This window comes from Hyperoodon ampullatus (assembly GCF_949752795.1).
Source record: "Hyperoodon ampullatus genome assembly, chromosome: X".
Taxonomy (NCBI): domain Eukaryota; kingdom Metazoa; phylum Chordata; class Mammalia; order Artiodactyla; family Ziphiidae; genus Hyperoodon; species Hyperoodon ampullatus.
In genome coordinates this window covers 96,309,622-96,453,800 of record NC_136913.1, presented here as the reverse complement: position 1 = coordinate 96,453,800, position 144,179 = coordinate 96,309,622, and the positions used below count along the sequence as shown (strand labels likewise).

Below are 144,179 nucleotides of genomic sequence, written 5' to 3'. Positions count from 1 at the left end.
TTCACTTTCTTGACTTGTCTCTCCAGGTCTGGAACAGACGAAAGTTCTGTGATCAGTTCTTGGGGCAGGTTACTCTGGATGCTGACCCCAGTGACTGCCGTGATCTGAAGTCCCTGTACCTGCGTAAGAAGGGTGGCCCAACTGCCAAAGTTAAACAAGGCCACATCAGCTTCCGGGTTATTTCCAGTGATGATCTCACTGAGCTCTAAATCTCCAGCTCCAGGGAATCCTGACAGAGCTTTCCCATCCTTTTATTTTCTGTCAGATGCTAGATCTTATCTAGGATTCATAATCTTTTGAAAGAAAGAAATTCACAGTAGTTTACTTTTCCTTTCTTCTGATAAGTTCCCCATGCCTCCTCATCTGAGTAGCGTAAGTAGCTACATAACCTATATACCTCCAGCAGCTGGACAGGGGGAGGTGACAGTCCTATCTGGAGATCAGACAGATGTTGGCCAAGGAAAGATCTCTGGGGCTTCCGGGGGTGAAATTCATGCAGGACAACGACAACAGCCTGGATACCCTACTGATGTCTTAGCTGTTTTCAGGTGCCCAAAATGTCTCCCCTGTAGAGCATGTTGAGGAAGGCGGAGGGGTGATCAAGGCCAAGCAGGTCTAGCCTGACATCCCAGCTCCTGACTGAACACTACAGGTGTCCCGGCAGCCTTTTACCCAGCAGCCAGAGCCTGTTTATACATCCCCAGCCCTTACGCCGGCACCACCATCACCACCACCAACCACCACCACCTCTGGAAAGTGTAGTCCTGCCCTGACCCAAGTCACCCCCCAACGGTAGGTTTTACCTTCATATTGAGGAAGCTTCCTAGGTGCTTAATCAAGAGCTGGAGTTCTGTGAGGCTCAGACAGTGGGAAGGGCCCGAGCTCCAGCTCCCTGGAAGCCAGCTGTGTGCCACAAGAGGGAAAAGTGGAAGAAGCTGCAGTGGGAGACAAAACCTCGGTCCCCCATGCATCCACACACACCTACACTCACACACGTGCACGTGGGCGCGCACGAACTACCGTTCAGGCAGTCAGCGGGCAAGAGGAAGGATGAATAAGGACCACGCAGGATAAAAGGACGAGAGACTCCATCGAGGCCTAGTCCAGCCAGTTTGGGGCCCCTGACTGCAAATGTGAAACCTCCTGCTGCTGCTAGGTTTACAGACAAGCCCTTGTCCTGTGCCTCCTGATATCATTGGTACTGAAGACCCCATCTGGGGGGCTTGGGACCCCTCAGGCTTTTCTCCCAGTTGGGAATGTTCACTCCCTGGGGGTGTTTGTTTGCCCTCTTTTTTTTCAGTCCTTCTATAGAATTTTCTCTAGAGTCAGTCATTTTGAAATGTTCTTCCCTCCATCTCCTCTATCAACATTCTACCCCTCCTTCAAGGCCCAGCATAAATGCCACCTCCTCCATGAAGCCTTTCCCCATCCCCCAAGCTCCACCTCCTAGAATATTTCAACGCTTCTGCAATGACGAATAAAGTGAAATAGTTGTAGTATACTTAGTCTAGTCCAGCACGCGATCATTTAAAAAATTTTGTAATTTTCTTAGCTCGCTCCTTTTCCTACCATGTTTTTCAGTCTAACTTCTGCAGTGCCTTCACCACACTGCCTTACATAATCTAAATCACAATAAAGTTCACGTTTAATAAATTGACCAGTCTTGACTTGATTTGGTGGCACAGGAGAGATGGTAAGAGTGGCTGAGGTGGGGGTGGGAGGAGGGGTACTTCCTGCAACTGGAGCCCAGGCTTAAGTCTGATGGATGCAGAGGCCTTGGCTGTATTCATCCAGGTGGGGGAGGGGCTGGTAGAATGAAGAGGGGGCCCTTTTCTAGTCCATATTTAGGGGTATTTGTGTGATATCAGGGGTTACATGATTTTGAAACCCCTCTGAGATTGGACTCAAGGCCAAAGCTACAGTGGCCAGATGGTTCAAGGGCAGGCCTTCCAACAGGAGACAATACCATCCTCCCTCCCACCATATCCCTGAGAGCAGAATGGATGTGAAGACTTTATTCACTTGCTTCCACACTTAGTTTGTCATCTGCCCATTTTAGGGTTATGCTAGGAGGGAAACACCTCTCCTTTTTCCTTGAGTTCTTCCTCCTGACAGGACAGGATGCCCAGACAGGGGAGGCATCTCCAAGCTCAGGAGAACTGACCTCAAGCACAGTCCTCATTCCCTGTCCCTGCAATACTAAGCCAGAGAACACTAGAGATGACCTCTTAAAGACAGGCATTTAGATGTGGTAGAACTTTTTCAGAAATGAAGTCTCTGATACAGATAATGTAATAGTTCTATATGGTCACCAGATGGCACTATGATATTATAATTAAGCTCAAACGCTCTACCACTTTTTAAGGATGAGAAATTTTTTCCCCAAATAAGAATGAAGACGCAGACGTACAGAATGGACTTGAGGACACGGGGAAGGGTTAAGGGTAAGCTGGGACGAAGTGAGAGGGGCATGGACATATATACACTACCAAACGTAAAATAGATAGCTAGTGGGAAGCAGCCACATAGCACAGGGAGATCAGCTTGGTGCTTTGTGTCCACCTAGAGGGGTGGGATAGGGAGGGTGGGAGGGAGGCTCAAGAGGGAGGGGCTATGGGGATATATGTATACTTATAGCTGATTCACTTTGTTATACAGCAGAAACTAACACAACATTGTGAAGCAATTATACTCCAATAAAGATGTAAAAAAAAAAAGGTAGAAAAGAAAAAGAACTAACACGTTTTTGATTGTCTGCTATGTGTCAGACTCCATGCTCAATGCTTTATATATGTAATCTCATTTTAATTCACATAACAACCATATGAAGTGTTATTATCTCTGTTTTACAAAAATAAGGAAATGAAGGAACAGAGAGGATAAATAACATTTATCACACATCAGAGAGGATAAATAACACATAAATATGTAACAACTCAGGGTTGTTAGTCAGTAATCATATAATGATTATTAATCAGATAATAATGTCTATTCGACTCCTAAACCTTGAACTTTTCCGTAAAAATATGCTGTCCCCCAGAAAGTGGTAACATCTTCCTTACATCTGTACCAGCTGTGTATCCATAATATTGTACCAAGAACTGTACAAATACCAAATGTTTCTCTCAGAATCTTTACCTCTGTAACTTACATACGCATGTGTATATGTACGTATGAACACATATAATGTGTCAGTAGACTTGGTCTTCCCAAAAGGAATCCAGTGCACTAATACGTATCAATATGTATTATTTGATAACAACATAAATGACTCTCAAAATAATTATGCTGGCTGAAAGAAGGCAGGAAAAAAAGGGTGCATCCTGCCTGGTTCCGTTCACATAAAACTTCAAAAATGTGAACTACTCTGTAGTGATATAAAACTTCTCATTTGTTGCCTGGGGAGGTGGGGAGGGGAGGGAAGAAAGAAATACAAAGTGACTAGAGGAACATTTGGGGAGTAATGATTAGGTTCATAATTTTGGAACTATTGTGTATCTTAGTTGTCTCGTTGGTTACACGACTATGCATTTCTCAAAACTCAACTGAATTTTACTATAAATAAATTTTTAAGAAGTGGAGCCTTATAACCACTTTACCATCCCCTTCTAATCTTTTAAAGTTTCATAGGTATTACATCTGAATAGATTAAAAGTTCCTCCAGACAATGTTATAATTTTTTCTTTCAACAGTCCTACATATTTTAAAGAACTTAAGGGGAGGAAAATAGTATTTTATATTTACTATTTCTGTTTTGCGTCTTTATTCCTGAAGTTCCAAGATTCTCTTTGGTATCATTTATATTCACCCTGAAGAACTCCCTTTAGCATTTCTTTTAGATCTGTTGATGAATTCTCTTAGTTTTTCATCATCTGAGAATATCTTTATTTTGCTTTCATTCCTGAAGAATATTTTTGCTGGATATAGAATTCAGGTTTGACAGTTCTTCCCTTTAAGCGATTTAAAGACATTATTCCTTTCTCTTCTGCCTTCTGTGGTTTCTGATGAGAAATCCACAGTATTCAAATTCTTGTTTTATATATATTATGTTTCATTTTGCTCTATCTTCTTGCAAAGTTTTTTTTTTTTTTATCTTTAGTGTTCACCAGTACTATTATCTGTCTAGGAGTGATTTTCTTTATGTTTATACAGTTTGGAGTTCACTGAGTTCTTGAATGTGTAAATATATGTCTTTGATCAAAGTTTGGGAAGTTTTCAGTAATTATTTATTCAAAAATTACTTACTGCACCAATTCCTTTTTCTGTTCCCTCTGGACCTTTAGTGACATGACTATTAGACATTTTTATATTGCCCCAGAGATCTTGGAAGCTTTGTTCATAATTTGATTTTAATTAAAAAAAATCTATGTGGAGTGAATGATTTGATAGAAATAAGCACAGAGAACTGTTAGACACCAAGGAGGTACACCCAATCCCTGGGGTCAGGGAAAGCTTTCTGGAAGAGGTGATGTCTAAGCCGAAACCTGATGGATGAATACAATTGGCCAAATGAAGGAGGGAGGGACCAACAGTGACAGGCAACGAGAATGACGTGTGCAAGTGCAGGGACTTGCAAGGGAGCATGGAATGTTTGGAGAAAAACAATTCGTTACGCTTGAAACATATGGTGCCAATGTGGGAATGATGAAAGATGACGTTCAAGCAGTAAACGGAATGAATCATTAGAGGTCTTATATTTCAGGATAGGCTTTTTTTTTTTTTTTTTTTTTTTTTTTTGCGGTGCACGGGCCTCTCACTGTTGTGGCCTCTCCCGTTGCGGAGCACAGGCTCCGGACGCGCAGGCTCAGCGGCCATGGCTCACGGGCCCAGCCGCTCCGTGGCATGTGGGATCTTCCCAGACCGGGGCACGAACCCGTGTCCCCTGCATCGGCAGGCGGACTCTCAACCACTGCGCCACCAGGGAAGCCCCCAGGTTAGGCATTTTTGACTTAACCAATCCTGAGGACAACTGGGAATCAGAAAAAAAATTTTTTTTTTTTAAAAATTTTTATTTTTATTTATTAGTTTCTGCTTTATAACAAAGTGAATCAGTCATACATACACATCTGTTCCCACATCCCTTCCCTATTGCGTCTCCCTCCCTCCCACCCTCCCCATCCCACCCCTCCAGGTGGTCACAAAGCACCGAGCTGATCTCCCTGTGCTCTGCGGCTGCTTCCCACTATCTATCTACCTTACGTTTGGTAGTGTATATATGTCCATGCCTCTCTTTCGCTTTGTCACAGCTTACCCTTCACCCTCCCCATATCCTCAAGTCCATTCTCAAGTAGGTCTGTGTCTTTATTCCCGTTTTACCCCTAGGTTCTTCATGACATTTTTTTTTTTTAAATTCCATATATATGTGTTAGCATACGGTATTTGTCTTTCTCTTTCTGACTTACTTCACTCTGTATGACAGACTCTAGGTCTATCCACCTCATTACAAATAGCTCAGTTTCGTTCCTTTTTATAGCTGAGTAATATTCCATTGTATATATGTGCCACATCTTCTTTATCCATTCATCCGATGATGGACACTTAGGTTGTTTCCAGCTCCGGGCTATTGTGAATAGAGCTGCAATGAACATTTTGGTACATGTCTCTTTTTGAATTATGGTTTTCTCAGGGTATATGCCTAGTAGTGGGATTGCTGGGTCATATGGTAGTTCTATTTTTAGTTTTTTAAGGAACCTCCATACTGTTCTCCATAGTGGCTGTACCAATTCACATTCCCACCAGCAGTGCAAGAGTGTTCCCTTTTCTCCACACCCTCTCCAGCATTTATTGTTTCTAGATTTCTTGATGATGGCCATTCTGACTGGTGTGAGATGATATCTCATTGTAGTTTTGATTTGCATTTCTCTAATGATTAATGATGTTGAGCATTCTTTCATGTGTTTGTTGGCAGTCTGTATATCTTCTTTGGAGAAATGCCTATTTAAGTCTTCTGCCCATTTTTGGATTGGGTTGTTTGTTTTTTTGCTATTGAGCTGCATGAGCTGTTTATAAATTTTGGAGATTAATCCTTTGTCAGTTGCTTCATTTGCAAATATTTTCTCCCATTCTGAGGGTTGTCTTTTGGTCTTGTTTATGGTTTCCTTTGCTGTGCAAAAGCTTTGAAGTTTCATTAGGTCCCATTTGTTTATCTTTGTTTTTAATTCCATTTCTCTAGGAGGTGGGTCCAAAAGGATCTTGCTGTGATTTATGTCATAGAGTGTTTTACCTATGTTTTCCTCTAAGAGTTTGATAGTTTCTGGCCTTACATTTAGGTCTTTAATCCATTTTGAGCTTATTTTTGTGTATGGTGTTAGGGAATGATCTAATCTCATACTTTTACATGTCCCTGTCCAGTTTTCCCAGCACCACTTATTGAAGAGGCTGTCCTTTCTCCACTGTACATTCCTGCCTCCTTTATCAAAGATAAGTTGGCCATATGTGCGTGGGTTTATCTCTGGGCTTTCTATCCTGATCCACTGATCTATCTTTCTGCTTTTATGCCAGTACCACACTGTCTTAATTACTGTAGCTTTGTAGTATAGTCTGAAGTCAGGCAGCCTGATTCCTCCAGCTCCGTTTTTCGTTCTCAAGATTGCTTTGGCTATTCGGGGTCTTTTGTTTTTCCAAACAAATTTTGAAATTTTTTGTTCTAGTTCTGTGAAAAATGCCAGTGGTAGTTTGATAGGGATTGCATTGAATCTGTAGATTGCTTTGGGTAGTAGAGTCATTTTCACAATATTGATTCTTCCAATCCAGGAGCATGGTATATCTCTCCATCTATTTGTATCCTCTTTAATTTCTTTCATCAGTGTCTTATAATTTTCTGCATAAAGGTCTTTTGTCTCCTTAGGTAGGTTTATTCCTAGATATTTTATTCTTTTTGTTGCAATGGTAAATGGGAGTGTTTTCTTGATTTCATTTTCAGATTTTTCATCATTAGTGTACAGGAATGCCAGAGATTTCTGTGCATTAATTTTGTATCCTGCTACTTTACCAAATTCATTGATTAGCTCTAGTAGTTTTTCGGTAGCATCTTTAGGATTCTCTATGTATAGTATCATGTCATCTGCAAACAGTGACAGCTTTACTTCTTCTTTTCCAATTTGGATTCCTTTTATTTCCTTTTCTTCTCTGATTGCTGTGGCTAAAACTTCCAAAACTAGGTTGAATAAGAGTGGTGAGAGTGGGCAGCCTTGTCTTGTTCCTGATCTTAGTGGAAATGGTTTCAGTTTTTCACCATTGAGGACAATGTTGGCTGTGGGTTTGTCATATATGGCCTTTATTATGTTGAGGAAAGTTCCCTCTATGCCTACTTTCTGCAGGGTTTTTATCATAAATGGGTGTTGAATTTTGTCAAAAGCTTTCTCTGCATCTATTGAGATGATCATATGGTTTTTCTCCTTCAACTTGTTAATATGGTGTATCACATTGATTGATTTGCGTATATTGAAGAATCCTTGCATTCCTGGAATAAACCCCACTTGATCATGGTGTATGATCCTTTTAATGTGCTGTTGGATTCTGTTTGCTAGTATTTTGTTGAGGATTTTTGCATCTATGTTCATCAGTGATATTGGCCTGTAGTTTTCTTTCTTTGTGACATCCTTGCCTGGTTTTGGTATCAAGGTGATGGTGGCCTCGTAGAATGAGTTTGGGAGTGTTCCTTCCTCTGGTATTGTTTGGAAGAGTTTGAGAAGGATGGGTGTTAGCTCTTCTCTAAATGTTTGATAGAATTCGCCTGTGAAGCCATCTGGTCCTGGGCTTTTGTTTGATGGAAGATTTTTAATCACAGTTTCAATTTCAGTGCTTGTGATTGGTCTATTCATATTTTCTATTTCTTCCTGAGTCAGTCTTGGTAGGTTGTGCATTTCTAAGAATTTGTCCATTTCTTCCAGGTTGTCCATTTTATTGGCATAGAGTTGCTTATAGTAATCTCTCATGATCTTTTGTATTTCTGCAGTGTCAGTTGTTACTTCTCCTTTTTCATTTCTAATTCTATTGATTTGAGTCTTCTCCCTTCTTTTCTTGATGAGTCTGGCTAATGGTTTGTCAATTTTGTTTATCTTCTCAAAGAACCAGCTTTTAGTTTGGTTGATCTTTGCTATTGTTTCCTTCATTTCTTTTTCATTTATTTCTGATCTGATCTTTATGATTTCTTTCCTTCTGCTAACTTTGGGGGTTTTTTGTTCTTCTTTCTCTAATTGCTTTAGGTGCAGGGTCAGGTTGTTTACTCGAAATGTTTCCTGTTTCTTAAGGTGGGATTGTATTGCTATAAACTTCCCCCTTAGAACTGCTTTTGCTGCGTCCCATAGGTTTTGGGTCGTTGTGTCTCCATTGTCATTTGTTTCTAGGTATTTTTAAATTTCCTCTTTGATTTCTTCAGTGATCACTTCGTTATTGAGTAGTGTATTGTTTAGCCTCCATGTGTTTGTATTTTTTACAGATCTTTTCCTGTAATTGATGTCTAGTCTCATAGCATTGTGGTCGGAAAAGATACTTGATACAATTTCAATTTTCTTAAATTTACCAAGGCTTGACTTGTGACCCAAGATATGATCTATCCTGGAGAATGTTCCATGAGCACTTGAGAAAAATGTGTATTCGGTTGTTTTTGGATGGAATGTCCTATAAATATCAACTAAGTCCATCTTGTTTAATGTATCATTTAAAGCTTGTGTTTCCTTATTTATTTTCATTTTGGATGATCTGTCCATTGGTGAAAGTGGGGTGTTAAAGTCCCCTACTATGATTGTGTTACTGTCGATTTCCCCTTTTATGGCTGTTAGTATTTGCCTTATGTATTGAGGTGCTCCTATGTTGGGTGCATAAATATTTACAATTGTTATATCTTCTTCTCGGATCGATCCCTTTATCGTTATGTAGTGTCCTTCTTTGTCTCTTCTAATAGTCTTTATTTTAAAGTCTATTTTGTCTGATATAAGAATTGCTACTCCAGCTTTCTTTTGATTTCCATTTGCATGGAATATCTTTTTCCATCCCCTTACTTTCAATCTGTATGTGTCTCTAGGTCTGAAGTGGGTCTCTTGTAGACAGCATATATATGGGTCTTGTTTTTGTATCCATTCAGCCACTCTGTGTCTTTTGGTGGGAGCATTTAGTCCATTTACATTTAAGGTAATTATTGATATGTATGTTTCTATTCCCATTTCCTTAATTGTTTTGGGTTCGTTATTGTAGGTCTTTTCCTTCTGTTGTGTTTCTTGCCTAGAGAAGTTCCTTTAGCATTTGTTGTAAAGCTGGTTTGGTGGTGCTGAACTCTCTCAGCTTTTGCTTGTCTGTAAACGTTTTAATTTCTCCATCAAATCTGAATGAGATCCTTGCTGGGTAGAGTAATCTTGGTTGCAGGTTTCTCTCCTTCATCACTTTAATTATGTCCTGCCACTCCCTTCTGGCTTGTAGAGTTTCTGCTGAGAGATCAGCTGTTAACCTGATGGGGATTCCCTTGTGTGTTATTTGTTGTTTTTCCCTTGCTGCTTTTAATATGATTTCTTTGTGTTTAATTTTTGACAGTTTGATTAATATGTGTCTTGGCGTATTTCTCCTTGGATTTATTCTGTATGGGACTCTCTGTGCCTCCTGGACTTGATTAACTATTTCCTTTCCCATATTAGGGAAGTTTTCAACTATAATCTCTTCAAATATTTTCTCAGTCCCTTTCTTTTTCTCTTCTTCTTCTGGAACCCCTATAATTCGAATGTTGGTGCGTTTAATGTTGTCCCAGAGGTCTCTGAGACTGTCCTCTATTCTTTTCATTCTTTTTTCTTTATTTTGCTCTGCATCAGTTATTTCCACTATTTTATCTTCCACCTCACTTATCCGTTCTTCTGCCTCAGTTATTCTGCTATTGATCCCATCTAGAGTATTTTTCATTTCATTTATTGTGTTTTTAATCGATGCTTGATTCATCTTTAGTTCTTCTAGGTCCTTGTTAACTGTTTCTTGCATTTTGTCTATCTTATTTCCAAGATTTTGGATCATCTTTACTATCATTATTCTGAATTCTTTTTCAGGTAGACTGCCTATTACCTCTTCATTTGTTAGGTCTGGTAGGTTTTTATCTTGCTCCTTCACCTGCTGTGTGTTTTTCTGCTTTCTCATTTTGCTTATGTTACTGTGTTTGGGGTCTCCTTTTTGCAGGCTGCAGATTCGTAGTTCCCGTTGTTTTTGGTATCTGTCCCCCGTGGCTAAGGTTGTTTCAGTAGGTTGTGTAGGCTTCCTGGTGGGGGGGACTAATGCCTGTGTTCTGGTGGTTGATGCTCGATCTTGTCTTTCTGGTGGACAGGTCCACGTCTGGTGGTGTGTTTTGGGGTGCCTGTGGCCTTATTATGTTTTTAGGTAGTCTCTCTGCTAATGGGTGGGGTTGTGTTCCTGCCTTGCTAGTTGCTCGGCATAGGGTGACCAGCACTGTAGTTTGCTGGTCGTTGACTGAAGCTGGGTGCTGGTGTTGAGATGGAGATCCCTGGGAGATTTTCGCTGCTTGATATTATGTGGAGCTGGGAGGTCTCTTGTGGACCCGTGTCCTGAGGTTGGCTCCCCCACTTCAGAGGCACAGCACTGACTCCTGGCTGCAGCACCACGAGCCTTTCATCCACCCGGCTCAGAATAACAGTGAGAAAAAGTAGAAAGAAAGAATTAGTAGAAGAAAGAAAGAGAGAGGGAAAGAAAGGAAGAAGGGGGGAAAGGAAGGAAGAAAGAAAGAAAGGAGGGAGGGAGGGAGGATGGAAAGAAGGAAAGAAAGGAGGGAGGGAGGGAGGAATGAAAGCAAAAGGAAGAGTGAATGGAAGAAGGGAGGGAGGGAGGGAGGAAGGGAAGAAAGAAAGAAAGACAGGAGGGAGGGAGGGAGGAAGGAAAGAAAAAGAAAGTGGAAAGAAGAAGGGTGGGAGGGAGGGAGGGAGGAAAGAAAAAGAAAGAAGGAAAGGAGGAGCGGAGGGAGGGAGGGAGGAAGGGAAGGTAGGAAAAAAAGAAAGAGCAGGTAAAGTAAAATAGAATAAAGTATGAAATATAGTAGCGTTATTAAAATTAAAAAGTAATTATTGAAAAAAAAAACACGGACCGATAGAACCCTGGGACATATGGTGGAAGCAAAGCTATACAGAGAGAATCTTACACAGAAGATTACACATACACATTCACAAAAAGAGAGCAGGGGGAAAAATCAAAAATCTTGCTCTCCAAGTCCACCTCCTCGATTTGGGATAATTCGTTGTAAAAAGAGGAAAAGGGCGAGAAGTCTGAAATCTTGCTAAGTCCACCTCCTTAATTTGGGATAATTCGCTGTAAAAAGGGGGGAAAGTCTTAAATCTTGTCCTCAAAGTCCACTTCCTCAATTTGGGATGATTCGCTGTCCATTCATACACTCCACAGACGCAGGGCACATCAAATGGACCGTGGAGCTTTAATCCACTGCCTCCGAGGCTACACAGAGAGATTTCCCTGTCTCTGCTCTCACAACTCCCGGGTCTCAGCCTTGGACCTGGCCCCGCCTCTGCGCGTAGGTCGCCGGAGGGCGTCCGTTCTTCGCTCAGACAGGACGGGTTTAAAGGAGCCGCTGATTCGGGGGCTCTGGCTCACTCAGGCAGAGGGGAGGGAGGGGAATGCCCTCTCCTCGCGCACCAGGCAACAAAAGGGAAAAAAGTCTCTTGCCTCTCCGGTAGCTCCAGACCCTTTCCCCGGACTCCCTCCGGGCTAGCACTAACCCCTTCAGGCTCTCTTCCTGCCGCCAGCCCCAGTCCTCTCCCTGCGCTCCAACTGAAAGCCGATACCCAAGCCTCAGCTCCCAGCCCCGCCCGCCCCGTGGGCCGAGCAGACAAGCCTCTCGGGCTGGTGTGTGCCTAAGGGCACCGATCCTCTGTGCCAAAATCTCTCCGCTTTGCCCTCCGCACCCCTGTTGCTGTGCTCTCCTCCGCTACTCCGAAGCTTTCCCCCTCCGCCACCTGCAGTCTCCGCCCGCGAAGGGGCTTGTAGTGTGTAGAAACCTTCCCTCCTTCACGGCTCCCTCCCACTCGTGCAGGTCCCGTCCATATCCTATTGTCTCTGTTTATTCTTTTTTTCTTTTGACCTACCCAGGTATGTGGGGAGTTTCTTGCCTTTTGGGGGGTCTGAGGTCTTCTGTCAGCGTTCAGTAGGTGTTCTGTTGGAGTTGTTCCACGTGTAGATGAATTTCTGATGTATCTGTGGGGAGGAAGGTGATCTCCGCGTCTTACTCTTCCGCCATCTTCCTCTTCCGCCCATTTAGGGCAGTTCCTGGGGCCACATGCTGTGGAGTTACTATATGTCAACAATTCCCCCAAATGTTATTCGTCTCAAGTTCAATTGCATATCACCTCAGCACCTGAGCGCGGAGCCCGCTATCGCTTCGGGTGCGGCGCCGGCACAGTCCGACGGTCCCAGTGTAGCGGCGAAAGCGTCCTACTTGCGACCAATCCTGGTGTTAGAAAAAAAAATTTTTAATGTGAATGGAGTTTCTTTTTCTTCTTTTTTGTTTTTCTGAATTTTCTCATGTTTCTATAATGGACATGTATCATTTTTTATTATAACAGCTTTAGTAAAAATATAATTCACATATCATACAACTCACCAATTTAAAGTGTACAACTCAATGGTTTTTGGTTTATTTACAGAGTTGAGCAGCCGTTACCACAATCAATTTTAGAACAATTACATCACTTCCAAAAAGAAACCCTGTACTCCCCACTTCCTCCTAATCCCCTTCTCCTCCACTTTAGGAAACCACTAATCTACCTTCTGTGTCTATGGATTTGCCTATTCTGGACATTTCATGTAAATAGGGTTATACAAAGTGTGGCTTTTTGTGTTTGGCTTCTTTTATTTAGCACAATATTTTCAAGGTTCAGCTATACTGTAGCATGGATCAGTACTTCATTTCTTTTTATCTCCAGATAATATTCCATCGTATGGACATACCACATTTTATTTATTCATTCACCAATTGATGGAAATTTGGGTTGCTTCCCCTTTTTGGCTATTGTGAATAATGCTGCTGTGAACATTTGTGTACACGTCTTTGTGGGGACATATATTTTCAATTCTCTTGGGTATGTGGCTACAAGTGGAATTGCTGGATCACACAGTAACTGTATGCTTAACTGTTTGAGTAACTGACAGATTGTGTTCTAAAGTAGCTACACCATTTTGCATTCCCACCAGCAGTGTATAAAGTTTCCAATTTCTCCACATTCTTGCCAATACTTGCTATTATCTGTCTTCTTAATTATTTCCATCTTAGTGGGTGTGAAGTTGATATCTCATTGTGGTTTTGATTTGCATTTCTCTAATGGCTAAGAATGTTGAGCATCTTTTTTTGTGCTTATTGGCCATTTGTACATCTTTTTTTGAAAAATGTCTATTCAAATCCTTTGTCCATTTTTAATTGGGTTGTCTTTTTATTATTGAGTTATAGTTTCTCTTTATATATTCTGGATCTAATTCATTTAATAGATATGTGATTTGCAAATAGTTCCTCCCATTCTGTGGGTTGTCTTTTCTATTTCTTTTTCTTTTTTTTTTTTTTTTTTTTTTTGCTGTACGCGGGCGTCTCACTGTTGTGGCCTGTCCCATTGCGGAGCACAGGCTCCGGACGTGCAGGCCCAGTGGCCATGGCCCACGGGCCCAGCCGCTCTATGGCATGTGGGATCCTCCTGGACCGGGGCACGAACCTGTGTCCCCTGCATCGGCAGGCGGACTCTCAACCACTGCGCCACCAGGGAAGCCCTGTCTTTTCTATTTCTTGATGGTGTTCTTTGAAGCAAAAAAGTTTTTAATTTTGGTGATGTCCAATGTATCTATTTTTGTATCTTTTGTTGTTTATGGTTTTGGTGTGATATCTAAGGAACCATTGTCTAATCAAATGTCACAAGATTTATGCCTATGTCCTCGTCTAAGAGTTTTGTAGTGTCAGCTCTTTCATGTAGATTTTTGACCCATTTTGAGTTAATTTTTGTATGTTGATGTATGGCAAGGGTCCAAATTCATTCTTTTGCTTGTGGATATCCAGTTGTCTTAGCACCATTTCTTGAAAAGACTATTCTTTCCACCATTGTATAGTTTTGGCACTCTTACTGAAAGCCAGTTGACCACAAATGTATGGGTTTATTTCTGAGCTCTCAATTCTATTCCATTGATCTATAAGTCTGTCTTTATGCCAATACTAGACTGTCTTGACTACTGTAGTTCTGTAGTAAGTTTTGAAATCAAGAATGGGACACCTCCAATTTTGTACTTCCATTTCAAAATTGTCTTGGCTATTCTGGCTCTCTTGCACTTCCATATAAATTTTAGGGTAAGCTTGTAATTTCTGCAAAGAGCCAGCTGGTATTTTGTCAAGGATTGCTTTGAATGTGTAGATCAAATTGGGTAATATTGCCATCTAACAATGTTAAATAGCATTTAATTTAACAACATCAAAATGAACATGGGACATACATTACTTTTTAGATAAAAGTAAAACTAATATTATTTGTTTATAAAATGGTGCACTAACCCCATTTAAGGCCCCCTCTCAGCAAGTGCCCCATCTCCCTCTTGTGTTGTTTCTAACTGGTCCTTTAGAAACAGAAACAAAGACCTTGGCATTGGAACTGGGGCATATCAAAAAGAGGCAGTTCTGACCCTGAGAATTCTTGGTTTTGTAGACTCTCTGTTGTATAGTCCCATGCTGTGCAAGGGTAGAGGAAAACTATCATTTATCAAGAGCATATTGTTTGCCAAGTCCAGTGCCCTGCATTTTCCCACAACATGGTCTCATTCGATCTTTACAATGACATTTTACATGGGTATAACAATTCCAGTTTTACAGATGATGAAGTGAAAGCCTTGGGAGGTTAAGAAATTGGATCAAACTCATAGGGCTATTAGGTGGCAGAGGTGGGATTTGAAACAAAGTTGTTCTAACTCCAGAGCCTCTGATAGTCCCACTGCTCCCACGCCCTGAGACCACTGAGAGTATGAAAACATCTGTCCAAACCTCTTTTAACCCTGCTTCCCAGACCTAGCAGAGGGGTCTCACCTCCTTTCTCTGGACCTTCTTAGGCTGTTGAGTTGCTCCCACATTCTCCTTACAGATGTCGAGGGTCACAAGGGAAGTCTGTAGTCTGTGCCAGGGTTCTTATCCCAGCTAACCTGGACTCTGGCACAGTACATCTCTCCAGAGGAGCTCTGCCTAGAGATGGGCCTTGCCTTTTGTCCCAGGGCTGGACTTACAGACAAACCAACAACACTCATACTTTTGGATTTTAGTGTAGACCTCTCACCTGGTAAAACCTTTGGGATAAAGGTCTCAGTGACAATTGTGTAAAGAACCCATTTTACTCCATAATGGGAAATTTCTGTGTGTCTATCTCTAGACCACTATAAGGCCATTTCCAAGGATTCTGAATATATTGAACCCATCCAGGTTATTGGCCAAGGACCATACCTTCTTTCTTAAAAATTTTTTTTATTTGTTTATTTTTAAATTGAAGTATAGCTGATTTACAATGTTGCGTTAATTTCTGCTGTATAGCAAAGTGACTCAGTTATACATATACACATTCTATTTTTAATATTTTTTTCCATTATGTTTTATTACAGGATATTGACTATAGTTCCCTGTGCTATGCAGTAGGACCTTGTTGTTTATCCATTCTATATATAATAGCTTACATCTGATAACCCTAACCTCCTACTCTATCCCTCCCCCCACCCCCATCCCCTTGGCAACCACAAGTCTGTTCTCCCTGAAGGACTATACCTTCTTGAGCATCAAGGAGAGAGGAGAATTAGCTTACTTTCCTGGATGGAGGCTGGCTTGAAGCAATTGGAAGGGCAAATCCAAACACTATGAAAGAGAGAACACGGTGTGATTTCTTCTGAATGTTGCCCAGTACAAAGATGCCCTCCCCTCTTTATCAGTCTGTGCATTCTCATCCTCAGAACTAATTATATCATTGGCCTTATATGCTTTTCCTATGGGATCATCATACAGGGAGAGTTTGCAATCACGAACTACAGTCAATGTTCTTCAGCATCTTTTTTCCACTCCCTACTGGCACAGGGATCATTAATTTTGATTTACTGATGTGACTCTGTTATGTGGTTCCCATATCTCTCCATGGATCTATAAGCAGGGGTCATGGCTTCTGTTTAGAAAGGATTAGACAAGCTTTTGAACTTGATATAAGGATCCACATGAAGGGCATATAATGGAGAGCAAGGGGTCCATGCTGATGGTGCCAGAGAGTCCATGGAAAGGATTTAAGAAGGGTCATGACATGGTCAGGTTTTCTTTTCTGAACAAACACTAGCAGCAGTGTGAATCAGAAGAGTGCCAAGAATGGAAACTAGGAGACTGGTTCCTTCAGGTCTTCCTTACTTATTTTGCTGCAATATTCCCCAAATATTGGGGATAAAGAGTAAGTGATAGTTTAAAAGATATTTAATAGGAGGAATCATAAGAACTTGGTAACTGAGGAGACAGTAGGGATAAATAAAAATGAAGAGAAGCTCAAGGATTATGCCTAGATTTCTGACTTGGGTATTTATGGGAGACAGAACACAGGGAGAGGCTCTGATATGGTGAATATGAGCTAATGCATTCAGTTTGTGACAGTTTGAGTATCGAGTGACTTTGGGACACATTAGTGGAGATTTCAAGTAGGTAGATGTATTTACAATTAGGATCTGAAGCGTAGAGGAGACATATGGGCTGGAGATATTAGTTTGGGAGTTATGATATAGGTGGGGATAGGAGACTTGGGTGTGAATAAAATAAACCACGAAAGAATCCTGGGAAAACACCTACATGTGAAGGATGGTTGGAAGTAGGACTCTGAAAAGGGAACTGGAGAAGTGGAAAACAGAGAAGTAAGAGAATGATCGGGAAAGAGTGGTCACAGAACCAAGACAAGACAGGGTTTCAAGAAGAAAGGAACAGCCAACGTTCACTGAGTTATCTAACGTTTATAGAATGACTTCTGTGTGCCTGGGGATGCCTCAGGGAATTTTTTAAAAAGATATTTGCCCTGATGGAGCCTACATTCAACTGGGAAGAGTCAGACAACAGATAGAAGAAATAGATGAAATGGTAGAGCATGAAAGAAGTTGATAGATATTATGAGGATAAGGACCAGGGAAAGCATATCAGGAATCCTGGTGGGGGAAAAGCAGTTGAAATGGGGTAATCAGGTAGACCTCGTTGAAAAAGGAATATTTGAGCAAAGACCTAAAGGAAGTGAGACATGAGATGTGTGGCTATCTGAGGGAAGTGTTTTCCAATAAGAAGGAACACTCATCACAGAGGCTCTGAGGCAAACACATGGCTGAAAAGTTTGGGAACTAACAAGGAACCAGTGTTCCTGGAGCAGAACGTGTGAAGGGGAGAATAGAAGGGGATGAAAAGGAGGGGGGTACACACAGTGGAGGGCCTTGTAAGTCATTATAAGGACTTTGTCTTTACTTTGAGAGGAATATGGAACCATTGGAGAGTTCTGATTTATGTTGAATGTCCCGTTGAGACTATAGTTAGGCAAGCATAGAAGCAAGGAGACCAGTTAAGAGGCTACTGTAACAATCCAAGCAAGAGATGAAGATGCCTTGGATCAGATTGGTTGTGGTAAAGGTGGTCAGATTTTATATACATATATTCACAAATACACACACACACACACTCTCACACTCAAAATCATATACAGATGGTACCTGACTTAGGATGTTTCCACTTACAATTTTTCGACTTCACGATGGTGCAAAAGCAATATGCATTCAGTAGAAATCATACTTTGAATTTTGAATTTTGATCTCTTCCCAGGCTAGTGATGTGTGGTGCCATAGTCTCTTGTGATGCTGGGTAGTGGCAGTGAGCCGCAGCTCCCAGTCAGCCATGCGATCGTGAAGGTAAGCAATTGATACACTGACAACAATTCTTTACCTGGGCAACCATTCTGTTTTTCACTTTTTTTTTTTTTTTTTAGGTACGCAGGCCTCTCACTGCTGTGGCCTCTCCCGTTGCGGAGCACAGGCTCCGGACACGCAGGCTCAGCAGCCATGGCTCACGGGCCTAGCTGCTCCGTGGCATGTGGGATCTTCCCGGACCGGGGCACGAACCCACATCCCCTGCATCAGCAGACGGACTCTCAACCACTGTGCCACCAGGGAAGGCCCTCCTGTTTTTCACTTTTAGTGCAGTATTCAATCAATTACATGAGACCTGCAACACTTTATTATCAAATAGGCTTTGTGTTACGTGGTTTTGCCCAACTGTAGGCTCATGTAAATGTTCTCAGCACATTTAAGGTAGGCTAGGCTAAGCTATGATATTTGGTAGGTTAGGTGTATTAAGTGCTCTTTCAGGGGCTTCCCTAGTGGCGCAGTGGTTGAGAGTCCGCCTGCCGATGCAGGGGACACGGGTTCGTGCCCCGGTCCGGGAAGATCCCACATGCCGCGGAGCAGCTGGGCCCGTGAGCCATGGCCGCTGAGCCTGCGTGTCCGGAGCCTGTGCTCCGCAACGGGAGAGGCCACAACAGTGGGAGGCCCGCGTAGCGGAAAAGAAAAGAATGCTCTTTCAGCTTAAAATGCTTTCAACTTACAATGGTTTATTGGGATGTAACCCCATCATAAGTCGAGGAAGATCTGTTGTTTATTTTTAGTCAGTTTCATTGAAGTATAACTTAAATACAATAAGATTGCCCAATTTTAATTGCATGGTTCAGTTATGGGTCAGCTATGTATTATATGGATGCTGTAATGCCTCCTGCTAAAAATAAATTGAAATAGCTGGATTTTCCCCAAGAGTATTGTCTTAAGGCTTTAAGAGTATTACGGAGTGGATTTGGCAATATAGGAAGGGAAAAGATTTGGTAACTATTAAAGAACTGGTTATTTCAGCTAAAGATGGATAAGGACTTGAAATATAAATGTGAGGCACATAACTGGATGCTATCCCCAGACGCAAGCCACCGGTGTTAGCAAAGATTTCTTGCTTTTGGATGGAGACGGGGGAAAAATGGGGTGCATACTACACTGTCTACACACTTCACCAACCAGGGCCCTCCCAGTCTGGTCCTACATAGGACTAGAAGGTCTGTAACAATGGCTACTGCACTATGGAAGAAATACTTCTCCGCATTTGGACTGCCAGCTGAAATTCACCCAGGGCAGTGGCTACTCTTTTTTTTTTTAAATAATAGGGGAAAGTTTGATGGGGAAACAGGTATTTATATAATCTCAAATTGTGTCCCCACAAAATATTTATTAATTACTTTTTTAAAACATCTTTATTGGAGTATAATTGCTTCACAATGGTGTGTTAGCTTCTACTGTATAACAAAGTGAATCACCTATACATATACATACATCCCCATATCTCTTCCCTCTTGCGTCTCCCTCCCACCATCCCTATCCCACCCCTCTAGGTGGTCACAAAGCAGTGAGCTGATCTCCCTGTGCTATGAGGCTGCTTCCCACTAGCTATCTATTTTACGTTTGGTAGTGTATATATGTCCACGCCACTCGCTCACTTCGTCCCAGTTTACCCTTCCTGCTCCCCGTGTCCTCAGGTCCATTCTTTACATCTGCACCTTTATTCCTGTCCTGCCCCTAGGTTCAGATAAAGAAGATAGGGCAGTGGTTACTCTTGAAGTTGTTCCAATTGGCCAGAATATTTTAAAAGGATAATAATAATAATAACTACCATTTATTGAGTACCTACTTTGTGACCAAATGAGCATTGTGATATGTCAACTTCTTCATTCTTCACAGCCCCATCATGTATATTTATCCTATTTTTATAATTGATACTAACACTTAGATAAGAAAAGTGAAATGCAATTGTAGCCCTGAAATCTAAACTCATAATCCCATGTCAGCCTAAGGGAGATCCATAATTTACAAGATTCGAGTGAATTGACAGCACATGGTCCAGTCTAGTTGAGGCAAGAGCAAAAGACATGGTGGGGGCCAGGATGGAGCATTCTTGGTACTGGGGTGCTACCCTACTAGGAATGATGATTTTATTCTCATTATTTTATTTTTGGTGGGAAAACCCACTATCCAGAGACTTCTATGGGGGAGGAAGTGGAAGGTATGGAAATTTAAGAAGCTGATATAATATATATCTAGACTAAAGTAGAAACTACTAGAAACATGCAGATTACCACCCCCCAAGGCATTTTGCAGCAACCTTGAATGGAAGAAGCACCAGAGCAATGTTGAAGTATGATGACAGGAGCTGCAGGAAGGGATGCTGAGTGATGTTGAAGAATCGGGGGCCTCCCTGGTGAGCCCCAAATGGTTGCCCTATCCATAGACAGGGAGAAAAATGGGGTGAACCTATCACAGTGGGTCACAGTGTGTACTCCAGCCAATAGGTAATTAAGGGAAAGCCACTGGGCCACCGCCCACATGCCAGCCAGCAAAGTGCCCCTCCAGGCAGGGTTCATTCCTTTACTTCTTAAACACTTTGAGTCTGAGGAGCAAAACTTGTACTTGGTCTGGAGGGGCTACGTCAGGTGTAGCCAGGCACCCATGACAATGACGAAGAACAACATGCTTGGGAATTATTCATTATAGTGTGTGTGTGTGTGTGTGTGTGTGTGTGAGTGAGATTGGGAATTATTCATTATAGTGTGTGTGTGTGTATGTGTGTGATTGGGAATTATTCATTATAGTGTGTGTGTGTGTGTGATTGAGAATTATTCATTAAAGTGTGTGTGTGTGTGTGTTTGAGATTGGGAATTATTCATTAAAGTGTGTGTGTGTGTGTGTGTGTGTGTGTGTGTGTGTGATTGGGAATTATTCATTAAAGTGTGTGTGTGTGTGTGTGATTGGGAATTATTCATTATAGTGTGTGTGTGTGTGATTGGGAATTATTCATTATAGTGAGTGTGTGTGTGTGTGTGTGTGTGTGTGTGTGTGTGGTGGGGAGCCTCTGATTGTGAGGCCAAGATGGTGAAAGAAAAGATGGTGGAAAACCTGAAGACCTGAGAAAGTGAGGCAAACTAAAGTGGGCACGTGGCATCTTATGGATCATTAAGCCTGTGGCCATGTGCTGAGCCTCAGCTTTCCCATCAGAGGAACAGTGATTCCTGGAAGGTCATAGAGAGTGCAAAGGCCCAGCACAGCCAACAATGCATCCTTTATAGTACAGATGTTAGTGCAGATGACATCAAGGTTTTGACTTATTTAATAACCTATAGAATGCTATGATCCATACACAGTTTGAAGGAGGGCTTAAGGTAGGTGTTAATAACCCTCAAAATGATACAGATAATGAGTTAGAAAAGATCGTAGGAGTGTACCGTGGAGCTAAACAAAAAGAGTTTCACTGATTCTGGAATTAATGTTTTTGATCCTCTTATGAGCATCCTCTTATGAAAGGGAAATGTTTTAGATTCCAGATATTTATCCTGGTACCATAGGCTACTCTGATATTAATACACATGCCTGTGTCATCGATAAACACATCACTCTAAGTAACATCCATGTAACTCTGTCACGGGAGAGGTATCTTCAATGGAATTTTAAAAATTCATGAATGTAGCTTCTTTCATGAACCTCTTGAGATAGATTGTCTCCCAGTGTGGCAGATAAAACCTTTATTGTTCGGGATTTGGTAACGTGGGTCTGCACACTGTGTGGTAGCCGCATCGTTTTGATGCTAGATGTGTTGGTGAGATTGATGATCACGTATGGAATCTAGACAGTATTTATCCAAAGGATTTAGAAGGTTACATTGCAAACTGGGACAATATTGCCTTTTCCACAGTCAAGTCTTATGCTAGGAATACCCCAAGAGCAGATTAGGACATACGCACTTGCGCTTCAGGTGAAAAACACCTTCCCAAGCACAATACACCCAAAATTAGAAGAACAATCATTGCTGAAGGTAGCAATGGACCAATATGACCAGAGATTAAGATCGTCTTGAAGGGGACTACTTTGGTAATCCCTTCTCTCTACTTGAATAGCTAGAGGAATAACTGTATCTCATTCAAGTGAGATTCAAATTTTTTAGGAATTATGTCACACAGCCATTTAATATGAAGGAGATTTTAACCACCTAATGTCTGTTCAAAAGGGCTTAGAAAGAAAATGTGGAAAACATAGCAGGGCTTCTCATTTGTGCCTACAGCAGGGTTTCAGGACACATCAAGAGGTTTATTCTGTCATATAACACTGTTGGAACATAACATTCCCATCCTGTATTTTAAGGCACAGCAATTCAGCTTTACTTGTTGTAGAATTAAAAGTTTCTCATTATGAATTTTGTTCTCGTGGGACACCGTAGGCTGAGAAGCCGGTCAATCCATGCTCACAGGGAAGAACTCATAGGCAATTAGATTTGAGTTCCCTGCTTCCCCAGGGAGGCCTCGGAAGTGCCTGAAGAGAAAGTGGGAATTCTCACTACCTCAGATGGGCAGGACTAGGGACAGGTAGAATTAAGTTAGGGAGGAACTTCTTGATACCAAGGTAATTAGCAGCTGGTGGCGGAAATGGATCGGGATATGATATCCAGCTTGCACCCTATCTCCTTGCCACGACCTCTGAAATGTCACGGGGGAGGTATCATGCAGTTTGTTGCTTTTCTTGTTGGAAACTTTATTGAGATAATTGCAGATCCACGTGGAGTTGTAAGAACTAAAACAGAGAGATTCCTATGCATGCTTTACCCATTTCCCCCCAATGGTAACAGAGCCTGTTGCTTCATACTTTGTGGGAATGTATATCCCTAGGAAACAGGATGAGGGTACTCTAGTGAAAACATTAAAGTACACGTAGAATGGAACCAAACTGCCAATTTCCATTTTATTCCAAGGAGGGCTGCTTGGAAGAAAATGGATAATTTAGGGCTTCCCTGGTGGCGCAGTGGTTGAGAGTCTGCCTGCCAATGCAGGGGACACGGGTCAGTGCCCCAGTCCGGGAAGATCCCACATGCCGTTTAGCGGTTGGGCCCATGAGCCGTGGCTGCTGAGCCTGTGCGTCCGGAGCCTGTGCTCCGCAATGGGAGAGGCCGCAACAGTGAGAGGCCCGCGTAATGCAAAAAAAAAAAAAAAAAAGAAAAAAGAAAATGGAGAATTTATAAAGGAATGTCTCTAGCAGACGCTGTGGATTAACTTCCGTGGAAAGTGGTGGGCCTGAAAGGGGCCAGGCTATGCACAGGTTGACCTGACGAGCCCCAAGAAGGGAGGGGGGAAATGAAGGCCAGACTTGTTCCCTGGTTCAGTGAGGTGCCAGAAATGGAAAAAGATGTATGACTGATTCACTTTGTTATAAAGCAGAAACTAATAATAAAAAAAAGAAAGAAAAAGAAAAACACAAATCAATCAATCAATAAATCAATTAAAAAAAAGAAATGGAAAAAGAGCCATCCAAAGATGTAGCAGAATCAGTTGATTTCATGAGAAGGGCTTCTGCCGTCAGGTATAGAAAAGAAAGCAAGTTATAAAATAGATAACCTATAAGGACCTACTGTATAGCACAGGGAACTATACTCAGCATCTTGTAATGACCTATATTGAAAGAGAATGTAAAAAAAAAGAATATATGTATACATTATATTTATATATATCTGAATCACTTTGCTGTACACCTGAAACTAACACAACATTGTAAATCAACTATATTTCAATAAAAATTAAAAAAAGAAACCCAGTAAAAAGCAACCTGGTATGAGACTGCAAGTAAGTGGATGAGTCACCCCACTGCCCTCCCCAGAGGCTCCTAGCACCAGGGACTGGTGTGGCTATTGAAGATATAGATCAGCAGAGTGGCAAACACAGTAGCAATGGGAAAGTGGCATTGGTACAGGATTAGCAGAAGGCAGTGACAGCAGTGGTGCTTGACGCAGGTATGTGGAAAGCCACCAGATACCACCCAGGTGTCTGGAGGCCAGGGCTGCGTGGGATGTAGAGAACACCCACAATGTGGGAGGCACTTCAGGTATTACCCCTCCCCCTTCACTAGGAGGTCAGGGACTTAGATGAGGCTAGAGTTCCAGCAACTGAGCTAGTAGGGCTGAGCTGCAGAGTAAGACATTTATCATTGTTTGGGACCCTGTTCCTCTAAGTTGTTGTGACAATGGGAAATGCCTTTGAAATTTTCTTTTCTGTTGGAAGATACTGCTAACCTGCTAACACGTAAAAAGTATTTCTACTTTAATAGGGATAGAAAAATGGAGGAAATCTGTCAATCCAAGTTGGAAGGCCATGAGGCTAATAGTGGGAGAGGCAACATAGGAATCCATGCGCATGGGCAGTAGAGAGTTTGGCTAAAGGCTAACGACTGGGATTCTCGTTTAATTGCCCATTCACATGTACAGAAATGTCTCTTGCTTTCAACATGGAGAGAGTCAGTGAGAGAAATAAAGGTTGCGTGTAAATCCAGTGAACTGAAAACAACCAAATAGCATTTGGTAAGATATATAAAACGTTCGAAGGAAATATAGTACCACTGGGTATCCACTTACACAAAGGTATCAAATTATATACAGAAGCTCCAGAAGGAACACTATCCCCACTGTACAAGTACTACCAGGGTAACAAACCTCCAGGTTGCTAAATCCCTGGCGTTTTTAGCTTGTCATGAGGACTCAGTTTCTGACAAACCTGACTCCAATATGTTCATTTAGCTGCTTTCAATGAACTTTATTGTTGTTTAGTCACACTTGGAGATTGTTTTTAAAAGAAAAGTTATCTTTCTCAGAAAAGTCCACAGTGCCTGACATACAGCAGGAGCTCAATAAATCCTTTTTGCATGAAAGAGTGAATGAATGAATGAATGTTCTCAGTAACATGGTTTTAGAACTTCTCCTGTGAACTGTGGCCCTTGATTCTAGATATAAGATAAAAACTAAGCAAGAGTGAAGGGATGTGGGAACAGATGTATATGTATGACTGATTCACTTTGTTATAAAGCAGAAACTAATTAAAAAAAAAGATAGACAAACTATTAGCGCCTTAATACAAAATAAATTTTTTCAAATATTTGAAAAAAAAAGATAAAAACTAAACATTATGGAGATGGCTTTACTTGTTCAGAATTTTCCAAGCAGAAAGATGAGCAAAAACAAATTATTTATTACATATGGTTTCTTTTGGCAGTTTCCCTTCATGTACCTTTTACCCTGCATTGAGTTTACACATTTGTCTCTCTCAGCTAGTCTATGTAAAAACCAGATGGAGACTCTGGGCCTGAGTTATTTAGTGGTAGGATCTGCAGGACATTTCCCATATTGCTTACAAGGCTGGACGTTTCCCTGCCTTGATACCTGCGGGAGGATGCTACCCTCCAACCCATGAATCGGGTAAATGCCAATGCCAAGGGGGTGGGTGGAAAGGTGACAGAAGAGAGAAGCACCAGCTCAGTGATGTTTGTCATTTTTATTTGCAATACTTTAGGTCCAAGTTTCAAACTGCAATATTTTTACACTCAAGACACAGTCATGCACAATCCATATTTCAATTTTCTATTGCTTCAACCACAATTTAAAATAACAATATTGGAAACAAAAGTCCTTAAAAAGATCAGATGCTGAGGTCAGAAGGATGGAACCATACCATCAGCAGGTTTACAAAAGAAATAACTTACTTAAAAATCAAACAAACAGAAAGACCATAAATACCTTTAATCCAAAGTTACATAAGAAGTTCACTACACATGGGTTTACAGATAACACATTTTAACAAAAGCAAAGCACAGCCAAATGAGAAACAATTCTGATAAGCAATGAAAATGTAGATCCTCCTTAACTTGTTTTGTCTGGATATTATGAGTATAATCCCAGTAGCCATCACTACCCTGTGATCTGTCTCTTCCTTGCTGATGTACTGAGATTTAAAACTCAACCCACTAATGGTTACAGAATTCTGTGAAAGGTCTTATCATCACTAATGAATATAGTATATGCGGGTCCATAAAACACACCACAGACAAGCACACACACCGAACTTGAATTTCACACTCAGGGCTGGTTGGCACTGCTGTGGGCAGGGCATTGGGACTGTCCACTACCAGTTTATCCTCTTTCCAGTAGCATACTCATTCAACTGGCCAATCCCTGTGGGAGTTATCACCAGAAATGCTATCTTTGGTTCCCAACAAGTGGATTTGTCAACACTCCTTAATGCTAATAGCATATAATCGCTTTTGCCTTTTTCTCTCTGCAACCTGCAAATGCTTAGGCCCCACTCAGTAGTCCCAGCCGTTAAAATGCATGGGTTCTGACATCTTGTGCCATTGATGAAGTAAACTCTATAAAGCCCAACACCACTTCGTAGGAAAGAAGAGGCCCAAGTATAGTTCTATTCTAGCAAGTGTGACAGTGTATTTCTGTTCTAGTAGCAAATACTGGCCACAGCTTAATGAAAACCAGACTTTACATACAGAGTGTATGGAAAATGAAAACTGGGACCACGCAACAGAAAAGGAACATTAGGACAAAAACAAAACAACTGTGAAGGAATTGGAAGGCTGCCACAAGTTTTATCAACATTCTCTAGTATTATTCGCTTCATTTGTTCGAGGGTTTTTTTTTTTTTTTGGCATCATCTTACATAGTCCTATTGTTTAACTGCAACATAAGAGACCCAGGCTGAAGCATGTGGTATTTGCCATCACTTTAGCAGGATGAATTAGCAAGGCAATCTACAGTACCACAGAATGTTGTAGCTTTTGGAAAGCCTTGGCGATCTAGTCCAATACCCTTATTTTATAGATAAGGAAACAGCCATAACATGGTTAAGTGACTTGCCCAAGGTCACATAGTAAGTTAGGAATAGAGTCTTTATTAGAATCCAGGTATCCTTACTTCTAGGCTAGTATTTCTTCCACTACATCTGACTGATTCTCTCTAATTGCTGTTGATTTCCTCGTAGGTCCTAAATCAGGTGAACACGGTACCTGCCTTCTACTGGTATTATGGGATAGCATTCGCCTGATGGCAGCTTCCAAAGGAGACTCTGAGGGCACTAATTGGCTTCTGTAAGTTTATATTGCAAGTGTGAATGTATTATGTGGCAGTAAATGTTCCTCGTTATTGTCTACTTGAACACAGAAGTGTGCACATGGAAGTGATTATCTCAGTTCCCGCATTTGCAGAGTCAGTTAGATATTGTTTAATATTAAACAGACATCCCCGATGAATGAGGAGTCGGGTTATATTCATTTGGTTACTAAAGGAGTGTGGGATCAGAAAAGGAGTGGAAAAATATTAAAGCTGACCAACAGAAAGATTCTATCAGAAACACATTTTTGATGAAAAATTCTTTCTTAGGAAGAATAGTCCCATTATTTCCAAGGTCCCATTTATTTCCTTCCCAATCCACATGCAAATACATGTTCAGAATTGTGTGTTAAATTCACTCAAAATCCTGGGTCTGTTAGACTGTCAATTTACAAATGCTGAATTTCAGTCCTCTTGCTCAGAGACTGGGAGTAGCTTGCATCACTGGCCATGCCTTTGTTTAACCAAATATTAACTGCAAGTAGCTAAGAAAAGGACCATGAGGTTCAATGGGGCAGGGCAGGGCAGGGTTAAGACTCTCATAAGTAGATTATATGTTGAGAATGGCCAAAGGAAAGCCTGTGGGTTCTCTAGGTATAAGGTCTGCACTTGGTGAAACTAACACCTGAGGCCACTACCGCATTATAAAAGTCCTCACCTACAATTTCTTTGGTGAGTTAGAAGGAAATTAATCTCTTTGGGTAGATAGTCTCCCCTTTTCTGTTTAAAAATGACAGTAGTTACTGCATACAACCTATAATCAGGCCAGACAGAAAGTACATAGAGGCCGCCATCTCAGGCCAAAGCTAAAAGGAGTATGACTGAATGCCAACAGGCCAGGGCAGTTCTAAATATTTGTCTTAATGTTTTCAGTCAGCTTTTAAGTGCAAGTCATAACTTCTACTGAAATCAATGGGACTTGCCTACTGTTCATTAAAAGAAAATCCTACCTGAATGACAGCGTACCCTGTTGGAAAAGGAAATGGTGGGAGCTGGGGATCTTATCCTTCTGTTCTTCCAAGATTCAACCTGAAAATCTGCTAAAGTGATCCAGAAAGGCGATACTTGAAACAGATGTTATCAAGGGGGCTGATCAAAGGTCACCCCTCCAATCTAAAGTAACCAAAACAGAAACCTCAAGGCCATACTAAAGTGGAGGGGGGCACCCAGTTTGAAAGCAGAAGGATGCGTTTGTTGTACTAATAGTGACATTTCCCTAGCTTTAACTTGTAGATAATAGTCCCCTAAGAAAGCATGTGCCATACCCAAGCGTGTGCCAACCTCAGCACCCAGGCAAATATAAAGCCTATGGAATAATTGTAACTAGCAAATATCTGTGCCCTGCATGCTCTGGGCTCTGGCCAGAAGGCGTCTGCTTCTGGCGTCTTTTCTATGTTTCTATAGTTCCCTTTCTGATGTTTATTATAAAGCAATATTAGAACAATATCAAAGAAAATTGTAAAAAGAAAAAAAATTCCACATAATCCCGCCACCCTAACACCACTGATTTCAATTGTCTGTGTTCCCAGTCTTTGCCCATATGCACACTTATTTTTACATGGCTGTCTTCCCTGTTTATGTTATTTAAAGGTGATTTTATTGATTCTCTCTGAGAACCGGCAGCCTCATTAGAAATAAACAACCCACTGAGCAAAGGAATATAATTATTTACACGATCTTTGAGCTGAGAAATATCCTTTATAGACAAACATCTCAAACTATCAAAACAGTTATACAGACGACATGAAGCAATTTCATATTTCTTTTTCTTTTAGCAATGGAATGTGCTTCACAGGGGAGGGAAAGATGTGGGGATCAGGTGGTTAAACTCAAACATTGGGGTGCAATTCACAAGCCTGAAAGAAATCTGAATAACACAATTAAAGAATAAATACTTGAGTTAAATCTTCTTACATGACTTGGCCATCCAGTAGCCAAAATGGAACACAGACACACAAATATTTACAATGACACACAGACGAGATCAGCAAGAACGAAGTCATTACCCAACATGGTGACTGATTTGAGGGGATTATGACAACGTACCGGATCCTTGCTACAACATTAATGTTCTTTTCTTTCTTAAATAAATAATCTCTACTGTGCTTCTCACCCTTCCCTGACTTTCCCACTGCCCTATCCCTATCTCAGGACATTTTGGAATCAACATTCGATGATGTGCCCTTATTATCTCAGGGCACACGAGCGACTTCAAAGATCTGGATAGACTCACCTGTGTCAAGATGAGCTAAAAAAAATGCAGGGAAAGGGAATAAACTATTAACCACCTGGAGTCCTTCAGCATCATTTTGGCAGGAGAAGCAGCTTCTTCCTAATACTTATTAGAAATATACATAACTCCCCAATGCGGGGAAGGGTCTTTAGAAGCTGTTCTCATTTTAAAATTTACATAGATATAAGTTTGTAAGAGTAAAGCCTACTGGGATATATTACCATAAAATCTTGGTATAACGGGCTATGGTGAAGTAGTACCAGGCTCCTTGTTGATACGCTGAATTGAAAGCATGAAAGAGCAGCCATTTCTCCGCCTACAGTAACCTGAAGGGTCACTGCTCCAGGTCTCCCCCCACCAAAAAAAGGCCTTCATGACATGTAAGGGATGCTAACAGATAACTAGGGCTTCCCAAACAGGTTTGGGGCTCTCTCCCCTGGCAGGGTATAGTTATCAATGTACTAAATTCTATTTGCATCCCAGGTGTTATTTCACTGAATTCCCTGGCACTATGAATGAAAAATTTTAAAAATACTTAATTTTAAATGAAATCAAAATTAAGGCTTCTCTCTCTCTCTCTCTCTCTCTCTCTCTCTCTCATTAAAACAATGTGGCATTAAAATTTTCAGGCCCAGCCACGTTTTTGTGAAGTATAACATAGTATGCTTCAAATTAATATTACCACTTGATCTTTTCATGTTTGTTGTTTTATCCCACTGTGGACATTTTTGGGGCGGGGGGTCAAGCCCCTCCCAAATTTCATAGTCAAAGAAGACAATAGGAAATCCACCAGTGGTGTCATCTCCTAAACATAAACACGTGCACTATATGGTTAGCAGAAACTCTCTAAAGAAAGTGCTTTCATTTTAAGGAATGGATAGATGATTATATCGACGGATGTACCTAGGCAGAGGAGGAGGAGGCCCATGGCATTGATCTCTTTCCCTCTCTTGCTGGATGTAGATAGGTTCTATTCAGATTCTTGACATACTACAAATCAAGAAGCCTTCTACTGCACAAATTGCTAGCTTTTCAAAGGCTTAGAGAAACAACTATGCAGAATTTATAAAATTGACAATACACTCGAAAGAGAAGCATATCCTTTTCTACGCAGACACCCTCCAGATATTTTTCTACGCTCAGAAGATTCAGGAAGTGGCAACTGTTGAATTTCTAATAAATTGATACACGGTGAAATACTAGTCAAATTTTCATATTTTTCCCAAGCCACAAAAGGAATTCAGTTGGGCTGATATTTCTTGGGGTATATGATTGCAAACCCAAATGCTTTTCACTGGAGAACTTCAAGATCTTTACAAACATGTTTTTAAAATTCAAAAGCCCAAAGGGCTAAGTATGAACACACCATATCCAGAAATAGAAATTGGTGATACATAGGGAAAATGGCAACAAGTACTTAGAGCCTAATGTTGACTGGGATGGAGTTTTCACTGACCTCCCATTTCTTACAGAGTTGAGTGCTTACAATATTTCTGTTCTCCAGATCTTTAAAAAAAATTTTAACGTTACAAATTGTCAAGATAAATAATTTTTACCAGCCGCAAATGTTGGTTAATGGGTCTGTTTCCTCCTGTTGTACCTATTTTACAGTTACCTACATTCCACAAGGACAAGACAGGATTAAATTAGGTATTGTTATCTTTGTTTACTGTCCAACAAGGATTTCAGTATTGCATGCTTATATTATCTTCCTTTTGGCTCTTGGAGAAAGTCCCGTCTTTGTTTAAGTATGGTTTCTCCTATCAGGATTTCCTAGGTTTAAGACCTGGACTCACCCAACTGGAGTGCCATAGTTTTGGTGTGTCTTTTTTCAGGTATCATGAAGATGAACGAGCTGGTTTATACAAATGATAAATCAACTACCTCTTAAGCATCATCATGAAAATGTGATAAGATTTCACCATTTGAACTTTTAGACATAGAGTTTTTAAAAGCCCCTCCTGAACACACATATTCCTCTCTGCTTTTGGAAAATGTCGTAAAAGAAACCTTTTCCAATACAAATGCAGAAAAACAGGTACACAAACCGAGCCACCACTATAGAAGAAGAATAAAAAATTTCAACTCTATTAGGGCATGGACTTCCACATGTTCACACAGTACTTGCTCTGGGGTTTTTTTTGTTTTGTTTTGTTTTATTTTTGTTTTTTTTTTGTTTTTGTTTTTGTTTTTTACTTGCTTTTTTAAAAAAAACGTTTTGACATTTTTTTTTCTGGACATCTAATGACAATGCAAGTGAAAAACATCACATTGGGTAAGGAGTTTTGAAGGAGGTTCGAATGCAAGAGGGACTACTCTCTAACTTAAAAACAAACACAACACTATGAAGAGGGAGAGTGCATCTTTGAGAAATCTTTTTTCTTCAAAGTGAATGCACAAAATGAGGGGATTCACTACTGGCTCTTTCGCTTCACGGTAGAAGTGACCACTTTATGGCCACTTCGACATTGCTGCCCTGTTTGGGCCGCGATTCAGGCTTACAAATAAATTACATAATCTGAGGGAGTAGGAAAAAGGCTTATAAGAAGTTTCTATTCATTTGAAAGTTAAAGAATCCCCACCCCATTCAACTGTCTTTTCTTCCAGCTTTCCTGCAGTGGAGTTTTATTTCAGTCTTACTCATGAGGGAGATGGAGTGGGGTAAGGCTTGCAGTCCTAGCGGCTGCTGTTCTTAATCGCTTCCTTTGCAGCGATAATCAGAGGAGTCAGGCTGGAGAGAGGCTTGGCTAATTTTAAAAATGGATGCTGCAAAAGGGAAAAAAAAGAGGAATTACTAGAATTCTTTCCTCCAACAAGTATATTACTTTACACTTTCAAGGAGTCTTTTTTTTCATTAAAATGTATTTTGTGGATCCAATTAAACATCATTTAAAAAATAGTGCCAGCTTTTGTCCTTCAGATGTTTTTGGTCTTCGGTGTCATGAAATCTTCTAGAAGCTGACTGGCAGAGCTAGAAATTCAGAGTAGGGGTCTTGTAAAATCCTGCTGTGTTTGCAAGTCTAACTTTCTGATTTTCTTAAATCCATGAATTTATCTGGAGCAGCCCTCATGCTTAAAAAATTGCATTCTGTTGACCACTCAAGACCTTGACCCTGAAATCAATGGCCTCCTATCGGCTAAACCCAATAGTGTGTCTCCACCATTTCTTTTTTGGCCCCTCTGCAGTGCTTCAAACAAGTGAATAGCCCTTTCTTCTTTGAGATGTTCTCTTTGGGGGCCTGTGACATTCTACTGTCTCGATTCTCTTCCACACACATGCTCACTGACTATTCCCTCCCTCTCTATCTTCCTCCTTGATTTCACTTCCTCTTCCCACCTCCCAGAACTTGACTCTCATCATCTTCTTTTTCTAATTTAATTCCTTGGACAGCTCATTCCTTTTCATGGTTCCAACCTCTCATCAAGCTTTATGGAGATGACTCCCAAATGTCCACTGTGGCACCTGATGTCTTTCCTGAATTCTGGACCTATTTCTTCAATTGCCTGCTGGATATTTCCTTTTGAATGTCCTTCTGCCACCTTGAACTTACAGCTTACAGTTCCTTGTAAGCTACATTGAAGCCAATCAGTGTTAGCCACTGTAGTATTATCCTCTATCACTTCTGCTTTTGCTGAACTCTACCACTGGTTTGATATTCTGAGGTAGGTCACTTTTGTGTTCCTCTCCCTTATGTTCTACATGCAATCAGTTACCAAGTGTTTCCTTTTCAATGCCTTTTACAATTATCTCTTGCTTTCCCTAGGCCTAATCAACTTAATCCTAAATTATAACAATAACCCCCCTATCTTCCTGCCTCCATTTTTTTCTATCGCTAATTCTTCTTGCATACCACCAGATTCATCTTCCTGAACAAAGCTTTCATCAGGTGTGTCCCTCAGATATCTTCAGTGTTTCCCCACTGCCTACAGTTTCCCTACCCTTTAGCCTGGTGTTCAAGGCTCTCTATGTCCTGTCTCCTGCAGCTTTCCTTACTGGAACTCTTTACTTCAGCTACACCGTCTAGTTTCTGTTCCCTTGAACCTTGCCTACATGCCTTTGGTCATGCGATAATCCTTCCATCTGAAATTCCTTCCCCCTTTCCCCTCAAACTATCTAAAACTGATCTGTCTTTCAAGGCCCAGGCGAACTCTTTCCTTTTTGCAGACATTTTCTGAATGCCATAGCCCATAGAAGTACGTCTCTAATCAACCGTGACATTTACTGTTTAAACGGCCTTGGGTTGACTGAGTCTCTAAACAATCTTGCATTTTTTCATGTTCCTAAGGAGACTGTGAACTTCTGAAGAGTAGGAATCATGCCTTTAACAGATTTGTATCACCCACTGCACTTAAACCTTGCAAATAGAAGTTGCTCCATAAAAGTCCACTTACTTCTGTCTTTTCTCAAGCCTTCCAGTGGTGTGAATGCCATGTATCTCTCTCCTTTCTAACCTCTAAAATGGGCTAGAGTCAGAGAATGGAGTTATATGGACTTAAGGTAATATACAGATTATAGCCTATATGTGTAAAACGAGAAGATGCAACAAACAAAGTCTTCAATTTTCTCAAAATATCATTTTGCATCAGAAATCTGACTGCTTCAGATAAAAGTATTGTTGGGGAAGGAATTAACTAGATAATTGATTCAATTACCTACACAACTGTATAGCTACCTTCAGAGAACCTGTATCTTCACTCATCCTTGGAAGAAGACACGATAGGAGTGCGTACCAGGGTGTGTATGTCGTGTGGTGGGAGGGGTGAAAAGATGCGGAAATGAAGCATTCAAAAGTTCAATTTTTTCACCTATAATTTGAGGCTGTATTAATGGGAGGATTAATAAAGGGCTATTTCAGATCTGACATTTTCAGGCCCCATGACAGCCTGTGAAACACTCACAGGTAGCAGAGAAGACAAGGGGGAGCTTCCCCAATTCCTCCAAATAGGTTTATCCCAGATATGATTTGGGTTGGGACAGGGTATTTTTGCGTGGGTGTGGCTGTCTCTGGAGGGAGTTCAGAAGCAACAGGAACTTTTTGTTGTTTGGCCTAAAACAGACTAACTCTATGGTTAATAACACTCTGCATGACCAAGAGTTATGCCTTTTGTTTAACTGGATTATGTGTTCAAAGTCAGGTAGAACAAGCAATCACTGTTCTTGGCTATTACAGATCTTTATCTTGTTCCCCAAGGAACAGTCAGTCCCCAGCAGTGAAGCTATATGTGTAATCCTGGGCATGCATTGCTTTATCAATATAAATGCATTTTTTCCTCTCTAAATTGGTTTGTGTGGAAGAAAGTCAGACAATCCAGGGCTCAAATCCACGCGAAAGTACTGCCACTCAATAGCTGTGTGAGTTTTAATTTCTACATCTGCAACAGGGATAATAACACCTATCCTAGAGAGTTGTAAGAATTAACGTTTGTAAAGAATTTGGTATAAAGTAGGTACTAATTACCATCATATATACTAATCCCTGAGAGCCATGAAAAGGACAAATGGTTACAGAGGCACTCACCACTGGATGGTACTCACCCAGGCAAGCAGGTGCCTGCCATTTGGCATCACAAGCAAAGGGGCTTTGACCAGTAAAGCATTACAGTAGCAGATGCCATGGAAATAATTGCATAGTTATGTAGACAATTACCTCCGGCCAAGAGCACCTGCGTACAACATCCAGGGGCACAAGTAAAGTTTAGAACAAAACAGCGACACCAGAGGTTCACATTGTTAGTTCCCTTGCAAAATAAGACTCCAGGAAGAATAAAAGAGAGTTACAGATTGAACTCCCAAGTTCTCAGAAGAAAGGCAACATGCCAATCAAGCACGTATCAGATGCATGCCTATACTTATGTACCTGTGGTCTCAGATCAAATGGTTAGAGCCTAACTCGAACTAGACCTCTTTTGACAGCGCTCTCTTACTGTCACACATCGACATGGAAAAGCTCAATATAATGACTCTCTCTTTGTAATTGTCCTGTTTCATTGTCACCTGTAAAAGCTCCTTGGCAGATCCTCGCCTATCCACATCCATCTCAAGACAGCGATTTAAAAAGTCACGGAATACAGCAGACAGTCTCTCAGGATTCTGGAGCTCTGGGGTTCCATTAGTGGCTATCAGATATAATGCCTATGGAAAAAAAAACATTAGAAAAATCTATTCAGCATATACATGTTAGGATCACGAGTTGGCATACAAGACACAAATCCAGTTTCTTCTGGTTTATATCCTGGGTCTTAAAAATTCCTTTTTAGAGAATGACACTGACATATACTGCAAAGTTTCTGTAACATTTAGAAGTGGTTACTCTTGGCAGTAACTGAGGTGACAGTGAGGTGCCCCACCCCCAAAAGCTTGGAAATAAGGTTATAAGGCTGTCCTTTGAGAGTTAAGCCAGAAAAAATCCATATATAATGAATGTGTGATTAACCACCTAGGAAATGAAACCAAGGAATCTGTGACTAAAGAGTTGAGGAAACACACACACATCCAATCATGTCGACCTAAGTATAACCTCTGGAAGGCACCGTTGCCAAGGTGATTGTAATTTACTGACTGTTTATCTTGATTGGAGAATATTTGTGAGCGGACCAGGGATGAAAAGACTACATTATGCAATCAGAGAAGTACAGAGAATCAGAAGATGGCAGTGCCTGGATGAGAAGTAACCCTTGGGGCCCAAGGACTCAAGTACTTTTATCCTGTGGCAGATGTATCCCTATAGATTTTAATCAGGTTCCCCATGAAGGTCTACCTACAATAAGAGAAAATGTAAGAAAAGTTGACATTAATAATCCTGTATCCTACTGTAAAATAATTAGTTGCTAATATATCTCTGAGATCTTTGCTGTGGAAGGCCACCACTGAGAGATATCAACTCATGGTGTGCTGACAGAATCAAGGGCCCTGGCCTTCCAGGCCGAGAGTGGGACCCAGAACCATGGTTAATTCACAAAAGTAAACCCATATTTCAAAGGCTCCGCAGCCATAAAAAGCTGGCCATTCCTCATGCCTCCTCTAAGCAAACTATTCTAGAGCACTGAGTATGTATCAGGTACCATATTAAACACTGGAGATCCAAAGATGAATAACAGAATGCCCTACTTTCAAAGATGACACAATTTAGTGAAACAGAGAGACGTATAGATAGCTACCATACCGTGAGACAAGAGCTAACAGAGAAACACAGAAAGTGCTAAGTCAACGTAAGGATGAAACAATTTACACCAGAGGTCAGAGAAAGCTTCACAGAGGAGCCTGGCATTTGAACAGGGTCTTGAAGGCTAAATAGGAGTTTTCCTGCAGGTATTACCACCAGCGTTATGCCTGCCTATGTGACCAGACTCCTAACTATCATGAAGACATGCTCCCTCTTGAACTTGCTTGAACTTTGCAGCAAATTATCAGCCCCCTTTTCCACCGTGGCTCCTAATATTATTATCAAAAATATTTCTATCAAACTCCTTTCCCAGGCCGGTTTTCATCAGCTGGTCAGGACATCTCTGCTCCTTTCCAGAAACCTCCAGAGATGTACTTTAGAAAGGGTTAGAAAGGACCGTTTAATCCAGTGGCTGTCAACTTATAGCAGGCACCAGAATCACCTAAAGGGCTTGTTAAAACACAGGTTTCCTGGGTCACCCCCCAGGGTTTCTGATTCAGTAAATCTGCAGAGGGGCCTGAGAGTTTGCATTCTAACAAGTTCCCAGGTGATACTGAAGCTGCTGGTTTCAGGACCACACTTTGAGAACTGGTTTACTCCACCCAATTAAGCAATGGGCTTAATGATTGATGCTTGAGGCACCTGTCCTCACAAACCATCTTTGTTCCTGCATTAAAAGGAAATTGGTTACTGCAAATTACATTTGCTAACTCCTCCTAAAACTCTCTTATTTCAGCTGGCCACAATTCCGCCAAACTCTGCGTCCTTTGCTGGCTTTTTTCTGCCCTGTAGCCAAACCCAGTCCTAAACAAACACATCTCTTTTTTCCCTTTCCACTCTCCCTAAGTCTGTGTGCATGCCATACTGTTTCATTTTCTCTCTTTTTCTTTTCACCATTCTTAGCTCAATACATTCTACTCCATATAATCTCACTTCTCACAAGTACCTATACCCAAGTCCTTCTCACCTCTCTTCAATCCACCTACTAAGAAAAAGGTTGACAGGAAACACCCCAACATGTTAAGTGGTTCTCTCTGGGTGGTAGGATTATTAGTGACTTAATTTTTTAAAACATATTTTTCAATTTTCCAAATTTTCTACAATCAACGCGACTGTTTTTATTATTCTTAAAAACCCTCCAAAACTCTTTAAAAAATGAAATCTAAAAAGCTGTGCCATCCAATTTACACAACAATCTTCATCTATTTCTCTTTGTCCTCCTAGGATTAAACCTGCTTTTCATCAAATACTACCCCTTAAGGGAAACAAAAACCCAGACGATTTCTTTTCCAACTATTGTTTTCGTTTTAATTGCAACAGTATTATTTCCAACTAATTTCTATTGCAAAGATCCACACTTTTAGTTATATTATGGCTAAACTGGCCTTTGTGGACTGGCCTGGGAACGTACTCACTATGCATAATGCCGTTTCTATGGGAAAATGCACTCTGAGTTCCAAATAGTTAACTTAAAAATGAACTTGTGTGTAAGCTGGGTCCTATCTTTGCAAAAAAGAAAATTGCTACCGACTGCCCTGCTAATGAGAGACAAAAACAGTTGTAGGCAACACAACAACCTCAGCAAAAAGCGTTTTCCTAGCAAAGTCAAGTCTTAGCTGAAGAAAGATCAAGGAAAATCAGTCTAGGCACGAGTTTATCACACTCTGGTTTTATCTGAGTTAGTGAAAACTCAAAGAAAATGGGCTGGCTGAGAAATTAGACTAGACTTATTTCACTTAGCATAATACCCAGCAAATCAGAAAAAGACAGATACCATACGATATCACTTACATGTGGAATCTCAAAAATAAAACAAATGAATGTATATAACAAAACAGAAACAGACTCACAGACATAGAGAACATACTAGTGGCTACCAGTAGGGAGAGGGAAGGGGGAAGGGGCAAGATAGGGGTAGGGAGTTAAGAGGTACAAACTACTATGTATAAAGTAAATAAGCAACAAGGCTATATTGTACAGCACGGGGACTACAGCCAACCCTTTATTTATTTATTTTTTTAAAATAAATTTTATTTATTTATTTATTTTTGGCTGCGTTGGGTCTCCGTTGCTGTGCGCAGGCTTTCTCTAGTTGCGGCGAGCGGGAGCCACTCTTCGTTGTGGTGCGAGGGCTTCTCATTGTGGTGGCTTCTCTTCCTGCAGAGCATGGGCTCCAGGCGCATGGGCTTCAGTAGTTGTGGCACACGGGCTTCAGTAGTTGTGGCACACGGGCTCAGCAGTTGTGGCTCACGGGCTCTAGAGCACAGGCTCAGCAGTTGCGGCACATGGGCTCAGCCGCTCCGCGGCACGCGGGATCTTCCCGGGCCAGGGCTCGAACCCATGTCCCCCGCACTGGCAGGCGGATTCCTAACCACTGTGCCACCAGGGAAGCCCTACAGCCAACCCTTTATAATAACTATAAATGGAGTATAAACGTTAAAAACTGTGAATCACTATGATGTACAACTGAAACTTATATAATATCGTACATCAACTATACCTCAATAAAAAAAGAAATTAGACTAGAGATTTCCTTTACAGTTGGTTGCTCCTTGAGTAAGAAACCCAGATTCATACCTGACTTCTCCTCCTTCCTCAACTGGAAACCTTCTCCTCCTCCAACCTTCACTCTAATCAGTCTAGTAGCTTCTGTTCATGCAACCTTTAGAAATGTCATTCATACCCATGCACTTTCCTCTATTCCCACTGTCTCTGCTAAAGGTTGGGCTTCCCTCAGACTGTTACGATAGCCTCCCAATAGGTTTTTTCTTACTCAAGCCTTTTTATTCTTCAGTCCATCTTCCTTAACAATCTATCTCATCTTTAATCTCATCATGACATCCATTTTTCTGCTTTAACAATTTCTGGTGGCTCCCTATGGTCCACAGATGTGGTTTTCAAACTGGACTCTCCAAAATTCCCCTCAAGAGCAGCTAAGAGGGAAAAGAGGTGGGAGAGGGAGATGGATGTAGGGATTCTAGGACCCTGCACCCACCCATATGTGTTTCAATCAGAGAAATACTTCTTTTTCCTTTATTTATGCATGCTTCCAAGCAAGGTTTAATTTGAACCAAGGGATCACTATAGTTGTTCGAAAACACAGGATGTAGTAAAGATTCCTTTGCATGGCATATGTAGTAAAGATTCCTTTGCACGGCATACGTAGTAAAGATTCCTTTGCATGGCATAGAAGGTCCTCCATGATTTGGTCCCGCCTCCCTTTCTAGTCCTCATCTGTTCTCTTCTCACCCTAGAGCCCTGCTTCCCCCAACTCCACATACGTACACACATTGGCCAAAGCTCACATACTATTCATGCCAATTATTTCATCATTCCCATAGTAAGAAATGCTCTTTTATATCTGCCTGAAATGCTGCTCCCTTAACTGGTTAGTAAACTTCTACTTACCTTATAATTTCTATTTCAAATGGCACCTCCTTTTTAAAGTCTTCTCCATTGCTCCCAGATGGATATGGTGAATAGCCACCTCGATTTTCTGGGGACTGTCCTGGGTTTTACTACTGAAGGTCCTATGTCCCTCAGTGCCAAGCAAACTGGGATAGTGGTCACCGTGCAGACAGAGTTAGTCCTTCCCTCCTTTGAGCTACTATAGCCCTTTGTTTATATGTCTGTTTTCACATTGTAGGGTGAATACTTGTTACTTGTTCACTGGTCTGTCTTCCTAGACTGTGAAGGTAGGAACTGTGTCACAATCATCTCTGAATTTTATGGCAACTGGCTCAAAATAGGTGTTCAATAAATGTTTTTGTTGCTAAATGAAATAAGAGCCAAAATGTATAAATAAATCTAATAATTGAGCTGGGAATATGACAGACTTTACAAAGTATTAAAGCTCAGAACCTAAAGTGAACTAGTAAACATATAAGAAGATATACAGAGAATGACAAAAACACCCTTTCTGAGTTGAACAGGCTTGGAATGTGGGAACTTCTGACTACCCAACTCCTCAGTGTGGGAGAAGGAAGAAAGCTCCATGAGCAATGTAGGTAAGGGGATGACATCAAAGAGAGGGAAAGCTGGAGAAAGAGGTCCACAACGTGGTAATCTGCTCTGGGCAAACCCAGAGAGGAAGCGGAGACAGTAAGTTCTCTCTGGAAGTTGAAACATAGCAACTTAGTCTTCTCTGACTGATCGTGAACAGAGAAGGAGCTCTTGATTTTTCTTCAGCTACATCATTAAACAAGGTCTGTTTAATTCTTAAGGTGAGGCAACATAGGCCCCGTTACCTTATTTATAATGTTAGACAGACAACCTTTGGCCAGAAAATGGTGCCTTTCTTCTTTGTGATACACATATTACCTAGAAGTTTCTGGTGTTCCGGAATTTTTAATAACTCTATATCACTTGGCAATAACACACAAACTTTGCAGTTTTCTGCGGACCCTGATGTGCAACTAAATTTACCTTAGTATTCAGAGAAAACGACTTTACCCAGTTGGAGGAATAATTCAATTTACCTTATTGGCAATTTCCTCAGTTAAAAAAGATCGAAGTGGTCATCTTAGAAGTTACCACGTTTCTCCAAAGAAGTCCCAAAACAATCCATATGTACCCAATAAATTTTCATTAAGGCAGTTTTGCAACTGGACTAACCATTTAATTAAAAAACTTCAGTTTGTGACTTCAGTTCATTTTAACAGTTTATAAAGTTTAGGTTAAGACGTTAGAAGACAAACCAGGAGACTTAAACGGAAATGTGTTAGTAACCCTGAGAGGTCCCAGCACTGTTATAAAGACTCCCTTTACAAAGAGGAGAGGGTGTGGTGTGAACATTTCTTTCTAAGTTGAATATTTGGGACTCAAAACACATTTTCCCATGGAAATCATGTTATACATGGTGAACAGGCTCTCAACCTGGCCCATAAAAGTCTATTTAACAAACAATGTTGGGGCTTCCCTGGTGGCGCAGCAGTTAAGCATCTGCCTGCCAATGCAGGGGATAGGGGTTCGAGCCCTGGTCTGGGAAGATCCCACATGCCGCAGATAAGGCCGTGCACCACGGCTACTGAGTCTGCGCTCTAGAGCCCGTGCTCCGCAACAAGAGAAGCCACGACAGTGAGAAGGCCACGCACCACAACGAAGAGTAGCCCCTGCTCACTGCAACTAGAGAAAGCCTGTGCAAAGCCAAAAATAAAAATAAATAAAATAAATAAATTTAAAAACAAACAATGTAACTATAAGACAAAGGGCTATTCATCTATATCTTAATATCTGTATAAATACTGTTTTCATGGGAAATATTATTAGCTAGCATTTATTGAATGATTACTATTAGCTCACTTGATTCATACAACAACTCCCTGAGTTATACTTGATTATGATCCCCAATTGACAAATGAAGAAACTGAGGGAGGTAGGGTTAATATAATAATTTGCCCAACATCACACAACTAGCAATGAGGGAGTCAATATCTGAATCCAAGGACTGTGAGCCCAGAGTCCACACTCCTGACCACTGCACAGCATCACCTCACAGTGTTCCCAGCCTCTGAGGTAGTAATTCTCGTAAGCAGAGGCAGACAAGGTCTCTTCAAGAGATGAGGCACACTGAGCATGTGCAACTCTACCTCTACCTCTACCAGAGGAAATGGACCCCCTGGAGGTCAACTGTTTTCCCACTTACTTCGAAATGGGGAACAAAAGGCAGGTGCCCAGTTAGGCTTCATATTGTATTCACCAGTGTCTGTATATATGCTGGGAGTTCATAAGCAGTGTGTCCTCTGGTTGTTGCCTGTAACCTACTGCTGTCCTGATTCCTTTCTCACTTTGGAATTTTCAACTACCTTTGAGTGTTTTACGGGAGAGATTTGGCAATGAGTGACTTGACACCTTAGGACTTAGTTTACTCATGACCTGGGATTTCAGAGGTTAAAGGCCAGAGTGTATTACTGCCTCTGATGTGTTTATGGATTTCAGGAAAAGCCCTGACATTTCTTTCTAAGAAGAGAGTAAATGGGGCCAAATCTACAAAAAAAGAAATTGCTATATTATAACTACCATTGTAGTCCCTATTTTGACTTATTCAACTCAACGGTTCAGTGTGATAACTGAATAAGCACTGTGGTCTAACTTAGTTCCCTACTTGTCTTGCATAGTAGCTCTCATCTGTCACCAAATTCTGCACAGGGGTAGGGGGCTCTGCTGCTGTTGTTGAGCCTATTACAGATCTATTCCCTTATAGCTTGATGGTAAAGGTAATTAGGTACCACTGACTGATTAGGTCTTGGCTTAGCTTTAGACTGCTCCTTTCAAGCATAAAAAACTGGCCACTATGCTTCTCTGGTGGTGCAGTGGTTAAGAATCTGCCTGCCAATGCAGGGGACATGGGTTCGAGCCCTGGCCCGGGAAGATCCCACATGCCGCGGAGCAACTAAGCCTGTGTGCCACAACTACTGAGCCTGTGCTCTAGAGCCCGCGAGACACAACTACTGAAGCCCAAGAGCCACAACTACTGAGCCCATGTGCTACAACTACTGAAGCCCATGCGCCTAGAGCCCGTGTTCTGCAACAAGAGAAGCCACAACAATGAGAAGCCCGCACACCACAATGAAGAGCAGCCCCTGCTGTCTGCAACTAGAGAAAGCCTGCGCACAGCAAAGCAGACCCAAGACAGCCAAAAAATAAATAAATAAATTCATTTTTAAAAAACCAAAAAAAAAACTGGCCACTGCCAGAAAATAAAGACCAGATGAGTCTGATAATGTACATGCTCATCCTAATCTCTCAGGATTAATAGATCTTGTCAGAAAACGTGGAACAGGCTACGTGTGCTCAGGAAGCCACCCTGGGCAGCCCAAGCAACACCCAAGGTTGAGAACCATAGTGGGTGTGGAAGTGGGAAGGGGTGGGCATAGAGATGGAAAAGCAGGAAAGCAAAATGGAGCAGGAGGTAGAGGGGAAAAAAAGCTGTAAAAAGCAGAGGGAGCAGGAAAATACAGGACAAGGACTGGGGCCAAAGTACCATGGGGAGAGAAGGTAGTCAGTGGAGTGAAGAGGAAGAGAAATGAAGATAAAGGCTCAATAAATCAGGAAGGTCAAGGGGACCCGATCCTAGGATCCATTCTGCTACTGCCCCATTTCTCCGGTCCTTCTTACATAAAACTTCTCAAAACATCATCTATATTTGGTATGTTGACTTCCTCACCTGCCATTTTCTCTTCAACCCACACCTAGTTTCTAGTTCCAAGATACCGTTTACCGTAATACGTTTGTTCCTATCTCACTTCAGAATATTGGAGCAGGAAGGGACTAAATCCCTGATTCTCTGGAGCTTTTCCAAATTACCATATTAGGATCAAAATCCAGCTGTACTGTGATATGATCTGTGAAACATACATTACTGCTCACATAAATTGGTTTCAACTTCTCTTTTATATGCAGTTCATCAGCAGAACAGTTCTGTATACCATAACATGCTATTCTTCCCAATACACCACAGAGTGTAGATCATGGGTCCCTGCAACAGCTTTATCACTCTTTTGCTCTTCCCTGGCTTCTCCCCAAGATTCCTGTCAGAGTGGGCTCGCCCAGTCCCACATGCAGCATGCTTTGCATCATGATCAAGTGTCTTTCTTGGTAGGGAAAGGGGGATTTTTCCACTCTATGGAATACAGACTTAGTCACGAGATGATGACAGAGATGTATCCAAGCAGCTTTCTGAAGGTCACAACTCTGGAAGCACTCCTACAGACAACACATACTCAAACCCTGGCCCTTCTGGCACTCAGGGAAAGCTGTAGCCTATCTACAGCCTAAGAATACAGAATCAGAGTAAGAGACCCAGGAGTTTCCCCTTTTATTTAACTAAATTTCATGTGGAAGCCCGATACAGAAAACAAGTTAAAGAGGAACTATTTTGGTGGACTCAAGAGCCACATGACCTCCCCCCTGGGCCCCAAGGATCTCCATGGAATTCTAGGAGTCCATGGAATTCGTAGAGTCCATTGGTAACCAATAATCTTGTCGAATTCCATTTGTTTGAAATGATAAGGAAATGGAGGCCCAGCAAGAAGTAATCTATACAAGGTCAGGGGGCTCCTGACTGGCAGACCTGGGAACAGAATTCACTCTTTGACTCACATGATGCATACCGTTGGTTGAGACACTAGATAGTTCCTTGTCTGGTCCCGTCACATTCACTGGCCACACAGAGATGAAAAGTGCTGATGGATTTTGCCATCTAAGCAGTGGGGCAATGCTTTAAAAAAGAAGGAAGGGGATTTCCCTGGTGGCACAGTGGTTAAGAATCTGTCTGCCAATGCAGAGGACACGGGTTCAAGTCCTGGTCCGGAAGATCCCACATGCCATGGAGCAACTAAGCCTGTGTGCCACAACTACTGAGCCTGTGCTCTAGAGACCACAAGCCACAACTACTGAGCCCGTGTGCTACAACTACTGAAGCCCACACGCCTAGAGCCCATGCTCCGCAACAAGAGAAGCCACCGCAGTGAGAAGCCCACACACCGCAATGAAGAGTAGCCTGTGGAACATGTCATTTTAAATATATTGTAAGACTCAGTTTTAATAAAAAGTTTAATATGAAAAAAAGAGTAGCCCCCGCTCGCTGCAACTGGAGAAAGCTTGCGCTCAGCAATGAAGACCCAACACAGCCAAAAAATAAATAATGAAATAAATTTATAAAAAAAGAAAAAAACATAAAAGAAGGAAGGAGGAAGGAGGAAAGGAAAGAAAAGAAAAGAAAAAGAAAGGAAGGAAGGAAGAAAGAGGGAGGAAGGGAGGTTGAGAGGGACGAAGGAAGGAAGGGAGGAAGGGAGGAGGGGAAGGAGGGAGGGAGGAAGAAAGCTACAGCAAAAAGGTCAGTCTGCTTTTGGTGATACTGTTAGAACGTTGGCTCTTGCAGCTACAGAGCTAAGACTGCCTTAATCAAGTTAACTTTCTCTGCTGAGAGGCTTACACAAGACACCTCAGAGTATCCTTTTATCAGAATGCAAAGGGTCTTCTAAAGTGATGTTGCAACCAGGTTGGAAAAGGTATATTTCAAAATGATGACAAAGGTCAGAAATTATCTTAATTATCAAGCTAACCCTAATTTTCTTGGTGAAGTCATTTTTCATTGGCAAAAACACAGATTTCAAAAGCCATAGGATAAACATGTGAGTGGGCATTTCAGGGGCCAAATGCCCATCATCACACTCTGTGATTTGTCCATTTAGAATGAACTTTGATTTCAACGGACTTAACTACTTAGTTATAGGTCTGGTACCTATTAGGGCAATGGGCATATGCATCCTTGGCTTATTCCCAAGCCTTGCTTTAAGGACACTGAGGAATGATAAGATAATAAACAGTAGGATAAGGGAATATCAGTCATGGCCAACAGCAGGTCCCTGGTCACCACATTTGTCATCTTTCTTTGCCTCCTCTTCGCCTGGTCAGAGTCTCAGATTTTCGTTTGCTGTGGAATCAATTTCTCCTTTGGCTGTCTTCTGGGTCATAACTCACCAGTTTGAACTGTCTGCTTCTGAAGTACAATCTAAATGAGACTTGCAGCTTTCCTATGGCTAGGTCCCATTTTCCTATGCTAAATTCCTGACAACCAATGATTCTTAAGATCTGTCTATCTTTTGACAGGCAATATTTTTTTTCTGATTAAAAAGAAACCCTGTTACTGTTCTATAATTATTTTAGTTGCAGTTATCCCAACTCACCCCTCCTTTTAGGCATAGGTTTGCCCTCAAAGTAGAAGTGTCAACAAACCATCAATAAACCTTGCTGTTCCATAGTGGCTTACGGAAAAAGAAGGGAATGCTCCCAGCTCTTCCTGAAATACATTCAAAACAATATTGACTGAGTGCTAGCAAAGTATGCTTGCTTCTCTGGCGCTCAGGAAGTTTATGTCTGACTTTAATTCCAAATGAGCACGCGCCATCAAACCCAGACATTCCAATCCACAACACAGGTTCCAGCACTTTGGCCCTTAGCTGCTGCTTTTTCATTGCTAGAGATTCTCTTCTTCTGCTTAACTCTCTTCTCTAGACATACAAGCTAACCAGAATTTCCCCGGTTCTATAATTAAAAAAGAAGAATAAACTAACATGTGTGTAGTGCTTCAAGTGTGGGGACAGGGGGAGTAGGGAGCCTCTTAATGTAGACAACAGGTCTGAATTTACACTTCTGCCCTCCCTTCTCTCTGGCCATACAGTTTATGCACTCCTAATCATGAGTAGCCAGGCTGAAGGCTTTATTATCACCAGTATGTGTTATGTACACAACAGCTAGCACATTGTAATGATGGACTCCATTTGCAGGAGAAGCAAAATTGAAAAAGAAAATGGGCATATTATAGAGGTATATACTGAATTAATGTCATTTCTTTTTTGACAGCGTCACTGGAATGGTAAATCAAAGAATGCCAGGGTGTGTCAGGATTTCAACAAAGTGACCCATGATACTTTTTTTAGATGAAAAGGAGAAATGTGGGCAGAATGATAGCATGCTCTTTTCTGGTTGAGCGACCATGCTCAAAGAGGGCTGATGAAGAACTGTTTTTCAATATAGACAGGGTTCTACAAAGGGCTTGCCACAGAGCTTTGTATTTGCTCTAGGCCTTGGTGTGGGAACTTGACATCATTTGTTCTTGAAGCTCCACAGATGAGTCCAATGTGCAACCAAGGAGGAGAACCACTAGTACCGGAGAGGCGGTTCACATACTATCCTAAATACTATTTTAAGCCTTCAGATAATCTCTTCCTGATACCGAAAACTGTCTTCCAAAGATCCAGTGTTGGATACGGTTTCACAGATGCTTAAAGCAAGGGTAGAAAGAGAACACTTAAAGTTCATCTCAACTAGGATAAAGGTCTGGAAAATTACACAGAAAAAGGGCTTCATCCACAGGGTCCAGGAGGGACCTCAACTGGATGTCACTGAGACGTTTCACCAACACCAAAATCCCTCAAAAGCCACTGACAAGAACAGCCCCATTATGTGGAATGCCAAGTTAATAAAGAGGCACTCTCTTAGCGCTGAGGAATAAAAACAACAACAAACCAAAGATTTGTTTTATGGAAATGATTGTGCCTCCTTGTTTAGAATCAGGTCATTATAATCCCATGTTTATAAAAAGATAACTTCAAATTAACACAAAAGTTGGGGAGATGAGCAGTGTACCAACGTTTGATTTGCATATCCACAGGGAAAGATCGATTTTAACTCCAGTCACTTTGGCAAACATAAAGAACAAGGCAGTTTATTATTGGAGGCTTCACTAAAAATGACCGTGGGTCACAGAACAAGGCATCCAAGGCCAATTACGTTGAGTGCAAAGACTTCAGGCAGTGAGGAACTTATGAGCAAATTAGGTCAATTAGTACAGAGCAATTTACATTAAAAAAATCCCAACCGCTTTATAACTGGGGAGAGGGGGGATTCGCTAATTCCTTGCATCAGTGGTATGTTAACAGGCAATATTTCAAGAGGGTTTGCTCAGTTCCAACGGACTCAACAAAGACACAAAAAAAGCCACAGTGAAATGCAAACAGCCTTCGAATGTACAGCCCCAGATTTTACCTTTAACTTCTGCTGCTCAGTGTTACCTGTTCATGGTCATTTATACTAAACTGTGGAGGACCCTCCACTGCTCGAAGGGATGTGAGTATAGTCAGTGTGGAAGGGAAGTTCTTGGGGGAAGTGGGGAATCCAATCTCCCTTCATGAATGGGTAAAAAGTATTCTAAGGATCCTTTCTCACTTTTCTATTGATATATAAATCCCCTCCCCCATTTTCCTTACAATGGGCTACACACTGTGCTAGGTGTTTACATGCATTATTTCATTTAGTTTTCACACTAATGCTGCAGGAGAGATATTGTCCCCATTTTACACACAGGAAACAGGCTTATAAAGGTTTTGAATGACTTGCTGAAGGTCACAGAGCTGGCAGGTTGTGGAGCCGAGACCCACTCAGTTTTGCCTGATTCCGTGGGCCAAATGTCTTTCATATCAACATGCTAGCCTTCACTCTACCACTCTGTCTCCCTTCCACTTCCTTCCTTTTTTTTCCTTCTCAAAGCCCAAAGAGGTGGATGAGTGGTGGTCTTGGAAGGATTTTAAAGAAAGAAGGGCTAAGCGAGTTCTCTTTTATACCTCTCCCAAAGTTCTGCGATTTTCAATTTCCCCACACATGGCCTGGTCACCAGGATCCAAGAAAACACAGGCTTCCAACAGGGTCATGGTATATCTTTTTCTGTCCAATCTCTCCAGGGTTTCAGTGACTACATTTTTCAAATTCCAAATAAAGGCATATAGCCGGGGACATTGGCTTTTATTTAAGAGAACATGAGGACAACATATCTAAAATCAAAACTTAAAAGGTCCTTGTGGCACCTGGCAGACAGATAGGGGGCCGGCACCATACGGACTTGGTGACTGAGTCACTGGAGGTTGATCACACATGGAGAGTAAATCCTTGTCAGTGGAATTCAACCGGGTGGTCTTTCTGATGAATCTTTGTGTTATAGCCTTAAGGTAGGCTTCCTGAACCTGGTGGCTTGTTAATCTACAAGTACTTATTTAGATACAAGGCTGTGGATCCTAAGAGACAAGCTGTTAATTATTAGCTCTAATACTAGGCTAGAAGATGCCCATAAAGATTAAAACTTGTTTCCTTTTTTCTAACGATTAACAGCCTAGCTGAAGAGCGATCAACTGTAATTGGGGAACGGAGAAGGTAATAAATGCATTACTGAGACCAGTTGCTTTACAGAGCCATTGATTTAATCCTTAAATTTTGTAGGTTGTAAATTACTCATTAGAAGGCAGAAAGCAAAACAGCCATAATCCGTTTAGTGCCTCCAAACTCCGAAGACTTAGAGGAGGAAATCCATGGAAACAAGAGACCTGATGTGTTCTTTCACTGCTACTTCTTAATGGGCAAAGGTGGTTAAACAATAAGAACAAGCCCATGTAATTATCCTGACACGCTGGTCCATAGGTCAGGGGTGGGCTTGATTCAATTCATGGAGGGCTGACCCACAAACGGTGGGAAAATGCCCCTTCTTTTTCCACTCAGCCGCATCGTACCTCCAGATTGTTTCATGAGACCAGAGCAATAGCCCATAGCATTCATTAGGGCATTCACTTCTATCTGTTATTTTCTAATCAGTGCCGGGACTAGGACAAGAGGCCAAGTACCAGAGAGAAATTAGGAGGGGGTGAGGAGGAGGCTGTCCCCCTCTCCATACATGGGGAATGCAGCTCCCAATTACAAAACGTTCAACTGCAAAATAACTAGATAATTAGTTTGTAGGTTTCTTTACATGTACAGAAAGACACATATATTTGGCTTGAATATGGATCTTATAAGCTTAACGTGTAAACACTTAACCATTTACTAATGGTTTTTGTATACTAAGGGTAAAATTCAATGTTAGACTCTTAGTGGTAATGAAGCAAACAGTATGTAAGATGCCTTTGGCACTGGCACTCTGCATGGGTTTTGAGATCAGAGTTTGAATCAGTGCATATTTCCTTTTCTCAATAGTGTGATGCCCTTTATATATTGGGTATATAACAGCTTCTGGCTCACCTTTAGGCTTTTTTCAACAAAACAGCTACTGGCTCACTTCTGTACTGAGCAAGCATTTCTTTCATGCTCCTTTGCCTTTCTCCGAATAAAGATGGTGGTGGTAGACTCCAAAATGGAGCTTTTCTCTTCGTAGAAGTAACCAGACCACGTAAGAATCAAACCTCTGATTCTGCAGTAGCAAACTGAGTTACCCAACACAAGCAATTTCCATTCATTTTCTACTTGACAGTCTAATAAAGTTTGTGATTTCACCAGGCTGGTGCTGTGTCTATCTTGTGTTCCATTCACTACCCACCATGCTGCTGTTGCTCAATAAATCATTACTGATAATGAAACAAAATCTAACTTAAAAAATTATAGCTGTTCTGGAAATGTGTTTATTTACTTTGTTAAAGTAATTATAAAGTAAATGTTTCCTAGATAGATCATTTAACCATGGCATATGATAAAAATACTGTTTGCTTCCCACATCTTGCTTTAAAAAAAGAAGCTACATTTTTTTTTAACAGCAGAAAGCTATACTAAAGAATTTTAAAGACCCCTGGCATTAGAAATAGTGATATTGAAGCATTTGAAAAAACTGTTGAGACATCTTAAGAGAAACAGGAAATAACTCATAGTAATTTTGAAAATTATAACTTGAAGCTTCTAGGTCACTTGTCCCATGAAAGACCCCATTCTGGCCACTTTTAGTGAAGACAAGAAATGACATTTGGCTTTTTCCCTTTCCTGGGGATGAAGTACGTGAGTTTTCTTTCAACTTACCCTGAGTGGATTTTCATTAAGGTAAGGGGGTTCACCTTCTACCATTTCAATCGCCATAATCCCCAGAGACCAGATATCAACTTTTGGACCATAAGCTTTTCGAGTCACCACCTCAGGTGCCATCCAGTAGGGAGTTCCCACCATAGTGCTTCGTTTACTTTGCTCAGGGGTGATCTGGGCACAGAACCCAAAATCAGCTGCAGAGAAGAAAAGTCAGTTAAAATTAGCTCAAATTATTTTTCTTTTACAAGAGGTCCCTTTCAGATATGGCCATACTTTCCTTTAGTTAGGCTCTGAGCTTCTACAGCTGCCTGGCTCATATCCTTTTGTTACCTGACCTCTCAGCTGGTCCAGATTTTAAACGGGTCTGAAATAACCGACTGATGTGATGTCATTTTTACTAGACCTCAATCTGGTTCCCTCCCCACACTGTTCCCTCTAACTTACAGAATCTTTTAGATTTCTAATTAGATATTTGCCATCCAGCAGATGGAAGCCATTAGAAATTCTGAACTATCGAACCCCCTAAATCTGGTCACGATCTACAGGAACACAACATTAGAAAAATTCTTTACCTGAAACTGGGCTCTAAATGCCTTCAAACCCATCACTTTCAATAGCCCTTTTCTTCTCAAGATAGACAGTAAAAGAGTAGAAATCCCCTGACACTCTCTCAAATGCCATCTGAACCATAATACCTACTCAATTTAACAGAGCCATCCATCCCAAGGAGAATATTGTCACTCTTTATGTCTCTGTGGATCACTTGATTTGAGTGCAAGAAATCCAAAGCTTGGAGGCACTATTGAATCAGGAAAAAAAAGTTCTAATTATATCACAAAAATTTGTTTAGATGTGCTTCATTTCTAGATAAATTTTGGGCAAGGGTATAATTTTATGTTGTTGGGTGAAATAAATTACTAAAGGTTTTCAACGCCATTTTGAAATCATGTTACCATTTACATCAGTAATGCAACTTAGCGTTATACATGTGAAAGCTCCCCAATCAGACTTGGACATGAAGAGTGATGGTGTGATAAGTAGCACTAAATCGTTAATACAGCCAAATGAACCAATTACTATAATCATACTTTGACTTACTTATCTGGAGGATATGGATTCAGCTTGGTCTTTTACAGATACAGTAAGCATCTGCATCTGTGGTATGATTTCATGTAGTAGGTCTGGAGTGGAACCCTGGAATCTGCATTTAAAACAAGTGCCCCAAGCTATTTCTGATGGACCAACCACCAGGTTTGGGAACCACTTCTAGGCTCTGAAGTAACTATAGGTACTTGTTTGGAAATGGCTTTGCATTGTAATACGTACTTGTTTGGAAATGGCTTTGCATTGTAATACTAAAAGACGGAAACCACAGGCTAAAGGTTGAAGAATCCCCTGAATATTTTAAGTTTGATTAATTGCATGAATAGAAAATACATGTGTTTGGTGGATATGTGTGCATACTGGGAAGGAGGAAATTTAAGTGAACAATTTAAAATTAAAAAAACAACAAAAGACTAGCTGGAAGTATTTGGTTTCGTTTTACTATCATTGATTTTCAAGTTCCAGTGGGTTAGAGTTCCTCCCTGTGTCTATAGAAAACCTCAACGAATGGGGTGGAGGGTAACACCCAAGATGAGACTCCAATGAGGAGTGTTTGGTTTTTTTTTTAATATTGAAAAAATTAATATAATAAAATATCCTTCGTTTAGTTTGAAACTAGGGATATGCCACTGTTATTGGAAAAGAGGCAGACACTCTGACTCACTGGAGGGCTCCAAGGGAGGTGAAGATTGTACAATGAAAGCAACTACTTTCTGGACTGAGGGAGGACCTTGTTTAAACTGCCTTCTAGAAAATGACTGGATTATAATGTGGTCTATATTATACATGGATTACATTGCATATGCAAGGCAAAATAACTGTCATGTAAACATTCCCCCCAGTCAGAAAGAAGTTCCATGCCAACAATACTGTTTTCCATATTCACCAAGACTCCAGCATGCAGGCTTAGATATGGCACCTCGTGAATGGCATAATCGAACTCAAAAAGATCCATAGCAAAGCAACTAAAATAAACAAAGGGGCTGGGGAGGGAGGGTTAGGATTTAAATTGGAGTTAGGATCTTCAATTGTTTTTTAGTACAAAAGATGTACTATTGCTACTTTGACGTTACAAACATTCTGAATAATCAAAGATAAAAGACTGTCAATCTTGGTGTTCTCATCAACCAGAGAAATGCTCTATTTTCTTACCTCTCTGCAGACGGCTGCTATCTGTCCTTCATCCATACAGGTCTCTGTGACCACATCAGTCAAAGAGCCACCAGCCAAGTATTCCATGACTACCCATAGTTCATCACCCACTAAGTAGCTACAACGAGAGAAGAAAAAGACGTTGACTCAGGCCTAAGGAAGTGGAGACCCTTCTATACTTCCATTAAGAAGGCAATGTGCAGTTAGTCTCTGCATTCGGTCATATTACATAACAAGAGGAAAATATCAATAATGCGTATGAGACACTTCCTTAACAACAGAAGAGAATATGCATGGAAATCAAAGGACCATCAGATAAACGCGCACCATGGAAGGAAGGAAAAGAGCAAGGAGGCCTCTGGTGACTGACTACTGTCAATCCTTCCATTGTAAAAAGCGTTTCAATGAACAGGATCAGTGAATAGCCCTTTTGGATAACTCAAGCCACAGTGTTGACTTCTTGGACTGAACTGACCCATGGCATACAGTTTTACAGGATAATTTATTCAGATCTCAGCATTATTTTTGATTCTACTCAATTAATTACTGAAATCTTTTCAGGTAGTGGCTGAATCAAAGAGAATCAAAGAGACTCATGTTGGCAATGGATTTACTGGGCTGAGGTCTCAGTTCTGATAGAAGTCAGTTATGACATGCCCATTATCTTTAAGTAGTAATTGAGGGACACAGCCCAAGTGATCAAATATGGAGAGGCAGGTCACAAGAGCAATGTAGGCAAATTCAAACCCCTGGGATAATCTGAAGGCACTTTAGCAGTATGATCAGGTCTCTCTCTTCCCCTGCTCAGCAAGAGAGAGAAATTACAGTGGATGGAATGACCCCAACAATTCTACCCTGCCCCCAGCTTGACATCAGTATAAAGCAAGCCTTTCTATCCAGTGGTGCTCAAACTGCAGTGCCCATAAGACTCACCTGGGAAGTTTGTTCAAAAGGAAATTTCTCATTAAAATTCTCATTTCATAAAAATGAAATATCTCATTAGTTATGGAGAACAGCCTAGAAATCTGAATTTTTTAGAAATGCAGTTTTTACGAAATTACAAAAGTAGAGTGAAGTCACTCTGCTGCAGACGGTCCCTAAATGATACTTTATGAAACCCTGATTTCGACTATAAAACCTGACCCTCCTTCGTTTTGCCCCACTTTTGCCTCCTTCTGTACCACTGGTCTACTTGGCACAAAACACAGAAAACAAGATCTTAAACTCACTGAGGTTGTAGACCTGGTCTTGTTTCCTTTGTATCCCCCCAGAGTACACAGCACAGTGGTGCTAAACAAACACTTATTGAAACTGAATGAGACAGATGTTAAACCACAACTGAAGAGTTAGTGCTGTCTTTAAATGCCTATTAATAACCCACTGCTAATACCACTGATGAAAGAGACATTAATTACCCGGTCTAGGAAAAACGTTTGAGATTAAAGTCTCAATTCCCTAGACCTCACTGTCAGTTCATCACAAAACACCCATTAAAGCAGGGCCATTGTAGTCTGCCTCCTCTACTTAGATAACCAGAGACTGCACTGACTCCAAACACTTGATGAAACGTTTAAAACACCACAGCTCTCTCCTATATGCAATAGTCTATTTCCTGGCAATAGGGGGTCACAATCCTCAAAAGGAAATTATACAAACTGCTCATGTTTAGAAGCAAGACCATAAAATGTGTCTTCAAATGTTTAATGGGTGGACAAAGATAAGTGGGTGCAAGTTTAGCAATAGATCTGATACTCAATATTTTGTAGCATTTGAGAACTATTTGTAGAATGGATGCTAAATGAATAGATCCTAAATAAAAATAATTGGCCAAGAAAATGATATCCCATAAAGAAAACAAGTACATGATGAGAGAAAACACTTACCTATCTAAATAATTAACAATATTGGGGTTCTTATTTTCCCTCATGACCAGAATTTCATTAATAATTAATTCCTTTTTGGGTTGCTGTTGAAGGTTCATCTGCTTTATGGCCACCTGAATAATGATTAAAATGCAAGAATGAATTACCATCACCTGACTAAACACAAACAACCATATTTTTTGGCAACAGTGTCAGGCATACAAATTCTTTATTTTACTAAGCGCTTTCTCGATGCCACAAACCCATGCTCCTTTTCCTTGGTCAATCATGAATTTGTCATTCACTTCAGATACTTTGGACACCAGTGAAGTAAACATATGTCAACTCAGTGCTACCTATTTTTTCAGGCACAGATGCCATCAAAGAGGAATTCTGATCAATATGAATAAAGGAAAGTAGAAGTCAGAATTGAATGTTAACACTTACCTCTTGTCCTGTGGCAATGTCTAGCGCTGTATAAACAGTACCTGATGCCCTGTGAAGGTGAAAATGATCAAATGAATAAGCAATCAAAGTGTTATCAATATATTTTATTTGGAATTACATGTAATCATTTTCAGGAGAGGGAAATCAGAAAACTCAAGATTAAGGATGAAGTACAAAAGGAACAACCATTTTGTATAGTAATTGCTCCCCAAACTATCATGATGTATCTCTTTTGGTGGGCCAGGAGCTCCAATCAGATTTTCTGTGTGCCATGGAACTAGGCAGTCATAAATTGAGCAAAATGGCCTTGTTCCTTTCAGGAAACTCCTGGAATATTTTGAACATTCCTTGGATGTTGCACAACCAACACTGAAGTCCTTGATTAAATACCTTAGGAAAGATTATATCATCTTTTGCTTAGGCAACTGTAAATTAATCTTTGTTTTTAACATATGGACAGAGTGGTTTTTTTCATATATTTCTAATTCTTAAGAATATCTTCATCTAACAAATTAATCACTCCCAGTACAGGTACTTGCTGCACTTACCTGCACTGTAGCTATACAAAGCAATAACAATGTGGCTTTATTGTTGAGCCAGTTTTTTCTTTTTGTTAAATTTCGCAACAGCTTCTATGCTTAGGTTTCACTCCAGCCCACTGTTGTCTTAAAATCTATCATTCCTTAAGTCTTAGTAGTACTCATGCTTCTATTCTAACTTCAATTACGGGGTTCCCTTGCTTTGAAAATAGAAGTTGTCCAGGAAAGCTGAATTCACAGTAACTTTCTGTGAAACACACATGCATTCTGAACCACCTCCCTACCCCATCCCCATGAAAAAAGGAAAAGCCTAGTCAATTGCATTGAAACATTTGTGGTGAATAAAGGAATTAGGATAGAGATCAGTTCTAGGATTCAGCAGGCATTGTAATGCTGCTACGTTAAGATCTAAACTTTCTGGTAATTGCTGTTTCTCCTTTGCTTTCTATTTATTTCCCTTGCTGTTTTGTTTTCTGAGCCCAGGAAGTCTTTCCTTATATCACCCATTTCCTTGTTCTTCTTCTCCCTTCTCCCTGGATCAGCCAAACTACTTCTCACAGGCCTAGGAAGTTTACATTACCTGCTCCTAGGGAATAAAATGGGTGGCGTAGTAGAAGGAATATTTGACTGCTAACAGAGATCTGAGTTCTAATGTTTGCCCTAATATCAAGAAGCTATATGATCTTGAGGTAGTCACTTCCCCTTTCTGGGTTTCAGTCCCCTCACTTGGAAAATAGTGGTCACAGTAACAGTAAACGTGTATAGAGCACGTTGTGCGTGTCACGTACTACACTAAGAACTTAATCTTGTGCAATCCTTACCGTGTTTCTGTAAGGCAAGTGCTTTTACCCCCATGTTACACATGAGGAACCTGAGGCTCAAAGAGGTTAAGTAATCTGCCCAAGGTTATATAGTTTAAAATCCAAGTCCATCTGACTCTCTGACCTATAAAATACAGGAAAGGGGCTACTTCATTTGTAAGGTTCTTTTATTCCACGGTCTAGAATCTAAGAACTCTACTGCCCTCCTCACTCGCTGTGGGTATTTAAATATCTATTGGAATGAGAGTGAAAAATCACACTTAATTAACAGATGCTACCTGAAGTTGGGAATTTCAGACATTCCTTAGGATTGAGGCTTATATTAAACAAATCAGTCTCAATTTTATATTTGAGATTCTGGGTTCAGAGCACGTATTTGGTGCTCAAGAAGTATTTGTTCAACAGACAAACTAATAAAAGTCTTTGCAAGCAAACATGTAATTGAAATAAAACCGTTCCTTTCTGTGAAGGAAACATGTCTTCTACTTAAATCTACAGGTAAGCTATCAGACATTCCTGATTTCAGGGGCCAGTTTGTGATTTGTCCTTCTGAATTCAGAATTGCCTGGGTTCAAAGGAATAGATCACCTCAACCTGGTGTGTATTTCAGCTGCATAAGCCCTGAACAACTACTTAAATCTATTTGCAGAATGATTCAAAAATGCCTTTACTTGGCTTATTCCTATATCTGTAGCCAACTTGCACAATTCCTTCAGAGGCAAAAAAAGTGATGGCATCTGCAAAATGAGCACCTATCTCATTGGGCTGCAGAGAATCGAATGGCACAATCTATATAAGCATTTAGCCTTGTGCTCAGATCAGAGCTGATACTTAATAGGGTAACTGCTATTTAGAAAAATTTTTAATTTTATGTTGAAGTACAGTTGATTTACAATGTTCTGTGAGTTTCAGGTGTACAGCAAAGTGATTCAGTTATACATATACATGTATCTATTCTTCTTCAGATTCTTTTCCCATATAGGTTATTACAGAATATTGAGTAGAGTTCCCTGTGCTCTACACTAGGTCCTTGTTGATTATCTATTTTATATACAGTAGTGTGTATATGTCAATCCCAAACTCCTAAAGGTGGGGGGAGATGGCAACTGCTATTATTATCATTTGTCGCTGCCACTGCTGTTATTGGTTTCACAGTAAAGATGACTGATTTACTGAGTCGTTAGTTGGCCCTTCCCAATCTCCCAGCCAAAACATCCTTGCTAGTGTCTGCCCCTATTTTCAAAAAGGACAAAGGCCAAAGCTGACCTATTTGAACACTTTTTGGAGCTCCTCTGTCCTTTCCACCACCCCCCGCCCCCGAAAAGTGGTTTTGCCTTTTTCTTTAAGTATGGAATGTCTTTATCAAATGAAGCCACACGCAGAAACCCTCAATATAAAATGGGAGCTGCTCAAGTTAAAGCTAGGGAGGGAAGCTCCAAATTCCTGCCCAAGTGGCCTTCCCCTTATTCAACCCCTCTGCCCCCCACCCCCAAGTCCATTTCCACTGGCCTAGGAGCTAAAATTGCGATTGACTTAGAGTACAAGGGGGATTAGTCTTTAGCATCTCCAGAGCTTTACCTTTCAAATCCTTGGTTTTTTACTCCCCACCTCCCTCAGCATTTCATTGTCTTAAAATTGTTAGAGTACTAACCCTGGAATCCCAATAGCCAGGGTTTTATGGCATTCTGTGGTATAGAATCGCCACAAATCCCCACTCCACAGGAGTTTAAAGTCCCTGAAACTCTAGAACATAGGTTATTAACTCAAAAACGAGCTTTTCTCGTCACTTCCCCTTCCTCCACCTTATTGCATATATGCCCTTGTTGGGTGGGAACCATTTCCCCCTTCCCACCAACTCTTGTTCCCAGTCTTATAATGGTGATATCCTCCCCTAGCCCACTTTGCACCGCCTATCCCCACACCAAACATGTTGTTAGGCATTTGGAATTCACTGCTCTGACCAATAAGTTATTGATTGGCCCAACTTCCAGCCTACGTAGAATCCTCAACACAAATGCACAAACTCAGGTACGAATCCGCAGAGTAGAACTTAGTGTCAGCACTCCTAGCACTTCTCTGCACCCCAGTTCTGATGCCTGTCCATATTTCAGCAATTTAAGATTCAACTGGTATAACTGTGAATCTCTCTCATTCTCTTATTCACCTACTAAAGCACTCTTTTTGGCCACTGAGGGGTTAAGGAAGTAGGCTGCATCCCCATCTACTCAAACCTCCCTGGGTTCAAATCCTCCACCCAATTCCTAGTTGTGCGATCCTGGGTAAATAATTTAACCTCTCTGTGGCTCAGGATTAAAGGAGGATTAGATGTGTACAGTGTTTAAAACCAGTTCTGGCATATAGTAATTGCCTAACAAATAATAACAATAATATTACTTATCATCATTATTAGGTTAATTGCTACCTAATACATTCATTAAGTTCCCAAATTGCAATCTGTGGATTACTAGAAATCTTTTTAAGTATCTGGGAGCTTCCAAGATACCTTGGTGTTTCAAATTCATAACAGAAATTTGATATTTACCTAAGATGAAGCTAATTAAAATATCACATATATTTCCTTTTAGCTAGAATTATATCAACTTGTGATTACAATACATATCTCATGCTGGCCAAATTCTCTAAGTAGCAGTTATATGTTTTTTGGTTTTTTGCTTAATAAAGTATGGGAAATAAACTATAGTAAAATATAGTTTAATAGTTATTATTATTCACAATGTAGAGTTCACAAAGACAAATAATTGAAGGAATTCTTGGTGGTGAAGTCGGGAAGTACTCTCCTTATAATAGGTGATGCACAGTAGTGTGTACTCCCAAAGAAACAGGCTTTGAGCCAACAAGATGCCACAGTAATTCCCAAAAGACAAGTTTTGCTATAGCTGGGGTATGTTGAAGTATCTCAATGGGTATCTTTATAAAATCTGTCAGTCACTTTAATAGAAAAAAAGTCAGTATCATGTAGCACTTTAGGCGGTAAGGATGGCAGAAATCAAACTCACAAAGATGGCAGTTAAAACTAATTTTCTGGGCTTCCCTGGTGGCACAGTGGTTGAGAGTCCGCCTGCCAATGCAGGGGATGCGGGTTCATGCCCCGGTCCGGGAGGATCCCGCATGCCGCAGAGCTGCTGGGCCCGTGAGCCATGGCCGCTGAGTCTGTGCTCCGCAGTGGGAGAGGCCACGGCAGTGAGAGGCCCGCGTACCGCAGGAAAAAAAAAACCAAAAAAACCCAACTAATTCTCTGGTGTATTGGGGATGGTGTGCTAAAATGGTCAAGACTGTCAATTTGATTTTTATGCCATTTAATTACATTGATCCCTTTTATCCTTCACGCAGGCTGCTCATTGCGGTGGCTTCTCTCATTGCGGAGCACGGGCTCTAGGCACTCGGGCTTCAGTAGTTGTGGCACATGGGCTCAGTAGTTGTGGTGCATGGGCCTCGTTGCTCTGCGGCATGTGGGATCTTCCTGGACCAGGGCTCGAACCCGTGTCCCCTGCATTGGCAGGTGGATGCTTAACCATTGCGCCACCAGGGAAGTCCTTCATTGTAGTTATACTGAAGCCAGATTACTATAGGGAGAACATTTGTTTATGATGGGGATTTTGTTTATTCCAAACCTCAGTCCTTCAGATGGTATAAAGAAATCATGCCTTATCAGGACTCAAGGGAATACAGAGATCATCCAGTTTAATCTCCTCACTACAGATGAAAAATCTGAATCACAGAGAGTTGGGGGGTATGCCCAAGAGGACACAGCTAGTAAGTAACAAAAATCTCCTAACTTTGAGCAAGAGATCTTTTGGTGAACCTATGAATTCAAGTATTCAAATAAATTCAATCATAGTTCAGTGAACTATGATTCAAGAATATTAAACCAACAGATTGCTCAACCGTTGGGCCTCATCAGCAGTTACAGTGTGATGTATACTGCTAAGTTCTTGGCATCACATTAGATGCTTTATCAACAGTTTCTCCCTGACCTGGCCAAGCACTTAATATTCAAATGGAAACACTGGCATCTAGCCTAAAGGGTCCAGAAAGAAACAAACAATTCACTATTTCTCCCTTTTCCTCCCAAGACAAGTCAGTTTAATTATCAGTAATCTTCATCAGGTTTTTTTATGTTTTGCGGTACGCAGGCCTCTCACTGTTGTGGCCTCTCCCGTTGCGGAGCACAGGCTCTGGACGTGCAGGCTCAGCGGCCATGGCTCACGGGCCCAGCCGTTCCGCGGTATGTGGGATCTTCCCGGACCGGGGCACGAACCCGTGTCCCCTGCATCGGCAGGCGGACTCTCAACCACTGCGCCACCAGGGAAACCCTCTTCATCAGGTTTTGATGTTTCCTGCTCAGAGCCAATGTCAAGCCATGATCATGAGTAGCTGCCAAAGCAGCAACATGGTAGGACTTAAAATTTAGATAAATCACTCTGATTTCAGCATAGAAATATTGATAGATTAGAGGAGGGAAAGAAGGGCAGGCCAGAGGGGCTAGGAAGAAGCTCATGGTCTGGGAGAAAAAGGAAAGGGCAAGAGGACTAGAGGGCTCAATGGGGTCTGAGAGGAGCCTCATGGGTTAAGAGTGAGAGAGCCAGAAGGATAGGGCATTATTCAAGTTTAAGGTTTCATAAGTATAAATCTGGTGCTAATGAGATCACAGTCAGGGATTTAATCCACATTTAGGTTGGTTATTTTTTACATCTACTTTGACTTCTACTGCTGCTGCTGCTAGAAAAGGTTGTATCATTTATTGAGCCTTACTTTCTGCCTTCTCTCTGTAAATGCCATGACCTCACTTAATGCTCACCCTATACAATCCTATGAGGTCAATTCTATTATCCTCCTTTTACAGATGAGGGAAGTGGAACTGGTAAGTAGCTTGCCCAAGGTTACACAGTTAAGAGTCAGCAGCTGAGCTCAAAAATCCATTGCTTTAATGTAAAATGGATAGCTAGTGGGAAGCAGCTGCATAACACAGGGAGATCAGCTCGGTGCTTTGTGACCACTTAGAGGGGTGGGATAGGGAGGGTGGGAGGGAGACGCAAGAGGGAGGGGAAAAATGTCATGAAGAACCTAGGGGTAAGACAGGAATAAAGACACAGACCTACTAGAGAATTGACTTGAGGATATGGGGAGGGGGAAGTGTAAGCTGTAACAAAGCGAGAGAGAGGCATGGACATATATATACTACCAAATGTAAAATAGATAGATAGTGGGAAGCAGCCACATAGCACAGGGAGATCAGCTCCGTGCTTTGTAACCGACTGGAGGGGTGGGATAGGGAGGGTGGGAGGGAGGGAGACACAAGAGGGAAGGGCTATGGGAACAGATGTATATGTATAACTGATTCAATTTGTTATAAAGCAGAAACTAATAAAAAAAAAGAGGGAGGGGACATGGGGATATATGTATACATATAGCTGACTCACTTTGTTATACAGCAGAAACTAACACACCAGTGTAAAGCAATTATACTCCAATAAAGATTTTTTTAAAATATACTGGTACAAACAATTAGAAAATTCAAGAAAACCTTTTTTTTTTTTTTTTTTTTTTTTTTTTTTTTTGCGGTACGTGGGCCTCCCACCTTTGTGGCCTCTCCCGTTGCGGAGCACAGGCTCCGGACGCACAGGCTCAGCGGCCATGGCTCACGGGCCCAGCCGCTCCACGGCATGTGGGATCTTCCCGGACCGGGGCACGAACCCACGTCCCCTGCATCGGCAGGCGGACTCCCAACCACTGCGCCACCAGGGAAGGCCCAGGAGAACTTTTAAGAAATAAAATTAATAAATAAAAAACCCCCAATATACAGTTAAAAAAAAAAGCATTGGTTTGACTCCACAGCCCATGCTCTTTTTTTTTCCTCTGCAGCTTTCATTTTTTTAATTTATTTTTTATTTTTATTTTATTTTATTTTATTTTTAGTTTTTTTTTGCGGTACGTGGGCCTCTCACCATTGTGGCCTCTCCCGTTGCGGAGCACAGGCTCCGGACGCGCAGGCTCAGCAGCCATGGCTCACGGGCCCAGCCGCTCCGCGGCACGTGGGATCTTCCCAGACCGGGGCACGAACCCGCATCCCCTGCATCGGCAGGCGGACTCTCAACCACTGCGCCACCAGGGAAGCCCTAATTTATTTATTTTTTATTTATTTTTTTTTTTTTGCGGTACGCGGGTCTCTCACTGCTGTGGCCTCTCCCGTTGTGGAGCACAGGCTCCGGACGCGCAGGCTCAGCGGCCATGGCTCACGGGCCCAGCCGCTCCGCGGCATGTGGGATCCTCCCGGACCGGGGCACGAACCCGTGTCCCCTGCATCGGCAGGCGGACTCTCAACCACTGCGCCACCAGGGAAACCCATCTTATTTTTTAAATTAAAAAAAAATTTTTAACATCTTTATTGGAGTATAATTGCTTTACAATGGTGTGTTAGTTTCTGCTTTATAACAAATTGAATCAGTTATACATATACATATGTTCCCATATCCCTTCCCTCTTGCGTCTCCCTCCCTCCCACCCTCCCTATCCCACCCCTCTAGCTGGTCACAAACCACCAAGCTAATCTCCCTGTGCTATGTGGCTGTTTCCCACTAGCTATCTATTTTATGTTTGGTAGTGTATATATGTCCATGCCACTCTCTCACTTTGTCACAGCTTACCCTTCCCCCTCCCCATATCCTCAAGTACATTCTCTAGTAGGTCTGTGTCTTTATTCCCATCTTGCCCCTAGGTTCTTCATGAGCTTTATTTTCTTAGATTCCATATAAATGTGTTAGCATATGGTATTTGTTTTTCTCTTTCTGACTTACTTCACTCTGTATGACAGACTCTAGGTTCATCCACCTCACTACAAATAACTCAATTTCGTTTCTTTTTATGGCTGAGTAATATTCCATTGTATATATGTGCCACATCTTCTTTATCCATTCATCTGTCGATGGACACTTAGGTTGCTTCCATGTCCTGGCTATTGTAAATAGAGCTGCAATGAACATATTGGTACATAACTCTTTTTGAATTATGGTTTTCTCAGGGTATATGCCCAGTAGTGGGATTGCTGGGTCGTATGGTAGTTCTATTTTTAGTTTTTTAAGGAACCTCCATACTGTTCTCCATAGTGGCTGTATCAATTTACATTCCCACCAACAGTGCAAGAGTGTTCCCTTTTCCCCACACCCTCTCCAGCATTTATTGTTTCTAGATTTTTTGATGATGGCCATTCTGACCAGTGTGAGATGATATCTCATTGTAGTTTTGATTTACATTTCTCTAATGATTAATGATGTTGAGCATTCTTTCATGTGTTTGTTGGCAATCTGTATGTCTTCTTTGGAAAAGTGTCTATTTAGGTCTTCTGCCCATTTTTGGATTGGGTTGTTTGTTTTTTTGTTCTTGAGCTGCATGAGCTCCTTGTATACTTTGGAGATTAATCCATTGTCAGTTGCTTCATTTGCAAATATTTTCTCCCGTTCTCAGGGTTGTCTTTTGGCCTTGTTTACGGTTTCCTTTGCTGTGAGAAAGCTTTGATGTTTCATTAGGTCCCATTTGTTTATTTTTGTTTTTATCTCCATTTCTCTAGGAGGTGGGTCAAAAAGGATCTTGCTGTGATTTATGTCATAGAGTGTTCTGCCTATGTTTTCCTCTAAGAGTTCGATGGTGCCTGGCCTTACATTTAGGTCTTTAATCCATTTTGAGTTTATTTTTGTGTTTGGTGTTAAGGAGTGTTCTAATCTCATACTTTTACATGTCCCTGTCCAGTTTTCCCAGCACCACTTATCGAAGAGGCTGTCTTTTCTCCACTGTATATATATATATATTTTTTGCGGTACGCGGGCCTCTCACCGCTGCGGCCTCTCCCGTTGCAGAGCACAGGCTCCGGACGAGCAGGCTCAGCGGCCATGGCTCACGGGCCCAGCCACTCCGCGGCATGTGGGATCCTCCCGGACCGGGGCATGAACCTGTGTCCCCTGCATCAGCAGGTGGACTCTCAACCACTGCGCCACCAGGGAAGCCCTCCACTGTATATTCTTGAGCCCATGCTCTTAACCACCATTTCATGTTCTGTTATAGATCTTTAGTATTTTTACAGCAATGTTAAGTGCTAAGTGCAAGTGTGGTACTTCCCAAAGCCCACATTTGTATCTACTATGCTAAGCCACCTCCCTAAAATATTTCTCTTGCCTCTAATTTTCTATTCGCTTAGTCCATGTGCCCCCTTGTGAACCATTTAGTTTGTCCCTGGGCATGATAAGTCTGATTCCTTTGGCATAACCATACAAATGGAAGAACCATCCGTTTTCGTAATCAGTTAAGATTGGTCATGTGGCCAAGAGTGAAGTGGACCCAGAATTAGTGCTTAGGACTGGACTTTATCTTCTGCCAAGTATTTAAGATACAATTACTCCTTGTAGGCCCCTATGTAGAAACTGTCTCACTGTATTAATTCACTTGATATAAAAATATACAGATATATTTTTCAATGCTACCATACATTTACTTGTTTTGTTGAGACATATGTCCTTTAGGGTTCTGGAATGGTGAGGAACAGCGTTTGTACTACTTGCAATAACTCTGCCAGAAAGGGGAAGATTCAGAGTGTTTTCTATAATTTGCCACTCAATTAAAAACTATCACTAAATTAAAAACAATAAAATTGCACAAAAAATCATGTTATATAAGTCCCTTTCTAAGTACGCAGAACGTAGCAAGGTCCAGGCGGTATAGTCTTTAATTACTAGGATTATAAATAGGAACAGGGAATTTTTTGTTCTTTAGCTAGGGCATGACTTTTCCCAGAGTATTCATGATCATCTAATTTTAAATAGAGCTGTAACACATTATGGGTGTGGTGCCAGGGAGCTCAGTGGGTTATAGTCCAGTGATAATGAGGCCACATTTACAGGCCTTAATCCCTGGAAAGGCCAGCTAACTCTCAATTACTCACTCCAACATTAAGTCTAAGCAGCTGTTTCCCAGTGTGTGCCACTGGTTTCAAGAGGGCCTAGACAGGAAAGGGGGGCGGGTGGCTTAATACAAGCTCATTACTATGGCTGGAAAAAACAACTTGAAGTGCAAACTCTGCTAATGGTGGTTGATTGAGTGGAATCATCTTTCTTTACAAGGGACAGCATACAACACAGGGCATTTAAGAGCATTAAGTAGAACAAAGAGCATCTTCCATTGCTCCATAAACATTGTTCTTCACAAATGCTAATGTATTTCCAATCCCCTTCATCACAAAGCCTATTATGAAGCTCAGACTACATCTATTTAGTGCCTCATAGCTGTGTTCTACCTTGTAGGGCCCAAAATATATCTGATGCGGAAGCAAATACTTTTGGGGTGGGTGGTCTCATCCAAAGAATCGCTTCTGTAAGCACTCTAGACACCACTTCTGCTCTTGCCCATAGTTTCTTGAGCAAAGAAAAACAAGTCAGAGCACTTTATTCTCAGCACTTATCCCTGAGTTCTGTGCTGTACACTACTTTGTCAGATTTGCAAAACAAGCTGTTATTCATCAAGTCCTTTAAGAAACAAGTTTCAAAAATATTCATCTTCCATATGGGAGCTTCATGTTAGAGTTAAGAAAAAGAGGGCTCCTCACTGAGTAGCAGAGATAAGTCTGAAAAATACCTAACATGATATATTTACTTTCTCAAGCATTAAAACTAAAATTAATTTAGAGGGATGGGGATTGGGGGCTTCCAAAAAATGTTTGTTTGCCATTACTGATGAATTGGTTGTATCATCATTCTACATAATGATACGATTGGCAAAGACCCAGTTAGACAAAAATTCCTTTGGTCGGATACATATCTTTATGCATAGGAGGAAAATGATTTCAAGAAATGCTCCCACTGTCAGTTGCTGACAAATTTAGCTGCTTGGCTGATCTAATCTATACGAAGAGATACTACATGCAACGAAAGATACTTTGGTGTAATACAAACATGGGCTATATTGATGAATGGATTCTTCAGGATAGCCTTTTGTTTTGACACATAATTTCTTGTTAGAATTCCTTTCTTAAACACCTTCCCCTTTGAAGATCAGTGTGGGGACAGTTTTTATTATAGTACTAAAATCCCACATATTTGAACACGGTTGTGTTGGCGAGAGTGTGGACAAACAGGCACCCTCAAACATTGCTGGTGGGAGTGTTAAATGGAACAACCTCTATGGAGGGCAACTTGGAAATGAAAAATGCACATATACTTTAATGTAACAATTCCACTTTTAGGAATTTATCCTAATGATAAATTCACATATGTATGAAATGGCTTGTCAGGATCGTCACTGAAGCCTTCTTTATAGCAGCAAAATATTGGAAACAAACTAAATGTCTATCGATGGGGCCTAATTAAATAAAGTATGGTACATCCAAACAACAAAACACTGTGCCTCTGTTAAAAACAATGAAGTATGAACATGGAACCATCTCTAAGACATAGGCACATAATAGAAAAGGAGATATATAACGTTTTAACATTTATGTTAAAAATATATGCATCGTGCACGTGCGCGCGCACACACACACACATACACACACACACACACACACACACAAAGAGAAATGTACCATGTATACCCAAATACAAGGTAAGGGGCTCTCCCCCAATTTTTTCCTCAGGAGAAAAGGGGAATTGCCTTGTATTCAAATCCTTATAAAATCGCTCATGTAATGTAGTAATTCTCCATATCCATTTATTTTTATCCATAAAGTACAGTTTAGGAGAGATACATTAGGTTGAAATAGTCTCAGTCAATGCTAGTTTTGGACTCTCATAAAGAGTATCTGTCAGAACTGGAAAGAAATGATGTAAATAAATTATTTCTAAAGGTATGACCTCATAACTGCAGGTGTTAGATATCATAAACAAGCTTTTTAAAGGTCATTTTCAAATTAATGCACTGAAAAGGGCTCCCAGTAGCCAAAGATGGGACAGTTTGACCATCAAAAACAATAATAAATTAGATTAATTGAAACAAATTGAAAACATAAAAAAACCATGAGTTTATAAAGATATTTTTTAAATAAAAGAGAATGCTTTCTTCTCCCACTTAAAAAAAATCAAAACACCTTTCATTGGACACTTTTGGAAGTAGCTTGGGTACCAACATCTTACACTGAAAACTGGCAATTTAAAAATTAAGGATTTATCTTGATTTCCCTGTATGAACTATATTTCAGGGTAATCAAAGACTCCCTAGCTGAAGAGACAAAGTTCTTTTCAACAAAAGTATTTTAACTGATAAGTGTAGAAGGAATGATAGAATTAGAAAATTGCCATTCTGTTAACCCCTCATGAAATAATTGATTTGGGCAATAATCATCAATAGATGAAATCATTAGATGAAAGGCTGATGACAGCTTTGCAGTGGAGGGGACAATCACCCACTGAATCTTCTGATCAATCTACTCATCACTAAAATGTGGGACAATTAGACACTGTACCTCCTGACACAATATAATATGAACCATATAGCACCACCACCTATGAAGAAACCTTGCGAAAAATTGAACCTCAGTCTAATTAAGCTTCTAGATCTAACTGCCACTTATAGGAAGTACAGGAAATATGGGAGCAAGATAAATGGCATCAAATGAAACTAATAGACAAATCCAGAAAGTGTATATTCTACAAGATGCTGATGAGTTTCTTCAGTAAGTCAGTGGTAGTGGTAAAAGAAGGCAGATGCTTTAGAGTACAGAGACTTAAGAGACACAACCAAATGTGATATGTGAATCTTTTTTGGATGCCGATTTGAGCAAATCAACTATACAAACTGCATTTTTGAGACAACTGGACAACTCTGATTATCGACTGGGTGTTAGAGGTTAAATTTATATATATACGCGTTATAACGGCATCGTGATTATATTAAAAACATTGATAAATGTTGAATTTGGGTCATAAGAATATGGGAGGTCCTATGCTATTTTCTCTACTCTTGTGTAAGTCTGAACATTTGTGACAGAAACTTTAAAAAGTGATATAGTAGAAAGTCACGTTGTGAAGATTTAAATATACACCTACAGGACAGATTTGGAAAACAATCATCTGAATGTTGTATAAATGGGTAATTGTAACTAGGAATAAAATATCCAGGCACAGAATTATATGTAGATTAAAAATATTTTATCTCAAAGATCTTAGAGGGAAGTCAGATGATGTACTTAGCTAACTGCTGGGGGTCTCAAAAAGGGGCTCTGAGATTACAAAAACAATACAGATGCAGAGGCAGATTTTGAATTATACCGCTCGTGAAATGTGAGAGTAGAAAAATCTCTCCTAATTTATACATGATTTTATACAATGTGTGGTTTTAAATATGTAAATAAGGGTGAATTAACAAGTTAAACATCACAAGTAGACATTCACCATTTATTCATATATCTGATAGTCTGTGTATTTAGGTGAGTTAAAACACAGTGCACCACCTAATATTTGAGCATACACAGTATGTGTGAGCGCACTTGCACACGTGTGTATGTGTGTGTGTTTGTAGGTGCGTGTATGTGTGCAGAGATTCTATGAAAATATTACATATGAAACCAGAAACAACATCTTTTTGGAAGTTTCCTTTGTGCAGGGTAACTGGGAGGCTGAGGGAAAAGGGTTGGAGGGACACTTACTTTTCACTGTCTACTCCTCTGTACCTTCTGAATGTTATACCATGTCCAAGTATTATCTACTTAAAAGAATTAAACTCAAACAAACAAATAAAAAACCCCACAGTATTGCTTGTATCTCTCAATTTGTTTCATAACACAGCCCCAACTGATCTTTCTAGCATTATTACCTGTTAATTCCCCTGCCAAACTGTACCTTTGACTGTCTATAGAGTTGGAATTCTTGATTTAATTCTTCTGGTCTTTTTGATACTCATTCATCCAATACTTGCTGAGTATTTACTCTATGCCAGACATCGTTGCATGCCCTAGGGATATCAAAATGAATGAAACCTACAGTCTGAAGTGAGTGTTCATTTGGTTTTCTTCAACGGAAACTTCCCATAATCCCAACTTGTTAAATCCCACACCTTCTCAAGTCACTATTCAAACGCACCCTCCTTGAAGAGTTCTTCATCATATCTCCTCCATGGCTATAAATGATCTGTCCCTCTGCTCTGTCCCCATAGCTCTTTATAATTACATTACATTACTTACTGTATTTTGCTCTATATAATAATAGTAACTGTGGGTGTGACTTTTACCCCTAAAAATAACTTATCATTTATGGAGCCCTTCACTATGTGCCATGTACTGTGCAAAGCACCTTCTCTCATTCATTTCTCACACCCTTATGAGGTATGTGAATTCTGCTTACAATGACAGAAAACCGGTGCTTAAAAAACTAAATAACTTGCCCACAGCCTTCTGATTTTGGAATCTGGACTCTGTCTTTCTCTTCAGATTTTCCAAAACTTCTCCCTTTATTCCATCATGGTTTTCAAAGTTTCAAGCAATTTTACATGTCTAACAAGCTAAGATATAAGTGGTGTAGACATGCTCGTGTGGATCAAAGCTGTAGGACTCAGGACATACACAGAAAAGATGAATTAGGGCTGGGGTAGCCAGATAGAGAGATTCATGGGGGAGATGACAGTGAAGATAGTGTGTGGATAAAGTCTGGGGGGAAAGGTACACACATTTGGAAGTAGGGCAGACCTGCTTATTTCTCGATACAACTTTCCATTTCTCCCCGTCAAATGTTCAGAACCTGGTTCTTAACTACTACTATGCACTACACATAGTAGGCCCTCAACAAAAGTTCCCTGAAGGAAACACGTTATTTGTTAAACTGGATCCAAACCATTTCCTCTGAGCTGCTTCCTCAAAAATAGTTGTTTTATTATAATGTTGAAGAGAAAACAAATGGAAACCTCAAAGAGAAAAAGAGTCTGTTGTTCAGTGCATTCTCATTTAAGGAAAGACCTTAAAATGAATTCAAATATATTAATGAGAAATATGTTCGGACAGCTGCTAATGTTCGTGAATTCAGCCCTCTGTTACATAGCTATAGCTACTGCTTACTCAGGAATTACACAGGTTTGCCAATGATAGCTGTTGACTGAAAATAAATATTTAATTTTGCTGTCTCACCCTACCTCATTTATTCAACAAGTTCTTTTATATAACTATCCTAAAGAGTGAAGATTCTTTAAGTCTCCACCAGATGTATTTCTGACAAACTCATATTGTCAAGTTAATGATATTTTGGGGGGGGGGTACCGGTCCCTTTTTCTTTCTTTCTGTTTTTTTTAAAACTTTACATACATCTGCTCAAAATATTTAGATTTGGTGGCCACGTACAGAACACTTTTCACAGCAAACCTGATGAAATAATGTCATTTTTAGCTTTCCACTCACAGCTATGGCCTCAAATGATTAGACATGCAATTCTGAATTTGATTTATGGAAGATGGAGCCCAATTCTCTGGCCCCAGGCCTGAATGCTGGGATGGCAGAAACCCATGCTGGAAAAATTTTGTTTTCCAAGTAGATGAGGGTGATTAATAGAGAGGTTCCTCTCAAATCCGGCTCCCAAGAGTGAGCTCCTGTGCTCCAGGGAGCTAAAAATGGAATACTGGGGCTGATTATTCCTAGCTCCAAATGATTACAGACATAGGTTTGAATGTCACCATCAATGAAAAGAAAAAAAAACTCTATAAATTGAGAGTAGAGACTAGTTTATCTAACTTGGTCAATAAATCATGGGAAAATCCATTGAGAGCAATGTAAGTAAAAGAAAAATTAATTTAAGTGGGTTCTTTTCTGGTCTAGAAAGAAATAAATCAATATTTTGCTCATTCCCTTTAAAAATTAAGACAGAGAACAAAAGTCTACTAAAAATGAAAAAAAATCATAATTCGTTAATTAAATAAATGATAGAGTTACAGTAAATAAATAGATTTAAGTTACTAGCTTATATCTTAAAAAGCTACATAATTACATCTTGATTTTATATTATGACCATTTTGGTTGGGTGTGTGTGTGAAGATGGGCAGAAGGTGAAGCCAACATGGATGAAAAAGACAGACATGCAGCACACACAAATACCCAAAGGAGAACAAAATCAGATGTGGTGAGGCTGATCTAGTGATTATGAGAAACAGTTAAAGACACACTGCAAAAAACAGAGACAGAAAGAGCAAGATACACATGTATATACTCATGAAAAGACAGAGGACAGAGGGAAGGGAGAGCTAGAAAGACAAACATTTTCATTAGTTCAACAAATATTTATTGAGGCAAAAACAGATCCAGAGAGATGGGGGAAGCAGACAGGGGAAGCTCTGTAAGTCCCTGAGCTTGGCCAAATGAACTCTGACTGTTGATCGAAACTGTACAAAATTGTTTTGGGGGGCTCCACCAAATACAACAGCACTGTGCTAGACAGTAAAGGCGACAAAAGGATAAATCAAAAAGACTCCCCACCCTCTAAGGGTTTATTTAAAAGTTGAATGGGGTCTATGAGTGAACTCTCTGATGGTTTCATCATTCTTGAAAATGATGAACTTGCTGGGAATATAAAAGAGAACTTTCCACAGCGGCAAGCAGGATTTCTCCTTTGATTTTTCATTTTAGATTATAAAGACTTTACAAAGGTATGCAGAAATAGAGAACTTTCCTTTTGCACCCTCAGATGTCAGAAGCATAAATAACAACCAGGAGGGGAAATCTCTTTGGTATGCCAAGTTGTTTGGCAGCCTAATCTTTGTTCTTGGAGAAATCAGTCTTGCTTCATTACCTAGTATCTGGGAGGTATTTGAAACCATCTCTTACTTTTTTTCTTTTCTAAATTCAATGATATTTTTAGCTCAGTTGGGTCTAAGTGAGAATGAGCAATCAAAACAAAATTATAACATTTTCCGCTCCCCAAAAGACAACTCCGAATATAAAAACACTTTATGAATAAATAAATAGCTCCCATTTAAACCTACAACTAGGGCAGTGTTGTCCATTAGACATATAATGTGAGCCATATTTTAAATTTGGGGGAAACTATATTTTAAAAAGCTCAAAAGGTAAAATTAATTTTAATAATATACTTTACTTAACACAATGCATGTAAAATATTTCAGCATGTAACCAATATAACATTTATTAATATGATATTTTGCATTGTTTATTTCATAGCAACTTTTTGAAATCAGGTGCATATTTTTTACTTGTAGCTTACCTCAGTTTGGACTAGCCACATTTCAAGTGCTCAATAGCCACATGGCTACCATATTGGACAGCAAAGATCTGGAATGGTACTTCTCTATGGATTGTGTATCACTTCCTATTGTTAGCTCCATCAAAGATACAACTAGATTAAACTAAAATCTAAAAGGTAACTTTTGCCTTCCAAGTCACCTTAGTACAAAATACAGTGTTTTTTTAACCTGCCTTGTGGTGTTAACCTTTTGGACAAAAAGAAAGTGAGCTGAGGTTTGTACATGGACTTGAGAAGGCACGGCTTCCTGACTTAAGTAAAACAACCAGTTCACTAGAACTTCTAGTTCACTAGAAGTTAAGGAGGAAAACTCCAGGTGAAATAATGGCTACAGAAGCCAGCCCTACCCTTCACTTAGGTGAATGGAGTAAGCATGTCACCCAAGGTACCCTATTTAGCCTCTTCAAGCATTCATCACTATAGATTGTAAGTTCCTTGAGGGCCCACACTATTCATTAGTGAGCTCTGTTTCTCTCACATTTAACACAGTGCCTGGCATATAGTTGGTGTTCAATAAGTGTGTGCTGAACAAATAAATTAATTCAAATAAATACAGTCTCTCATTTGCACTAGACACACTTCAAGTGCTCCACAGCCACATGTTAGTGGCTATCATATTGGACAGTGCAGATGTAGAACATCTCTATCATCACAGAAAGTTCTAGGGGACAGCACTGTCCTAGAGCAATGGGCAGAAACACTATTTGACTCGTTAAGTTTTAGGGGCCCTCTAGAGACCACAAAACCTTTTTTTATGAGCACGTGAGAATACCAGTGACAGCAAATGACAAAGAAAGAAGCAAGAGTACAAACAGGTATATATTTTACCCTCCTAGAAAGTTTAAATGCAGCAAAATTACGGTTTCCACTGCAAGAAGACACTTGGCCATATATTTCTCCCTTAGTTTCTGCCTCCTTCTTAGGGTCTTCTCACCTTGATTCCCACCAGGCACAGTCCCCAAGAGTGTCCCTCTTACCCTCTAGTCAAAATGTCTAATGAATGTTTTCCCTTATTTCCCGAGATAAGTTGGCAGTTTCAAAAGAAACTTTAGTAAAAAAGCTAGGGGGAAAATGAAATAAAATATAAAAAATCACAAAACAGTCAAGGTTATATACAGTATATAATTTTCTGAAGCTAAGAATCCCAGGAAAAGCAGTGAGGTGCCTGAAGAAATCCTACATTCCCTTATCTGAAAACAGACTCCAGTGGCTGAGGGGCTAGCACAATTTTGCAGGCACATTAGCTGTATCCCTTTCTTCCCAGCTCCTTGTTTCAGTCAGGAGACCTCTGGGGTGCCTGGCATACAGTTGTTGGTACACCTAAATATCTTGTCTCATTTCCCATTTAAGGACACCCCTTTAGAACGCTTCATTTCTCTTTAAACAAAACATTTCCCTGTTTCAAACCCTGTTGCCTACTCAGGCACTCCTGTTTAGTTTCACATTAAGGCTTGAGAAACATGTCTAATTACAGCTGGGTTGTAGAACTGGTGACTCCCACCCTTAGCTCTGGTGAATGATCTAGCCCCCTGGTTTCCAGGTCTAGCTGATGGTCAGGATTATCTGAGGAACTGTTCCAAAGTTCAGATTACTGGGCCCCGCTCCAGACTTCTGAATCAAATCTCTGGCAGTGGAGCCTGGGAATCTTTATTCCTACAAGCATACTAAGTGAAAATGATGCACTCTATCCCATTTAGGGATTATTGATCTATTTCTTCCTTACTCAGATAGCCAACTCTGCCCACCTCTGGCTCATTCAATAAGGATCTTCCCTACCATCACTCTGTCACTTTACAGTTTGAGAATGAAACAGGATCTTAAGTTAAGCATAACATCCATACAGATGTAGAGGGGGACAGGGATAAAGGGGGTTTTCATACAAGCTGAGAGGTTTCTCTAACTCTACTGCTTTTCTAGAGGAATCGGTTTGAATCGTCTAACTCTATGGGATGAAAGCATCTGTAAATAATTCACTGTTAACCTAACAATAGTGAAGATTCCAGCAGGATATGTTCCTAGGTTAATTAACAGTCTGCCAGCCAGAAAGGCCAATATTAAGAATGCAAAACATGAATACAACCTAGAAAATGAGAAGTATAATTTACCAGAAATTCAAGCTGTTATTGCATTTTAATACATGTCTCTGGTGCTCATCTTTTGATAGTTCACATAATAATCACTTACCCTTGACCTATTTTTTCAAATCTTGTGTATTTTTTCTTTGGGTCACCAACACTCACAATGCTTCCTGAGGGGAGGGAGGGAAGAGAGAGAGAGAGAGAGAGAGAGAGAGAGAGAGAGAGATTTAAATTGATTGATTTTCCTCTATTTAATATTAAAATTTAAGATGCCAGAGTCAATGACAAATAAAATATTAGAGCAATATTCTTATGTGATTTATATAATTTATATGGATAATGATATATATTTTTAAAGTAACAAACAGTAATATATTAATTAAACTAGTAGTAATAACCCAGATGCTTATACTCAAAATTGATGATGTTTGGGAAACAAGAAGGACTGATCATAACCCAACATTTATTAAAAGTTCCCAAAAAGGATACTGTAGATTAGGAGATAAAAACATCTAAGGACTTGTACATAGTATTTAATAAAATCACTATCTTCTCTGAATTGGAGTAAAATTGAGTGCTACAGTACATTCAGTTTTGCTGGACAAATATCTCTTGAGCAATTAATATGCACCCAGTACTGCACTAAGGGCTATGGGGGATGGGGAATGGCTCTAATAAAGAATAAAGGTTAATCATAAAGTAATGAGGCTTACTGTTTTAAAAAACTTACATCCCTGTACACCTGAAACTAATATAATATTGTAAAACAACTATACCTTCATAAAAATTTGTATGATTATAAAATAAAATCCTAAAAAAAACTCCATGCATCCCAGAACCTAGGACCCTATTAGCACTCCAAACATTTTTAACAGCTTTACTGAGATATGATTTCCATACCATAAAGTTCACTCACTTAAAGTGTACAATTCAGTGGCTTTTAGTAAATTTTTAGAGTTGTGCAAATTTACTAAATTTTACCATGATCTCATTTTAGAACATCTTTATCATCCTAAAAAGAAATCTTGTACCTGTTAGCGGTCACTCTTGACCCCCTCTTTGCTTACCAACCCATCCCTAGGCAACCACTCATCTACTTTCTGTTTCTATAGGTTGTTACAAACATCGTGGAGTAAGTTTACAAGCCACACAAGAAAACCATTAATTTATCATGTTTGGCTCTGGGAAAAAATATTGGTTTTTGCGATTTCAAGTCCACTACTCAGAGGATCAATACTTGCCACCAGTCAGAATAAATCTAAAGGAAGTGACATTGACTCTCCAATGCAATGCTCAAATAGGTACTGAAAAATTCCGTGCCATGGCAGCATCGTGGGAATAAGTTCTCAAGTGGACTACTTTGAAGGGAATCATGTATTTGGATACTTCTGGCCCTCCTTTCTTTCCTTATGGAAGCAAACATCAGTATCATTACCTTTAAGTTATATCTTACTAACATGGCCCCTATTCAAAGAAGTGTAGAGTCAGTTAGTATAACAAGATGTATACACATGAACTAATCAAGAGAAGGTCTGTGGAGTCTATCTCCCAATTGTCACTCTTATCCATTCCCTCCTCTTCATACCCATGGCCACTGCCTTTGTTCAGGTCCTCACCATCTCTTGTTCAAACCATTGTGCTAGTCATTACCTACCTCTAAACTCTGCCTTCTCTAATTCCTTGTCCACAATGCCTTTGGAATAGGGTAACCATGTAACTCATAAACGAAGACTGTCTTGGATAAACTGAGATGTGAGGTCAGCCTACTTCAGAGTGATTTCACTCCATTATCCATAAATCGTCAAAAGTTCCCCCTTACTACAGGATCAATTTCAAATTTCTTAGTCTGGCATAGAAGGCCCTTTACCATCCAGCAGCATCTAGCTCTTACCTAACCAGTCTAACCTCATATTATTCCTTTCCGCTCCATCCCTCCGACTTTATATCCTAGCAACACCATCACTATCCAAGGCTTTGGTCTTTAGACATGCTCCCCCTTTCCCTTTCCTATCAAACCCATGAATTCCTATTTATTATTTAAGTGTAATATCAAGTAATCCTTTGTGAATTCTTCTCTGATCATTCTAATGAGACTTACATGCTTCTTTTTGAGGGTAGGAAGCTTGTCTTTTCATCCCTGTAACTTCAGTGCCCAGAACAGTGGCTGCCAACTGAATTTGCTGACTAAATGAATGTGAACAAGCAAGTATGCATTCAAGAGCTAAACTGTGTGCTACAGACAATACTTCGTGCTAATTTAGACATGATCTATTTTCTGGGCTAGTGAACAACTTAATTCAGACCTACCAGTAGACAGTATACCTGGAAAAAATAATAAATTAAATGTTTCATTCATGGATTGTTCATCCATGGTTGTTAGGTTTGTTGTTGTTTGTTTTTTGTAAGAGAAGTCCATGTTTCAGTTAGGTTAAATAAGACTCACAATATGTGAGTCGTTGTAATTCTTTTCCTCTTGTATTCCCAATCTCAGTCAATGGTGCTACCATCTGTCTACTCAGTAGCCCGAGTCAGAGATCTGGGAGTCACCCTGACTTATCCCTTACCTTCACTCCCCATGTGTAGTTGTCCACTGAGTCCTGGGCCTATATCTGTTTACCTCCTAGATACTTTTTGAATCTGTCGTTTCCTCATTACTACTGTTCTAGTTAGGCCCTCACCATTTTTTGTTTGGGCTATTCTGACAGCCTCCTAACTGGATTCAGAATTTCCAGCCTCTGCCCACTCGAGTCCAGGCTCCACACCTCTGTCAGGATACTCTAAGTGCAGACCTGATCACGTGATTCTCTGGTTCAGGGGTCCTGGATGCTTCCTTAACACCTACAGGGTAAAGCTCAAACTCCTTGGCATAGAATGCAAGGTTCTTTGTATCTGGCTCTTGCTTCATTCTCCATCTCATCTTCCCCACTTCCCCACTAGAACTTTATGCTCTCACCATAACAAACGAATTGTAGCTCATGATAAGATCCTGCTTAGCGATTTGGCTCCCTTTCTTAAAACTCCAGCCCCCATATCCACCACCAATTCTACTGATATATTCAAGTGGCACTGAATAAGTTAATGTTCTCAACCATATACTTGTATACTTTCTTTACATGCTATTCTCTGCCTGCAATGTCCTTCTTAAGTTTTCTTCCTGGCAAGTCCTTATTCACGCTTCAACTCAGCTTCAGTTATGCCTCCTCTAGGAAGCCTTCCCTGATTTTTTTGGAATAAAGTTAATAATTTCCCTTCTCTGTACTGCCATTGTACCTTCTCTCTCTCTCTCTCTTTCTGCCTCCTCTTTTGCTTTTTTTCTTGTTTTTGCTCTTGCTCTCCTTCTCTGTACTTAATACACCATCTATCTATATCTAATTATTTGACATCCCCTTATAGACTGTGTTGTAAGGACAGGGGCCATGTCTTATTCATCTCTGCATCCTCAGTGCTTCCTCATATAATGCTGTATGTGAAATACATTGGTTACTCAATAAATGTCTATTGAATTAAACTCAAATAAAATTAGGAATTTCAGTTAGTAAATTCCCCGTATTTTAAGGCAGGGGTTAGAGAATGTATTTTACTTGAGCTATCTCTATAGAATACTACCAATTTAATGATTTCTGAGTTGCTATTTCATTTTTCAAATTGTCTCACAGATTTCTACATCGCTGAGAACTACCCTCCTTCAAGCCAGCTGTGAATGGGTAAGGACCTGGAACTTAAAATTTTTTTTAATGAAATGACGATTTTAAAGTCACTTGAAACCCCAGTTTTATTAAGCAGTTTAAAGTCTTTTAAGAAAGTTATACTATTAAGTTGCTGAGCAAACTCTTTTCCATAGACTAAACAAAAGCAAATAAGCTTCAGCCCAAGCCACTGTCTGAATTATGACCAATTCCAATTGGCAGGCTTTAGTTAATGAGGTTTTTATTTTATTTTATTTTATTTTTATACAGCAGGTTCTTATTAGTTATCTATTTTATACATATTAGTGTATATATGTCAATCCCAATCTCCCAATTCATCCAACATCCCACCTCCCACGCCTTGCTTTCCCCCCTTGGTGTCCATACATCTGTTCTCTACATCTGTGTCTCTATTAATGAGGTTTTATGGCAGTAAATTATTCAAATTTTATTTCCATGGTATGCAGGATAAAAACAATAACAACAACAACTGGGAATAAATCCTTTCATGAGGATTACCAAAAGACAACCATTTTGATGCACTTCTGCTTCTGAATTTAACTGCTATTCAAATAAAATGGCGTCCTCATGCTCATTACTGGTCACAGGATAGTGTGTGCTGCCATCTACTGATGCTAAGCAAGTGAACAGCAGGCCTTGTGTACAATTCCGAATTACAAAACAAGCTTTTACAGTGACCTCTTTCATCAGAGCCATTATAATTTGTGTTCATAAGTTATACTAAAGAAAGGAGAAAACATTGGTACACAATAGGCATAAAGAGACAAAAATCAGCAACTCAACATCAAAAGGAAAAAAATGACGACGATACCAGAACAACTTCCAACCAGAGCAATTTCGTAAATGAGAAACAAACCATTCACTTTAAAGTACAAGGATTTAAGAAATCACTAAATACTAGTATTTGAAAATAGGCTTCATGATGTGGTTTCAGTGACAGAAAAGCCCATCAGTGTGTTCTCCTACATATCAAAGAAACGAAGTTGAACTCCAAGCATTAAAAGACTGTCTGTTTGGCATAATGAAGGTTTTGATTTCTGAGAAAAAGCAAAAGAACTCTCTAAACTAATATTAGTTCTATCTGAGGGGGGATCCGGAGAAAGAGTTTTGAGTGGGGGATGCTGGGGGAGGGGAGGGACTAGAGGAGGAGGTGATTGCACAATTCTGCTGACAGTCAGCACCTTTTGAAAAATTTCACTAAAATGTAGGGGTTTCTTTATTTTCCAGCAGATTCAGACCAGACCACAATGAACAAGGCAGACCCAGGCTATCTGTCTGTGTAAAACTGAAAGATGATCTGTTCATTTCAGCCATTAATGATCCCATGGTCTGGCTCCCACAATCAGTATCTGTGTGGAAGAATAGCCTGACAGCTCTGTGGTCTGGGCCGCCCACGTCATAGTAATCAGATCCCTGAGACTGAAGGTGAGGCCGCCCTCCCCTCCTCCCCACGCTTATGGTGGGGTCCACCCTGGTATGGGCCGTAGGCCATTTTCCTACCTCCCTGTCTCCCTTTTCCCTCTACTTTGCCTCTTAGTACGGGCTCCTTTACTCCTTCCCCAAACTCCTCCTCCTCATTGATTTCTGTACAGGGCCCATACATCTGGGATTATTGCTGGTTTCAAACATTCTGTCCCCCTGAAGATCCTAGGCCCCAATTTTTTTTTTTTTTTTTTTTTTTTTGCGCTACGCGGGCCTCTCACTGTTGTGGCCTCTCCCGTTGTGGAGCACAGGCTCCGGACGCGCAGGCTCAGTGGCCATGGCTCACGGGCCCAGCCGCTCCGCGGCATGTGGGATCTTCCCAGACTGGGGCACGAACCCGTGTCCCCTGCATCGGCAGGTGGACTCTCAACCACTGCGCCACCAGGGAAGCCCCCCAATTTTTTATACTGAAAAATACGGTTGCTCTCATGGTGGAAAGCACAGGATAATAATTCTAAGCAACTATTTATTGTGCTGGGTGTCTTACATACTTTGCCTCGTTTGGTCCTCACAAAATCCCCATTATACCAGTACAATCGTCTCCACTTTTCAGATGAAGACACTAAATTTTAGAGGAGTTGAGTGACTTGTCTAAGGACACACAGCTGGGCTGGGTCTGTGACTCAGACTCAGTTATGATTCACTTCAAAGTCTGTCTTATTGTATTATCTTAATAAGGCTTTATATTCATGTAATAAAATAGTAACTACCTTTTATTGAGCACCTATTGTGTACCAAGTACTGTTGCTGGAGGTTTTTACATACATTATTCTCACTGAATTATCATAATGCTATAAGGTTGGTACCATTATTATCCCCATTTTTCTTAATGAGGAAAAAGAGGTCCAGAAAAGTTAAAATAACTTGCCTAAAGTGACACAGCTGGGAGCAATGGGCTTGTGATTTGAATCTGGGCCTTTCTGACGCCAATACCTGTCCTCTTAGCCATAGGTTGGGCTACATAAAATCCATCCTATAGACAGAGTCCTAAAATGTAGTTACGATTCTCATCCCCATTTGGCCAATAAGAAATGAAGGTTCAGAGGGGTTAAATAACTAGCTTAAGGTTATATAAGCGAGTAAGTGGCAGAGACAGGGCCCAGAGAGGGTGATGGTGAAGCAGAAGCAGGAAAGACAGACTTTGCAGACTTTGCAGTAAAGCTTAGCCTGGATTTGCTTCGTGAAAAACACTCCTCCATTTCTTGGCAGGTGTGCCCTGCCGACATCTGTGAGCACAAGGTAGGGTTGAGAGTTGCAGGTGGCCCACAGGCTGGAGGGAAAAAGATTCTCTCTAGGCCCAAGCATTCTCCAATAGAGAAAAAAACTGACTTAATTCTTAATTCAAAATGTAATCAAACATGGCTTTTCCCTCTTCATCATGTTGCTCAACGTAGGGCAGAATAAACAACAAATTATAAAAACCACAGCTCCAGAACCATTACAGTTTGCAAGCTAAACAAGATCTTGCCCCCGCCTCAAAATAATGCCTGTTTCTCTGTCAGTGAACTTAAGAAGGCTATAAATGTATTTTCATTATAATAAATCTACTGAGACTTGAAACAGTTATCAAATAATCAACTTTACAAAAGCGAGGCTGCTAGATTTTTCAAATCTGATATATTCTCTCAGGTCATGTAAAATAAAGGGAAAAAAAACTGAGGCAATTGTCTGAATACTTGAACTGAAATTATCCAGGCAATTCTTTCCTTTATTCCTTCCCTTTTACACAAATAGACAGCTGGCAAATGCAGAAGCAAAGTGGGTAATGGAAATAGTATAAGCTTTGAAGGCAAACAGATATGAATTCCAACTCTGGCTCTGCCACTCATTAGTTTGGTGATCTGGTCACTTCAGCTTTTTGAGGCTTACTTTCACTGATCTATAAAATGAGGCTATGAAAATCTACCACAAGGGATTACTGTGAAAATTAAACTTGATAATGTATGTAAAGTGGTCAGCAGAGAAGGCACTTAATAAATGGGAATCATTGCTGTTGTTATTAAGGAAATAGTTGGTATTAGCACTAGAGGCATGTTTAATCATGTACAGTAAAGTCGGTTGGCTAAAGTCCCTCAATTCCAGTTCTGAGCGCTGACAACTGCAACCCAAACCTTTGCCTTTCCAAATACCTCTGTGTCAGACTGTCTCAACATCAGCACTGTTGACATTTGGGGCTGAATAATTCTTTGTTGCAGAGGGGAAAGGAAGGAGGCTACCCTTTGCATTATAGAGTGTTTATAAGCATCCTTAGCCTCCATCCACTAGATGCCGGTGGCATTCCCTGTGCTGTGACAATAAACATGTCTCCAGATACTGCTAAATGTCCCCTGGAGGGCAAAAAGGCCCTACGACCACCTCTGCAGAGTCTTCCTGTGGCCTATAGCCTGCACTGCTCTCTTCCTTTCCTGAGTTCTTTTAGACAGACAGTCGCATGAAACAAGATGGCCTCCTATTCTCTAATTGTATCACACTATTAAATCTTATCTTCCAAATAAAATTGTAAGTTTCTTAATATCAGGAAATTGTTTTTCTATAGTTTCCTCCAAAGACTCTGGCATAGAACACGTAAGTAGGAACCCAGTAAAGATGCATTTGTCTGCTCATTTTTTCACCCATTCAATCAACAAGCATCCGTTAAGTGCCTTTCTGTACCAGGCACTTTATTAGAGCTGGATGTACGGGAAAAGAAGACACAATCTCTGTCTTTAAAGAGCTCTCAGTCTAGTGAAGGAGACAGACAAGTACAGTGTGATATTTGCTGCAATAAAGGCAGTGAAAAGAAGGTCCATTGACTCAGACTGAGAGAGACAAGGAGGGCTTTCCTGAGGAGGTGTCTTTTGAGCTGAGGTCTGAAGGATGAGTAGGAGTTAGTCAGATTGGAGGCACGAACTGTAGATAACTAGTGATTTGTTAGATGCATTTGTAGTATGAGTTTAATGAATGTGCTTCACAGAACTTTGACTCTTTTCAACAGAGAATTTTTTTTTAAATCTCTTTGACCCAGAAAGCTAAGTGGAAGAGGAGTGGTTTGTAAAATGGAGCGAGTGTGTATGCACAAGCCTGGGTACACTAATGACACTGCAGGAAGGAGGCTGTGAGCATTTGCTGGCCCTGCTTCCCTGTCCACATAGCAATGTTCCTAAATTAAGAGAAAAGGCAATTTTATCATGGCCACCCACTTTGATTGACTGTGTTGGGTTTTGAGGTTGAATTATCCATCATGATTGATCAGGTGGGGGCCCCTGGGGTATGATCATAAGATATTTTTCATCAGACTGATCCCCTTTGGGGGTATAATCTTAAAATAAAACTTACTACTTAATTCATTTAGTGAAGTTTTCACCTTAATTGATGTTTTTCAAGTGAAAATGCTTGGTTTCTGTGCAATTAGGAGTATGAGGGAGGGGGTGATCTGGAATACACAGTGAGTCTCAAACTTTTCATCTTGTGATGTCAGGGAGCCTGGAGTTCATGCAAGCAGGTTCAAGTTTTTAAAGGTTCAATTCCCACCCTAGGTGGAGAAACCCTCTCATGAAGAAACTAATGATGGCAAAACAAAAAACAACTCACTTAGCTTCTCTAGAATCTCCTCATCTGTCATCTTGGATTTTTTCCTTTGCCGATCTGTGTTTCTATACAAAGTACTGGAATTGGCGTTCTCAGCAGAAGGTGGTGTGACCTCTTTATTTGGTGCTGCTGGTGAAGCAATGGATTCAACCACGGAACGAGTGTAGATCTTAAAGACAAAAAATCTGGTTACAGATTAAAGACCAAAGTAATGCTACAATTGATGAACCTACATTGACACATCAGGATCACTCAAAGTCCATAGTTTACATATGGTTCACTCTTTTTTTTACACATATACACAGTGATTTATTATCATGTACTTTCATAATTATTAGATGTATCCTTTACAACAATGACTTCAGAAGTATCCATTTTTATAGATCATTAATAAATTCAATGTTCCTTGAATCCAAAATCACTAATTGGGTATGGGTAATACAGATACTAGTGAAAAATTCTATAACTAAAGAGTTGTAAGACCTTAGACAATTTGATCACTTTCCTAAAGTTTTAGGGTCTGATTATGCCTGATATCTCTCTTCTAATTCTCAAATTTTATGTTTGGCCTTGCCCTCTGAGTCTTTCTTTTCAGAAATGCCTTTTCTGTCTCCCATTATCCTTTATATGGGATGGCAGCCTCCAGGGCCATCAATTTCTGTAGAGGTATTTACCAAACTGTATTTACCTACAGAAGTCAAGTAGGAGGAACTAGAGGAACAAACTATAATGAAGGCAGAGTTGGGCTGTTGTATTTTTGGCCACACAGAGAGTGGACCAATAGGATTATGATATTCAAGTACCTTATTTTTCATCACTTTCAATCATCAATCATATGGTTCACTCAATGTACATTCTATGGGTTTGGATGAATGTATAATGACATGCATCCATCATTATGGTATCACACAGAGTATTTTCTCTGCCCTAAAAATCTTCTGTGCTCCACCTATTTATTCCTCCCTCCACCCTGCCCCTCAACCTTTAATGAGTTTTTAAAGACAAGTGATTTCTATCAAAAAGGATCTTTAATTTGCTTCAAGTATACTGCCCTTGAAAGCTCTCAGGAGCCAGTCTTTTGAGACCCCCAAACATGCTGTGCTAATCGTGGTCTTGGTGCCTCTGCTTATGCAATTCTTCCTACCAGATTCCCATGGCTTTTGTTCTCTTTCTTAACTTCTGCAGCAGTTTTAAAATTTAGCACTTATTTGTATATTGCTTGGTATTATTCTCTAATTGTCATGTGCTAATCTGTACCCTCAAACAGCAACCCCAATGAAATTTTTATCTTATACTCTAGTCCGGGAACATATATGCTCAACAGATACTAGGTGATTAACTAGATTCTGACTCTAGGACTATGCCAAAGGACACCTGTTGAATCATTTGGAAACAGTCACTTGGGACTTACTGATTTTGTATGCTCTGGTCTTGGTGCAATGACTGGTGGCGGCTCATTGTCGTCTTCTTCTTCTTCCTCTTCTTCATCTTCTTCTTCAGACACAGGGGGAGCCAAAGGAGGCTCTGATGCTGTTTTTGTACTCTTACGGTAAAAACAAAGTTTAAAGACCAGGTCTTAACTCCTCATTGTTTTTCTTCAGAAGTGAGAAAAGGGAGATAAAATATCTAAGCATGTAGGGATAGGAAGGAACTTCATCTTTTACAAATGCGCAGAACCATCTACAATTTGGTGGCCAGAACCTGCCCACATTCAGAGATAAATTCAGGTCAGGATTTAAGCACCATGAAATTTTAAAAATTCCTTTTATTTTCCACTGAGCTCAAAAACAGTGAGCTATTCATTTAACATTTTCAAGTTCAGTGTTTTTTAAATCAATGAGTATATTTTAAAAATCAAATTAATTGCTATTAATGCCTTGAATTGGTACCGGGCAGATTGTCAATGTGTTGATTGACAGTTTGTCAACCAGCAAAGGGCTATTTTGTGCCTAAAGATCAGAGCATACATATGGATATGGCATAAATACAGCTCTGCAAATATTCACTAAGTACAAGCAAGCCCATAAATGTTTCTTTCCTGTTCAGCCTCCTGGAAAGAAGCACTCAGAGAATAACAGACATGAAGATTTAAGGAATACTCATCTACATAAATAATTATTCAATCTCAACCAACAGGTAAATGGTGATTTGCAATGTGAAAAATTTCAATAACACCAAAAATAATGACAGCAACCACAGTATCTAGGGTTGGTTCTCGATCATTCACATTAATGCAGGGGTAAAATGGTACCAAAGGTGGATTTTGAAATAACTATGGCCATGGTACTCAAAGTGTGGTCCCCAGATCAGCATCATTAGCATTATCAAGGAACTTGTTAGAAATGCAAATTCTTGGGCTCTATCCAGACCTATGAATCAAATTCTGGGGGTGGGACTCAGCAATCTGTGCTATAACAAGCCTTCCAGGTGATCCTGATGCTTGCTTAAGTTTAAAAATCACTGAACTATGATAAAGGTCTTTGTTGTTCAGTATGATGGCTATTCAACACTTAAAATGTGGCTAGTCTGAGTTGAGATGTAAGGTGTAAGTGAAAAATACATACCAGATACTGAATACATAATAAGAAAAAAATATAAAATATTTCCTTAATGCTTTTTATATTGAGTGTACGTTGAAATAAAAATATTTTAATATGTTGGGTTAAATAAAATATATTATTAAAATTAATTTCACCTATTTCTTTTTACTTTTAAAAATGAAAATCAGAAAATTTAAAGTTACACATATGGCTTTTATTACGTTTCTGTTGGACAGCACTATTATAGATGGTTTTTGAGCTTTTGTGTGTGTGTGCATGTGTGTGTGAACTTGTTTATTTTTTGTTTATGCCTTTGAGTACACTGGCTCAGGCTAAGCCTAAAAAGAATTTTCTTTCTTTCTTTCTCTTTCTTTCTTCCTTTCTTTTCTTTCTTTCTTTCTTTCTTTCTTTCTTTCACATCTTTATTGGAGTATAATTGCTTTACAATGGTGTGTTAGTTTCTGCTTTATAACAAAGTGAATCAGCTATGCATATACATATATCCCCATATCTCTTCCCTCTTGCATCTCCCTCCCTCCCACCCTCCCTATCCCACCCCTCTAGGTGGTCACAAAGCACTGAGCTGATCTCCCTGTGCTATGCGGCTGCTTCCCACTAGCCATCTATTTTACATTTGGTAGTATATATATGTCCATGCCTCTCTCTCGCTTTGTCACAGCTTACCCTTCCCCCTCCCCGTGTCCTCAAGTCCATTCTTTACATCTGCATCTTTATTCCTGTCCTGCCCCTAGGTTCTTCAGAACCATTTTTTTCTTAGATTCCTTACATGTGTGTTAGCATACGGTCTTTGTTTTTCTCTTTCTGACTTACTTCACTCTGTATGACAGACTCTAGGTCCATCCACCTCACTACAAATAACTCAATTTCGTTTCTTCTTAGGGTTGAGTAATATTCCATTGTATATATGTGCCACATCTTCTTTGTCCATTCATCTGTCAATGGACACTTAGGTTGCTTCCATGCCCTGGCTATTGTAAATAGAGCTGCAATGAAAATTGTGGTACATGACTCTTTTTGAATTATGGTTTTCTCAGGGTATATGCCCAGTAGTGGGATTGCTGGGTCATATGATAGTTCTATTTTTAGTTTTTTAAGGAACCTCCATACTGTTCTCCATAGTGGCTGTATCAATTTACATTCCCACCAACAGTGCAGGAGTGTTCCCTTTTCCCCACACCCTCTCCAGCATTTATTGTTTGTAGATTTTTTGATGATGGCCATTCTGACTGGTATGAGGTGATACCTCATTTCAGTTTTGATTTGTGCTTCTCTAATGATTAGTGATGTTGAGCATTTTTTTATGTGTTTGTTGGCAATCTGTATATCTTCTTCAGAGACTAATAAAAAGAATTTTCATTCCTCGAGGACAAAGTTCCTGAGGCAGATACAGACAGCCTACTAATAGACTGTTACATCGACCGACCTCAGTCTGTGATTTAAATTCACTGTGGATTTTCTATAATCATGTATAAACCTACGGTGGTGTAATAGGTATAACCATATATCTTATTGGAGCCAGCAAGATTTATATACTGTGACAAGACAGCTTAGAATTTATAAATTTGAAAGAATATTTGATTGCCTGATATATATGCTAAGTGGTTTATAGATTGAAGTTTATATGCTTACTTGATATTGTTTTTCTATTCTTTTTTAATTTTTATTTTATATTGGAGTATAGTTGACTAACAATGTTGTGTTAGTTTCAGGTGTACAGCATATTTATTCTTAATTTAGCCAAGACAGCTGGGCTATTACATTGGGTTGTGGCTGCATGGATAGCAACATATATTAATGAGGTTATATTTCTAGATAAAAAATCAGTTTCTTTTTGTGAAAGACTAATTCTTCAGGGCACCTCAGGGCACAGGGAGAAGTTGCTTTTGGATTAATGGTATTTGATTTGATATTATTTTGTTCCAGAAACTTCTACTCTATCTTATGCCAGCTGGGATCCAGAATGCAACTAATCACTGTTCCTTGGTAGAACCTGCATATAAATTGACTAGTTTCTATATGGCAAACAATGCTATTTTATTCATTAGGCAATATGAACCATGCCTAGGAATAATAAGCTTTACGTGGGCCTATGAAAATACTTGAACTCAGGAATAAATCATCGGCTCCAAAAATGCCACAAGAAAACGATAAAATTTAAGTCAGTTAATGTCTAATTAAATGTCTGTTAAGTATAATATATGTCAACTTAATTAATTAGTTATTTAAATTTAGTATTTATAGAAATTTCATTATATTAAAAAACAAATTATAAGTTAGGCTGTTCTATTTAGCAACAATTCTTGAGTATTCACAATGATTTCTAAGAAATTACACCTAACCATAAATTAAGTGCTACTTATGATCAAATAATCTCAAAATTAACATTTTAAAATTACTTTAAAAAGTTTATAGCAAAAATAAAAAGTGGGGTATAGAGGCCCATTAATATACTTGATATATTTGATACAATGCATCACATGTCCTCCGTAAGTGAGAGTGTATATACAGCCTATGAGGATCTAAAAATGGCCCAACCCTTAAACTGGTACAAAGACCAACCAGTGCCTACTGGCCAAGAGGTAGCCTTGCACATTTCAGTTCTCGTTAATTTATTAGAGAAGATCCACCTGCAAAATTTCGCGGACTGATTCTTTTTTTTTTTTTTTTTTGTGGTACGCGGGCCTCTCACTGTTGTGGCCTCTCCCGTTGCGGAGCACAGGCTCCGGACGCGCAGGCTCAGCGGCCATGGCTCACGGGCCCAGCCGCTCCGCGGCATATGGGATCCTCCCAGACCGGGGCACGAACCCGTATCCCCTGCATCGGCAGGCGGACTCTCAACCACTGCGCCACCAGGGAGGCCCTCGCGGACTGATTCTTAACATTCATTACTATCCTCACTACTCTAATTTCATATGGGGGACATTCCAGTCTCTAAGGATGGACTAAGGGACTATTAGAAAACCTAAAGATTTTCATCTTTTGAGGGTTTACAGGGCAGGAAGAAGATACATGTCTGTTTATCTGGGACCAAACACTATGCTGCCATGTTGGTTGGTTGGAAAGAATGTGTGACCTTCAGTGGACATTACGTTTTGGATGTTGGTTGGGCCAGGGAGCATTAACTACCCAGCATTACACATAGATACCAGGCCTTGGTACTAAGAATTGAAATTAACATAATTTCTTGCTCCTGTGTATTTTTTCCACAGATTTTCCATCCCTGTGTAAATAACACTGGGGCTGGGCATACTTTCTTTTCCCTGTGCTAAACAATATCAAGCTGGAGCATATTTTCCTGTTCTTATGTTACACAATACTGAGAACAAGCAAAAATAACTTAGCTTCTCACTTTAAGAAATACTTGTTCTTGGAAGATAAGACTGAACCAACTGAAGTAATTTACTTATTAAGAATAACAACAGCTTGCTCACCAAAACTGTATTCAAGACCCTCACTTTGCTGTATTCCCCAATCCAAAGTTACTTTATCAGAAACACTGCACAATCCTAACTCGTTTCTTGTCTTGCGAGACCTGCTTCAAAATCACATAGCCGTGCTCCAAGACCCTATAGATATTCTCCCTTGACATCCCCTTTCTAAGACACTGGCAGTGCTCTTTCTTGCTCCTGTAAGTATAATAAACTTAGCTTTGCTTGATTAACAGCTTTTTTTGATGGCCTTTGGGGGAGTCAAAGTTATAAATGTTGCTACACTCTTCCTTCCAGGCTGAGGATTACTATGTCTAGTATGTCTAAACGTGTAAAAATACAGATGGATATCAAGTAAGAACTTTTTTGTCTTTTTGAAATTAAGTATTTTTGACAGTCATTATGCCACACATTCAGTCGAGCAAGGCAGGTTATTCTTAACCTGATTGGGTCTTGGACTCATTTCCAATTCTAAAGGGTTTGGCCTATCTCCCCAGAAAAATACAGGTAGACACATATTTTTACATATAATTTCAAGAGTTCATATGTCTTCTGAAGCCCATTCATGGACTCCAAGTTGCAAACCCTGCTCTAGAGAATACACCAGTTAGAGGAGCTACCTTAGGAAACTCTCCTTTCTTTGAGCTTAATTGTTAAAGGTCAAAGAAAGAAAAAGTAAGGATTTTGGAGACTTTAGATAATGCTAAGTATGGTCTGAGAGCCCCTCTTGGTTGCTTGTGTACAATACAGATTTCAGGGTTCCATTCTACTCTGGGAATGGAGCCCTAGAATCTGCATTTTAACAGGCTATCCAGCCAATTCTAATGCATACTGAAATTTTTAAAAAGCACTAATGTAGATGAACAAAATAAGCCAGTACTGTAAATCAAACAAGTGTCATCTGTCACACGTACACCCAGTTTCTCTAGGCACAAATCACGGCATATTCATATTATTGCTGTTACCTTCCACTCAAAATACTAGCTCAGGATTCTCAATGCATTACTTCACTCTCAACAGTACAATAAATGTACACAAATTTCAAAGTAGCCTCACATTGAAGAGTAGATCCCTGAACAGTATTTAGCGTTTAATAACACTAATACCAAAGAAGCTATCACGAGTGGGCAGTAAAGCAGATTCATATGACTATGAGAGGCATCGCTGAATTCATTATTAATTATATTGCCATTAGTTTAACACATTTAGTGAATATAACATTGTTTCTATTTTGATTCCCACCCAGGCTACTAGAAGATGCCAAAACTTGTGAGCAGTTCAGGCTATGTCGAGAAGGGGTAGTCAATCCCATTAAATCACATCCTGTAGGATAGCTAGGTCTACTGGGAGTGTTTCTAACGCAACAAAAGCACAAGCAGTGTGAAGTGCAATCTCCCCCTAGAACCATAAGGAGAACACAAGGTGCAATTACCCAAGTTACTGAGCCCCAAAGAAGTGATCCAACCTGACCTTAAGGGTCTAAATTCAGTTCATTCAATCAATAGAAACCTATCTGGAAGTCTTGCCAAACCTTCGAACTCAAACTGTCCAATAGGAAACTCAGCATCTTCTCCCAGAAATATGCATCTCCTGAAAGATAATACCCTCATCTTTTTGGCCACCCACATAGCATCCAAAGCCTGCAATCATCTCTGACCTCAACCTTTCCTCCAACATCTAATCAATAACCTAAACATCTTTGGAATTTAAATCTAATCTCCATTCCCACTGCCACTATCTCACGTAGGCCCTCATCACCTCTGGCCTTGGATGCTTGCGATATTTCCCCAGTCAGTCTCCCTGCATCCAGTCTTACCTTCTGTCCTTAATTCACTCTGGACGTTTGCGATCAGATCACTCTTCTAAAGCATAAGCTTTAATCACCTAACTCTCCTGCCCCACAAAACTTCAAGGGCTTCCCACTGTACACTTACATAGGCCAGATTCCTTAGAATACCATTTAAGGGCTTCTATGATTTGGCTCCAACTTAACTTTCAAGGCTTAACCCCTATGATTCATTTTCTTGCATCTCAGTCTTCATTCAAACCCATACCCCCTTGTCCCCTTGCTCTTTTCACTACCCTGCCCTTTATCATGCTTTCCCTTTGCTTAGAATGCCCTTCCTTATCTTCACAGATCCAAATCGCATCTGACCTTCAAGATCTAGTTCAAATTCCGCCTTTTCTATGAAGCATTTTCTAATTCAATATTCAACAAATATGTACCAAGTGCCTATTTTGTACTAGGCACTGAGCTTAAGCCCTTGAAGACGAGGGCCTCCTTCCTTTTCCCTCCCCAGCTAAAAGTAAGCTCCTTCCTTTGAATTCTCACAGCACATGGACATATTTTATGGTATGTAACATGATCCATATGGTACTGTGCTTCTTTATGTTCATACTTCTCTTCCCTTACCAGACTGAGCTCCAAATTTCCTAGTGCTTATAAGGAGGCACTTGATAAATACATGTTAAATACGTGAATATCCAGTTGTTTTATCTCCAAACAGTGAGTTCATGAGTTTTCTTTTTCTGATCTGATGGAATATTTTGAACATTATGTAGATTTAGTTTTAATTCTGTAAGTAAGACCAATAGAAGCAAGCTAAAAAAAAGGCCAATATCCTAGGAGCTATAAGCTGTTTACAAAAATGAAAACCAACACACAGACTATCCTAGCAGGTTGGTGTTTAAAATAACTGACTACCTGAAAAGATAACAACAATTTCTTTGTCAAGATACTTATCTAGTATCGCACAATAATGACAGTAATTAAATCAAGGGAGGTAAGGTATGTGTTGCTTATGGAAGGTTGGTATTTTTGTCTTTCCCAGTTTGCTATTATCTCCCTTCACGTGCTGTTTTCAGTGAGACCCAGGAAGCTGTCATGGCAAAGAAGCAAAAGGAGGGCAATGACCAGTGAGAAAAGAAGGGCTACATTCTGCTCTGTTCTGAGAATTCTGAACAAGGCACCAGTACCATGGCCTCAGACAAGTCTCATGCATGGAGAGAATGAGTTTTCGTCTTTGTTGACATCTACAAATAGTAGCAATAGTAGTTTACATTTAATAAACACATAGTATGTGCTAGGTAATGTACTAATATATTATATGCATTAGCATATTCAATATTCACACAAGTTTTAGGAGGTAGGTACTGTTATTATTCCCAGTTAAAGGCTGAGGAAAGAGAGGGTCACAGAAGCTGAGCCACTTTCTCAAAGTGGCTCAGCTTGTAAGTGGAGGAATAAGACTAAACACCTATGCCCAGAGCCTTTACTCTTTTAAGTTTTCTTTTTAGTTGTGGTAAAATAGACATAACATAAAATTTACCATCTTAACCATTTGTAAGTGTATAGTCCAGGAGTGTTACATATATTCATATTGTTGTGCCTCCATCCCTGCTATCCATCTCCAGAATTCTTTTCATCTTGCAAAACTAAAACTTTGTACCCATTAAACAACAACACCCCATTTCCACCTCACCCAGCAATCACTTTCTGTATCTATGATATTGACTACTCTAGATACCTCATATAGGTAGACTCATATGGTATTTGTCTTTTTGTGACTGGATTATTTCACTTAGCATAATGTCTTAAAGGTTCATCCATGTTTAGCCTATGTAAGGATTTCCTTCCTTTTTAAGGCTGAATAATATTCCATTGTATGGATATACCACTTTTGTTTATTCGTTCATCTGTTGATGGACACTTGGGTTGCTTCCACCTTCTGGTTACTATGAATAATGCTGCTATGAATATGGGTGTTCAAATATCTGTTCAAGACCCTGCTTTCAGTTCTTTTGGGTACATATTCAGAAGTGCAACTGCTGGGTCATGTGGTAATTCTCTTCTAAATTTTTGAGGCACTGCCGTATTATCTCAGAGCCTTTAGTTTTTACCAGAAATGATTTACTGCTGTCACACTGGTTGCCCAGGGTGACATCAAGCAGGCCAGCATTTGTCCTCTATAAAAGGAAGAATCAGCTTGATTATCCATGACTCTGAATAAGCGGCGAGGAAACTTTCACTAATGCTAATTATTTCACTCCAAAGGAAGCAAATGAGGCAGGAAATAATTTCTATCAGGATATCAAAATGAAAATCATGTAAAGGGAAGCCTTGTCTAAGACTGTTTTCTGTGTATGGGCATTCTTTCAGACACTATAGCACTTCCAAGGCCCTTGAGCTAGGTTGCTTATTTTCTAGTCACTTCTCTGATAAAACTATCTATGTGACTTTGGGCAAAGTCTCACTTTGTTGGAATAGGTGACACCAAAAGATGTAGTGGTATGACCTTAGACAAGTTATTTCACCTCTCTAAACCTCATCTGTAAAGTGGAGACAATTATAAGACTTAACTAATTGGGTTGTAGGAATGGATAAGTGAAGACAAAGTGTTATTAGCCTAGTGCCTGGCACATTTGTTCAGTAAAGAGAAGTTTCTATCATTATGATGATTATTTTCAAGATTCTATATGTAAAAGAAATAGAAACATTTGTCTATGTAAAGACTTATGCATGAATTTTCATAGTAGCTTTATTTATAAACGCCCAAAACTGTAAACAGTCTAGAAATCCTTCAATGGGTAAATTGTTAAATAGCAGTATAGCCATACCATGGAATACTACTTAGCAATAAAAAGGAACAAACTATTGATACAACAACTTGGATGAATCCTAAGAGCATTATGCTGAGAGAAAAGCCAATCCCAAAAGGACGTATACTGTATTATTTCATTTACATTTGAAATGTCCAGAAAGACAAATCTATAAAACCAGATTAGTGATGACCTAGGGCTAAAGTGCAGTGGATGGGGGTTAACTCTAGGCAGACCTGGGAGATCTTACTGGGGTGATGAAAGTGTTCTAAAACTAGATTGTGGTGATGGTAGCACAGGTGTATAAATTTACTAAAACTCATCAAACTGTACACTTAAAAATGGGTGAATTTTATGTATCTAATTTATACCTTTAAAATATTTTTAAAGGATTCTATGTGTATCTAAAAACAGGATCTGCACAATTGTATTCTCTTGGACCACTGGAAACACCGATCATACAAAACTGTTTTCAATTTTTCACTTACCGAAGGATGGGCTGCTATGTATCCATGTGCGCTTTTATCTGAAAAGTGAAGGTAAAGATATTACCTTTGTTTCATAAAGACTGCCTCATTTAGAGACCATGCTTAAAAAAACTGCATGTGTTTGACCAGAAGGAAATTTTCTGATGCAGTATTAAATAGATACTACGACAAATGACTAGCTTTTCTTAAAATAGCTCACACCCTTACATCATCACCATATTCTCGCCACCCCATTTTATAGATCTTAATGAAGGCCTCCAGTGAATCTCATCTATACTGAGGAATGTTGAGATAACCTACTCCTGACTGGTATGATTTTACACGTCTATATCCAGAATTTCTCCCCGACTTCCTCCTTCCCTCTCCTCCTCCCTCCCTCATTTCCCTTCCTCCCTTCCACCCTTCCTTCCTTTCCCCTTCCCTTCCTCCCCTTCCCCTCCTAGGCTATTAGTTAGCCTCAACACGAGACCATCAAGAAAACATATGGTGAGTTTCAGAATAGAGCAATAACTCAGATACTGTCGAGTTCTAACATAGTTTTTTTCAGGATTTCATCTTTATAAACTGAGAGAATTCGACACATAAAAACAAAAGGGTTAAAAAGCAGTGGCAGGGCTTCCCTGGTGGCGCAGTGGTTGAGAGTCCGCCTGCCGATGCAGGGGACGAGGGTTTGTGCCCTGGTCCGGGAAGATCCCACATGCCGCGGAGCGGCTGGGCCCGTGAGCCATGGCCGCTGGGCCTGCGCGTCCGGAGCCTGTGCTCCGTAATGGGAGAGGCCACAACAGTGAGAGTTCCGTGTACCGCAAAAAAAAAAAAAAAAAAGCAGTGGCAACGTGGAATAAAGAACAAATTTTGAAAATGTGCCCTGTACTAAAACCAATGCCAAGAGGTAGGGGCTCTTTATAGCTGGAGCACTAATGATAGTATTCTCTTCTTTCTTTCTTTTTTTTTTTTTTGCGGTACTTTTTTTTTTTTTTTTTTTTTTTTGCGGTACACGGGCCTCTCACTGTTGTGGCCTCTCCCGTTGCGGAGCACAGGCTCCGGATGCGCAGGCCCAGCGGCCATGGCTCATGGGCCCAGCCGCTCCACGGCATGTGGGATCTTCCCGGACCGGGGCACGAACCCACGTCCCCTGCATTGGCAGGTGGACTCTCAAACACTGCGCCACCAGGGAAGCTCCCTCTTCTTTCTTTAGATGTAATATAATAAATTGTTTTAGAGACGCAACCCAGATCATCTTTTTCACAATGCAAAATAATTGCTTGGTATATTTTTTCAGTTGCTTACAGTGCAAATTTGGACATCAAACCTTCAAACGAAGGCTGGGTCTACAGGCTAGCAAATGAAGTCGAGATATGGCAGGAACGTGGCCATGTCAATCTCTTATAAATACCAAGACATGATTTCTTTAAGTCTGATTTTACCGTCAGATCAAAATAACTCAGCAACCACAAAATTTGTGCTGTGTCATCATGGTGCATGCAATTCAGTGAATCTAAGGGATAAAATAAATTTCAAGAGACCAGGGTTTGATCCAGACACCTCTTACTTCCTAAACGCATGACAAGGCCTGATCCTAAGTGACTCAGTGTCTTCATGCCAGTGAAGAGACAAAACAACAATTGTGATTGCTGATCCAAACTGACAACTACTGCTTCACTGAACAATTTCCTTACTTGAGTTTTAAAATCACCCAAGTACTGTAAATCTCCTAACATCAACTTCAACTTCCAACTCATCTTTTGGTTGATTTATGTTGAAGTCATTCAAAAAAGGAACTTGAACTGGCTTCGAATGCCCTCCAGGCATTCTGTTCTAATCCTGAGGTTCTGAGATTGGAATTACTTCTTCACTTTTTTTTTTTTTTGGTAGCACCGCGCGGCTTTTGGGATCTTGGTTCCCGACCAGGGATCAAACCCGGGCCCCCTGCCATGGAAGCGCAGAGTCCTAACCACTGGACTGCCAGGGAAGTCCCAGTTCTTCACTTTTTGATATCCTACATTTACTCTTACCTCCTGACGTAAAGCTCATGTACTTCTGGTTGTTGACTGTTTCTTTGGAATCATAGAATTTGAGAACATCTAGAACGGCTTGGGGGTTCTTCTTCTGTTCCAGCTTTGTTATGTTGGAGGTTTGGAGTAATCGTGCCCATTGCTCAGGAATTCCCTGTGGACAACCAAAGGGAAAGAATGGAAGCTCAGAACATTCAGCAGCTGCATTTTCATGTTCCAGTAAAGTTCTTCACCAAGAAGCCCATGCTACCTGTAGGATTACACTTGGGAAACTGAAGTTACACTCTAGATTTAAAGTTAGTAACTTAATAATGCAATCATTCTCTTCTCTAATTAAAACACATAGGTAAAACTAAGATCCAACTTAAAAAGGGTGGGTGGGAGTATGACTGTGATAGAAAAAAAAAAGCGCATGAAAATCACCTCCATATTAACTCTGCTCATCCATGAAATGATGTTTACGGCTTAGCTTATTTTTTCTGGCGACTCAGGGCAGACATAGCAAGACTTCTCTAAATTTGTGCACAGCATAGTATAGTGCAGATCAATAGATTTTATATGACTGGAATAACATAAGCTGTTTCTGGGCATGTTGTAATCAGAATATCTTTTAGAATAAAAGTAAAGCCTCACCCTTGGTCAGTTCATACTCTGTGGTTATCAAATGTAATTTTTTTGGGGGGTCTAGAGCTTTAACATAAAGGGGGATTGAGAGGAGACAAAAATAGACTCATGGACAAGCAATAACCACAGGGGTGCTAAATAGTAACATTTTTCCCTGCAGCTTTCTCCTCTCCTCCCCCCGTCCCCTCCTCCCCACTTCGTTCATTGGCCACATAGAACCTGGGGACGGTGGCAACCATGCCAAAGCCTTCTGAAAATTTGCAATAATCTGAAGCATTTAGAGCAGAGAGGAGGGAGTGTTTGGCAATCTAACCAAGGAGAATTGCAAAAATTACACAGAGAGGTTAGCTTTGTATTGAGCGTTCAGCATTGTTTCCTACATGTTCGGCCTACAGATGTCCCCATTGCATAATTATCCAACCTCCAAGAGAACTTGGAGCGAGAAACAGACACACTCTTCCTGAAGTGCATCTAGACACAATTTACGTGGCTTTGTCCTATGAAGTCTCGGCAAAACAATGTGTGACGTGGGCCTCCAGAGTTTGGGAATGACAACAAAAAAGTGAGATAAGCCAAGCAACAACTCTACTGCACACACATGAACCTGCTGCTGCAGTGCTATGACATCTCAAAGAAGCACTTTGATGCAAGCTTCTTTTGGGCCTGTGACGCACCTCTGGGAGCTTCCCTGGGCACATCTGTGAGCCATAGAGATCTGGCTGTAATGGACGTAAATAAAGAAAGAAAAGAAAGTTAAAACAGAATGTGGGACAACTTAGAAGGTGGGAGGAGATGAAACCAATGGGTCTGAATGGGGACGGGTTAATCCCTTCTAAAGTGGGGCGGTTATGAAAATAGGGAGGTATTAACTAAATCAGGGGCAGGACAGGCTACAGGACAACAGATTTAAGAAAACAGAGAAAACAACAATGTTCCAAAGTTTGGATGCATAGTTCCACTTTTGGCCAGATGCTTCCTCCATAAATATGCAATAATAAGGATTACCATTAAATGACTGGAGAAATTACTAAAAGGCAGAAACATGAATTTGGAGGGAAGAAGGATGGCATCATGAAAAGCTTCAACAATAATTTGTAAGTTGTTTTTACGACTGGGTGATCACAGGTAGCCAATGGCCATGTGATGAACTTACAAATTTCAGTTCCCAATTCTGGTGAACCATTTTCAATTTCACATTGGAAGTGTCTGTATGGCTAAAATTCAAAGAAGAGGTATATGGTGATGCTGAATTTAACCTGTTCTCATTAAGGTGATTCTTATGTATTTTGGAGCTAAAGTCGTGGCTGGCTTAGAGAAAACTAGCTTAAGCTTCCCACACAGCCAGACTCTATGTTTGAATTTCTTAGACATTTAGAGCAGGGAAAGGGAAACCATTTCGTTTGGAACCATATTATGAATAATCTCCATTTTAATGCCGCAGTTCTAAAGTCCCACTTCCCACAAAATAAGATCAGATATAAGGTAACAGCTTTGCCTAAATAAAGATATTTCCAATGCTACAGAAACATGCTTTTACCCAACTGATTTGATTTGGGTTACAGGTCTTTGATTCCTGGCATTTGGGGTTACTCCAAGCACAGTGAAAGGACACTTTTACATGCATTCATCACGCAATTTGATGCTAAAGCCTTAAGCCAAAAATTTGAACTCAGGAGCCCATGCATGATCCCAGTTCTGATTCTAAGTGCAATTAATAGCATTTGGTTAATACTGTAATGGCCAAAGGAGTTATTAAGTGTTACAAAACCAGGTATGCATTGCACATAACCACCAGAGCAGACATCACTGGCATGATCATTATCATAATCATTAGAATATTTGCAGTTATTATACATACTCATGGCACTTCTAAACTTTTGTGATAATAGTCTTGTGATCACTAGACAGCAGGAAAAACTGCTGTCAATTGCAAAAGATCCTCCAGACAACTATACTTACCACGTGACTACACTGCTGACATAATTTTTTTTCCTTTTTTAAGTTGAGATAAACCAGTTCATCAATGAAACCTGACACTTAAATTTGAATGTATGCCATAAAGGCATGTAATCAGAAAGCCATAACTCATTACTCCAAATTGAGGTACAAACCCCAAAAGTCAGATAGCTAATGGAGACCTAGAAGTGTGAGCATCAGAAGCCTGACCACGTATGTAATAACAGCTAGATGTACATCAAGCTGGGGATTGTCCAGTGTAGCCCAGGAGAATGGCAGCATGATACAACAGGCCAAGCATTTATCTTATCATAAGAAATGATAATGTATATCACTCATACCATTTTTCCCTCTGATTGACTTGAAGCGACCGTCACAGGTCTAGAGGTCTGGAAGGGGGAGTTCTGAAGTATTTGGGACAAAAATGGTAATATAAAGGGTAAGGACTTATAATAGTTTCATACCCAAAATCTCACCTCCCAACCTAATTTTAACCTCAGGGTCCAAGTGTGTGACCAAGTGTACAAGGTTTTATGGGCCAATTAGCCAAAGGGTAAGCACCAAGCAATACACCAAACCAGTGTCCAAATATTCCAAATAACAGGCCCCTGTGAGACAACTGGACTCGACAGTTCAACAAATTGCTCAAAATTCAACCTCAACAACTGTAATGATCAAATTTAGTAATATGTCCCTCCCCCTCCACATGAACACACGCACACACACACACATACACACACACACAACCAATTAGTGGTACTGGGGCGATTAAGACCCCATTCTAAATCCTACTAATAAAATGACTTTTAAAAGTTTATTATCATCTGGTATTTTTAAAGCTAGTAAATATAAATCATAGGTTAAGATAGTAAAAAAAAGGGCAGAATTTGGTATCTTTAAAAAACAACGTGGGGACAAATAGTTATGAAAGATTATCACAGCGACAATAAAGTACATCACATTTCCAAATTTAGCCTCTGTCTCATCTATATATTCAGTGGATTTCTAACAATTGCATCCAAACACTTTATTTATATTAGGTTTTTGGGAGGAGGAGAAAGGTTCTTGTTTGGTTTGGTTCAGTTGCATCAAAATATTTTTCACAATTGGAAAGATTGCCCATCACACATCCCACCCCACCCCTCTCTGGTTGATTCTTGGGGTCCTAACTGACAGCAAAGTGAAAATGGATGGTCTCCAGTCAGCAAGATGATGGTGATTCACTTTCCTTCATTTCCATTCAGAACCCATAAAGAACAAAGGAAAAGCTAAAGATAGAGAAATTCTATCAGAAGATGTCAAGCAAGTAGGAAAGAGTGGAAAAAAATTAAAAATTGGAAAGGAACCAGAATATCACATGAGAATAGTGGAGGGGAAAATTTTCACATCAGAAAACGAAAAGGAAGAATAAAAGAACAGAGAAATATGGAATGACAACAATAAAACAGAAGAAAAGATTAAACAGAAGAAAAGCACATGGAAAACAAAAAGGTCAAAACTGGAAAGACAGTTCTTAAAATAAAAAAGGGAAGATTTTTAAGATAAAACTTATAATGATTCAGTGCTTTTACTGTTTCAAACATCAGAAAAAATAGTCATCTCTTTGTTTATGATTTTTTAAAAATCTAAACTTGTTCAGATTATAAAAATATATATAAATATTTTTTGCTTTGGGTGGTGATGATGGTGGTGGTGGTGGTGACAGTGAGGTTATATTTTCTAAGTGTAGCTAACAGAATATTCTCAAACACAGCAAAGAACAGAGGCTGGGCTCAAACTCAAGGCCATTTGAATAATATCTCTGACTCCAATGATGAAATTGGTTAAACCAGTATCTCAACTTTATCAATGTCAGCACTTCTTAATGTTCTCTTCTGCTTGCTACTGAGAACATACAATCAGCTCACATCACTTTACAAGGCTAAGATGTTTAGTCAGTTTCCATTGCATTCTCACACTGCTTACTTCCGGAATTGAAAAAAGAAGGTAATTTGTCAGTTCAGAAACATGGTTTGATTCTCCAAATCAAATTAATTTGTTCCCTCTTTTTAAAAATTTAATCTTATGACACAGTCTACTCACTAACCATCATGTTATGAAATAGGAAATTTAATTATTTAATACCTAAATTTCTCTCTGGTTTAAGAATCCAAGAATTAATGGTGATGGTTCTATCAAAGATTTTTTTCCAGAACGCATTCAAAATTACTCATTATCTCAGAATGCACATTTTGATTGAGGTCCTTACTAGTATGAAAAAGTAGTTAGTCTTCCTGAGGACATGTTTCTAGCCACATCTTTTCCTTCATCCATCTAAAAGAAAGATGCCAGATCTTTAAAAAAAAAAAGGTATAAAATATCATAGATCTGAGATCATGTGCTATTTGAGCACTAAAAATATCCAAAGAAAGACTGGATCTATAGCTATAGTCTTTCTGGAGAATTCTTACTGGTATTTATTGTGCATTATGTATATATATTATATTTGTATATATGTGTATATATATATATATATATATATACACATATATACAAATATAAAGTAAGCATATAACCACTAAAGCATACGATACAGCCATCAATATTTCTTCCTGAAACATGGGGTCTGTTGTTTTGAATATCTACAAAATATACCTGTAAATAAGCCTAAAAATAAGCTATGTTCTTGAAATCAAAGAGAAGAAAAGGTCAATTTTACAGAGATTTTTGGTTAGTGTGGTTAACTTATCTGGGTTCCATTGTAAAGCCTGAATTATTCAGATAGACTGTCTTCACTGGCCAAGTTGAGTCAATGGTTCTCTGATTCACTTAAAGTGATAAAGAATAGGCTCAAGCTGAGTCTATCTGAACTACATCTCCTGTGCCATGGTAAATTAGCATTTTCAATCAAGTTGAAGGCTAACCACGATCAGACGTTTTTGTTAAGATGGACAAAATAATTTTGCCAATACCCTTGCCACTCTCTAGTTCCATCTGTGATTGTCTAGGCAAAGTCCACCTTCCTTGAAATCACCAAAAACATCAAGTCTGACATTTTGGGACGTGGCAATTCTTCCTTCAAACCTATTTTCACAAAGGAATCTTTTCATGCCTTACAAAACAAAATAAGGAGCTTACTTACAGTGAATTCCCCGGTGACTGCATCAAACCCCACATGAATCGTATGTTCAAAGTCTGAAGGAAGAGAGATCTCTGGGCGTTCTTTCTCTTTCTTCTTATTGGCTAAAGGCAAAATGTTAACATGTATTTATTTGGGATACAGTTTTGGCATCCATAAGTTGTACAATTAGGCTCATCAATTCATCAACTGTTGAAAGACAATTGAATCCAACACAATTATAACAATATTTAACTCCAGAATTTATAATTTTATTTAAATAAATGGCTGAGAGTTTGACAAAATGCTATGTCCAAATAATTTCCAAATTTCCAAATCCAATTCAAACAAAACTTGCAGTCAAACTGATTTATGTCCTTTACCAGTCTAATGATGTAATCAGCAGGTATCTAGGTATATTGTGTTTAACTGGTCTTGTTGGATCAAATACCACATACTATAGAAGAAATTCATTAGACTCAAGTCAAGCTAAGCCTTACTATTAGAAAGAAAGAATAGAAAAGTGCTTAAGCTATCTATAAAAGTGTTATGAATTGTTTCTATTTTAAACCATAGCCAAATATCAAGTAACCAGAACTTTAATTTACACGTTTACATTATGAAGAGTAGCTTAACAGGCTCTTGGTCTTCTTTCAATGAGAATACTATTGCAAAGCAATAACTTTGCTAGTAGAAAACAAAACACAAATTGTTGCTTTTTACTGAATTAATTTTATTGAGTTCTTAGAAACCTCAAACCAATTCCTTGGTTTAGTCATTTTAGTTTGTAGCTATTTTTCCATGTCCCTATAAATTTTGTCATAGTAGCCATTCAAAATCATTGTCCTCAAGTAACAGATTATTCATAGTGACACAATTATGAAGAAATACATCAATAGTTAATAAATCAAAAGCCTTTAAAGGTATAATCACTGAAGAAATTAAGTTGGGAACTGTAATGAAATTAGTCTATCTCAAAAGAAATCCCAGGAGGAAGTTATTATGGAAGCATTGTAAAATGGCATTTACTAGCTTCCATAATAGACAGAGCAGCAAATTTGAGCATGTATCTCTGATATGGCTGCATTTCACAGTCAAAAAAATAATACTCACCCTAATACTGGGTAAGTCAGCATGAACCAGTTTTGCCCAATGGAAACCAATCAACTTTAGAGTTGCCAGGGTGGCAAATTTAGAACATTCTGGTTCAAATAGATGTTTCCTTGGCCTCAATTTCAGACAACATTTAATTAACCATAATGGATTACTGGTTTTGTGGGTTACCCAGGACAAATTTTAAATTCAAAACATTTCATGTTCAAATGTCATTCGTATGGCTTCTTTTCACTTCCTACTCTTTCTCACTGTTCCATACCGCCAGCCAGAGGACAGAGATATGGGACAGAAATATGGAAATTCAAGTAGTAAGAGGATTAAGATACAAGATTAAGAAAGAAAGGTTGGGGTTGGGGTGGGGACAAGGGTCACTCAAAGTCGTTGCCTGGCCATGGAAAACATTTAGGACTCATTTTGAAAAGTATATATGTGCCATCCAACTTCAATTCAGCATGGATTCCACATTTACAGTGAGCCTACTTTATTGACTATCATTTTAACTGAACATTAGAGTTTGGGGTAGGTACTTCTACTTCCCCTGCATGTTTATGGACTGTAGCTACCATTTATACTTGTTCACCTACCACTTTTACTTGTCCAGAAAGGCAAACAGAACAATCAGCTTTTCTGTTCTTGCCACTCCACTGAAGATGTCCCAGCCACTCCTGTAATCGTTTTCTTATTTTCCTCTTTCCTGATGTCCCATCCATGTTGGACATGGCTAACCGCCTCTCTTTATACTTCCTTGACAATGTGGTCTGATTCTCCTCCTCCCTCAGTGACCATTCTTCATTTGATGGGCATCTTTTCTTCTGCCTTTTCTGATGCAGTCTTTGGCATTCATTTCTCTTGGATGGCATTCACTCCCAGATACTAACTCATGTTGGGTAATTCCCTAATCTGCTGTTGGCAGGGGTAGATACAGATTTTGTGGGACCAAAGACTTTATGTAATTTGAGAGGAAAGCTCCCTTTAGGTAAAAACAATACAAAATTGCTAGGGCTTCTTCTAGAGCCTTGGAAGAGTCCCAGGCAAGTGAGAAACTCTGAATAAGCAGCTTTATTCACTTCACAGTAAATGTACTCTGGTGGTTGGTGGCCTTTTTGGTGTCAAAGATCACTCTGATCTTTGATCACTATACACACATACACAATTTTGCATATAACTTCAGAGGTTCAAGATTCCCCTGGGCTCTAGGTTAAGAACCCCTAGCTTAGTCTCCATCTCTAATCATTGTATCAACTTGCATCCATGACCTCTCTTGCCAGCAAACAGGCTCTCCCTACTTCTCCATTAGCAATAGCTGCACAATTGAAGCCTGTTGACTTAGATGTAAACACTCCACTTCAGCTGAGCTATGTGAATCAGCCTAATGGGGTCTCCCTAAGGCCAGCTGGTTGTCAGTCCCTTACCAGTCTGATTATGCCATTCTCTTCACGCAGGACAAAGCGTAACAGAGGCAGGAAGGCCAAACTTGCTCCTCCTTCAGTGTCCATGTCCTCGTTGAAATGATAAGCACTCACCACCCAGATCAGAGAAGGATTAAGGCCTTGGACTCCTCCGCTTTGGGAGGCTCTAAGCAATGAAAAGATTACGACCTCCCCTCTCAAATAAAAGCAACACTAAAGCATAAAAAGGGAAGGAAGCCCCAAAAGTTCTGATGTTCCTATGATGATTAACTTAAGTCTTTAAAAAAACTACTCTATATCCCAAATCAAAATGTTTTCACATTTTGGGTGCTCCAATGTGCTGGGCCTTAGGCACCTGCTTACTCTGGCTTTTGGTTATTTCAGCCCTGGCCCAACTGCCCAAATCATAAATTTGGGAGCTTCTTTGACTCCTACTTTAATTCTACCTTAATCAGTCATCACGTTCTCTTTCCCAAACTCACTTTGGATGCATCTTCTTCCTTTCATCTCCACAAACCACCATCTTAGTCCAAGGCACCGGCATTTTTCACCTGGTCTTACTACCTCCAATTTTGCCCCCTGCAATTCATTACTCTGTGGCCGGAGTAATCTTTTGAAATATATATATCTGCCCGCATTCCTGCCTGTAAGATCCTTCAATGGCTCCCCATTATCCAGAAGTTCAGAGTTCATGCTCCTTAGCATGCTAGCCAAGGGCCTGCTTAATCTGCCCCCAGCATACCTCTCTACTGTCTATTCTTGCTATGGCCCCCACTGCTCCATACCCATTTCATGCTCCCTCAACTGCCAAGCTTTTCTCTTACTGCCAAGCTTTTACACATGCTACACGGAGGCCTGGCAAGTCTTACTTCTTAACGCCTCACATCTGCGCCCATTAGTCTTTTTTTTTTTTTTTTTTTTTGCGGTATGCGGGCCTCTCACTGTTGTGGCCTCTCCCGTCGTGGAGCACAGGCTACGGACGTGCAGGCCCAGCGGCCACGGCTCACAGGCTCAGCCGCTCCGTGGCATGTGGGATCCTCCCGGACCGGGGCACGAACCCGTGTCCCCTGCATTGGCAGGCAGACTCTCAACCACTGCGCCACCAGGGAAGCCCCAGTCCTTTTTCTTGAAGACTCACTCTTGTGTTTCCTCTCCTCTGGCGAGTCTTTTCCTGTCTTCCCTCTGCAGACAAAGTTGAATGCCCTTCTCTTCATGCTCCCAGAGAGCTACCCAGTGTGTACTCTGAGTTTGGCCCTTAGTAACACTGAATTGTCATTTCTTCTTTACATACCTATCTCTCTAGCTAAAATCTGAGATATTTGACAGCAGAGAGTGTATCTTATTCATTCTCACATTCCCTAGCACCTGGCTTATGTCTGCACACGTAATCACTATCATCTATGGAATATTCACCATGTGCAAAGTGCTTCTAGGGTTATCTCATTTAATCTCCACCACAATCTTATAAGGCAGGCATTATTATTGTATTGTTATTGTTTTACAGATGAGGAAGTACGACTCTGTGAAGTTAAACCACATATCCAAGATTACACAGCTGGCAGGTGTCAGAGCCAGGATTTGAACCTAGGTCTCAATTGTGTCTACAGAACCTAAGCTCTTAATAGCCACACTATTTATTACTCAGTAGCATTAAAAGAAAACCTCAATAGGTTTGAGCCGTTAGTCTTCAGTAAATGGTTAGTGACTGAATGGAGACTAGCTGAGAACTTTTTTCTTTTTTTTCTTTTAAGGAATACTAAAATGTCTGTGTCTCCCCCAGAAAATTCTGTGAGCAGTGGTTGTTTATATTAAGACTCATCCTAACCTGAATCTTGGGCTCATAAGACGCGGCCTGATCACCTCTGGGTTGATATTTGCAGAGAGCAGAAGAACAAACGAGTACCACTTTCTAAGTGTATCAGCCATATTCTATTGGAACCTAGAACGAAGGCCACAAATTGCTGACTAGACCACAGATTACAAATGGTGTTTGGCACTGGGACCCTCTGCCTGCTCATGGTTCTGGCTGTAACTCCAGGGGCCAGCTAATCTGTCCAGAATCTCTCATCTTGACATCTTTCCCCATCCCACTACATTTTTCTTTCTTTCTTTCTTTCTTTTTTTTTTTTTTTTTTGCGGTACGCGAGCCTCTCACTGTTGTGGCCTCTCCCGTTGCGGAGCACAGGCTCCGGACGCGCAGGCTCAGCGGCCATGGCTCACGGGCCCAGCCGCTCCGCGGCATGCGGGATCTTCCCGGACCGGGGCACGAACCCGTGTCCCCTGCATCGGCAGGCGGACTCTCAACCACTGCGCCACCAGGGAAGACACCCCACTACATTTTAAAGAAAGAGAAGTCATCTGTCACCTCCTATACACCCCGACCCCAATGTTCTGCATTTCTCTAGTGACTAGGGCTTACTCCATTAAAATCCCCCTACACCTTTACTTCAACCTCTTCATTAAATGCACTGTTGACTTCTTGCCTTAGGTTCTCAAACTTCACTGTGCATCACTCTCATGTGGGAAACTTCAAAAAAGTAAGAGAGAGAGAGAGATTTCAGAGCCCTGCCCCCAGAGATTCAGATTTAGTCTGGGGTAGACCTCAGCACTTTTAATTTTTAAACGCCCTCCAGTATTTCCATTAAGCAGCTGGGGTTGAGAAAAATTATTTTAAACCCTACTATCCAACGAAGGTACCACTTCCTCAGATAATCCTGATGGACGCTGATGGTTCTTCCCCATTCCAAGTCTTTAGGTCCGGGGGAATGGAGAAGGGCAGAGTTTCCTCATTTTTATTCCATATTGTCTGTTTGAGATCAGTACTTCCGCACTTTCCTACAAAGCCCCCTCCTGTGAGGTTACTGCCATTTAGTTCTCCTGGCCAAGTCCTCTTATCCACTGAGGACTTTGGCTCCCAGTATTCTTTCCAACACTCAGTGCTGCCATCTCTCTGTGAAACATAATATACAAATGGACACCTCTTTCATACACACCCTCTCCTTTTAACTCCTTGACCTCCCTTAGCTCTAATGAACTTCATCTCCTTTCCACTTCAATCCACTCCCATGGTCAGCATTAAACCAGTGGTTCTCAACCAGAGCTGCTCATCAGAATAACCTGTAGAGTTTCATAAAAATCCCAACACCTTGGGCCCACTCAGAACCTACTATATCAGGATTTCTGAGGATGAGTCCTGGGCAAATGACTTTTTAAAGCCCCATAGATGATGTGCAGACAGAATGGAGAACCACAGCCACCCCAGGCCTCTTCATTATCCAGAATGACCCTTTCTCTGAAATATTCTCTGAAATAACCCTGTTATCTCATTCTCTGGGTCCAGCCTCCCATCCTGCTAGCCTTCTCACTCTTTCATGACCTTATTCCTATTTTACTTGTTCTTTGATGTCAACAAAACCTCCAATCCCTGGATCCTTCCACGTTTAGCCAATTTCTCAGCTTCCTCCTTGCCTAGACTCTGTGGTCCATCATTTTTTTTTTTTTTTTTTTTTTTTTTTTTGCAGTACGCGGGCCTCTCACCGTTGTGGCCTCTCCCATTGCGGAGCACAGGCTCCGGACGCACAGGCCCAGCGGCCATGGCCCACAGGCCCAGCCGCTCCGCGGCACGTGGGATCCTCCCAGACCAGGGCACGAACCCATGTCCCCTTCATCGGCAGGCGGACTCTCAACCACTGCGCCACCAGGGAAGCCCTGTGGTCCATCATTTAAACTGCTCTTAAGCCAGTGCCCTGGAAACTATGCTCCTGTGACCCGCTCTTGCAATTCTCCCACAAAACCTTGCCCTGACAGAATCCAACTGTGAAATCTCCATTTCCATACGGAGGCTGGTAAAAGTTGTTGGGGGAAAAAGAATCACACAGCCATGCAGATTGGTGCTTACTATAAAGGTCACGGACAGAATTGGGTCATCAATGGCACTGAGCAGTACCCTTCTTGACCCTGGCCAACTTCCTTTCCCACTGCTCTTAGCGAATATTCTAGAATTTCACAACTTCGCTCAAACTTCTGCTTCATCCTCTCCTCCCTTACTTTCAGCGTAAGAAATTCCTTCTACTTGACTGAGAAAAACGGAGGCCATCAGTTTGGAACTCCTTTGACTTCACTTCCTGTCCCGCTCCTATGAATTTATCTCCATCAGTAACATCTCCCTTCACATCTTACCGGAAACACAGTGTCCTCTCCTTCTACCTGAGGTTTAGGCCCTCATTGGTGCTCTAGATCCCTGTCCCTCTCACTTCTCCAGGGGTCTCACTCCATCAATTATCCCCTATTTATTCTTATATCTTCAATCTCTCCCTCTCTACTAATGCTTTCTATTTGGCTTTAAAAAAACATGCTGAGATTTCTTTAGTCCTTAAAAATTGAAACCTCCTGCCACCACACAGCTTTCTTTAGTTGTTATAGTCTCTCGAACTTTCCTTCTCTAGCTTAAACTTCTTGAAAAGGCAATCCAGATTTCCTTAACCCTCACTCTTCAAACCATGGCAATGAGTCTCTGAGGTCCCAAATTGATCTCCTCCCTGAAGACGGCCATTTTCCAGTCCTTACAACCATTGACCTCTCAGTCAAAACTGACATTGCTGACCATGAACTTCATGAAACTAACTTCTCCCCACCATCTTTCACACAATTCTTTCTTGGAGTCTATTCCTACATTTCTGGGTCTTTTGTAGACAATTTAAATAATATTCCCCAGGACCTGTCCTAGGTCCTCATCTCTTCTCATCAACACACCTCTCCCTTTGGTCACCTCATCTACTTGTACGGTTTCAATCACTATCTACTTCTGTGAGTCCCCAGATGGATCCCCAGCCCTGACCTCTCTGCTGTCCCCTGACTGAACACCTCTATTTGGATGCCTCACAGGCCCCTCACTCGAAATATTTTCAAAAGAAAGTGAATTCTCTACTGCCTTTCCCCATGTAAAATAAGAAACTACAATTCCTCTTGTGTTCCCTACCTCACCCTCCTCTACTTTCTCTTGTCACCATCTGATCAGTTGCCTAGTTCTATTAATTCTTCCTTGTAAATGTTCCCTCTGCATTGCCCTCTTTTATTCTTACAACACTGGCCCTTAGGCCAGGCCACTGTCATTTCTCACCTACCTGACTCCCACAGCCTGACTTGTCTTCTTTCATCGCCCACCACCCCACCCACATTCATTCTTCTCCTGTGGCTAGAGTGATACTGTGAAACACAAATCTGATATTATTTCCCTGCTTCAATGTTTCCGTATCGCCTTCAGAATCATATTCAAAGCGCTTAGCATGGCACATATAAGCCCTCCAGAACCCGATCCCCAATTCCTTCCACAGCTCTGTCTTCCATGCCTCTCCCACCAGCACTCTATGCGCTAGCTATGTTGAACTACCTGTAATTACAGTCATAGAACCTCAACTAATAGTGTGTCATGCCTACTGCCTTCATAATGCTGCTCCTTGTTTCTGGGATGCCACCCAACTCTTATTAGGTGGCTCTATTCCTTCATTAAGACTCACCTCAGTTGAGTAGTCACCTCCTCCAGGAAGCCTTCCCTAAATGCTCCCTTCCCTCAGTCTTCAATAGACGCCCCATCTCAGTGCTCACTTCTCTACTGCACTTACCACGCTGATCTCTACTCATTGACTGACTTGTCTGCGTCCCTCACTAGGCCATCAGTTCCTTAAAGGCAGGAACTGGGACTTATTCACCTCTGTACCCCAACATCTATCTAGCATAGTACTTGATTCAATAGATATTTAATGAATAAGCAAATGAACAAATGAATGGATGAATGAATGACCTTCATTATATGAAATGAGACCCAATATATGGAAACAGGTCATGTCTATTTGCCAGTATGTGTTCATGGATGAGGAGACATTGATCCAGGTTCCCCAAGAAGGCTGGGGGGTGGGAGCGTATGTTTTAGAGTAGTTGTTATAGTTGCAGTTGGTGGTGATGGCATTGTTGCTGTTTTCCCTGCACTAGGGATGCCTCTGTACTCATTCAGGTACACCTCTTGCCTGGTGCCACTTTGGAGCCAAAAGCATATAATGGCAACACAGTTGTGCAGGGTTCGAGGTACAGCAAAGCAACCAATTCTCCCCTGGATGAAATCCCAGGATGGTGCTATGCTTGCCTTCTGAAAGCATTTTAGAAATCTGTCACCTGAGTCTTCCTTGTTGTAGGAGTTCCACTTGTCATCTTCCCCTAAAATTCCTGGAAGTTTTGTTGGGCCTTCTCATTGGATGTCACGTCCAGAATTATTTTTTAGAACACTTTCTAGCTCCTTCAAAACAGAGCATGCAGGAGAAGAAAAAGAATAACAGGGGACAGACATAGAGAAATGCTTTCCTACATAAATTTAGCCTAAAAGAACAGAACAATAATTATTTTTAAAAAAGCAATGGAAAGCACGCAAAGTTACGGTGTACGGCGTAATAAAAAAAAGTGACATTGAAAGCCATATAAATACAGAAAAACAAAATATTATATAAAACATATTTTTAAAATGCAGAAACAACTTTTCCAAAGGAAAAAGCATTTAGGCTGGCTAGTTCTAAACAGCAAGCATTTCACAGCCCTGGCTCTGAGGAACAACTCTCTCTTGCTACTGCCCCAGCTTCCTTTTCCTCTGAACCAGTCAGTAGGTCTGTTAACCAGTATACATGGATCAGTGTAGTGACAGATTGTACTGTGTGACTCATTAGGAACTAAAGTAATATTCGAAATTTGTGATCTCATTGGGGAAATAAGCTTAGCAAACAAGAAGCGACAACTGATACTACCAGACCAACGAAAATTCGGTGCTAAATTGGGAAAAATAGAGTATAAATGCTGTAGCATGTCAAAATAAAAGAAGATCAGAAAACTGTGGCGGAGAGTGAGGGCTTACTGGAGAGGAGGTAGGATTTGGGAGATGGGTCTTAAAGAATGGGTAGGCAGGAAAGGTAAGCCATCACAAGCAGGAAAATCGGGAGAGGCAAAGCTTGGACGTTGAAATGTATACAGCACATTGACGAGGAAGCGAGAAGACAGAAGGGTAAATGGGTAGGGTGTAGTCTTGAAAATCAGGAAGAAAGATGAAATTGGAGATAGTGATAACGAATATGCTGGGAAAGGCTTTGAGCAGGTGGATGATATGATAGAAAAGGCGTCTTCTGGAAGACAAGCCACATAGCTTTGTGCTGCTAGGGACACGTGGGATGGTAGGGGCAGGCTTCAAAATGGTTGCTGTTTCACACAGACTGAGGAAGAAAATGAATGGTGGGGATGGAATGGGAGGACCTATCTGCCACTGCATCTGTTGCCTCGTAGATCACCTACCGGGCATTTCCTGCATAAACTGTGTGTCTGATTTCTGCACCTAGACTGAAAATTACCTGAGGACAGGGAATCTTATCGTATATGTAGTATTCCCCGTCCCATGACACACAGTGCAGAGCTAGGCACATAAAAAGCAGGCACAAATCTTTTCTGAGTAAAGCATATAAGTGAACTACAAAAGATGCTCCAGGTAAGCCAACATTAACATCCAATTCTGTTCTATCTCATTTTTAAACTGAGATAGCTAATAAACTAGATCTGGGCTCAAAGTCCGCATGCAACTCAGATTTAGGCATTGGCTGGTTGCACATGTCTCTATCCTGTGATCTTGCAGAAAGTTCCTTTGAGACAAAGGAGGTCTAAAAAAACATTTTGCTAGGAGGCTCATACTGGAGTTGCTGGAGTTGGAGCTCTCCTAGGAGGGTCGCTTGTCCTACAACCCCTAGCTTGACACTAGAAGACCTCCCTCCTCTCCCCGCTTTGTGGTGCTCCCCCTACCCAGGTGCAATCTGTACTCAGTGTTGTGTTCCTGAGGCCAAACAACTTGCGCCGACATGGGGTCATTTCTGGCAGGGGCAGTGAGGGTGTCAGGGTTAGAGATCCATCATACTAAAATACTTGTTTTTCACTTCAATATTCCTGGGCTTTGCTCTGGGAACGCCATGTTGGAAGGATACAGAAGTATTTTTAAAGGGCCATTCATCTCCTATGGGTGACAACCTTTACTTTTCCCAATAGACGACCCTTAGGGACTTGGTCACTCTTTAGCTGGGTGAGAGGCACATTCAGTGGTTCGATAATTTCTCCAATTCACTAAGAGGCAATGCCTCACAAAGATCGTTTACAAAATGTTACCCTTGTGGTCTTTCAAGAATTAAAATGCCTTAGTGTCTACTTAACTACCAGGAAAGTAAATTAAGTACTGGAGTTGGTGTTTTTTAAGTTAAAAAATGCCATTTTGCTCCATCCTCTGCTTTGTGGGTCACTGAGCACACCGTTCCATAACTGCCTGCCTACCCAGCCCCCAACCGGGAAAATGTCTGAGGTCTTATAATTCGGGTAAGACTAAGTATCCCGAAACAATTCTTTCTATGGCAACAGCAGCCCTGCAGGTGGTGTCAAAAAGGCGAGCGCTCATTGTGAGGGCAACAGTTCCAGGGGGACTGACTTCTGCAAAGACAGTTCTAGTTTCTGGCACTTCTGCTCTATAAACAAGTATCCTGTTTGAGGACATATTATGAGAGGGGACCCACAGGAATTCCTCACCTCCTGAATTCAGGAAGTGCATATTTTCCCTTACAGAGGGGAGAGATTATCTAGTTTTCCTTTTTTTTTTGGTAGAAAGAATGACATTTTGTGGGCCTTCAAAATTTATTTTTCCCATTGGAAATACTTGAAATTACTATGTGGTAACTACAATGGAAAGTTAGGCATAAAAATAGATTTTATTCTTGGCTCTAAGAATTTAAAGAAATTGATAGTGCAAGGTTGGTAAAAGATTTAAAAGAGGTTCTACACAACAGATATATTTCTGCTTAAACCTAGGATCTTGGGCAAAATACATACCGATTCTGAGCAGAAAAGGAAACCGATGTTGAGTAAATGAGGAAAAGGGCCCAAATCCTTAAATACTGGATTATGAATGAACCTAAAGAGAGGGATGAGAGGTGACTCTTGTCTTCTATTTTAATATCGTTCTTTATTTTAATTATAACAATATCAGATACTACTTTTGTAATAGAAAAAGATTTTAAAGGCAAAAAAAATAACACAGGAATCAGGGAAAAATATTTTAACTATTTTCTTTTTTTACAAAGGCTGTTACTTTCTGCTAGCAAGTTAGGCCCTCAGGAGGAGTAACTTATAAAAAGGCATGACTACTGTTGTTAACTGCTGATTGAGAAAATGGGTTAGATTCACCTAAGTTTCACCTGCTTCCATCAAAATTCCATTTCTGCAAAATACATTGGCCAAAACCTATTTTCAAAACAAGTTAGGTGACTCTCATTTTATGGCAAGTGGTATAATAGTCAACCGCCACTGGACCAGGAGTTGGGGATCTAAATTCTAGGCCAGCCTTGCTTTGTAATTAGTAGTGGGGCAAGTTTGTGGAGGTCAGTTAACCTCTCTAAACTTCTGCCTTCCTCTGCAAAATGGATAAACCTTGCCCCCATCACAGGAGGTTTGAAGAAGGTGATTGATATGAAAGTACATTGAACGCTGTAACATCCCTACAACTACCATCCAAAACACATCATCTCACTAGGAATATACGTTATTAGCAGGGTGACTGTGTTTGCTGGAGAATTAAGTAATCTGTCACTTCTTAAACCCAGCACTTCCATGCTATGAATGATGTCCTTGCAAATATAACTACCAAGAAAGGAGATTAAACTGGGCTATCTTAAACATTCACTGCTCTTACGTCTTTCATTATATTAGCAAACACCAGAAGTATATAGTTGGGAAGGCCCATGGTGGAAGGTTCCTTCACCTGCCTTCAGGTAGAACCTGCTAAAGTCATGAGACACCCCCCCCATAAAGAACCTATAAAATTTCACCCTTGGTAATTCATAATATTTAATCGGCATATCTGGAATTTCTTTATGGCTAGTTCCATTCCCTCTGGTGGAACAGTAAGCCCATTTCCTCCTGTCAGGTCTTCAGTGGCTATGAAAAACAATATATGCTCTCCATAAACCAGAAGCCTTTAATGTATAGATAAAAACACAAAGTGGTACCCAATTCCGCAAGAGTAGCTACAAGCCCAATTCAGAGGTTGGGTGTTCCATGAGGATGATAGGGAAAAGGAAATGATGGTCCCATGTGAGCCCTTTTAGTGACTCCCACTCACATACAAGCAGACAGCCATCACCTTCAGTGGTATCATCTTCAAAAACTTTCAGCCAAAGTGATCATTCTGGCAAATCTTTATGAACTTGACTCTTACCTATCTTCTTCCAGGCAACACACACCGGTTCCAACTCTCATTTACACCCAATTCACACGTGCAACAATTTCAATGGAAAATGTTGAAAAACAAAAGGCAAACATGAGGCCATGTCCTCAACTGGACACTTCTGATCATGTGGATAATGATATAGGGTAAAAATAAGTTTGAAAGGGGTGGAGGAAGGCCTCATTTGTTTTGAGGAAAGCAACTTCATATCCCTTAGCTGGTGTCAAATTCACTCTCTTTGCAACCCTTACTCTTCATGTTTGATACATCTCTTTTCTGTCTTCCTCTCTTCTCATCCACTTCCTGTACCTTCTCCATCTCCTAATCTCCCTCTCATACACTACTTCCTCTCTCAATTTATTTCTCCCCGTTGCTTCTCTCCTTTCATCTATTTATCTCCCAATCCCACATTCCGTACTTTTCTTGAATTTGTCTGCTGCTTCTACTGGGCCACCATATTTGTGCCCAGTTTCCCTGTTTACGGGCCTTGAAGTAGAAGCACAGGTCCTAGTAGATAGAGTGCATCCTTACCCCACCTTCTTCCCATTTCAAACACAGAGGACTTCTAGGAGTAAAGGAGTAGTGCAGGAGGCTCTTCTCCGGGGCAGAGCACTGACCATGGAGGACAAGCAAGATGCCATGCCCTTTCGTTCCCCAAAGGGCAAGGCAGTGACCTCCAAAGAGCACTCTTTGCTGAGCTGTATGGTCTACATTTGAAGAACCAAGAGGAATGTAAACACCATTCAGGATGTAGTGGTCTCTGACATCTGACTTTCTGCTAACAGGACCCTCAATTAATTGAGACTCCTACTCATAGTTAGTGCAAGGAAAATAACCTTGAGCTACTGAAAGATCCCAAAGGGTCTTCAGCATCACCGAAGAAAGACTGCATACTGTTCAGTCTAGTTATCACACTAAGTATTTTTTATTGTGCATTAATTAGATGAAAGTTAATAATGTGTATTGACCAAAACATTTGAGTAACAAGACCATAAAGGATAACTGAGTCTTCTTTAATATAATTGTTGCACAGTAATGCTTCCTGCTGTGTAGTGTATATAGAAGATAACATACTCTAGGCATTATCACAATAATGTGTATGCAATACAATAACAAAACTATACGGCACTTTAAGAACTTTTTCTTCAGTAAAATTAAAAAAAGAACTTTTTCACATATATGAACACACTCAATTTAGAACCTCAACCTTCTAAAGTAAGCAATATGTAAGCCAATAAAGTACACATACCAAATGAGAATCTAATCCATCAAACACCCAAATCAAATGTTAGCACATCTCTCTTGTCAAGAATATTTTCTTGCCATCATTTCTTTCCAAAAAGACATGAAAAAACGTTTTCTTTCTTTCTGAGTGGCAATAAAAAGTCCCCTCCTCTGAAATTCAGAGATGTTTCAAAGTGCACTGTCATCTTCTTAAGGAAAAATGAAAGCCACTGCTGGCTTTTGGATGCTAGGAACATAGTTTACCACCTATCCCTTTGTCTTGTTGCAAGGCAGTGTGATAGAGTAGCACAAGCATAGGTATTGGAATCAGAGACACCTGGGAGATTTCTGGCGTCTATCATTTGCTATGTGACCCTATAGGCTGTCTACTTAAACGCTTTGAGCTTAAATGGCCTCATCTGTAAAAAGAGGTTAATACAGAGTAGTTGTAAGGATGTAAAGACTCAATACACATAAAGTGCCCGTCCCACAGCTTGGCACGTAGGAACTAATCAGTAAATGACAGATCACTTCCTATTTGTCTTGATTTGATTTATCCAACTATCCCCTCGTATGCCTCCAGGAAGGGGGGCCTTCACTTCCATTTGCAGGCTCACCAGCTCCCAAATCTCTCGATTTCCCACAAACAAAATGCACATGAACTGTGCTCACTAAAGACACAGCCCTTCATACAGCATTGCATGCCCCCTGAAGCACACCTAATGCTCTAGTACAGCACAAGACACAAGACGCATAAGCACGCTTCAGAAGACAAAGACGTCACATAGGACACGTCACCTCCAAAGGCAGCCTCACCTGCTTCTTTCCCACATGTTCTTCCAAGCTTCCAGTCCTTAACATTGATTATTTTTAGAGGTACTACACCATTTTCAGAGTCCTGGCTGATTCATTTGCCTCATTGCCTTTGCCTTATTGTTTTATTTATTCATGTATTTTTTCATGTATTTATTTACCCATCCATGTATTTATTCCCCACCTTGTTCCAAAATAGATATAAGACGCCTTCAAAAATACACAAAATACAGTATGATAGCAGCAGAAATTCAAAGTCGATATAGTGAAAGGAAAAAAAAATAGAACAAAGATAGGCACATAAAACGGAGCCTGGAAGAAAGCTATACAAAGTGCATACATACCATAGAGGCCCATTACAAGCGCTAGGCAGGGGCCATACATCTGGCTCCACGCTTTCTAGTAGCCAACAAAAGAGAAACCTGATCAGTCTCACACTTCACAGGGTCCATAAAGGAACATCAAACCACTTGTTCAGGATGTCCTTTTCCTGGTCTAAATTCTGAGAACTTTTGTAAGGTGAAGCATCATAATTTCATGGCAAACTGTCCCTCTTACTTTGCTCTAACACCAAGATTCAGCCTCTGGAAAGGCCTCCAACAAAGACAGGTCCTCAATCTGGAAATTACTTTTACTACTTGTTTTTCTTCTACCTGTCTCTTGAAGTTCCATTTGTTCAATGAAATGTAGCTATTAAAGAGACCCCTTAAAACAAACAAAAACCTCTGCTGTCACCAAAGCAAGCATTTTCATTTAACTAAGGAAATAGACAATGTGACATTATTTAGGACAAAAATTTGGATAGGATCCCAAATAATGAACAAAATAAATGGTTAAGTAAACCATGATGCTACTATACGATGAAATGTTATATACCATCAAAAATGATATTTATGAAAGCTTTTTTAAAATATAGGGAAGTGTTCATGATAAAATGTTGAGTGAAAAAGCAGGATATGAAACTGTATACGTTATGATTTTAACTATATAAAAAAGTATATGTATATATAGCCATTTAAAAAAGTCTGGAAATCAAGCCACTAAAATATTAACAGTTTCTGAGATTTGTGAATATGGGTGATTTCTACTGTTTCTATATTCTTGTCTTTATTTTCTAAGTTTTTATCATTGATGAACAATTTCTCTATGATGAGAAGAAGAACTGGGTGGAAAAACACCAACCCAGTTAGTTATCTTTGGCTTGTGAAATTATGGGTAATTTTAACTTTCTTTTTAAAATTTCCTGTAACTGACATATAAATTCTAGTTAGGGACAAAGTTACTTAAAATAGAAAAATGAATTCTAAAACCTAGTTTTTTAGTTGTTTGTTTGTAAGTTCCAGAATGATACAGATGTAATAACACCTCACAATTATTTAGCACTTTTAAAATTTCACTTTTAATAGCACTCTGACATTTAGAATTACATTTGATTATCAAAAATATTTTGCTAGGGAGGCCAGGTCTTATTATTTTCATTTAACAGGTGATGAAACTGAGGATCCAAAAAACTAAGTGATTAGCACAAAGTCACAATAATCAGTGGCAGAGCTGGACTTGAAAGCAGGTCTCCAGAACCCAAGTCCAGTGCTCTTTCCATTCATTCAAGACTGATTGTGGTATAATCCAAGTAATCACCAAGAGGTAGAAACACAAAAATAGTAACCCCTCCTTACCTATGAAGATCAAGTTCCTGAATGACCCCCCCACCTAGGTAGGAGAGTTCAGCTGAGGAAATTAGAATTTTAGAAGGTGAAATAAAGGGCAGGGGAACTGAGGTCACGTAAACTTTTGAACGCCCTCATAAATTTTTTTTGCACAGTAAAACAATAACAGTACATTACATAAAAAGAATAATGATAGTTTACATAGCTTAAATTAGTAAAAGTGATAGGCTCTGTATAGTTTCCATTTAGATCTTGAGATGGTTTCCAGAGGTGATGAGGATGTACCACTCATTATGGCAGTAGAAAATGGGGGTGACAGTGAAGCAATGAACAGAGGTGGACTGTTAGTCCAAATCATGGATCTTCGTGCTCTCAGAGTCTTCATCAAAGTCCAGTCCTGAGATTATAACAACTTGTTTGGGGCTTTAGCCCTACCAAGCAAGTGAAGTTAAGTGACATGACTTAATGACTTTGGCTCTTCTGAAGATGCTGTCTTCTCAAGTCTCTTCTGAAGACAGCTTAGCCCTTCTGTATAGAGAGCTCAAATTAAACCATTTAAGTTTGTTTTGAAGGCAGCTTATCCGCTGTCTGACACAGATACTTAAATGGCACAACTCAATGATTTAGGCTCCTCTGAGGTTGCTTTCTTCCGAACATGGTGTTGTAGGAAGACTCCACCTCTTTATAGAGTTCAATTAAATCATTCAAGCTTTGTACGAAGGCAGTTTATCAGCTGTCCAGCAATGGTATTAAATGGCACCATCTGATGATTTAAGTTCTGCCGAAGATGGTTTCTGTCCAATGTGATTTCTTTTGGAAGGCGTGATAGCACCTCTTTACTGAATTCTGCCAAATCACTCAAGCTTTGAACACGTAAGATTTGACAGGTAAAGGTACCCATTTTTTCATTACTTTCTTGGGGAGGATTTAATCTTGTTCTTAACATTTTTCTCCTGTTGCTTATAATTGTATTTGTCTGCAGTGCCATAGCTTCCTAATTATCTTTATCATAACTTATGATAATCACCTCTGCAGCCCCAGGAGCTTCCTGAGTCATCCTCCAGCCCAGCACATCACGTGAATCAGCATCAACCAGTTCAGATTCAACTTCAGCCAATGACTGCTCCTGTGCCAAATGTTCACCCTCACCTACAGGTTCTGTTTCATCCAAAGACTTTTTGTCTTCAGGAGGAATCACTGAAAGATATTTCACCATCTCTAGCCAAATCTTCTCCCAGATCACATTAATGACAGGCTCTGTTAAACTATCTAATGCCTATTTTATGAAGAATACAGCATTGGTGATGGTGTAGGAATCCCATGCACTAGGATCTTCAGACAGAGGAATCTTTGTGAGATTCTGAACAACAAAGTTATACATTAGTTTGGCCTAAGTCTTCCTGAATGGCTGGATCAAACACCGATCTAAGGGCTCCAGGACCTGAAACAAACAACTGGTTCTAAAGACAACCTTAACATCAGGATGCACATTGGCAAATGCATCTGCGGTTTTACCAAAAGGACAGTGAAGAATCAGTAGGGCTTTGAATTCAAGACTTTTTTCTTGTAAGTAGTCTTGAGCTTCCACAAGAAAGCACTGTTCAAACAATTCCTAAGGAGAGAGGGAGTCATCCAGGCTTTTCTCTTTGCATGCCAGTATACTGGCAACTTAGATCGGATTTTCCTGAGAAGACATGGGCCTAGTTTTCTGTAGAGTGGTAATGGTTTCACTATGAGGTCACCTGAAGTATTAGCACAAAACAGAAACATCAGCCTCTCTGTTTTGGCTGACCTCATGTCAGCATCAGTTGGCTTGTGTTCTTCAAAAGGGCAAATGGGGATTGTTCAAGGGCTTCCAAAGCATGGCGGTCTCGACAGCACCAAAGACTCGTGCAGGCACATAATTCCCCTCCTCAGTCTCTTTCTACAGTTGTGGCAGATACAACACAGGAGCTGCAGGATCAGGTGACTTGGTCTCCGGGTCATGGTGCACCATACATTTGTCAAACCATCCCTTGCTCCTGGCAATACTTTTTCTCGGGACCCACTTCGGTGTCTGAAAACATGTCTTTGAAAATTCTTCTTGCATGATGGCAGGTCCCTTGCATGGAAAGTGTTTTCTTATTTCTTTGCTTGTCTTCGATCCAGGGTTTAACATCATTTCCGTCTTTTCCATCCTTGGGTCACGAGGGATAAAGCAACTCTTAAGTGACACAGGTCTACAAGAGGTGATACTGGCCCTAATAAGAGTTTCACCTTTCCTTACGGTACGAATTCTTTAATACCATATGAACGACCTACAAAGCTATCTGTTTTACCTTTGAGAAGATCAAGAGTGTCCCTTTTCTCTTCAAGAGACATCACCCCTCTTACCCTTTAGCAACTTTCTCTGGTGCCAGAGTCCTTGTACTTGGCTTTACTCTCTTCCGCCACAATAGTCACGTTTATAGAAGCCATGTTTAAGCTTTATGCTAATTAATGCAACCTGACAATTACTTACTAGAGATTTTATATCTCCCAATGTTACAAAGTGTCAGCGTATGACATTTAAGGACCAAATGGTATTATGAACAACACAAGGATAAATGATAGTATATTGTTGGGATACTCAGTGCAAAAAGGGCTGATTGTGTAGGGGATGACTGGCAGAAGAATGGGAGAGGAAACAAATAGCTCAGAAGTTTCTTCCTACCTTGTGATATAGTCAGAGAGACAATAATGGGGCACTTGGACTGACTTCCGTATACTCAATTCGAAATTTTCATGGTTGTCAAAAAGGTATACAGAAGTAAATCCACGTATACTCAAATTCCCAATAAGGGCAACTTGTAGTTAGGAAAGGATTACTATAAATTTTCCTTTAAGTTATCAGAAAGAAAGTCACTACTCATATATTTAAGACAGTACTGTTGCTATGATTTCCCTGGGCTTACCACTATGAATTCAAGGCTATGGGAAAGGCAAACACAGCGTAAGTGTATTTTCTGTAAACCCACAGTAAGTCAATCAAACATTATCCTCTGACAAAATACAACCTCTGAAGGTGTAGCTGTAAAGGTCAGGCAGGCCCAGAACAGCCCACGCTCAAGACATGACTACTCGAGAAAGAAAGTGACAATGAAAGAATAAACTAGCCCCTTTTCAATGCCCGGTCACTGATACTTTACTTTTATCCCCTCCTCCTGGGAAGATAGAGCGAAGCCTGGCTTTCTTATTCTTCTCTTCAGGGGCCATGGGAAGTGGTTTGGAGCTGTGGTTGAGCGCCGAAGAATCACGGTTGTTACTATTCATCCTCAGTGGGGGAGCTGGGGGTTTCTCTTCATTATCCAGACCGTCAGACATTTTCAGTTACAACTGATGGCACAGCTCCTAAAGAAGAGGAGGAGAACACAGGAGTTAAGGGAGGTTTAAAAGACAACCTGGTAAATACGGGGAGTCTAATATCTTAGAAACAGAAGCATTCGTCTCATGTCATCTCGGGTTTGGCACTGACCATTTTGAAGGGTTTCTTTTCTAGAGGGAAGGGAGCTGCCTGCCTAAAGCCCAACGATGCAATTTCCCAAAGAGGAAAGTGAAGGCAATAATGAATGGCTTTTCAATATGTAGACACAAACACCTAAGGTCCCTTCCTTTTCCCCCAGTGACACTCTATTTTCTGCTGTCCACTCAGTCTTTTAATGAACAATTTCCAATCTTTCTTCTTTAAAAAATTCTATCCTCATGATCATCGTGGTCAGGTAGCACAACTTCCTTGGAGTCTGGAATTGACGTAGGCCTGGCTGTTGATACTTAATGGCCCACAACAGTCATCTGTTAGTTGCTTTGACATTGGGATGCCTTTGGCGTCTGATTCTTACCTGTGTGCACCTGATTAACAAAACACACCCTACTGTTTTATGAGAAAGAACTGAGAAACAATCTAGTAAACCTGGTAGTTTCAGCAGAGTTGGGGTGGACTGCTAGGGGAAGAAATGCCCCATCTTCAAGGAGCAGGTAGAAGATAAAGCAGAGGAGTTCCAAGGAGAGGACTGCTTCGTGAGGAGACACCATAACCTTCCTCCTTGTCATATTTTATGTCCTGGAACAGGGAACAAGGGAGTTGACAGGGGTAACAGGGTGGTAAGAACCAGTCTCGTTTTAACAACTTATCTGCTCTTAATTTCATTCTTCTTTAGTATCTTGTGCTGAGAGTTCAATACATTCAGGTTTCATCCCACTGGAGGGTAAAGTGAACTAGAAAAGCACAAACTCCACAGGGAAATGTTTCTGCTTCCAGCTGTCTTCCCATTCTCATTCAAGTCCTTGCATTAGGGCCCTGACACTTCCCATGCATGTCAGGCATGAAGAGTACCTTCCAGGGGAGACAGGGCAGGGGAGGGAGGGATGGAGTGGGAGTTGTTGGGGATTAGCAGATGCCAACTATTATACATGGAGTGGATAAACAACAAGGTCCTACTGTAGAGCACAGGGAACTATATTCAATATCCTGGGATAACCCATCATGGAAAAGAGTATGAAAGAGAATGTATATATATGTATCACTGAATCACTCTGCTGTACAGCAGAGATGAACACATTGTGTAAATCAACTATACTTCAATATAAAAAAAAGAGTACCTTGCAAGTGAATCTCCAGTTCGAATACAAGGAAAATCAAATCCCACTGCAACAAAATCTCTGTAATTTCATTAAGTATTAACCAGCACTAATTTAGGAGTGTATGAGCTCCCCATACACAACTTGGCATATCACTTTATTCCAATAACATTTACTATTAACCAACCTAAGTACAACAACAACAAAAACAGGGGTCTCCTCATTACCTGCTACAATGAGAAATAATCTACCATAGCTCTTTTCAGCCCTTCAGTGGTTACAATGTGTTTATTACTTTCAGTAATGAATTCTAAGTTACATTATGTTATGTGGAAATTTTTACTGTTTTAAATTTTCTCAAATATATAGAGCCTGTACGTATTCAAAAATAGCTGAGTATCAATTAATAGTTTCTCCATCTGCACAGGTGACTGCCAACTAACAATGATTGGTTTGACCTTGGTTTGGACAAGAGATCTCTCTTTTCCTTTGCCTAAGTGTCATGCCTTGCATTATCCTAATGAAATAAGACCAAATCTGTATTTTTTTTCAGGAATCGTGACAGTGAAAATATCAGTAGTAAATGTTTTGTCACCACCAGCTTGATTAAGTCTCATATTTTCCTATACGGGTGAAACTAGAGCACAAGGTAAAATGAAAACCTAACTGTGGTGTCAAGGATCAATTATATTCATAGATACTGCTGGTAAATATATGAAATCAGTGCTAATGGGTCTACATTCCCTTTCACATCTTGATTTTGGTCCTTCTAAACTCATTCTTTCTCCAGAAGAAAAGTGAGTTTAAGACTGACTTCACCAGTGGTATCCTGTATCACACGGGTTCATGGTTTTAATTTAGTCACTAAAAAGAATTTGCCACCAGAATAAAAGCACTGTTTTTTTCTCTGTGTGTGCTTTGTCTGTTTTACTTTTCTGGCTTCAAAAATAATGCCCGAATATGTGGTGATTATTAACTAAAGCTCAATATACAGAATCTAAGTTGGTAAAAATAATGAAGTTTGAAGGTTATTGCAAAAGAACTGAGGATTCTAGGTAATACCTAGAAAATAGTGAAAACTGTGTCTCACAGGGAGAGAAAGCCACCGCATTCTGGATGATACCTATTTTCTGAGGACATGTTAGTTAAGTTGAGATGACAGAAGTCAGAGAAACATACATACCCTCTTTAACATGATATACAAAGTTGACCTTACACAATAAGCCAAGTAGGAGTCTGAGCCAGTCAGGGTTCTAGTGCACCTACGTAATCCAAAATACTAGGCTCCATTGTTCTGGATAATTAGGTGTGGGTAACAGTGGCCTTTTTTGTTCCTAAATATTCTCTCTGGGTAGAGACTCAAAAGGTAGATGCCCTGTTTCTTTTCAGGTCGGGAAAAAAGGGCTACTTGGGATATAAAATTCACACTATACTCTCCTATAGTAGACTAGAAATCCCTGCCCAAAATTTGAATACTACACATTTGCTGTGGTCCATATCACAGGCATTCTGCAAGGCACCCAGCTTAGATGGCACACCTTTCAACTGCCCAGCAAACTGGAATTGGTTTAATTCCATTCAACTTATCAGGGGATTATAAGAGGGGCTGGAATAAACCTCTTTTACAGAGATGTTACTGAAATTGAAGAATCTTTATCTACTTCCACAATAGGAACATGAAGCAAATAATCACTCCGTTTACCTAGACATTTCAGATTTGGTTTTGCTCAAATTATCCTGATATTACGTCAGTTCTTCATGACTCTTTACAAGGCACAACTTCATCTTCTTCTCACGATTCCAGATAATTCTGAGTTGGTGACAAAGGAATAGGGCTGGAGACTCTTGTTATCTCTAACTCACCTTCAAAGCAAGTGCTTCAAAGCACAATTTTAGGTGACCCATGGAGAAAGGGTAGGGCCCTGTAAGGAAGCCTTGCTGTTAATGTGTTTGCTTCCCAAGTGGGAGGTGTCTCCGACTATTCCACAAACGTAGGAAAAAAAGGGGGATTCTATTCTGTTATGTTTGTAAACAATGCCGATTTACTAAGCCACGTCCCTCCCCTGAGACAGCTTTCTACAAAGGATACTATTAATGGACTGCTGGTTCAATCTGCCTATGAGGTCATTATTTCCAAGATCTTGAAAGAGACTATTTTGTTTGGGGCGGCTGTAGGCTCTATTTCAAGAATTGTACAAAAGTGCCATTATTCTCCAGGAACCTAATCGAAAAACTGTTGATCTTTAAAGTTTAACTGTTGTTGTTCGCTTCTGCAACACAGCAGAAACTTGCGAGTGCAGGTCACGCTGGATCCAGCCACAGGCCATTTCATTTCACTTTTAGAATGTGGCTCTTAGCATTGTGGAGGAATCTGAATGGACAACCAGCAACAGTTTGTTCACAAATTGCTTTCAGACTTGGCTACTAGGTTTTTCAGAGAGAATTCAAATGGCTTTTGTGGACAGTGTATTTTTTGTCCAGCCCTTGGGACTGAATGTGGCTTACCGATGCTCTGTAATTACAGTTGAAATTCATCAGCAGTAAGAAATGAGCCTCTTGTCTCATGATAACCAAGAAGCCAGAACATCCCTCTTTCAGAGTACTAAGAAAGATTAATCCTCTATTTCCTTCCCTCCTTATCTCCCTTTTCTCTCGCTCTCTTCTCTACTCCCCACTCCCACCCGCCAAGTGCAAGGGCAGGCACGCACACACAGGTGCATACACACCCACACCCACCCCCTTCACTGAGTTGCCTTTTGACACAGAGATTTGCTGCAAAGTACTTCAGAGGAAAACTTTTATCAAGATGCATGGCAACTTTAGATGAAATGATTAGGGATTATAAATAATTGTCATTATTCTCTCATTCTTCCAAAATGCATTCTCTTAATGTGGTGACAAACTAAACCCTCAGAGAATGTTCAGTAGGTTACAAAAGAGGGGCTTCCCTGGTGGCGCAGTGGTTGGGAGTCTGCCTGCCGATGCAGGGGACACGGGTTCGTGCCCCGGTCCGGGAGGATCCCACATGCCGCGGAGCGGCTGGGCCCATGGGCCGTGGCCGCTGAGCCTGCGCGTCCAGAGCCTGTGCTCCACAACGGGAGAGGCCGCAACGGTGAGAGGCCCACGTACCACAAACAAACAAACAAACAAACAAACAAAAGAAAGCTGCCAGCCTGCATGTTCTAGGAGTCAAGGGGAAAGACAGGTGCTCAAGTATACTCTAGCTAATGTGGCCAAAATTCATACCATGGCATATGTGTTGAATTGGATACAGTCAAAAATGCCAGTTGTGCCCATTTGCCACAGATGCTCCAGCCAGGTGTGTGAAGGGTGAGACTCCAGAAATACTGGCCCTACAACTTGCAAAGATCATCTATTAAGCCATTAGCAACTGCACTAAATATTTTCATCCGATCTGGTGCCATCAGAGACAACCCATATGTCTGTATTATTCTGTCTGCTTTCAAAAATCTAAATAACTGTTTATTTGCATATTTTCCCAATGAGAGACAAACTAATAATGGCCTCCTTTCAAAAACAAAAGCCCAGGCCGGCAGATGCACAGCCATGACCTAATAAACCCAGAGGTAAAGCTCCCAAACCACCAACCACACAAGGCCATTACTATAAATTGGTGAGCACATCAGTATTGCTTATATCCCTGTCATATAAAACTAGAGGATCTAACACAGGAATGAGATGTAGCCCAGGGGAAATTTCCAGGGTGAACTTCCTAATGTTTCTGAGATACCTACATAAAGAATAGGGTTGGCTGCAAGACACCTAGAGCTGATGAGATGACAGACAGCTAAACTGACAAGAGCACACATGAAATAAGACTGATTTTAGGATCTCAAAAATGTAGTAAACAAGTCAAAGAACTCTCACTATGTTTAGACATTAACAGAACATGAGAGCATTTCAAATTTCTAGAATTGGGTAAATCTTTATAACAAGAATTAGCTCTATAGATCAAGAAAAAGTGAACTTTAAATGACAGCTTCCAGACTTGGAGGTATTAAGTAAACATAGATTTAAAGTCAGCCAATGTCTCCTTAGACAATGATATCAACACTGGACTGTTCTTCGTATTTCAGGATGAGGGTACTGCTTTTACTATAAGAATGATGTATACACTGAATTATACTTCGGTGGTGGGAAAAAGGATCCAAGAGTTACTTGCTGGCTCTTTCTTGGGCTCCCTTGTAAACAGAAGCAGACATTTTCAAGATGGCTAGCTGAGCTTCCCGGGATAAACTGTGATGGGGAAACAAATGATGCTTTGCTAACTATCCTATGCTGATACTAAACTCACTTTATCTTGGACACATTCTTAGCAACTGAACCAACCAGCCAGACACTTATGACTGACAGTGTAAGAAGATGTAGTGAACTGTTTTCAATTGCCAAAAAAGAAGAAAAAAAGAAAAAAGGGAAAAAAATCATCTAGCCTTCTACAAAGGGGACAATGTATTATCATTTGAAAGAATGTTTATACCTTGCTTTACATTTTTACAGCAACTTGTATCTGAAGATTTCTAGCAACTTTTCAGACATTATTTCCCATAATATGCTAAGATGCCAAAGAAGAGAGAAAGGGCTCATTTTATAGGGAGGAGAAGGAGCCAGGTCTGGGTCCCTCAGCAGCCCTAAACCCACACTCCCATTCCCAGAAAAGGTGGACGAGAGCCCGACCCCTAACAATAGTCAGCCAGATGGGCCCAACTTAGCATTGCCACCATCTTGTCTCAAATTGCACATAGTCATGAAACATGTCATTCCCCTCACTAGATCATAAGCTCCTTGAGGGTAAGAACCCCTCAGTCATAACCATAATGCTTTCAAACTGCCTAGTACAGTGCCTTGTTCCCAGGAGGCATTAAATACACATGTGAGGGAATGAAATGGAACTCTCTAAGTTCTATGCCTTTGTTGAAGCTCTGAGTAAGTTTTTCTTGGTGTTGAATAAGCCTATATGCCTACTCCAAGCAGGTCTGAGCTAAGAAGGCGTTTGGAAATTTTGGCACTAGTCTAACTGCCAAGCAACTGGGCATCATGTAGACGCGAGCTACCGTCGGATTATCGACACCTCATTTTTAACTACATGATTTCATAATGTCCAGGAGCTTATTTGAGGTCTTGCTCTTATTTGAGCCGGACACCAACTTGTGAAGAAGGGAGCACCCTCCCCATTTTCCACATGAGAAATTAACAAGGCATAGAGGTTAAGCGACTTCCCCAGGGTCACAAAATAACTGAAAGAACTGAGACCAGAATCTCGAACTCTCCTCAATTCCCCTCCCATGACACCATTACAATATGGATCCAAGTAAACCCACAAACACACACACATTCTCTCTCTTCATATATGCACTTTCATCCTCCCCGAATATTCATATGACAGCTCTAGCTTTTTCATTTCAACCCACTTCAGGCTGGTACTTACCGACTTCAACTGCTTGTCTCATCCAAAGACCCAAGGCTAGGAGATTTACTGACAGAACTCCGAGAGGATTCGTTGGCTGGTAGGACCAATTCTTAGATGGCCTTGTTTTGGGGCTTGTCTGTTCTGGGGCACTCACCAAGGGAACTCTGCTATCAGAGACAGGGGTGTGCTGTTTCAGAAAGCCTGGCCTGGGAGATACCATTACAGCGTGTAATGGAGGGAAGCCATTTCGAAGATCATTTGATCAGGAGTTGCTGAGCTACTTGTTAGGCAGATTTGCAAAAGCAGCCGGACAAGTAAGGGAGGCACTAGCTCTTTTTACAGCCGCCTCATTTCAATCTTAGATCCTGCAAAAGATAGCTCACTACTGACACACATACAAGGCATGGTCACACAGAATACATTCATGCTCTCTCTCACACACGCAAGCAAATGAGGTCGGTTCTGCTGTAGTCCTGTTCTCTGTGATGAGTGACTTCCACTGTTTGTAGCAGGAACTTCACAGTAATGAAATCCAATAAGCCAGCATATTATAGTTGCAAATTTCAATAATAGGTTGCAAATAAGGAAATCGATAGGTATACCCCAGCATCCAGACTTCATATACTGCATATATTATAGGGGGTAAATAGTTCCTATTCGAATGACTTCTTAAGCTTCTAAATGTATTGTGCATGCTGCATGAGCTAATGCCAAGAAAATGCTAATAATCATCTGACCTGTGTTTATATTTGCAAACTGATGCATTATTACAGGCTTCAGCTTTTCATTTCCAACACCGATGCTTCTAAGAAGAGAAAATAAGATGCATAAAGAACAGAGGTAGAAATTTTTGTAAGCGTTAAAGAAAATAAAAGGTGCCTCAAATAAACGTGTGGAAAATAGAAAAGGGAAGCAAAACCTAGTAATAAAACATTTCCTAGTTCTCAAAAGAGAATGTAGTATCTTTGGAAGCAGTCAGATGGAAAAAATTAGATGCAGACTAGCAGCCCAAGTGAACAGGATATGGTAAACCAACATCTCGAGTCTCTGGGGTTCTAGCTGCTCGCTGTTACTATGCATGGGTGATAATTATACCCTTCCCTGATCCACTACGGCAAAAGAGCCACAAATTCCTTCAAACTCAAGCCTAAAAATTCAATTCCCAAAGTTGCTAGGGCTTTTTGTATACCAGAGAGATGTCTGGACATTGTTTTCGAACATGCGCCTTATGGCTTATGGTCCTAGGAACTTGCTCTATTCTCAATGTTCTACACCCAAATCGGCCTTCTACAGGGAAGGTGCCCACTGAATATTTGAAGAGAAGAGTTACATGGGGCCAACTGAGATCTTAGCATTACATATTTCTAAACTAGGAGTTTAGATCATTTTAGCAAAGCTCATATGCTACCCCCTCCCTGCAAAAAAAAGACATCCTGCCAGAACTGGAGGTCAAAGAATTTGAGCTAGTGTAAAATGTAGCAACTCTTCTTCAAGCTTTTGCCCCTTAACCTAAGTTTACAAAAGAGCTGAGCATGTGTCTCAGAATCTTATTTGGGGGCTATGGTTAAGGAAGAGGAAATACTATCTATTAAAAACAAAGGGCTTCCCTCAAATGCTGAAGGAAGAACGGGACGTGACCAGGCCCAATTTCCATCTATCCCACTTCACAAATGGTAGGGGATAAACATCCAGCTGGCCATAGCCTTAGTTGCAGGAATTCCCCATCTCCTACCCCCACCTCTTACTGCCACCAAAGAGGATTATTTTTGTCTTAAAAAAAAAGACTGTCCATGGGTCTAAGAAAAGATCGTAATCCACCCAATGAAATTCCTCTAGAAACCAAAAGCCCGAAGGATGACCTCACAATCGAGCATGCTGGCTTCCCTATGGCTTTCCTGTACCAGGTAAGTTCTTCACTTACGAGCTGTCAGATCCACCGAGTAATTCATTCTCCTTGCTGCCCATTACTCAGCTGCCACTGTCCACTTCTATAAGATGTGGCTCATGACATGCAGCAGATCCCTCCTCCAGCACTCGATCAGCTATGCTGCCCCAGCGCACACACGAAGAGAAGGCTGCCAGGTACCTAAGTCTTTCTGGAGCCCAGAGAAGCCCCCAGGCTGAGAGCACAGGGCCCAGCCCTCACTTCAAAGGAAGGACGTGATAGCCCGGTAGGAAAATTGCAGATAAAGCAGAAGCAGGGTTTGTTGCAAGGAACTCGAGTCAGCAGGCCTGAGTTCCCAATGACCCCTGTGGAGGCGGGACTGTGGCCTAGAACACATCTTGACAAACATTTGGGGAAGAAAAAGGGAAGGAAAGTTGGGTGTTTATAATAAATATATATAACTCCATTATAATTCTGTATCAAGCAATGGTCATCTCAAAGTGTTCATTCTCCTTTAAGATTGAGCCTAGGGTAATTCCCTGGCGGTCCAGTGGTTAAGACTCTGTGCTCTCACTGCAGAGGGCCAGGGGTTCAATCCCTGGTCAGGGAACTAAGATCCTACAAGCCGTGCAGTGTGGCAAAAAAAAAAAAAAAAAGAGATTGAGCCTAATACATTCACTGCACTCACAATCATGGCAGCTTTGGTGGCCTTCTGCAGGTCTCTTAGACATGCCCTATACTCTTCTGACCAGCTTAATTATGAGGGTCTATAGGTTACACAGCTGTATAAAGAGAGGAAAAGAGGAGATCTTAGGTCAGCCTAACATTGCTTTTTATAGGAAAAGAAACCAGTTACATGCCTTCTTCTTGTGGATTGTTGGCTGAGTTTCATTTCAAAGAATCCTAAGACCAAAGCAGAGACCTACTCCCCTTTAACGGTAAGGTGCTAGGAGTAAAGAGATAAATAAATGCCCAGCTCTGAGGGACATTATAGACTTGAGCAGTGGGTTTCATCTCTGGCTGCATACTGTATATAAAATGTATATTAAATACACAGATAAAAATATAACTACAGAACAAGGGCATGTGTATTACAAACTGAAGGGTGCTACAAAAAGAGGGACTGCAGCAGTTCAGAAGAAGGGAAGACTCTCCTTCACTGACTGCTATCCTATTGGATGAGAAATCAGTGCCAATAATCATACCTCCCCATATGAGGAAAGTGTTTGATGTGGATGTTCCAAAGAACATCATTGTCCTGCCTTTCATCTCCATGCCACCAACATTCGTATGTACCAGGTACTGTGTCAGGTATAGGGGGTATACAAAGAGAGGTGAATGAAGACCAGTCCCTGGCTTCAAAGAGCTCACAGTTAAATGAGGATGGTAGACAGGCATACATACAATAGGGAATACAATGGATGCACCCAGGTGGGCACAGAATGCTTTGGAAGGACACAGCAGAAAGGTAACTGAGGTTCTCAAAGAGATCAGAGATATAGTACTTCAGCAGGGTATTGAAGGATGAGTAGGAAAGCACTAGGTTGGTGTAATACATTATATTCCAGCAAACAAATACTCCAAGCATGCTAGATTACGTTTCTTAGCCTTAGGCCCCTGTTTCTGCTGAACTAAGTGATGCTGGTGCTATGTAAGAAAAAGAACAGATCTTAAACCTCTGGAAGAAAGTAACATGTATGGGACTTTCAAAAGCCAGAACACTGGCTTCTGGTGAACTACGAAAGGGATCAGTATGGGTGACACAAAGCATTTTCCAGAACTGAAGTCATATATGGGCAGAACAGAATTATTTTGGGGAAATGTATTAAGAACATAACACTTGGAAAAAGAAACTACTTCCTTTCATGTTACAGTTAAGAACTAAGTTGCATCTTGCTCCGCAATTTTAATTTTTGGAGTTGATGTCTGGTTAGGTCTTTTTATAAACCCAAAAGAATTGTCTCCAACCAAAGAAGAATGGCTAATTCTAGCTCCACTCCTGGATTGTTCTGTGATCTTCAGATAATCACTAAATCTTCATAAATAAATTCAATCTTTCATTCAGCATTTACACAGTGTCTAGTATGTGCCCAGGAAGGCAGGGGATGCTTTGGAAGGCCAGTGTAGGAAGGGTAGCTAATACTCCCCAGAGGCATCAGAGGGCATTACACTTGAGCAAGGTATTGAAGGGTAAGGAGGAACTCACCAGGGTCTAGGGCAAGAGATGAACAAGTTACAGTCCCCACCCTCAAGGAGACAAAGTATAATGGGTGTTGGCCATGACAACTCAGGCCAAAGATGACAACAGGTTGCTACTGAAGGACAAGAGAGGGGCTCCCAGAAGCCTGAAGAAGGAAGTTTCACAGAGGAAGTACACTTGAGCTGAATTAGGAAGAACAAATAACCAAACCATGGGGAGGTCACGTTTCAGGCACAAGGAACAACACGTGCTAAGGCCGAGAGGAGAGTAGAGACAATGTGGTGTATTAGAGAAAGTACAGGTAACTTGGTGTGACCGTAGCAAAGAAGAGGGATGCGAAAAATAAGACCAGTGGAGGTCAAATTAAGAAGGATCTTGTATGCCTTTCTTTGGGGTTTGGACTCTTCCTGTCTAGATAAAGAGATTGCAAACAGTGGAATGGCACAATTAGCTTTGCATTTCAGAACTATTATTTGGGTGACAGTGTAGCAGATACAGCAGGTTGAAGAAGACTTGGGGGATTTTTTTCCCATGGAGTGGGATGTTCCATGTAGAAACATGGGAATAATTTTGAAAAGAGACAACTCTCAGAAAACGAGCCATGGGAGAGGAAGCACAGGCAGTATGGGAATAGAAAGACAGGAAAAGAGAGGTTTCAAGAGGGGTCTCTATTTTGGACATTGGCCAAAGATGGCAGGGATGCTAGGCCTGGTATGATTAACTGGTCTCAGCACCCCAAATGGAAATCTGGGTAGAAATATATTTCTATCCCAAGCGGCCCAGAGGAATGTGGGAGGACTGATATATTTTTTTATCCTTTAGGGGTTTTTCCAGCTTTACTGAAGGATAACTGACAAAAATAAAATGTACATATTTAAGGTATACAGTGCGATTAATGGTTTGGCATATGTATACAATGTGAAATAGTATACATATACCAATTAACATACAATTGTGTAACGTGAAATACAATCACATTAATTAATACATCCATCACTGTTTTGCTTTGTTTTTGCTTTTTGATATGTTGAAAACACTTAAGATCCACTCTCTTAGCAAATTTCAAGTATACAACACAGTATTATTAACTATAGTCACCATGCTGTACATTACATCCCTAGTGTAGCCTTTAGTTTTTGTTCAGGATTCCAGACAGAACTGTGCCTCAGTTTCTGGTTTTTGTGGAAACAAGAGTAAACAACTAGCTTAGAATGGTGATTAATAAAAAAAAGCTAATGAAGTTGGTATGCTGATAACAAATATGATTATGCGGGAGGCCCCTTAAATGAGCAGCCACTGGACCACCAGTAATAATCATATTCCCAAGAGAATAATAACACGTTATTCTGGTTTTGGCCAATAGGACAGCCCTTATCAGTTTTATAGAAAATTTGTCTAAACTTTTATAAAGACTCTACCAACAAACATAAACATTCTACAAAGACTAAATATCTGCAAATGGTCCTCGAATATGTAACTTTTGTATAAGTCCATATACAAAGAAGAGAGACAAACACAGTGACACAATGGATAGCTCGGTAAAAATTAAACTAGGAATATCTAGTAGGAAGCAAAACAAATATCTAAGCACCCTGTCTTTATTACATAGCAAATAATAAAAAGCTGAAGGAAACATCAATTCACATGTGGCGGGGAAAAAAAATCTCTCCCTAGCTATATCTATTCCTCTCAATAGACAAAGCAAAATTAAGACAAATATAAACGTAGCAGCAGTTCTAACATGTTTATTTGGCATTATGGAATGGTTCAGTGGAGAGCAGGACACGTGGGCTGAAAATATTAATCTGGAGACCATCAGCATGGGAGTAGGTGCAATTGCCCAGGAAGAGTATAGAATAAGAGAGGAGGAAAAACCTCGGGGGAACACCAACATTTCGGGGCTGGAAGAGGAACCAGGGATCCTCGAGAAATATGCTTAAAGTAGAGGAACTGGCTCTATGACATCATAGAAACCAAGAGAAATGTATTTCAAGATGAATATGGCTATGAGGCAAATGTCACAGAGAGGTCAAAAATGCTCTTATCTTTTTGTCCTCCTATCCTTTCCCTAGAGTTCACTAAAGTTGACGCCTTGTCATTTTCAGGTCAGAAGAGAAATGGCCAAGTGGCATCAGAGGTCTGCTGGTGTGTTTCAGAACGTTTCAAGAATTTCCAGGCTCTGGACATTTGGTACTCCTTGAGCAGCATGAACAAAACCACACAGCATGCCTCAAGAAAGATTTCCTTTTGGTGGTAAATGGTACCACCGTGGCCATATATCACTCAGCCTTGTTGCAAAGGGTCCTCTTATGATGTCACATTTATCGCACTTTTGCAACATGCTGGGCATCACACAAGACACAGAGAGAAACACCGTGTGGTTTGGCGAGCAGCTAAACTGTAGCTAGTAGCATTTAGACATTTTTTCACAGGAAGGATTATGCTCAGTTCAAACAGCTCATATTTGCCAACTGTCGCCCCAAAGACTTTGTCAAACAAAGATGCAAATATTCAGCCTAGACTAGTACCTTCTCAGCCCAGCACTGCTAATGAGCTTCATAAACTTGAGTACATCCCTTGGTCGCTCTGAAGCTACTTCCTCACATGCAAAAGGTGACTACCTCACCAACAGGTTGTGAGGATCAAATGATCCACATGTGGGAAATGCTTTGAAGTAATTTAAGATTTTTTACCCCACAGAAGATGTTTATGATTACTGCCACAGACTTCACAGGCCATAAAAAAAGTCACCACCATTCATTGAGATTTGATTATGTTCCAGGCACTCTGCTAAAAGTTACTCATGTACAAGTTCACATAACTTGCAAAACCACTTGTATTACTTCCATTTTACAGGTGAAACTGACATTCAGAAACATCAGTTCACTCGCCAAGGTCACAGAGTAAGACTAGACAATCTCAAAGACAAATACCATATGATACCTCTTATATGTAGAATCTATTAATAAAATATGACAGAAATGAACCTATCCACCAAACAGAAACAGACTCACAGACCTAGAGAACAGACTTGTAGTTGCCGGGGGAGGGGGCGGGAGTGAGGACTGGGTGGTTGGGATTAGCAGATGCAAACTACTATATACAGAATGGATAAACAACAAGGTCCTATTGTATAGCACAGGGAACTATATTCAATATCCTGTAATAAACCATAATGGAAAAGAAAAACAAAACTATACAATCTCATGTCTGTGTGACTCCAAAGCCCATGCTCTTATTTATGCTTCCTCAATCACATTACAGTTTTATGTGATATGATGAGGTCTCAGTTACTCACAGCTTTTGCATGGACACAAATGCTCTTAGGGCTTTGAAGTGAGTGAACCGTGCCTCCACTCTGCTGTCTGGGACCAAAGCCTGGAAATGAGCAGACCCCCTGCCCACAACACAGACATTTCAGCATGAGAATCAAGGGCAGAGGAGTGCCTGTGGTTAGAGACCAGACCTCTGGCTCCACCAGCATCAGAAGTCTTTTCCATTCCTCCTCTCCCAGGTTTCTGTACCAGCATATGAAGGTGACATTACTGAGGGCTTCACGATTTCAAGGGGAAAGCTGTAGGACTAGAGGGGACATTGAAATGAACATGAAACATTGCTACAGTGGCCAAATAAGCATGTCTAAAAACGACACAGGAAATGAGGAAACTCACATGGGTTAATTTTATTTTTCACTCGTCTTAAGTGGAAATGAGCATTGACCCCTAGCCTGTGATTAAGCAGACATAAAGACTTAAAGGAAGGCACGCAACAAGTCCTGTGAAAATCGGGTCTTTGGCAGCAAGGAACCATACTGTTTCTCTGTTACCTCAGGGTTCTGCCCCTTTGAGAGCACCTCCTTCCAAGGGCTGTGGTAAGGATAATAATAAGATCTACCATTTTTGTTGAGCACTGACTATAGTCCAGACATTGTGCTAAACGCTTTCATACAGTATCTCAATTCATCCCCATAACAACTCAATGAGGTATTGGTGTCGTGCCCATTTTACAGATGAGGAAACTGAGACCTGAGGATAAGTAATTGACTCAAACAAGGTTACATGGCTAGGAAGCGGCCAAATTGGGATTCAAATGCTGGTCCAGCTGATTCCAGAGTTGGTGCTCCTAATGCTTCTATCATAACAGATGAAGGGGTTATTAAATATTTTGAGAAGTAGAAAATACCATATACATGCAAGGGGTGGGTCTCCTTACTTAGCGCTCCTCACTGTATTCAAGTGAATTCAGGGAGGTGCATTTTGTCCCTCCTAAAATTCAGCCAGTACTGTCAGTTTTATAAATTGCTTTCGGTGAGTCTCAGCATATCGGCAGAAACGATCAAATGTAAATTTGCCGAGCTATTTCCCTAAAGCTGTCTCCTGGTGGAAGTGGTGGCTAAATCTTAATTAAGTACAATATTTCCATTAAGGTCTAAACACTCACTTTTATTCCTCTGCCTTATGCCCAGTGACAAAGCACTTTGTTACACAATCTTCTAGAAAGACGACCCATCTTTCCTGTGCTAAGCAAGATGTCTATGAGGCAGTTTGCTTTGGGAAGTGTCCTCTCTAAATCCTGACTGCTGTTTCCAACCACTCATGGGCCCTCAAGGCCTTTTGGAGCCTGAAGACCACTGGATTACATGATGAAGATTCCGCTGACCCCAAACTTCAAGACTGCTGCCTTGTACTACGGTTTCATGGCGACTTCATCTTTCCCATTCAAATGAAATTACCTCAGGGGCAGAGTCTGTGCCTCTCGCACATTTGAATTTCCCTCTGGGCCTTGTACTATGTGTGGCCCACAGAAGGTCCTCAATGTGAGCTGGTAATGCCATTGGAATCCTGGAATTGAGGGAGAGAGGCACTGGATGTGTCCTGACCACATGTTGCTGCCCACCCACCCCATTTAGTTTCTTAATCGAGTTTCTCAAGTAGCTGCCCTGGGCCCAGCACTGTGTTAGGCACTGAGCATCCAAGATAAGTAAGGTGGTGGTGTGGTCTCAGCTATCAAAGAAGTTCTCGATCTAATGATGGGTGTACATGGGGTGGGCTGGAGAAGTGTTATCCCAGAGTATAGGCTCTTCCCCATGGTGTGCTGGAACCCATATCCAATGGCAGCTTGGTCATATTTTGAAGTGTTTTTACTCCAGGGAGACTCCAGCAGGGGCAGCCATGGACTACGGAGACTCCTACAAGGTGCTCTTGTGGACTAGGGTGGCACATGGCCCTGGCACCAGGCTTCTGATCTACTGGTTCACTCCTGGGTTTTTTTTTTCACCCTCTGCAGGGAAATCTACAGTCTGTCTGGAGTGCAAGGAAGTTTCTTCAGCTTGTCTTTACCCACGCCTACTGAGAAATCTCCTCTGTTAACTTGTTAGTAACAGCTGTTGAAATTCCAGTGGGGTCTATATGTGCTCGTGCACACTCACAATAGGAATGTGTTTTATCATCCAGCTAGCTCATTGACCTTTTCTTTCTCTTTCTTGAATACCATGGTCCAGGGTTAACAGGGGAAGGGTAGACCTGGCTGGATGAGAGGTACCTGCTGGAAGCAGGACTGCCCTTTCCACGTGTCTCAACGACACACACTTTCACACAGGAAACCATTATGAGTGCATAAAGAAATGCATGCTTCACCTCCCCCTGCCCTTGGGAGAGAAATGAGGTGGCAAGTTAAGCCATAAACTTCCAAAAGATAAACAAACCATTGAAACCCTAACCTCTCTGGAAAGGAGTGGCTAAGGTTCTGCCTATTAGAGGTGATTTCTGCAAAAGGAAACTATGGTGAAAGGATGTAAAACTTGACCTGAGGGTTTGAGCAGCTTCTTTTTAATCCTAGACATAAATCTCACTCCTTTCTACTAGAAAGATCCAGTCCCACTGGCACCTGGCTGAGAGCAACACTCTTCCTTTTAACCAGAGGTGAGAACTAGTGGCAAATAGGGGGAAAAAGTGACAGCTGTGACTATGAACTACTGCCTGTACTTGGGTGTGTTACAATGTGTGTGTGTGTGTGTGTGTGTGTGTGTGAAGCGAGAAAGTGTGTGAATGTGATAATATCAGTGCGGGGGTATGTATAAGAGTTTGGGAAAGTATCACATGGGTGTGTACGTGACAGTGTGGGTCATTATTAGTACTATTGTGAATCTGTGTCAAAATGAGTGTTGCCATGGGTAAGTGTGATTACGTGTGAATGTGACACGGTTAGAGTGATTGTATCAGTGCTGAATATATGAGTGGAAGGGTGTAATTCAGAGTGTACAAAGATAGAAGAATTTAAATGGGTGAGATTGCGTTTACGGTGTGAGCATGTATAAATGTGAACATATGAACATGTATGCACACATGTGTGTCCATGACTTGCGAGCTGTGTAAACATGTAACTATGAGGAGGAAATAGTGGTGTCAGTGCAAATGTGTTGGAGTGTATGAAATTGAGCGTGTGTATGACCACGTGAGAAACAGGCAGGGGAAAGTCAACCTATGTCTGCATACGGAGTGTGTGTAATTGTGTAGGAATTTGAGGGAGGGTTACAGGTGACTGCATCATCTGAGTGGATGGGATTGTGTAGGTATGACTGGGAGAGTGTGAGAACATAAGAAGGAACGTAAAGAGTGTGTGAGAACGTGAGGGTGGGTGTATGATAAGTGTGGGTGTGTGTCAGTACGGAACTGTGAATATAGAGACGTGAATATGTATCAGCGTGTGTCAGTATGAATGTACCTGTATGTAGTGTGTTCAGAAATATGACAGTGTGTGAGGGCAAAGGGGTGAGAGTGATCATCACTATGAATGTGTCCAGTGTGAACAGTGAGTGTGAGTCAAGGAGGTAGATATGATCGTGTGAACGTACAAGGGTATGAGTATGTGCTTGTGAGAGTGTTTGTGTGTGAGCACCGGAGGGTACCAAAATTATCTGGGATGCTGAGAAACCCTCCAGAAGTGTCTTTCTTCCCAAAGTCACAACATGTGTCCAGTTACACGCAAGCACCTTAGCCCCTCTCAACCTCTATCTCCTCATGGGTAAAACAGTGATGATAAAAATACCTACCTAACTAGTATCACTTTTATAATCAGAAACAAAAACAGCAACGATCAGAAAAAATTTCTACCTTGCAGAGTTACTGTAGGATCAAATGGTCTCATGCAAGTAAAATGCCTAGCACAGTGCTGGCAACAGTAGACAATAAATACAAGTTATTATTGTGGCTGTCATGGAACACCCAGGAGAGACCCAGGGGCTTGCTTCTTATTTTAGCCAGTTCTAGTTACCTTCTGTTGCTCAAGATCTATAGAGGATACCCTGCCAGAGCATCTCTGGAAAGCTGAATGCATCAATATCGGCAAGGCTGTAATTTCATACCTTCAATTTCACGGCCAAAACTCTGGAGCTTCCCCTCCATGAGATGGCATCACAGAAGCACCTGCCACTGAGCTGCAGTTTTCCTTTGTCCTGTAGGCCCAGGACAGGCTCAGTGTGAAAGGAAACTGCATTGCATATTCCTTGTTTGTTTTTTGTTTAGGTCTCTTTGTTTTTCTTGTTGGGTCTTTTATTTTGGTTGTTTGGTTTCGACTTGGGCAGTATGAGAGATGTCTCAGCAACTGACAAAAAGACAGAAGACCAGACAGGGAGACAGAGGGACAGTAAGATACAGGTAGCTGGACCTCAGCATATAGCAACAGAAGGCCAGACAGAGACGACAACAGAGGAAGCTATCATGGCTGCCTGAGAGGAAAAGAGACAGGTAGATGATCAGAGAGGCAGGCCAAGAAACCTGAAAGGAGTGGACAGGAAGAGAGAGAGGCCCAAATGGAAAAGCTGTTAGGGAACTGCCAGACACTTGAGAGAGACTAGAGACCTGGGAAATCTGGTCCCTACTCCTGAAGACCCTACACAGTCCAGTTCACCTGCCAAGATGAATACTCCAGAAACCATGCAAGAATTAGTTAAGGCAGCAGAGAAACAAGGGCTACACTACATGCTACAGACTCGAGTGTCATTGGAGAGCTGGGGGAGGAAATGCTCCCTGGTTGGGTGGTAAGACAGAGGGAATGTTCTGGAAGGTTTAAGTTAAGCCTGCCAGGCCCAGAAGCTGGGATGGATGGGATGGGGGTACACTTTGAATAGGAAGGTAAAATTAAGGTTATGGGGCAGTAGAAATTACAGGAACCAATTGGTGAATTTGGGGCATGTGGCTGAAGTGCCACTTCAATATCAGGAAAGCAAGAGGAAAGGAAATGACAGCTTGATGGGAAGCATGTCTGTGTTACACTAAAGCTCTTAGATGGAGCTTGACATTTGCAAAGGACTTGGCAATGACTGTTAGGTTGTTTCTCCTGCTCACTCCAGGATGTAGGTCAAGGCTGTCAATCCTATATTAGAGATGGGGGAACCAAGAGACCAAGCGCAGCTGCACAATCCCCCAGAAAGTATGGGCTGTGCCCTGAGGCCTGGCTGGTGAGGCCCAGGCAGGGACTTTGACTTAGGGAGCTCTGGTGGAAAGGTGGCATTTACCTGGATTTGGAGATCCCTAACTCCCTGCCCTGGAATCCATTACTCACCTCACACAGCCACCGCTGCAGGACCTCAGCACAGGTGGGTGCTGCCCATGAGAAGGGGCCGGGCTGCCTTCAGCTCCGACGGGCTCAGTGCTGGGCACACCAGCTGCCACAAGATGCAAGGACTCAGCTGCTCTTTCTTGGGGGAAACCTGCCGAGAGAAGCATTGTGGGGGGGCGGGAACCTCCTTCCCCACCTGCTACTACTCCATGCAACCCCCCAAATATCACACACACACACACACACACACACACTACAGAAAATCCCTTAAGAAGGTAGATAATCAGAGTCAAGAAATATAAAAAAAGCCTCGGTACATGGGAGTCCGGAAAGGGCACTGAGCTGGGAGTTTCAAGCTGAGAACTGCTAGCACTTCACCACTCTGGATCTGCTTGCTGGTGAGTGGAAAAGACCTGCCCTAGTCACCCTGGACAAGTGCTGAGAGCACTCAATCAAATGACAGACGTGAAATATTTGCATATTTACAGGAGGTGGTACAGTCCAGTGGACAGGAGGAAATTGCGAGATGGTGGCAAATGCAGGTTTGCCTCTGAGGCTACCTGAGCTGACTGAAGACCTGGCTGTTCAGCTTATTCCATCCCTCACCCCCAAGTCTCCACCACCATTTCCATTTCCCTCTTCAACAACCTCCTTCACTGGGTTGGTGGGCCGGCTTGGGGGAGCACTCTGAGGTCCCCTAATTTGCTATCATCTCACAGCTGCTGAGGGCCTCAGCCTCTGATCCTAATTGGAACTTTCCTCTACCTTCCGCCAATCTCTGCCACAGGGATGTCTTCCGTAGTCTTCCCCAGATTTTGGGGGGTGAATACATACTGGGGTTTTTAGGGGGTTACAATTTCCCCTATCTTCCCCAGAGAGGTTTCCATGTCCAACCACAAAGGAGACAGGGTCCCTTTAACCCTTCCCTTTCCTGCCTTTCCCCACAATCACTTGAGCCTCTCAAGGAGGAGACTGATATTCCCTTGATAGGACCCCAAGCCCTGCAATTCTTCCTTCCCTACCCCCTCTTTCCTCCATAGACTTTGTCCTCAAAGAAGAGCAGCACCTATGGGCTAACTTCCAATAGAGTCAGATCCAGGCTAGCACATGCTCTATTAGGGGATTCCAGAATGCAGAGGGTCCTAATCCAAAGACATGGATGGATGGATGGGTATCTAAAGCTGGAGAGAGTAAAACTGAAGCCTCAGGAAGCCAGGAAAAGCCCCGTTCTTCCCAATTCCCCTTTCTAGAATAAAAAGACCAAGCCATCCCCCAGGTCTGCCAGTTGCTGCTGGCAAGCCTCCAGAGCACGTCTGGCCCCCCAGGGCCCTGGCATCCCCTGCGAGCGTCCCACATGCACACTCCAAGCAGCTTTTCCAAATGCTACCCATTGCACCGCTGAGTGGTGTGCCACCCCTGCCCCCAAGGCATGAGCTCATCCTGCAAGGGCGTGGGTGGGGTGAGGGAGGGAGGGCTGCCGTAGCTCCAGAGAGGGGCGGGACTTGGAGAGGGTCCAAGAAGAAGGGCCGCAGGAAGGCCCCTGCGCATCCCCAGGTGGGGAGCCACACCAGAGGACCTGGGGGAGTGGGGTGCTAGTGCACCAGCCGGTACTAACCAAGTAGCTCCAGGTTTCTGTGCAAGATCAAGAACTTTCCTTGACCTACCTCCACTTCCCCTCAGCTGCTTATTGCTTCCAAGGCAGCCCGCTTTGAACCCACCAGCTGCACAGCTGGAGCCAATGCAGAAGCAACGGGCAGGACACAGAGCTCCACCTGGCGGCCGCACTCCTGTCACCTGTCTGGGGGTATGCTGTGGTGGAAGAGCGGGTAGGTCTGTGTGTGAGCACGTACGGGGTCGGGTGTGTACGAGCCGCAGCCTGCGCCACTTTGCATTTGCGTGCCTGCACCGTGTCGTGCATGTGCAGCCGTGTCTATATGGTGTTGTGCACGTGTATCATGGCAGTACCGTATTGCGTATGTGCGCCGTGGGTCTGCAATGTGTTACATGTGTATTCCATCTATCCTGTGCTTGGGGAGCCTGTGTCTAATCTATATTGTGTGTCATATGTCTACGGCATGTTGTGTGTATCTTCTATGTGTTTAAACTGCCCGTGTATGCACCTGTGGCTTAGCCTCCTACTGGAGGCTGGTGTAGAGATCAATGCACCCCTCGTGCGCCTACCAGCACCCCAGCCTTGCTACATTCCGGCTTCCTGCCAGCATCTGTCTGGGGACTAGGGCTGCCACCTCTTTGGTAGGGGAGGGAATGTGTGGACAACCACTCTCTCCACCACAGAGCCCTCCCATGGCAGGTACCTGTCCCAGCACTGAAGAAAGCTGGGAATGTTCCAGAACCTTTTTCAGGCCCAAAGAAGGAAACTGGGCACTGGGGGTGAAATGGCTCCCTCTCTCAACTCCCAGCCCAAGATGGGCCTACAGGAAGTTGCAGCCTCCTGAGTTTCTCAGTTGGAAGGACTGGAGCCCTTCTCCACAGGAAGGAGC

The 144,179-nt window shown here is 40.9% G+C and overlaps 2 protein-coding genes across 5 annotated transcripts in view; one reads left to right on the top strand and one right to left on the bottom strand.

The window, feature by feature from the left end:
- The window catches only part of CAPN6 (calpain 6), a gene marked incomplete at both ends in the record, with an annotated part of 17,054 nt that extends 16,845 nt beyond the window's left edge, over window positions 1-209 (top strand). The window contains one exon of the mRNA XM_079727639.1: window positions 27-209. Within this exon, the coding sequence (XP_079583765.1) occupies window positions 27-209 (183 nt within the window). The remainder of the gene's footprint in view (window positions 1-26) is intronic.
- Window positions 210-31,919: 31,710 nt separating this feature from the next.
- On the bottom strand, window positions 31,920-122,352 carry PAK3 (p21 (RAC1) activated kinase 3; the record flags this gene model as incomplete). Of its 4 annotated transcripts, XM_079727330.1 has the most annotated exons (16): window positions 31,920-32,009; window positions 35,239-35,376; window positions 50,738-50,934; window positions 51,440-51,539; window positions 52,997-53,114; window positions 54,880-54,992; window positions 55,306-55,354; window positions 75,082-75,145; window positions 83,735-83,900; window positions 85,143-85,274; window positions 94,808-94,845; window positions 96,820-96,973; window positions 98,118-98,162; window positions 99,741-99,803; window positions 102,521-102,621; window positions 122,178-122,352. In XM_079727330.1, 16 exons carry the CDS (start codon window positions 122,350-122,352, stop codon window positions 31,920-31,922), a joined length of 1,743 nt encoding a protein of 580 aa, XP_079583456.1. The 4 variants fall into 4 exon arrangements, with proteins under 4 accessions (XP_079583456.1, XP_079583457.1, XP_079583458.1 ...); XM_079727331.1 differs by lacking the exon at window positions 98,118-98,162; XM_079727332.1 differs by lacking the exon at window positions 99,741-99,803.
- Between the last annotated feature and the right edge of the window lie 21,827 nt (window positions 122,353-144,179).